Source organism: Mesoplodon mirus (assembly GCF_964341445.2).
Source record: "Mesoplodon mirus genome assembly, chromosome: 17".
NCBI lineage: Eukaryota > Metazoa > Chordata > Mammalia > Artiodactyla > Ziphiidae > Mesoplodon > Mesoplodon mirus.
Genome location: NC_138993.1, coordinates 4,585,370 through 4,729,548, shown reverse-complemented (window position 1 = coordinate 4,729,548; position 144,179 = coordinate 4,585,370).

Sequence of the window (144,179 nt, the reverse complement as noted above, 5' to 3'; positions counted from 1 at the left end):
CCGCATTTTACAGCTGAGAAAGCTGAGGCAAACAGAGAGGTTGAGTGACTTGTCCAAGGCCACACAGCTTTAAGTGGCAGAACCAGGAAGGAACCCAGGCATTCTGGCTCCAGAGTTCCTGCTCCTAATAACACGTTGCAATTTCTTTCAATCCACCACACAGAAAGACAGCCCATCTCTTGAGTCTGAGTTTTCCTGGTTACAGTGACTGATAATGAAATGTAAACTGGAAGTCTTAGAGGTCTTGACAGCCCCATAGAGAGCTGGTCTGTTCACTGCAAGTTTATTTCAAGGACCAGGTGGGACACACAGCGAGGGGGAAAGACAGTGTGCCCAACAGGGCCTCCTGGACTTATAGACCCTACGGCAGCCTGGGCACTGGATGAGCAGCTGTGTGAACCGCCGGCCCGTGGGTCTGATTTCACTGCCTGGGCATCGGGCATCACGGGTTCTTAGAAAGCAGAGGACGGGCTCTGTGTTGCTGTTGCTTCCAGGGACATGCAAGGGTTTTCATTAGGACATTTTCTCTGAAGAGGTGAAAAAGCTTGGGAGCGGGAAGGGGGCTGAGCACAGGTATGTGTGACCTGAGGAGGAAAATGTGAGAAAACGCCTGTATTTCAAAGTGTCTTTACATTTCAGCCTTGAGCTGAGATCTTAGGTGACATCACTAAGAACTGAATATTTAATTTTACCAGGGTTCTGGTTGATGGGTATTCATTTTCTGCGATTCATCTCTGGGGATCCCTGAGGTTGAACCAGTGCACAGTTGATTCAGGAGTGAGTGCGTCTGCCACCCACAGCCGGCCATGGTGGGCATGAGAGAGGGTCTTCCCTCCAGGGGTTCACATGTCTGGCTCCTGGCAGGAGGTAAGCATCTAAGGCATGAACTGCGTGACACAGTCTGTTCCGTGCTCGCAAACCAAGCAGTGATCTTCACCTCAGACACGGAGATCCTCACTGGGAGCACAGAAGGCTGGGTGTCGGGGTGAGGGCCCAAGCCATTGGCCACACTATCCCCCATGCCACATGAGGGGTTAGACACTCCTGCTGCCATCACCTCATTTAAAAGACAAACTCAGGACTTCCCTGGCGGTCCAGCGGTTAAGACTCTGCGCTTCCACTGCAGGGGGCACGGGTTTGATCCCTGGTCAGGGAATTAAGATCCTGCATGCCTTGCAGTGTGGCTCCCCCCAAAAATACCACATAAAAGACAAACTCGACAGTTCTGTAATTGGGCAAATTGAACCTCTTTAAACCTCAGTGTTTTTTCAGTTTTTTTGGGAGCCGCACTGCGCAGCATGTGGGATCTTAGTTCCCCGACCAGCGATCAAACCCGCGCCCCGTGCAGTGAAAGGGTGGAGTCTTAACCACTGGACCGTCAGGGAAGTCCCAAGCTGCAGTTTTAACCTGTATGATGGGAAGATTATAATCACAGCCTCACTGAGCTGTGAATATTGAGAGGATGTGTACTGTGGTTCTCACAACATGTCCAGGCATGAGCACATGCTCAGGAAATGGCACAGAAACCACGGGATCCTGGTTCGAGTTGCACAAAGGGGCCTGGGAAAACGGAGAAGAAAATTTCACGTGCTTTGGTGCCTGAACTGCATGGCTTAGTAGTTAACGACGACGTAATCTTGGCTTCGGGGTGGTGCCCTGCTGGAGAGCTTGCTCTCGCCTGTGCAGGACAGAAGCGATGCGTATTTGTTGGAATCCCTTACGTGCCCCGCACAGTCCTTGTGCAGGAGACGTAGCTGTGAAGCTCCTGGGTGTAGGCGCTCAAGGACCTAAAGGAGGAGGAATCATAGCCAGAGGGCGGAGACCCTGCCTGGGGGCCTGCGTGCTCTCCAGCCCCCAACTCAGTCCCCTGGACACAGAGGAACCTCCGTGGTTGTTTCCTGATGATACAGTGTGGGCGAGTTGGGGGACCTCACGCTGCCAAGACCGTCTCCTGCAATTTAACTTTCTTATTAGCTTAAAAAAATTTTTTTTTCAACTTTCAAAAGCACCACATCTCAAACTATACTGTTTTCTAAGTTAGGATCTTTTCTGATTTCCAATAACTATTTAAACGTAGCTGGGGTCAAGAGAGGAAAAGAAACGCATGGAGAAAAGGAGCTATAATTCTTCATGTTCCTTTTGCTTGTTAGGCTCTTGGCATAATGACAGAGATTTGACTTATTTGACAAGCAGGTCACACCTCGGAGTCGCTGTACAGCTTTGGGCTCAGAGTTCAGCCAAAATTCATATTGGGTTGGCCAAAATGTTCGTTTGGGTTTTTCCTTAACATCTTTGGACCAACCCAATAATTAATCAGCCCAGAGGTTTCTCTTCACAGAGAATAGGTTGTCTTAGCCTGACATCTGCTGGTCACGCTTGTGGTTACATGTTTGTTACATGTTTGCATCCTAACTTGCACAGATACAGGCCCCACCGTTGTTGTTAATTTAAAAATCCACTGTCTCCCCATCCCCACCGCCCTCTCAAGCCTGGTTGTCCCCTTCCCCTAGATTCTGGAAGCTAGAGAGCCTCACCCTGAATAATCATTGACTTTTCTTTGCAGTCGGCCACAAGGGGCATCTTTTCCCTTCTCTCTCTTTTTTGCTCTTCATTACCTCTTGCTTACCTTCCAACCCATTTCACAGCCAGCATCAGCACTTCTCTCTGCTGGTCGCCGCCCTCCAGAGCAGAGACCAGTACTCTGGTGATCTGAGGACTGAGTACCGTACCTCCTCCAGACCCCGGGAGCGGCTGGGCTCCCCTCCCACCGTGAAACCCCTTCAGGGAAGGCATTTCCAGAGTCTTCCAGGAACCTCTGCCCTACCTCACGTTCCTGGAACTGCGGCCAAGCCCTGACTTAAGAATGATCCCCCGGAGCCTTGGCGGCCGACAGGGTGTTGCGAGGGGCCTCCTTCACAGTTACTCTCCCCAGAGCAGCGTGGATGCCCGTGACCAATATTCCCATCTTTAACAGATCACTTGGTGAGGACAGGTAGACACGCTGATTTGAAGAGAGAAGAAAGGAGGGGGGCAGGAAAAGCAGAGGAGTGAGGGCAATACAAGGACCAACCCTCATTATTTAGAAAAGGAAAAACATCAGGGACTTCCCTGGCTGTCCAGTGGTTAAGACTTCGCCTTAACCGAGGGGGTGTGGGTTCGATCCCTGGTCGTGGAGCCAAAAAACAAAAACATAAAAAAAACAGAAGGAACATTGTAGCAAATTCAATAAAGACTTTAAAAATGGTCCACGTCAAAAAAAAATCAGTCAGTGATGAATAGAACCAGTCACAGCTACACACACCAATAAGGGTGAATGTCACAGACGGAAGGGGGAGTGAAAAAAGCCAGACGCTTAAGAGTCCCTGCCGTGTGATTCCATTACCCGAAGTCCAAAACCAGGGGGCACGGGGGCCTCCAGGGGACTGGAAATCATGTATATATTCATCTGGCTAGTGGTTGTACAGATGTCAAAGTTCTCTTAAAATTCATGTATTTTTCTATCTGTAAATGATACCAAAAAAAAAGGAGAACGTTAGTCACAATTCTCACCAAGAAGCATCCTTACCGGCCACCTGCTGGCATCTCAGGAGGAAGAGCAGCAGTGAGGCCACCACCACTCTCCAGTAGCCTGACTGGGGAAGGTCGGGGGGCAGAAGGGCTGGGGCCTGTGTGAGCAGCAGCGGTTCTCGGGGGTATCGAGAGATCTCATTCTAGTCCTTTAATGTAAAGCATTGCCCCAGACACCACTCCCCCCCGCCCCCCCCCCGGTACGCGGGCCTCTCACCGCTGTGGCCCCTCCCGTTACGGAGCACAGGCCCCTGACGCACAGGCCCAGCGGCCATGGCTCACGGGCCCATCCGCTCCGCGGCATGCGGGATCCTCCCGGACCGGGGCACAAACCCGCGCCCCCCGCATTGGCAGGCGGACTCCCAACCACTGCACCACCAGGGAAGCCCCAGACACCACTTTTTAAATTGGCAGCAGTGTCTGCCCTAGTGAGGATGACCTGGCTGTGGGCGTCTTCCCAGGTCCGGGGCGGGGTGGCGGGTAGGGGGTTTCTGACCTGATTGTGGCCAGGCCCTCTGGAGGGCTCCCCCGACTCAGGGAGCCGCTGAGCCTGAGACCCTCTGAGACGCCGGCACCTCGGCTTCTGATTTCACATTTGTGGAGCTCAGCTTTGAAGAAATGGGCTCGGGGAATTTCTAGTCCACCGAGCTCCATCTTCCAGGGATGGAAAGGCCTTGCAGCTGGTGTGGAATGCTCTTGAGCTGGACCAGCCCGAGGGCCAAGAGCCCAGGTGAGGTAGCAGGATGCTGATTAAATGATCATTTGTAACCTGTAGACGTGTAGTGTAAACTTCCCTTTCTGAGCACGCTGGCTGCATAGCGATGCCGGTGCAGAAGTTATGGGCATTTTATTGGTGCTTCAGGGTGACATTCTGAGAAGCCGTCGTGCTTACTCATTGTTGGTTATCAGCGAGCTGTAATACTTCAAACTGCCAGTGGACGTCAGAGATAAACGCGGGCCAGCCTCAGACTGAGCGGCGCCGGGACTTGCTTCATGTGCTGGGTTTCCTTTGTATTGTATTGTGGGGGATCATTATTTTTTGACCTGGAAATATTTACGCAAAATATATAGAGAAAAAAATTCCCCTAATCTAAGGGCATGAGAATCTTATTGATGTACTGCTCTTGTCTTTGCTTTTCTCTTTTCTATATTTGACAACAGAAGTAGAAGAAAACACAAGACAGATGGTCCGGGTTTTGGGGGGACGTGTGTCCCGGGAGAACTGAGCAAGCAGGGCATTCACACTCATCGATTTCCTGGACACGTGTGGGGCATCTACACACCGGTTAGGCTCTGACATCAGAATGAAAGGCAAAAATCATGTCCAACCAAAATTAACTTTGAAATTCCCCTAAATCCCCCATAAAGCACCCTAAAACAGTTTTAGTTAATTCTGCAGAATAATTCTTATAAACACATAAGTTTGAAAATCACTGAACTTGACTGGAAGGGAATTCTGCATGTAGATTTAGGGCTTAATATAAGAAAACTGCCAATACAGTTGTGTCCGGAGTAGAGGTCAAGAATCCCAATTTCCCTGCTGAGTCCCTGCATTTTATTTCAGTACTCAGCCTCTCTAACTTTAAGCCCGGGCAGGAGGTCTGCTGTCTGAGGAGTGACTGAGATGGGGGGCCTCCTCTTACCTGTGGTCCGTGAAGGGCAGAGCCTCACTTCAAGAAGGACTTCGAATATAGGCGACAGACAAGATCTCTGGGAACTTTGCATTTAAAAAAAAATTAATTAATTAATTAATTTTTGGCTGCATTGGGTCTTCGTTGATGCGCGCGGGCTTTCTCTAGTTGCGGTGAGCGGGGGCTGCTCTTCATTGTGGTGCCGTCTTCTCATTGCGGTGGCTTCTCTTGTTGCAGAGCACAGACTCTAGGCGCGTGGGCTTCAGTAGTTGTGGCACGCGGGCTCAGTAGTTGTGGCTCGCGGGCTCTAGAGCGCAGGCTCAGTAGTTGTGGCGCATGGGCTTAGTTGCTCCACGGCATGTGGGCTCGACCCTGTGTCCCCTGCACTGGCAGGCGGATTCTTAACCACTGCGCCACCAGGGAAGCCCGAACCTTGCATTTTTGATGTCATTAACGAGACTGATTAGAACTCTGCAGGCAGGATCCCGTTCTCTTCAGCATCCCCGAAAGGATTTATCTAAACCGCCCTGGTGCCCTTCCCCACCCAACGCCAGGCACGGAGTCTGGGCACACTCATCCCAGGCCACCTGCAGCCAGCAAGCCTGGGCTGGGGGGCTAAAATCCACCTCCTCCTGTCCTTTATACCACCAGCCGCAGACCATTTCCTGATGGTATTTCTGCTGCTTTGGGGGCCTACTAAACCCAATTCCACAGCAATCCTTCAAGCACTGTAGAAGACCTGAGTAGACACTTTCGAGTTCCACTGTTTTATTCAAGATAAAGGTGGAGGGAACCGCCTTAGAGTCCAAGGCGTAGCTCGACATTGCTCGGGATGCCTCAGAATGGATCAGAATCACTTAATTCCTTCAGAATGCCTGGAGCCCAAAGAGACTACCGTGAATTGCCCGTGTTAGACTGAAGGGTGGGATGACATAGGTTTCACGAAAACCAGCAGGTATCAAATGGAAGCAGTGCACTCTAGGCTGCTGGAACAGGGCCGAGAGGCATCCCACCAGCCCCGGGATGGGGGCTGCCTGCGATGTGGCCGCCTGCTGGCTCCGAGTCCCCTTTGCCAGCCCTGAAGGGCTGTAACACAGGTAACACAGCCACGAGACTCGCAGGTTGACGTGGGGACAGATGGCCCAGCTGTTTTTTACCTCTGCAGCTTTAGCTAAATTATGGAGGCTGAGATATGCAGAGAAACATCCTCAGGAAATACACACTGGAGGTGCAATAAGGCACTTCTGGGGCTACGTGTGCTCTGTTTGTTCAGCAGTCTGTAAGGTAAAAAACACATCAGAGTGAACCACTTTTCCTCCAGATTTTTATCTTGCTTGGTTTTATTGCTGTCTTTGGGCGTTTGAACACTCAGCTCTTTTTCCTCGAATACAATTTAAATTATGAGCTGGGTGGGGAGGAGGGGATCTCTGTGGAGAGTGGTTAGCGTTATAAATTGTTAGCGCACCGCGTGCTGCAGGGCCGTGGGTCCTTATGACGCAGGAGACCTGTGTGGAGTCCTTCCCGGAAAAGCCTCTGCCGTCCTAACTCAGCATCTGCCCGGGACGCTGGGAACGGCCGGAGCAGGCGATGGGGCCGGGCTGGAGGAGGGGCGCTGACCGCTTAGGGGGTGGCCTCCTCATGGCCCACCTGGTCGCTCCCGATCGCTCAGCAAGAAAATATAGCTGATGATGGCGTCTGGAGAGAGAATAAGAGGGCTGAGTAGGGGGCTGGAGAGGGAGAGGCATGGGGCAGGGGATAGGAGTGCAGGAGGAAGAGAAGGGAGCTGAGCAGGAAAGTTCTAGAAAGCTGCCTTCCTAACTGGGACATGGCTGCCGTGAGGGAAAACTGACAAACCAGGGAAGTTTGGCAACGGACCATGGCTCATATAATCACGGATTATACACTCGGGAACTTTTCCCTGCGGCGGGCAGAGTCCACAGGGGACGGGCTGGCCAGGGAGAGGCCGCACCCCATCCAGGGCCTGGGCATCCGGCTCCGGCCAGGCCGGGCTTGGCCCCGAGCTCGGCAGAGCCCTCTCAGACTTCTGGCTCCTGAAAGGGACCCTCTGGCTGGTCAGTTCAGCAAGCAGGTGTGTCCCCCTTGGGCCAGGTCAGCGGTCAGGGTGGTGGCCGAGGCCCACCTGCTGTAGGAGAGCCGCTGTCCTGCGGGTTCTCGGCCACGGTCAGTCACACCTCCGGCCAGCCCAGCTGCCGCCCTGACGTGGACCTGCGCGTGGAGCCACTCCCGACGTGCGGGTGCCAGCCCATCCTGCCCGGCAGGCCAGTGCTGGACCTCAGCCCAGCGCTTCCCACCCAGCTGGGCAGCTTGCAGGCGTGAGGCTGGAGAGGCCTGGACGTGTCTTCTCAGGGCTTTCCCTGCTGAACCCCCCGACCAGGCAGGTCAAGGCCTGGGAGCAAAACTCCCTGGAGGAGGAACGTCTGCACCCTCTCAGGAAGCCAAGTCCCATGCTGTCCCCCCAGCTGTCAGGGCCCACACCCAGCCCTTTGGTGGCAGCGGGGCAGCCCCCCACAGGCATCTTTTTAAATTATTTTTTCATCTTTATTGTTAGAAAATTCAAAATTGCACAAGTGAGTTCACACCATGTTCTGCGCCTGCAGAATGGTTTCTCATCTTCGCACACAAATGAGGCTGGAGCTCCTTCCCCGGCCCAGAACCTGGCCGGTTACAACGGGTGACTGTCCCCGGGCTGTCACAGCCTGTTCAGTGAGCATCCTTCCAGGGACCTTGCGGCTGTGCCCTCACCCGCTGCCGGCTGGAGGCTGTGAAGATCCAGGCCCCCCGCTGAGTTATGAAGAGCTAAACAGTGTTGCAGAGGAAGCTGCTCGGCTGCCCTCCAGATCCCCCGTCCCCCATCCTCTGCCCGTGCACGTGTACGGTTCTGTTTGGTGGGCAGCAAGCATCTGGGGAGCCGGTGTCGCAGGCCATCAGAAAGGTGATTTCACAGCCAGGGCCTGGCTCGCAGACTTCGGTGCTTGGAAGTATCACCTGGAGAGCTTGTAACACACAGATCTCCACGCCCGGCCCAGGAATTCTGCATTCCCTGGGCAGGCGGGCGCTGAGAGAGGCGGCCTGGCACCGAGCCACACACGCCCTCTGCCTGGCCCCACTCCCCGTCCTACCTCAGCGGCCTTGGCTTCCCACGGAGGCCGCGACCTGCCGGGCCCTCTGGCCGGGCCTTCATCGGGAGAGGGGAAGGGTCTCCGGGCTGTCGCGGAAGCAGCAGGAGAAGGGGAGGGTGTGGGTCCTGCACTACCTCTTTCAGGCCCTGCCGCCGTGGGCCGCTGTCCCCCTGAGCCCTGGCCTCGTCCTGTTGTGACCTGCGGATGGTCCCCGTGCCTTCCCCACAGGTGGTGGTGGGATGAGGATGCAGAGGTGCCGGGGACCCTGTCTCGGCCCATAGTGAGCCCTCGAGAGTGACCGTGAAAACCACCGCTCAGCAGTCTGCTGTGACCTCGTCACTTACGAGTCCCCACCTGCGGAGTGTGGGACGGCAGCTGCTGGCCTCTGGGGTTTGAGGTGCTGTTCACATGACATAAGGCCCGTGGAGTGCCCATTGTCCGCCCAGCCCAGGTTATGTGGCCAAAACCACGAAACACCATTTCAACTGTTTTACAGCTTTGTGCTGTGCTCCATGATCCCAGAGACCCACCAACAGTCTTTCCGTTTGAAGGTCTTTGTTGTGACACAATTCAAGCACGTACAGGTGTAGAGAGACAGCCCAGGGGACCTTCTGATATACCCACCACCCAGACTCAACAGTCAGCAAGCCTTGGCCGCCCACCATCTTCTCCTGGCTGGCGCCAGGCTCAAAAGCCGGGGGCAGAGGTGGGAGCCTTGGGGCAGGCATCTGGGTGGGTAGATGCTACATGCGGTGGGCGCGTTCCTGGGTTCCCCGTGTCCTGACAAATTGGAGAGAGAGGTGGCAGGTGTGGAGGGGGCATTGGTACCTGGAGCCCCCGCTTTGGGGTCTTAGCCAGGTTGTCAGGGTGTGATCGTGGGCAGATGACTTAACCTCTCCATCTGTAAAAGGGACACACTCGTCCTGCCCAGCAAATTAGCTGAATCCATGCTTTTATCAAAACACCTGAGAAACAGAGGCCTACCCATTTTAGGAGCTGTTTCTCATGCCTCCCCCAACCCCACCAATAAGAAGGAAACATCCCGATAATCAGTGAACTTTTACATTCCCTACTGAGTATGTTATACCAAGACACTTAGTAAAAATGATATGAACATTAAAGAGCTTGTAGGAGTTTATTGATGGCTAGGGAAACAATGACTAATCTAAACCAATTTCTTGGAAAACAGAGAGGGAATGGCAGGGGAGTGTGGTCTGTGGCAGGGACATTCCTCCCGGGGAAGCAGCAGGGCTGTGAGCAGGACTTGCTGAGCTGAGCCCACGCGGTCAGGACACCTCACCCATGGCAGCTGGATCCTCACTGGACTCATCTTCAGGCTGCCCTGCTTGCAGCGCCTCAGGGCCAAAGAAGAGTTTGCATTTTTGTGTTCCATGTCACACATATCAGTAATTAACTCTGACTCTCCCAGATGCCTTTGCAGGAGGAAGAGCTTGGGAAAGATCTTTGTTTGTTTATTTTTAAACAGATCTTTATTGGAGTATAATTGCTTCACAATACTGTGTTAGTTTCTGCTTTATAACAAAGTGAATCAGCTGTACATATACATACATCCCCATATCTCTTCCCTCTTGCGTCTCCCTCCCTCCCTCCCTATCCCACCCCTCTAGGTGGTCACAAAGCACCGAGCTGATCTCCCTGTGCTATTCGGCTGCTTCCCACTAGCTATCTATTTTACATTTGGTAGTGTATATATGTCCATGCCACTCTCCAAGCTTACCCTTCCCCCTCCCTGTGTCCTCAAGTCCATTTTCTACGTCTGCGTCTTTATTCCTGTGCTGCCCCGGGTTCTTCAGTACCATTTTTTTTTTTTTAGATTCCATATATATGTGTTAGCATATGGTATTTGTTTTTCTCTTTCTGACTTACTTCACTCTGTATGACAGACTCCAGGTCCATCCCCCTCACTACAAAAAACTCAATTTCGTTTCTTTTTATGGTTGAGTAATATTCCATTGTATATATGTGCCACATCTTCTTTACCCATTCATCCGATGATGGACACTTAAGTTGTTTCCATCTCCGGGCTATTGTAAATAGGGCTGCTATGAACATTTTGGTACATGTCTCTTTTTGAATTATGGTTTTCTCAGGGTATATGCCCAGTAGTGGGATTGCTGGGTCATATGGTAGTTCGATTTTTAATTTTTTAAGGAACCTCCATACTGTTCTCCATAGTGGCTCTATCAATTTACGTTCCCACTAACAGTGCAGGAGTGTTACCTTTTCTCCACACCCTCTCCAGCATTTATTGTTTGTAGATTTTTTGATGATGGCCATTCTGACCAGCGTGAGGTGATACCTCATTGCAGTTTTGATTTTCATTTCTCTTATAATTAGTGATGTTGAGCATCTTTTCATGTGCCTCTTGGCCATCTATATGTCTTCCTTGGTGAAATGTCTATTTAGGTCTTCCACCCATTTTTTAACTGGATTGTTTTTGTTTTTGTTTTTTTTTGATATTGAGCTCCGTGAGCTGTTTGTATATTTTGGAGATTAATCCTTTGTCTGTTGTTTCATTTGCAAATATTTTCTCCCATTCTGAGGGTTGTCTTTTTGTCTTGTTTATGGTTTCCTTTGCTGTGCAAAGCTTTTAAATTTGATTAAGTGCCATGTGTTTATTTTTGTTTTTATTTCCATTAGTCTAGGAGGTGAGTCCAAAAAGATCTTGCTGTGGTTTATGTCAAAGAGTGTTTTTCTTATGTTTTCCTCTAAGGGTTTTTATAGTGTCTGGTCTTACATTTAAGTCTTTAATCCATTTTGAGTTTATTTTTGTGTATGGTATTAGGGAGTGTTCTAATTTTGTTCTTTTACATGTAGCTGTCCAGATTTCCCAGCACCACTTTATTGAAGAAGCTGTCTTTTCTCCATTGTATGTTCTTGCCTCCTTTGTCATAAATTAGGTGCCCATATGTGCGTGGGTTTATCTCTGGGCATTCTATCCTGCACCATTGATCTATATTTCTGTTTTTGTGCCATTACCATACTGTCTTGATTACTGTAGCTTTTTTTTTTTTTTTTTTTTTTTTTGCGGTACACGGGCCTCTCACTATTGTGGCCTCTCCCGTTGTGGAGTGTGGGCTCCGGACACACAGGCTCAGCAGCCATGGCTCACAGGCCCAGCCACTCTGCGGCATGTAGGATCTTCCCGGACCGGGGCACAAACCCGTGTCCCCTGCATCGGCAGGTGGACTCTCAACCACTGCGCCACCAGAGAAGCCCTACTGTAACTTTGTAGTATAGTTTGAAGTTGGGGAGGCTGATTCCTCCAACTCCATTTTTCTTTCTCAAGGTTGCTTTGGCTCTTCAGGGTGTTTTGTGTTTCCATATGAAATGTAAAGTTTTTTGCTCTAATTCTGTGAAGAATGCCATTGGTAGTTTGATAGGGATTGCACTGAACCTGTAGATTGCTTTGGGTAGTATAGTCATTTTCACAATATTGATTCTTCCAATCCAAGAACATGGTATATTTCTCCATGTGTTTATGTCATCTTTGATTTCTTTCATCAGTGTTTTATAGTTTTCTCAGTAGAAGTCTTTTGCCTCCTTAGGCAGGTTTATTCCTAGGTATTTTATTCTTTTTGTTGTGATGGTAAATGGGATTGTTTCCTTAATTTCTCTTTCTGATTTTTCGTTGTTGGTGTATAGGAATGCCAGAGATTTCTGTGCATTAATTTTGTGTCCTGCAACCTTACCAAATTCATTGATTAGTTCTAGTAGTTTTCTGGTGACAATCTTTAGGATTTTCTATGTATAGTGTCATGTCATTGGCAAACAGTGACAGTTTTACTTCTTCTTATCCAATTTGTATTCCTTTTATTTCTTTTTCTTCTCTGATTGCCGTGGCTAGGGCTTCCAAAACTATGTTGAATAACAGTGGTGAGAGTGAACATCCTTGTCTTGTTCCTGATCTTAGTGGAAATGCTTTCAGTTTTCCACCATTAAGTATGATGCTTGCTGTGGGTTTGTCATATATGGCCTTTATTATGTTGAAGTAGGTTCCCTCTATGCCCATTTTCTGGAGAGTTTTTATCATAAATTGGAGTTGAATTTTGTCAAAAGCTTTTTCTGCATCTATTGAGATGATCATATGGTTATTATTTCTTAATTTGTTAATGTGGTGTATCACACTAATTGACTTGCATATATGCATCCCTGGGATAAATCCCACGTGATCATGGTGTGTGATCCTTTTAATGTGCTGTTGAAATCTGTTTGCTGGTATTTTATTCAGTATTTTTGCATCTATGTTCATCAGTGATATTGGTCTATAATTTTCTTTTTTTCTGTTATCTTTTTCTGGTTTTGGTTTCAGGGTGATGGTGGCTTTGTAGAATGAATTTGGGAGTGTTTCTCCCTCTGCAATTTTTTGGAAGAGTTTGAGAAGGATGGGTGTTAGCTCTTCCCTAAATGTTTGATAGAATTTGCCTCTGAAGCCATCTGGTCCTGGACTTTTGTTTGTTGGAAGATTTTTAATTACGGTTTCAATTTCATTACTTGTGCTAGGTCTGTTTATATTTTCTAATTCTTCCTGGTTCAGTCTTGGAAAATTGTACCTTCCAAGAATTTGTCGATTGCTTCATGGTTGTCCATTTTATTGACATATAGTTGTTTGTAGTATAATAATACTCTTATAATCTCTTATAATCCTTTTTATTTCTGCAGTGTCAGTTGTGATTTCTCCTTTTTCATTTCTAGTTTTATTGATTTGTGTCCTCTCCCTTTTTTCCTTGATGAGTCTGGCTAAGGGTTTATCAGTTTTGTTTGTCTTCTCAAAGAACCAGCTTTTAGTTTTATTGATCTTTGCTAGTGTTTTCTTTGTTTCTACTTCATTTATTTCTGCTCTGATCTTTATGATTTCTTTCCTTCTACTGACTTTGGGTTTTCTTTGTTTTTTCTTTAGTTGTTTTAAATCTGTAGGGTTAGATTGTTTATATGAGATTTTTCTTGTTTCTTGAGTTGAGATTGAATTGCTATAAACTTCCCTCTTAGAACTGCTTTTGCTGCATCCCATAGGTTTTGGGTCATCGTGTTTTCATTGTCATTTGTTTCTATGTATTTTTAAATTTCTTCTTTGATTTCTTCAGTGATCTGTTGGTTATTTAGTAGCACACTGTTTAGCTTCTGTGTATTTGTGTTTCTTAACAGTTTTTTTTTCCTGTAATTGATTTCCAGTCTCATAGCATTGTGGTCAGAAAAGATGCTTGATAATGATTTCAACTTTCTTAAATTTTCCGAGGCTTGATTTATGACCCAAGATGTGATCCCTCCTGGAGAACATTCCATGTGCACTTGAAAAGAAAGTGTATTCTACCACTTTTGGGTGGAATGTTCTATAAATATCAATTAAATCTATCTGGTCTGTTTTGTCATTTAAAGCTTGTATTTCCTTATTTATTTTCTGTTTGAATGATCTGTCCACTGGTGTAAGTGGGGTGTTAAAGGACCCTACTATTATTGTGTTACTGTTGATTTCTCCTTTCATGGTTGTTAGCATTTGCCTTATGTATTGAGGTGCTCCTATGTTGGGTGCATAAACATTTATAATTGTTACATCTTCTTCTTGGATTGATCCTTTGATCATTATGTAGTGTCCCTCCTTATCTCTTGTAACAGTCTTTACTTTAAAGTCTATTTTATCTGATACGAGTATTGCTACTCCAGCTTTCTTTTGATTTCCATGTGCATGGAACATCTTTTTCCATCCCTTCACTTTCAGCCTGTATGTGTCCCTAGGTCTGAAGTGGGTCTCTTGTAGACAGCATATATATGGGTCTTGTTTTTGTATCCATTCAGTCAGTCTGTGTCTTTTGGTTGGGACATTTAATGCACTTACATTCAAGGTTATTATTGATATGTATTTTCCTATTACCATTTTCTTAATTGTTTTGGGTTTGTTTTTTTGGGTCTTTTTCTTCTCTCGTGTTTCCTGCCTGGAGAGGTTTCTTTAGCATTTGTTGTAAAGCTGGTTTGGTGGTGCTGAATTCTGTTAGCTTTTGCTTGTCTGAAAAGCTTTTGATTTCTCTGTTGAATCTGAATGAGATCCTTGCTGGGTAGAGCAATCTTGGTTGTAGGTTTTTCTCTTTCCTCACTTTAAGTGTATCCTGCCACTCCCTTCTGGCCTGTAGAAGTTCTGCTGAAAAATCAGCTGATAACCTTATAGGGATTCCTTTGTATGTTATTTTTTGTTTTTCCCTTGCTTCTTTTAATATTTTTTCTTTGAATTTAATTTTTGTTATTTTGATTAGGATGTGTCTTGGTGTTTTTATCCTAGGGTTTATCCTTTATGGGACTCTCTGTGCTTCCTGGACTTGGGTGACTGTTTCCTTTCCCATGTTAGGGAAGTTTTGGACTCTAATCTCTTCAGATATTTTCTCAGACCCTTTCTTTTTCTCTTCTTCCTCTGGGACCCCTATAATTCAAATTTTGGTGCATTTAGTGTTGTCCCAGAGGTCTCTGAGATGGTCTTCAATTCTTTTCATTCTTTTTTCTTTATTCTGCTCCTTGGCAGTTACTTCCACCATTTTGTCTTCCAGCTCATTTATTCCTTCTTCTGCTTCTGTTATTCTGTTATTGATTCCTTCTAGTATATTTTTCATTTCAGTTATTGTGTTGTTCATCTCTGTTTGTTTGTTCTTTAGTTCTTCTAGATCTTTGTTAAACATTTCTTGTATTTTCTCAATCCGTGCCTCCATTCTATTTCTGAGATTCTGGATCATCTTTACTATCATTACTCTGAATTCTTTTTCAGGTAGATTGCCTATTTCCTCTTCATTTATTTGGTCTTGTAGGTTTTCACCTTGATCCTTCACCTGTGACATATTTTTTTGACGTCTCTGTTTTTTTTTTTTTTTTATTAATGAGTGGGATTGTGTTCCTGTCTTACTGGTTGTTTGGCCCTAGGCTTCCAACACTGGAGTTTGTAGGCTGTTGGGTAGAGTTGTGTCTTGGTGCTGAGATGAGGACCTTTGTGAGACCTCACTCCGATGAATATTCCCTGGGGTCTGAGGTTCTCTGTTAGTCCAGTGCTTTGAACTTGGAGCTCCCACCGCAGGAGCTTTGGGCCAGCCCCTGGCTCGTGAATCAAGATCCCGCAAGCTCTGTGGGGCGGTGAAAAAAAGAGAACAATAACAAAGTAAAAAATAAAATTAGAGTAGGAAAGTAACAGATATGTTAGAAAGACTATAAAAATAAAAATATAGATGAATCAATAACCGGAAGGTACATCAGTACCACAATAGTAAAAAAGAGGAGGAGGGAAAAGAATGAAAAAGAGGGGAAAAGAATGAAAAAGAGGGGAAAAGGCCTTGGCTGTGGAGGGTGGGGCCTAAGCAAGGGTGAGGTTTGGGTGGTGGGCGGGGCCTATGCTTAGGACCCATAGGACTGGAAAAGGCCCTGGGAGCTATGAGCGGGTGGGGCTTAGGCTCAAGGAACAGAAGGGGCCCAGGCGTGACCCCCACTCCTGGTCTCAGAGGGCAGGGGACCTCACCTGGGAGCCCAGCAGGCTTCCTGGGCTCGAGTGGGCGGGGCTAACCCATGCATCCTTTTCCGCTCCTCCGGGAAGGCCCCTCCTACCTGCCTCTCCTAATCTCCCCGGCTTCCCTCCTATGCCCCCAGAACCAATGTGGCCTAGGGGACGGTGGGGCCTTGGAGGGCAGGAGACCCGCCTGGGAACTCAGCAGGCTCCCCGGCCTGAGTGGACCAGGTGATCACCCTCTGTTCCTCTCCCGCTCCTCCCAGAGGGTCCCTCCCGCCTGCCTCTCCTGATCTCCCCAGCCTCAGGGGCGCTGATCCTGTCTGGCCTCTATTTCTCCTCTCCCCTCAGTCCCCCCAGTCCTACTAGTTCACTTGGGGGTTCCGTCTCCTTGGGTGTCAGGGTCCCCCACTAGCAGCTGGCAGGCGCCCTAGTTGTGGGGAGACGCTAACTCTCCGTCTTCCCACACTGCCGTCTTGACTCCTCCTAGATCTTTAAATAAGCATAAGAGTCATATGTCACCTGCAGCATCTTAGGACTTTATGTAAACTCCTTTAATTCTTAGCACAGCCCTGTGAGATAGGAGCTACTGTTATCCCGTTTTACAGATGAGGAGGCTGAGGCCCAGGGGGGTTCTTGGCCAGCTTGGGATCCACATCTAGTGACCACCTTGCTGCCACATCCACATCCCCTTTCTCTTGCCCTCCCTGGCTGCTGCCTTGGGCACTGTGGGCCTGGAAGCTCTGTGGTCAGCTTTCTCAGCCTCCTAACGGCTGGCGCTGTCAGTGATTCTGGTGGGCGTGCCAGCACTGTTCCCTCTGTCCCTTTCTGTTCCCCTGGGCGCCCTGCTTCCTGGCCCTGGTGATACCCGATCCCTGCCTGGCACCAGGCTCTGGAGGCCTCCAAGTGGGAGCTGGTTCCATATCCGCCCTCCGGGCCACCGATGAGGGCTCTGTGGCCAAACCCAATAAAAAACCAAGGAGTGGACATCTGGGATTGCAAACAACGGCCAAGAGAGGCAGCCTTGCCATCTGAACTTCAAAAAGGGTTTCTTGAGGGATGATGAGACAAGAGAGGTGGGCGAGTGGTGGGGAACGGGCATCGGGAGGGGGCGGGACCCGGGGAGGTTTGAACAGCTGCTCCCTGGCAGCCCTGACCAAGGCAAACGGCCAGGTTCTGCTGTGCCCACTGAGTGGTTACCCCAGTGAACCCAGCCCTCACACCAGGCACGACACCAGAAGGCATCTCTGCAGGCCCAGGACCCTAGCCCCTGCCTCCTGTGGTGCTGAGCCCACGTGGCAGAGGTGATGCCCACGTGCAGATGCCAACACATCCGCGCTCGCCCTGGTGAATGAGGCCTTGGCTGCAGGGAAGGTTGTTGGGTGGGCTGGGAGGGGCAGGGCCCATTCATTCCTGTTTTTCTGGCTGAGCCCTCAGGCGGTCTCCTAGGGACAGTTAACACGTGTGTCCTGGGGGCTCAGAACCCGTGGTCCTTTCCAGCAAGTGAGCCAGGCTCTGAAGTGAATAGGTGCCTTGATTTTTAGGGCTAACGTATTTAGCAAGTGTTTCTGGAGCATCCTCTGTTGCAGTTGGAGACCGTCCTGTCTTGTAGGAGGAGTTGCTCGGGAAGGAGGCGGCCGCCTGCAGAGCGTCGGGCGAGGGTGAGCGCTGGGAGGTGGCCTCCCGAGGGCTCTAGACGGCAGAGTCCACTTCGGGGCCTCAGCCGCTGTGACTCGGGCTGTGGCCCTGGGGGCGCTGCTGGGAACCATGGGGGGTCCCCTGAGGGTGCTGGCTTCAGACTCCACCAGTGCCGTTCCCTGCTCGCTCCTTTGTACTCTCTCCTGCAGCTCTCGCTGGCCGGGGGGCCAGTGCAATGTGCACAGAGGCTCCCAGAAGGTGGACAGTGAACCTGGCGAGAGCTGCGTTGCAGCTCCTGGGCCCACGCCCTTCCCAGGGTCGGCATCGCCACAGAGTCCACTTACCATCAGGGTCCCGTGGCCCTGCTGTCCAGCTGCCCACCGCTCCCTGCCGGGGCCGGGTGGTTCTCAACATCTTCATTCGCCCAGGAACAAGGGCAAGTGCAAATTTGGGGGCTCTCTCTACTCTGAGGACTTGGGATGAGGATTTTTTTTGGGGGGGCTGGAGCTTAAGAAAAAGAATACAAAGTTTACTAAAGCTATTTTTTTTAGGATGAGAAGAGAAAAACCTCATCAAATTACAAATTTTAAAAAGCTGACAAATAACCACAAACAGAAATTGACATGTCTGTGAATCAGCTGCCTGGTTCAACCTGACTTTTTTCTTATGTTTCTTTACTTCCACAAGCATTTTGATTTTGTTAACATCATTTTCTGTAGAGAGAATAGAAAGATGACGCAGTGTCCTGGACTGCCAGGTTGGGGTGGCCTCTTTTCCAATCACCTGAGGGAGCCAGACTTTGGGGCCAGGTGACCCCCTGGCCAGTCTGAGCCACCCATCAAAGGGCACCAGCATCCCCGTCCTCTGGGTCCTGGAGAACTTGGTTCCAGAATTAACCAGGGCAAGATGCAAAGAGAACTCTCTGATGTGGGAGAAAATAGGAGGCCTTTCCCGGCCTAGTCTCGGGGGAAATGTGTCTGCATCTGGCAGTTGATGTGTTTCCTTTTTCCAGCTGCACTTTCTCTCGTACCCGGTTTATGAACTCCTGCCCCAGCCTCAGATTCACAACTCTGGGTGTGTGTGCATTTTCCCCTGGAGAAGGAAGCCCACTGTGCTGTCAAACGTCTTCTGGCTCTGATACTCTCAGAAATGGTTCACAGAGACTGCCCTGGGCCTCTTCTCTTTCTGGCTGCAAACAGGACCAAGTGTTTCTCCCTAACCCATCCTCTCTGTAATAAACTTCTTAGAGACCAGCGCTGATCAAGCCACACTCCCCTCCAAAGTCTCCAAACGGCACCCCCCATTGCCTTCCTTGTATGATTCCAACACACTGGCCAGTGTTGACGGTCACGGCCGCCCCAGCCTGGCCCTGACCTACCTTCCCAGACCTACGTCCTGTCCACTTTCTTCTCATGCCCAGGGCTCAGGGCTCCCTCTGCTGGCTTGCCCTCCTCTTCCTGCCACCTGACAACCTGTGTCAGGGTCCAGCTCACATGCCACCTGCTCCAGGGAGCCTTCCCTGATATTCAGAGACAAGTGATTCTCTTCAGCACAAAGCTCCTTACAAGTGGCCTTTGCCTCTGGGATGGTCCTTCTCCTGTCCAGCCTTGTGTAGGACATCCCCGGTGCACAGTCCTGCTCCTTGAGTGCAGAGATTGCTGTTTGTGTCATCTTCACATCCACCGCAGTGTTTGTTGAACAAAGAATTCTCTTTTGATAGAGGAAAGCATCAGCACTCAGAGAGGTTAAGTGATGCTCATAGGGGTTAGTTAAGTTATTTGCCCAAAGTCCCTCAGCTGGTGAGCGGTGGAGTCAGATCGGCCTCCCCTGCACCCAGACGCGAGGTTTCCTGGAACCCTGTCACGACTCCACGACTCAGAGCCTGATGGGCCCATTCGAGGACACCTTGAGGCCTTATCCCTGTGCCCAGGGCCTCTGCCGGGTCATGATCCTCAGGGAAGGGAGAGCTCGGAGGGGCCCTTTAAACAGTTGGTCCAGGTGCTTCTTGGGCCTCCCCTGGAGATGAGCATGGGGAGGGGAGAGATGAGGAAGAGCCAGGTGGGGGGTGTGGGTCTGTCCTTCACATTTGCCCTATCGCTGTCTGCCGGCACAGTGGGTGCTGGCGAGGCGCCTACTTGTTAGTTTGGATTTGTGTGCACGTGTACGTGCCAAACACTTGTACGTAGTTTTAACCTTTATTATCAAAGTTTCACACATTCATAAAAGCAGAGCACATAATACAGTGACACTGCCCCCCCCCATGTACCCAGCAAGGATAGACATCAACTGATGTACGGCTTCCCATGTTTTGGATTCTGCCAAGTGCAACCCTGGGTGTCCTTTAACATTTTCCCCTAGTCCTGTATTTCCTGTAAACTGGAAACTTGATTGGGCTCATATGTATATATATACACACACATACATATATATATATATATATGTATATATATAATGTTTTATTTTTTTAAAGAATACTTTACAGGAGGTGGTGTTATTTCCATCAAGAGCACACAGTGTTGTGAGCATTTTAAAGCGTAACGTATCTGAAAGTAGACCAGTGTCATCATACACATCTGAAAAAAGTGAAAACATCACTTAGCCAATAGATGCTAACTGGAAAATGAAGCAGTTGACTCTGGGTGGGGTCGTAATACAAGTTAGTCGATGAATTAGATAACAAATAAGGGCCTATAAGAACACTGCTCAGTGATTGGCCTCCTGAAGTAAGAGGATTCCAGACCTGGGTGCTTGTCTTACTTCAACGTGGCTGCCTGCTCAGCAGGACAGGATGTCAATATTTGGTGACATTCTGGGACATGTGATGGGTGTGTCAGTAGGAATCAGTACCAGCTTTTTCAAGGAGTCATACATGGCTTCCGTTCTACAACAAGAATTTGGAAAGTGTAGGAAGAGTCTCCCAGCTTCAACATTAAGTAGAAAAGGTGCTTCCAGCCTTTGCTTTCAGTTCAGAGGGGGTGGTGGAGTGGAGGGTAAAGGAGTGACAGCGTGAAATGTCTGTGAGTTGGGACCCTGTTGGTGGATGAGAACACCAGTAGAAGGTTCCATAGAAGGTGTTAGAGCCAGAGTTGGGATGGCAGCTCATGGCGCCATCTTGACCCCGACAGTCACATGTCCTCGAGTGAGCCTTCACTTCTGTCTGCAAATTGGGAGACCCCGTTCGTCTCCAGCCGACATTGTGACTTCCTAGAACACTGAGGCTGTATAGATCCTCCATCTTGGAGGCCTTTTTATTATTATTTTTTTTCTTTGTTGGCCTTGCCTCCCCATGAAAGGATTCTTTTGAATTCTGTGAAGCATCATGATAGACCGACCCATAGTGGGGGCTTAGCATTCCTACTCGTGTAAACCGAGGCGTGCGTTCTGCATGTGAAGTTGTTTAGGAACTTTGGAAGAAAGTTGCGGGAGAATTTCATTGCAAGACGCCAAAGTACTAAAAAGAAAAAAAGAAATCAGAAAGCAGAAAGTCCTGCTGAAAATCCTTTTTGAGTTTCACTCCAACAGAGCGGCCCTCTAAGTCTCAGGACTGGCCAAGCAATAAAGATAAAAGCACTAAGCCTCCCTCTGCTTGGAAGGGCTTATCTGTGTCAGGTTTGGGGAAAAGCCGCCTCCCAGGAAGACGCCCCCGTTGGCGTCCTCACCGTGGACTTTACCAGGGCCCGTGTCCCCAGGTTCGTGACGTCAGTTCCCCTGTTCCAGTGGGGAGGGGCAGCGTTGGGTCGTTGAAGTGAGCACGCCCTGGAAGGGGCAGGGCAGGAAGCATTTGCCGGTCGGGCGCCAGCCAGGGCCCCTCCCCAGGCCCTCTGCACTTGAGATAGCTCAGGGAAACTTTCTCATTATCACTGTGACCTCCAGGGCCCCCTCGATGCCAGTTAATCATTATCCGGCCAGGGCTGTATTCCTGGGCCTGTTTTTGCAGCCGGCTGGGTTTATTACTGGCTAAGGGGCCTTGGCGGGAGTTTGGATTGCAGGCTGATAGGCAGCCACTTGGCTCCAGCTCAGACCTCGCTGGATACAGGACACAGGCCCCTCTTGGGAACTGGGTTGTCTGGGTGGTTGGTAGCCCTTCCCTCGAGCTGCCGAGAGGCCCTGAGCACTCCGTGTCCCCTCCCAGAGAAAGCCTGAGATGAAGGTGGGGCACAGGAAGCCCAGGCAGAGAGTAGAAACCTCCGAGCTGGAAGGCAAAGAGGCCAGGATGAGTCACGGCCGTGCCCCTGGGGGACTCTGCTCAGGGTCCAAGCAGCTGGGCCCGATTGGGCTTCCTGTTCTGAAACCCTCTCTTCCTCATGGAATCCCCCTCCTTCTCCTCATCTATTTGTCCTCAGGGGAGCTGAGACCAGTCAGAGATGGTCGATGTACCTATTGCAAAAGCAGGTTGACTTTCCCCAGTAGCATCTCCCAGCTTTCTTGATGAGCATAACTAAGTCCTTAGTAATTAAAGAACGTTGGGGGTGAAGGGTCCGTCCCAGGGCCATCTGCCCAAGTGATGCCCCCTGAACGAGTCAGGTTTTACAGGAACGCCTGGCCCTGACCAAGTACAAAACCTGCAGTGTCCCCGTCTCACCCATCATCTGGTGCCCGTTAGCCACAGGGATGCTGCCCGTCTCTGCACCCCACTCCCCGTCTGCTTTCTCACCTCCTCCCCTCACCGGCCACCTCCTAGACCCTGGCCCTCCAGCCAGTGGCCTTCCCTAGACTGCCCGTCTTATTAACGGCCTAAAACGCCTTCCCTTCCTCAGAGCTGTCGAGTGGCATCTGTTCCCATCTGCCGTCAGAGCCGGGTCTGCACTGTAGTCCGCGCTCTGTTTGATCAAGCTGGTTGGGTGATCTCCCTGGAGTTAGTGCCCGAGGCTGGGCCTGGGCTCCCCTTTCCTCTGTATCATCCAGGGAGCACCAGGCCCTTCTCCAAACACAGGGACGTCACAGTGGGTGTGTGACAGTGGGCTCTCAGCAGCCCTGGACCACATCTGTGTCCCTGGGAGATCTGGCTGGGATTGGGCTTGGTATTAGCACAGTGCAAGAGGGGACTTGGGCCCACTGAGACTCACAGCCCGTCCACCGCTGTCAGCCGGGAAGAGGGTGGTGGTGATGGCGGCAGCCTCCCCTAGAGAGGGGCTTAGACATAGGCTTGACCAGAAGACCCTTCCCCCTTGCACCCCCGAGGTCATTTGGAGGCGGACCTCTGGTTTGCGCAGAGCACAGGTACTATTGCGAGGTGGTCACCTGACCTAGTGAGTGGCCTTCTCTAACGCTGCCTTGTGCCGCCTTCCTCCTGGCCCTCATTTCTGAGTTTGTGCGATGGGAGAATTTGTCACTACAGACGAAGCCTGCTTCCTCCCTTCTATTACATAGTTGATAGCATTAGTTTCCTCTGTGATTTCTTTTATTACTCTCAATTTTTATTAATCCCGTGGCTGCAGATGATAATGATCTCATAAAATAATAACTGGGTGAACTATTGCTGGGAGGCCCGTTCTGATGAGTTAGATAACGTCTCTTTGCCCCCCCAGAGTGAGGGGACTGCTGGGCACAGGGCAGGGGCTCATCAACGCGTTAGCATTGCTTCCAGGATTTACGATGATGGGTCCTCTCTTGCGACTGGCTTGCCCCGTGCTGAGAGCAGAGAAGGCCTCTCTGAAACCCATAAGCCTCACAGTCGAGGGCTCTGATGCAGGTACAGCCGATGGGAAAGAAACGGAGGAGGTGCAGCCCCAAAGGTGCAGTGCATCCTGGTTTCCCAGGGGGGAATCTGGACACATTCAGCTGAGGAACTGCTGGGGCCAGTTTGACTAATCGACCACTCAGGACGGCCCTAGAAGGGGAGACAGCGCCTCCCTGCGAGGTTAGCTGTCCTACCTGGGAAGCCCCAGATTTTCCTTAGAACCCACCTTATCCCGTCACTGTCCTTTTATGTGTACAGAATGGTCTTTTCTTTAGCATCCCACCCGCCACCACTGGCCTCACTGCCGCCTGCCCGGCAGCCCCAGCGTGTGTTTTTCAGAGGGAAAGAGCATGAGGGGCACCTCCTGGGTGCGGACAGCTCATCCCAGCAGCCGGAGCAAGAGCTGAATCTTTCATGCTCCAGTGTAGCTGCTGAGAACAGGGCAGTGGCTGCCCCGGCCGGGTCCCGCCTGGCTCTGGCTTTCTCAGTGTTTGCAGTTTGATTGCAAGTGGGACTCAGGCATCGGAAACGTGTGGTCGTGGCCTTAGCTGCTGTGGCCGTACCCACAGGCGGCTGTCGCTGGGCCTCTGAACAAGCCGCCCCGGAAGGCCCACCTGCCCGGCTGCCCTTCTTTTTTTTTTTTTTTTTTTTTTGCGTTACGCGGGCCTCTCACTGTTGTGGCCTCTCCCGTTGCAGAGCACAGGCTCCGGACGCGCAGGCTCAGCGGCCATGGCTCACAGGCCAAGCCGCTCCGCGGCATGTGGGATCTTCCCGGACCAGGGCACGAACCCGTGTCCCCTGCATCGGCGGGCAGACTCTCAACCACTGCGCCACCAGGGAAGCCCCCGGCTGCCCTTCTTAATGCTGGCTTTAAAGTGGCCCCGTGGGTCTCCACTGGGCAGGTGCCGTCAGTGTTTCTTTTTTCCTTCCCTCTAACCCCCAGCTAACTCCAGATACTGTTCAAGGAGAAGTTTTTGAAAAGGGGCGCCTTCCTACTGAAGACTTACTGCTTTTTCATTAACGAAGAGTGAGGAGGGCCTCTGGGGAACTTTGCATGGGCTGGGGCAGCCTCCAAGGACCCCACTTCACTCTGGGGATCGACCGATTTCATGCCCACTGGCCACATTCGGTGCTGGAGAGGAGGGAGGTGGCAGCCGGACACCGTGCAACTAGGAATTGCTTGGCTTGTCACCTGGCGGGAGGAGGGCGGTCAGAGGGTGAGGTGGAGGCTCGGGTGGGTGCCCGCAGCCTCCGATACCCAGTGGGGAGGTGGGGCTGGACGTGGGGACGCCACTCTCATGCAGCCATGCCCTCCCTGCACCCGGGACGGGGGTGCACCTAGGGAGGTGTGTGGCCCCGTTCCAGCTCAGCAGCACCAACGCCTCCATCCTCCTCTGGTCAGTCCTGCCGAGCGCCAGACCCGGACGCTCCTGCACTCACGCTGTTTCTGCCACGTTTATGACCGACCTGCCCGGAGCTGTGTTCTCTCTTTCTCTCCCGCTTTTATACCCACTTTCATTAAAAATCAATGCTCTACAAACATTCCCTTTTCCTACTCACGTCTTGCTTGACTCAGACACAAAAAGGACTTGACAGATACCCCCGAGTCCAGCCCATCCCCCAGCTTGGTGTGCACCCAAGAGAAAGGCACGCATGTCCACTGAAAGTGCACGCACGTGTGTTCTCGTCCTGATGGCCCAAACCGTGGACAGCCCTGACGTGTGCTGACGGGAGGAGGGGCAAGTAGATGCGATACGGTCCACGGCGGGGTCCAGCCCAGGACGAGGGCGCACGAACCACGGCTGCAGTGACCGTGGGATGAGCCGCGTGTGCGTCAGGTTGACCCAGAGCGAGGAGACACACAGAGGACTTGCAGTAAATTCAAGCCCGGGCAAAACTCGCCTGGGGCGTTTGAAGCCAGGATGGCAGTTACCGCAGGAGGGAAGCGCCTGGAAGGGGCCTGGGGGGCTTCTGGAGCCGGTCGCACTCTGTTCCTCAGTTTGGGTGCAGGGTTACACAGGCAACGCCCTCGGTGGGAATTCACTGAGCTGTGTTCCCGCGACTGTGTGCTCCTCTGTATGTGTGCTTTGTTTCAAGAAAAGGGCTTCTGGAAAAAACCTGCCCCCCCAGACCTCAAGTCCACTCTGGATTTGGTGCCTTTTAGGAGCATGTTATTTTAGCCAATTACCTGTGGTCTCAATGGCCCGTTTCCTCAACTCTTCCCGAGGATGAGCACAGGACCGCTGATGAGGTCCACGCCCGCATCGTTCTGTTCATACTTCTTGACATCTGATTCTACCCCAAAGCACTTTGCAGCCCTTGTTGGTGTGGTTAACAAGAAAGGTGTTGATTTTATTGTTTGGAGCCGAGGGGCAGGGAACAGACAGCACATGTTGGATCTTCGTGCTGGGGGTGCTGTCCCAGCCAGCCCCTCTGCTGCATGAGGCCACCGCGCCTGACCCTGATGCCCCGTCCTCCCCCAGGGTCAGAGGTCATGCATTGACCGCCCTGGGCTGGAGGAGCAGGGCCTCTGGGGCAGGCCGAGGGCTGGGATGCTCCCTGGCCTTCACTTTTCAGTGGGTTTGGCCCGAGCACAGGATGAGGCGGCTGGCCTGGGGGAGCTGGAGGAAAGGCGGGGTCTCAGCCACGTCCCCGCACCTGCCCCGAGGGGGGCTCAGTGGTTACGCATTAACAGGGGGCCAGCCGCGTGGCGGGCCCAGGGCCGCCGTCGAAAGCCGCGCGGGCGTGTTTACAGCCAGCAGCCTTCCAATAAATGACCTCTCCTGCCACACACGCGCCCGCCCCCCCTTTTCCTGTCAGCCTTGTCACCAAGCTGAGATGACAGGTGAGCAAACAGCAGGGGCGATGGGCCAGGAAAATCCCTGTGCCTCCGCAGGGCCACAAAGCTCCCTGCACCTGACCTGGGCCGCTTTATCGCCTGGGAACAGTCTGTGCAGATAACGGATCTGCTGGGGGTGGGCCGGTCCCGGAGATGGGGGCCCGGAGGGGACGGAGGAGGGGTGCGGGGAGGGTGGCTGCGGAGGAGGGACACACTTCATCTCTCTGCCAAGGAGCCTTCGAGTTTCTTTTTTTTTAGTTTTTTAATTTTTTATTGGAGAAGAGTTGATTTACAAAGTGTTAGTTTCAGGTATAGAGCAAAGTGATACATACACATATACAGTTATACATATCCATATATCCACTCTTTTTTAGATTCTTTTAACACATAGGCCATTACAGAGTAATGAGTAGAGCTCCCTGTGCTATGCAGCAGGTCTTTACCTATTTTATATATACTAGTGTGTGTATGTCAATCCTAATCTCCCAATTTATCCCCCCCCATCCCCTGGTAACCATAAGTTTGTTTTCTACATCTGTGACTCTAGTTCTGTTTTGTAACGAAGTTCATTTGTACCCGTTTTTTAGATTCCACGTATAAGCGGCATCATATGATGTTTGTCTTTCTGTGTATGACTCACTTAGTATGACAATCTCTAAGTCCATCCATGTTGCTGCAAATAGCATTATTTTGTTCTTTTTATGGCTGAGTAACATTCCACTGTATATATGTACCACATCTTCTTTATCCACTCGTCTGTCGATGGACCTTTAGGTGGCTTCCGTGTCTTGGCTACTGTGAATAGTGCTGCGGTGAACATGGGGGTGCCTGTGTCTTTTTGAAATACGGTTTTCTCTGGGTATACGTATGCCCAGGAGTGGTTTCTTGCACTGAGATGCCGAGAGGCACTGGGGAGGAGTGTCTGTAAGGGCCCAGGGGGAGTGTGGTGACAGGGGGCTTGGTGAATCTGAACCTCCGCAGTCGCGTGGGTGTTTGCTGTGGATGCTGCCTGAGGGGCAGCTGAGACCGGAGGCTCATGTCAGAGCACATCTGGGCCCTCAGATGCCCAGGGCAAGCGAGACCTGGAATTCCCGCCCCGTCGCCCCAGCCCGCTGCAGTTTCAGAATTCTGGGCGGTGAGATGAGGGAAGGGCACATCAAGTCCTAAAACAAACCATGGCAAGTTCGGAGACCCCAGAAGAGCCCCCTGGGTTCTCGGCCGTGAATACGCATGAGACGTAGAGGTGGAGATGCGTCCGTGTCTGTCCCCGTCTGCCCTCCGTGTGTCCCTTCTGCTCGCCCCTCTGCCCCTCGGTCCCTTCCGCCTTCCCTGCTACCTTCTCTCCTCCTTCCCACGTGTCTCTATCGAGCACCAGCTGTGTGCAGGGCTTTGCGTGAGCAGCAGGGAACACGGAGAGGAGTGAGCACGGCCCCTGCCCTGGGCGGCTCCCAGCCCAGACGGGCTTCCGCGATCCACGGGGGACTGTGGGGTTTGGGGAAGGCGCCCCTCTGGGCAGACACAGCCTGTGGGCACAGGGCTGGGGGGACCAGTGGCACTTCATACCAACCAGGAAAGGACCCCCTTCCTCGGGGCAGCAGCTCCCCTGCCTAGGGCACACTCAGGGTGCAGGCAGTTGGCTGGGAGAGGTGGCCAGATGTCCCCTCAGGGCACAGGGAGAGCGCGCCGAGCTTCCTTCCTGGCGTGGACCTAGCAGCCCACTGTGTCCGAAGGTGTCGGGATACCACATCCACACTTAAAAGAACTGGTGATAAAATACATGTAATGTCAACTTTACCATCTTAACCATTTTTAAGTACACAGTTCAGCAGTGTTCAGTACAGTCACATTGTCCTGCCGTCACCTCCAGAATCTGGCCGTCCTGTAAAACTGAAACTGTCCTCCCTGAACAAGAGCTCCCCACCCCCAGCCCACCTCCCATCTCCCAGCCCCCTGCCGCCGGCCCACCGGTCTGCCTTCCGTCTCCATGAGTCTGACTGCTCAAGGGACCTCATACCAGTGGAATTGTCAGTACTCGTCTTTTTGTCACTGGCTTATTTCACTGAGTATAATGTCACTTGTCATCCATGTTGTAGCCTATGTCAGGATCTCCTGCCTTTTGAAGGCTGAATAATATTCCGTTGTATGGATGCAGCGCATTCTGTTTGTCCATTTTTCTGGCGATGGACACTTGGGTTGCTTCTACCTTTTGGCTACTGTGAATAGTGCTGCTCTGAACATAGGTGTGCAAATATTCAACATCCGAACCTTTAAACAGTTTGGGAGCTTTCAACGTCTGCTGGATGAGGGACTCCCATACTGGCCTGGAAGGAAGGCTGGGTGCTAGGCTGCTCTGAGGCCGCCCTGGGGTGCATGACGTCTGGTGGAAGAGGAGAGACGGTGCACAGGCGAGCGTGGCCAGCCCTCCGATCTGCACAGAGGAACGTGCCATAACATCATGGCGAGTTGGCCCACCTTGACCTTGGCCTGGGATTGTTGGGCTGGGGCCTTTGTTGCCGTTAACTAGGATGTCCCTGCGCCCTGGTCTTCCTGGGACAGCCCTGCCTAACCTGTTGTAACAGCCCCTCCCTCACCCTCATCCCATCCCTGCCTCTGACCTGCCGTCCCCCTCGCTCGGCCTCCCCTTTTCAGCCTGTTCGGTCGGGTCCAAGCAGAGTCAGGCTTGGAGCCTCAGAGACAAGGTTCACACCCACTAGCTGTGCTTGGAAAACCCTGTGTGTTGCCAGACCTCGGTTGCCTTGCCAGTGAAATGGGGCTGATAATCACATCCACTTTATGTGTTTTTGTCTGTGTGTGTGTGTGTGTGTGTGTGATAACTAAATGGGCAATACTGTAAGAAAGAGAGTTGGCAGTTTGCAAGGGATCGAGGTGGGAGATGTCAGCGTGGGCTATAGGGGCAGGCAGGGCCAACCTTCAGGGCAAACCCCAGGCTTCACACAGAGTCTCCTGTGGATGTGAGAAGTGCATGAACATGACAGGCTACTTATTCTGAGCGCTCATAGGGAAAAATGCTGGCAGCGTCTCAAAATAATAACGATGCAGCTAACAGTTGTTGCGGGTTTCCAAATGCCACCCTTGCACCGTCTCGTCTGTTCCTCACCGCAATCCAGTGAGAACCCCGATTTCATCATCCTGATTTCATAGATGAGAAAACCGAGCACAGGGTTTGGTGCCCAAGGCCACAGGAGTAGGAAGTGTGAGAGCTGGGCGTGGAGCCTGAGCGGTCGGTAGGTCGACAGGGAGCTTGTACCCTTGACCAGCGTACCGCCCTGCCCCTTGACTTCCAGGAGATGCTGGGGCCACCTCCCATCCCGGGGAAGCTGGGGCCTGTTCCACAGGGTGGGGCACAGAGCCCCCCCATCTCTCTCCCACAGCCCTCCTGACAGCCAGCCCCCTCCTCTCCCCGAGGCCACGGTTCAGGGCCCCGGAACGCTGTGGCCTGGAGACAGTACATCTGATGGGGTCTCCGGAAAGACTACTTGGGCTGAATTCTCCATGAAAATCCATCTCTGCCCTCTTGGTCCAGAAGCATCTGGGGACACTTCAGCTATGATCCTAAATATGGCCTGTTCACTAACGGGGTCCTGTGTCTTACGGGACCGTCAGTTCATTTCTGCCTGCCTCCGTGGGTTCCGGCCAGGCCACTGTTGACCGGTGCTGCTGACAGGCATGCTGGGACATCTCAGATGCTGCCGGCTGTGTATCCTTGGTCCCCAGTTACAGCTGAGCCCCATCTCTCCTCCTTCTCCTCGTCTAGGCATCCCTAGCCCCAGTGCCTGGAACACTGAAGCCCCTGCAGAGCCCAGCTGCCCATGGAGCCCACCTGCTGGGCGCTGCTCTGGGCACAGAAGCTGAGCGCGGGGGTGAGAGGGCCTCCAGGTCCCCGTCCTTTCATGAGACTCCGTGGACCACCGTTGTTGTCAGCTCCCGGTGCTTGTGCTGGGGCAGGTGCTTACAAGGTTAGCCAAGGTGGCCTCCACCCTCTGGACACAGGAAACTTGAAAGGAAAGCACAGTGGACACACACACACCACTCACACCGCTCAGGGGCCCACGTGTGAGGATGTGTGAGGATTTACTGTACGTTAAACAATGAGGCAGGTGTGGACCATGAAGAGGGATGTGGGCTGAGCTCCCTGAAAGGTGAGCGCCGAGGAGGAGGATGCAGGGGAACATCTCTCCCAGCTTGGGAACCTAGGGGAGAGAGGCTTCTGTGCAGGGGGGTAGCTCAACCCCGGGGGGCTTGTCCAGCAGCCCCCCTGAGGATCCGCCTTCTCACTTCTCTTTAGTTGGTCACCTGGTTGGCTAGGGCAGAAGAGAGGAGAGACCTGGAAATCTTCCCCCAGTCAGTTCAGTTATCCTTTGTGCTGCCTTTGGCCATCTTGAAGCAGGCACTAGATAAAGCTGTTCCTGTTTCTCTCTCTCTCAACTCATGTGCGCTGCTCCCACTCCTTGAATGCCTGCAGCATCTGCCCGTCTTGCTTCCGTTCAGCTACTCATCCTTCCACAGATGCCTGCAGTGCCTGGCGCCCTCCTGCAGCGTGCAGACCACAGCGTCCCCTGCCCCGAAGCATATTCGTCTTCCTGGAAGAGTTTCCAGTCACTCTCAGTGTATTTCCCTCTCTTGCTCTTGGCTTTCTTTATTGCTAGATTCTTTGAAGACCTCTGGTTTAAGTCACTCACCTGACACCTGCCCAGAAAAGTCAACTAAGAAAATTCCTGGAGAGTGGGGGAGTTGTGAGGACTCAGTCTACTTCTGCTAAACTCAGAGAACTCTGTTTCCCAGAAAACAAAACAGAAGTTAAAATAAATATTAACAAAGTTATATTTTGTGATGTGCCATGAAAACGCTACTCTTCTCTTTTCTAAACTCAATCACAGAACATTAGTTTACTTTGTGGCATCAAATGACTTTATTTCTCGGTGACTGAATTTTTATGGTCACCCTGGCCCCTGCCCATTATCAGCGCAGAGAATTTCGGGCAGGGGAGGGGAGGTGCTTTGTCCCTTCTGGGTAAGGCTCCAAACAAATTCTGCTAATCTCAGGGTTTGGTGAAACTCTTTGCTCAGAAACTTTATGGCCGGTGGGAATTGATGGTTTGTGTTTGCTCTTCAAATAAAGGAACCTTGGAGGCAGAGAAGGGCATTTTCAGCGGAGCTGCTGAGTTTTGAAATCTTGAGCCCTCTCCCTTATCAGGCCTGTTTATTACAGGTTTCATAAATGTTTTATGAGGGAATGGTGAGGCCCTGCTGACTAGGGGTGGTGGCAGCTGTCTCCAACTTTCCACATTGTTGACAGGATCAAAGGACAGATCTACCACCTGATAAGATTGAGCGGATAACATAGGGCAGAATCCCGAACTGACTTCTTGCCTCCATGCACAAGGCAAACAAATGGGCTTGAAAGGGTACCTTTTTCTTTCCTTGCCTGGAGCCCTTTGTTTCCTGCATCATTTGTGGGACCAACTGTACCTCCCAAGCAATTCCTGCCCCAGTCACTGTTCAAGCCAAAAAGGATTTCTCTTTAACATTTTTAGAATTGTTAATAATGTATATTTTACAGATTGAAAATTATCTGAGCGCTTCCATCCCCACTTTGTTCATATGAGTGACACAAATTTTAAAATAAGTACAGTGGAAAAGAGGAAAAATGTGTGCATGGAAACAATTTATGGCCAAATAAATCATCTCTAGTATATTGATATTTTCATGTAGAGGAATTATATTGACTTTGTTTCCAGCCACTGTTGACATTTTACTACACTTGCCTTGACGATCTTTGAGAGTGGTCTTTTCATCTCATTATTACTGGAAATTGGAAACTTCCTTTTATCACTAGAAATCTCTCTCTCTCTCTCTCTCTCTCTCTCTCTCTCTCTCTCTCTCTCTCTTTTTCTTGAGGCAGAGGGGAGGATTCTTTCCTGCATCAAAAGAAGTTTCTCTGATCTTCCAGAAATGTCCCTCGCCTTCTCTGCAGCTCACCTGGCCTTCTGCTCCTGGCTCCGCTCTTGGTGTCGGGCCAGATGGATGGGCCTGAGGCCTCTGCCTATTTCAGGATTGACTCTGAGAATATCAGCAATGTTCCAGTGGTAGCACACACATGCAGGTAATTCTTCACAGCTGCCAGAGTCTGTCCACAGCAGAAGATGCAGGGACTACTTTATAATCCCCGTTGTTCTAGAAAGGTTAGAAAGCAGATCCTGAGAAAACCTGTGAAGACAGCTCTGCTCACCTGGATTGATGTTTCCATCCTTCTAAGCTCCCTTTTCCCCAGCCCGAGCGTCTCCCTTTGCCCTGAGCCCCCCGGGGTGCCCCCCCCCCACTCCTCCATAGCGCTGCCTCTTCTCCTTTTATCTCTCTTTCAAATGCACCTGCTGTGTGTCCCGAGGCCTCTTGGAAAGCAAGCTGATGAACGAATCCCCTTTAAGGTGAGCTTGCTGGCCGGCCCTCTGGTCTGTCGTGCACCGCCCCTCCCTCAGTGTACAGTTTGGAAGAGTGCTGGACGCCAGTGGTGATATTTGCTATTTGCACCCTTAGGATCACTCCATGTGCCCTCCCGCCCTGGCACGTTAATCCGGACCTTTGCTCCATGAGCTGCGGTTGTCTTCTGAGCTTCTGAGCCCTTCGGCTCACCCTCCTGCACCTGGGTGTAGGCACTGGTGCTCATGCCGAGATGGCTCCACTGTCGAGAGACGGGCCTTCCCCAGCTCTGGGCACGAGCTCGGGCCAGGGCTCCGTTGTCTTCTGAGTTGCCTTTGGGAGGGTAAAAGCACACCCATGTTCCGTAAATGCTTCTCAGGTGGCGTGGGACTGTCATGGGGACTGAAGGACCAGCCTTGGGTTGGGTCAGGTCTCAAAAGAGTGAGAACACACCTGGAAAAGGATTTTGGAAAATAAAAAGGAAAGATGGTTTTTTTTAAAAGACCCGTGTGTAAGTTCGGAAGCAGCAGTGTGTGCCTGGGGTAGATTTAATTCACTCTTCATGGGGCAGCCTCTTCTCCACAGCCCTGCACTTAAAACTGACCCAGAAAGAAGCCCATCGGAGCCCAGCTCCTTCACCTGTAGCCCATGCAGCAAAAGAGGCCTCCGGAGACAGCGCTGGGCGCCCCTCGTCTCCTTGGGAACAAGGAGGGGGCACGGTGTATAAGGGTATATATATCGTATCTGCTCAAAATGCAGACTCTGGTCAGCAGGATGCTAAGGTGGCCTTGGAATCTACATTTGAGCCCGGGTGCCCCGCTGGGCGCTGATGCAGGATGCGGCTCACCTTGCAAAGGCTGACCTGGCTCGATGGACGAGCCCTGAGAGGGGAGGGGAGAGAGCCGTCTTCCAGTCACTCCTCCGCAGTGTGACCTTGGACGAGTCTCCCTGCCTGGATGGGTTACAAGGTCCTCCAGCTTCCTCAGCTCCCACCACACGCCGTCCACACCAGCTGCAAAACTGGGGGAGTCTAGGTTAGTATCTAGGTATTTCGCTTGGCTCAGATCTGGGCAACTTCAGGGCTCTGAAGAGGATCGTACCTTTATACTTTGATCCAGAAGGCCGTGTTGGCAGAGGGCTGGCCCTACCCCGTCCCCATGGGTTCAGATGCCCATCTGAGCCTGGGGCCCTGCAGCCAGCAGGCCAGTCGGCCACCCTGACCACGTGACCGTTACCCGAGCCGTGCAGCTCTACCCTCACACTTCATGAGCAGCACTGAGGTTAGGCCACCTCTTATCCACTATAGCTGTGGGACCTTGAGTCCTTCCGCCTCTCCTAGCCTCAGTTTCCACTTCATTTAAATGGGGATAATGATAACAGTACCTTCCTCATAGGGTTTTGTCAGGGGGTTATTTAAAGGAGTAAATACGCTTGAGATGCTTATCCTGGTGCCTGGCACATAGTGAGTAACTGTTAGGTGACATTGTTGCTGTTGCCATTGTTATATCACTTTACAGTTTACAGAGAGCTTTCGGAAAAATTACGTTTGTGTGATTTTCATGAAGACTCTTTGAGAAGGCAAGTAATTCCATTATGCAAATCAAATAATCGCGACTCAGAGAAGTTTCAGGAGTTTATTTCTTTGGCCACCAAACCAGGGGTGGTCTCTGGTTCACAAGGATAATATCTAATTTGTGGTTGGTAGAGTCTCCTGTTTTGAAAGGATTGGGGTTTGTGTTTGTGGAGTGCTTTGCACCCATAGCAATCGGGGAGGGGTCGCGGTGACCAGGGCTGGCGTGGTGCGTCAGGCTGTCCTCGGCGGGCTGGCTGGCGGGATTGCGGCGCGCTGGGCGACCAGCACCCTCTCCCCTCTCTCTGTCCTCACGTCCCCAGCCACCATGCCCTGTTTGGATCAGGACGCGGGCGGACAAGCAGAACCAAGGACCACAAGGCCTGGTTGTGGGTCTGGAGTACAAACTCCACGCTGGGAACTCAGTGTCCAGAGTCTGGAGCCAGTGCTTCCCCGACCGGAGCTCCAGCCTGGGCCCAGTGTTTCAGGGCGTGCCTGGGGCATGGCGTGGAGATGGCCTGGAGAAACAGGTGGCTTCTCAGCACGGTGCGGGTGTGAGACAGCCTACCCGGTGCTTCAGGCAGGCACGCAGGGCCCTGGGGAGGCTCTAGGGGCAGAGAGGTGGGCACAGGCCTTCCCTGCTTTCTGTCCAGAACTGGCCAGCACCTCTGAGTGTCATCTGTCCCGTAGACAGCCTCTGCTTGAAAGCACTCCTGTGTTTGCCTGGTGGCCTTAGTTCTCAGCAAGTCAGGCCGGGAAGCACCAAAGGGTATGATGCCACGTTCTGGACAGAGAAAACCTAAACCGACCACCACTCAGAGGGCACTGGGGAAACCTGAGCCCAACAGCAAAGCAAGTGAATGAGAACGAGTGACACCAGGCTGCTGGGTGCGGGCAGCAGTCCTTTCAGGGGTGTTGGGTGCATGGGCACCATATTGGCCCGAGAGCCCTCCGGTGGGGCTACGTCATCGGCTCGAGACAATCCAGGGGGCAGTGTCCAGGGCCAGTCTTCCCAGCTGCTCCGTTCTTCTCGCCCCTGCAAAGTGCAGAGTACAGGTTCCTGCAAGGGCCTCTAGAAGACCGTCGCCTTGCTGGAGCCCAAGCGGGCGCGGGGAGCTTGTGGGCAGAGCAGTACGGGCCGTGGGTCACGGGCCTCCCAGACCTGCCCTCAGCCAAGGAGGCCGCAGTGCCTGCCGATGGCCGGATGGCCTCCACCTCGGCCCCTGTGGCCCCGGCTTTTTATGGTCAAGTCCGAGGAGGAGGCTGGGCTCGGATTGGGGCCGGGTAGGGTTAGGGAGAAGGCAGCTTTTATTATCCGCACAATTGTTTCCGAAACATTATCAACTCAGATTATTGGCCACAAATTTTCACCCGAAATCAGAGAGTAATAGGCTTTTACGGTGCAGTAAAAAGCGTATTCACCGGTTCTAGGGTTGTCTCACCAGCTGTTTACTCCACCGTTTTATCAATATTGCCATAATTTGACACTTGTGAATAGAGGAAGATTGTAAAGTGTCCATAGATCCTGTAAACCGTGCTAAATAGAGATTAGTATTACTCCTAAGTTTAAGCCTAGTGAAAGATAATTAAATTGATGGATGTGGCTGTAAATCTCCCTTTTATCAACTTCTTGCTCTCGTGCGGGCCGTCTGGAGCCTTATTATTTTACAGCATCATTAGTACTCTGGCAGAATCAGCACTGGAAGTGGATGCTGCTGGCTGCAGAGTGGGGAGCCACTACAGTCCGTGAGATATGTCCCCAGATCTGCACGGCCTCTCCCTCCCTTCCCCTCTCGACGGCAGCCCTGGCCGTGACTCGCGTTTCACTGCCGGGGCTGCCTGGTGCCGAGGGGCCAGCCCGCGCACACCCGGGCATCCCTCCGGCCCCTTGCCCCTTCTGGTCCTCCGGCTCCTTGGGGTAAGCCCTGGGCATCTTCAACGGCTGCCATTTCTGGTACTCTTCCATGCAGCACTCTTCTAGAAGCTCCTCTGGGGCCTCTGCTTTCTGCACAGACGGTGTCACGTGTGGCCAAATAATGCTGCTTCTGGGGAAGATAAAAACTGCCAAACCACGATCCAGTGGAGGCAGCTGAAAGGCAGACATACTGTTAGCAGGTGTCACACCGAGAGGGGATCCCTGGACAGCCTGTATCTGAGCGGCTCAGTCCTAGCCAGGAAGCTCTCTTCACAGAAAGGGCCAGTAGAGGTCTTTTCGGCCTCTGTCGAGGCTGCGGTGGCCCAGGGGCTGGGCTGAGTGGGTTGGTGCTGTGGCAGCAGAGCTGCAGGGCCGTTTGTGTTGGAGGATGTGTCTCTGGGGCTCCCATGCTAAGGGACAACAAGCAGGGCTCCCCCATCTCCAGCCCACCCTTTCCTCAATTCCACCAGCTGTTCTGAGCCTCGGCCAAGGCCTGGGCCGAGCCTGCGGGCCCAGGACCTGCTCTGGTCAGGGGCACAGCTCCCAAACATGGAGCCCGTGTGTCCGTCGAAGCTGGCCCGTCCTCCATCTGGTCCCTTCTCTCCAGGGCCACTGGGAAGAAGCGACTTGTGCACCTGCCACCGCAGTGCACGGACCGTTGTCGGGTGGGCTTTGTGTCTCTGGCCTCACCCTGGCCTGACTCCGGTCTGGCTGCCCCCCTTGGGGCTACAGGTACCACCCAGAGTCAGGTGGTGGCTTCCTGAGGTGTTAGTCCTCCTGGCCTCGCAGTGGCCCAGTCTGGCCTAAAAAGGGATTTCCTTATATAATGGCAATAGTTTTTCAATCCCAGCTGACCAGCATCTCATTGTTGATGCAGCAGAGAGCCTGGGGGACAACCATCTTCTGTGCACCTGCTCTCGACCTTGGCGGTGACCCTGAATCGGGTAACTGGGTTCAGGGCCTTCTGCCTGGCCTGGTGACGGAGCTGTGTTCTCAGGCCACTGGGCGAACCTCGATCTTTGGCTGGCCTTGACCGGAGAGACTGGGACACAGAGAACGAGGAAATAGTTCTGCAGAAGACTCACCTGGGAGAGACCGGCTTGGCCACAGCAGATAAACACATTTTTTTTTTCCTTTTTATTGCCTAAAGCTAAGCTATATGTACCTTAGTTGGAATTAACAGGCTAAAAGTTCAGGAGATAAGGAGCCTCTCCTTGGCATGAGTGATCGGCAGGCCCAGCAGCTGGGGCTCGGTCCAGGGGCCTTGTCACCTTTTGAACTAGGGGCCCAGTTCCCTGTCTGTTTCACAGTCTCAGCAGCGGGGAACGTGAGCAGAGATGCTGGACCTTGTCACGCGGGCTCCACCTCAGTGTACAGCGCAGATGTGATTTTTGGTCCCTGATTCCAAGACGGGCTGGGCCACCAGAGGGGTTGTAGGGTCCTGCCGGCTGCTGGGCCTCAGGCCTGCCTGCAGGGAGCTCAGAACCCACAGTGAGGCCTAACAGCAAACTTGTAAAGCCCGCCTGCTCACGTGGCCTCAGGGCAGAGGCATTCTGAGCACTTGGGATCTCCTGGGGCGCTTGTTAACATGCTCTTCCTGGGGCCCCTCCCAGGCTGCTGTGCGGGCACGCAAGTCGGGGAGCTACTGCCCTCGGCCTTGATAGCCCACCCTGGTCTCAGCGTAAAAGAATCACACTTCTCACCCTGTCCCGAGAGGCCGGTGAAGGCACAAGAGCTTATTTCTGTACACAAACAGATGAGTGCAGTCGACGAGGGCACCATCGGGGTCCCTTCTGCCCGCTCCGGACGTTTGGGTGTGTTGCTGTGACATAAGCACATGGCAGTGAAAACGTCCTGTAGAAACAGACACAGAAGCACCAAGTGCGTCCTGTTCACAGAGGTCCTGGACCAGGAAGGTGCAGCTGGGCCTCCCGGGGGAACCGAGCTGAGGCCTCAAGACAGAAGTGGGTGCCGTTCGCACAGCAGGTCTGTTCTCAAAATGATCTCTCTGGTTCGGAGTCCACTTATTTACCACGTCATTTTGTAAGTGTTTACTAAGTGACTGTGTGTCAAGCACTCCTGGGCTCCCAGAGGGTGGAGGAGACGTGTGAGCACGGCACTAAACGCGGCGACAGACGGCGCAGGGCCCAGACCCAGGCCTGCTGCAGGGTGTGTGTGTATGTGCGCGTGCGCGTATGAGCCTCCTAGACACACAAACCCCCCAGACTTGCTCCCAGCCCTGGTCATACCTCTGAACTCCCAGCCTCCTGAGCTGAAAGTTCTCACTTTGGGAAACTACAACCTTTAATTAGCGTCTGACAAACATTTTTTTCTCTCAAAGGCTGTTTTTCAGTTCAATTGAATATATGCCACATTTGATATGATATCTTTTTTTTTTTTGCGGTACCCGGGCCTGTCACTGCTGTGGCCTCTCCCGTTGCGGAGCACAGGCTCCAGACGCGCAGGCTCAGCGGCCATGGCTCACGGGCCCAGCCGCTCCGCGGCATGTGGGATCTTCCCGGACCGGGGCATGAACCCGTGTCCCCTGCATCGGCAGGCGGACTCTCAACCACTGTGCCACCAGGGAAGCCCTGATATGATATCTTTAAAAGTGTCACCTTATATTGGGGGATGGGAGAAAGAAAGAAGACCAAAAGGGGAAAAAAAAGAAAAAGAAAACAAAAATAATAACAGCAAACAAAACACCCGATGCTGTAACCCAGGTAAAACCCTAAGGAGATGAGGGCTGAGCTGTGACGCTTTTGCTCCGCTGCTGCTAATAAACCCACCTATCTTGAAGAGTAAACACCACATTGTTTTGCCAACTGTTAGATTTTTACTACTCACCAATAAAGCGAGCAGTTATTCATTTCAAATAATATTCCACTCATTGTTTCCTAAAGATTAGCAATGGATAGAGGTGTCAACAGTTTTCACTCTTTAAATTAAGTGTGATAGGCTTTTATAGCGCAGTATAAAGATATTGCAGGGAAAGGCCGCAACCCTAGCAGCTCGAGTGTTCTTTTATCTGTCAATACAGCCCCAATTTGACACTTGTGAGCAGAGGAAGCTTGTACAGAGCCCGCAGACCCCATAAAGCTGGCAACACTCGGGTTAGCCTTACAGCTCTCGTAAGGCACCGTAAAGCGATAATTAACTAACGGGGCTGGAAGCAGGGAGCTTTATCTAATTAGTTCTCTTCTCCCGGCCTCCTGGTAATTCCAGTGCTGCTGTGTACAGATTAGCAAGGCCTGGGAGAAGCGTTTTGTACAGGCATCCCCTGGCCTCCCGTTGGCTTCTGTTTGAAGTGTTTCTGTAGAGTTGTGACATTGCTGTTGTTCCCAGAGAAAAATACAGTAGTTTATCAGAGCTAGTTTTGAGTATTTTCATAGAAGCTGCAAACACTTCCTCCTTAGGTGTTTAATAGGACGTCCATGCATCGTTTAATAATATAAATTCCCGCTGGCATTGTGTCTGTGTGGGCGCGTCTATGCGGGTGTGTGTGTGTGTGTGTGACGTGTGTGTGTGTGCGTGCATGTGTGCGCACATGTGGGTCTTTTGACTCTGCATACGGGTGTCACCTCCCCCCTGGCTCCTGTGGCTGTGGACAGGCCGGGTGATGGTGGGAGCCCCGGGAACCACGGGGGTGCTTGGGCGGGTTCGGACTCTCCTGCTCTCGGGACAGCCCTTGGCTAGTAGCCCTGTCACCGGGATTTTATTGGAGCCTGTCCTCTGGATCTGCTGTCCTATAGGCCGTCCATGCAGTGCTGAGCTGCCTCTGCCGGTGGGCAGCTCTGGGGGCTGGGGGTCTTCCAGCAGCTCTGCATTCCTGGGGGCCTCGCTCAGGGTAACTGTGATCACCGCAGAGAAAAGTCACCTTGACTTCGGGCCCCAGGGGGCCACGAGGCTTGGAGGCGTCCGTTCACGCTTCTAGGGCTCAGAGACTATGGGGGTGAGCTCGGCGAGGGCCATCGCGTTCAGATGGGTCCCAGGCCAGCTGGAACCATCGACGCGCTCAGCTGAATGTATACCCTCTGAGCTGTCGTGTCACCCCTACGGAGGTGACGCTCTTTATCCAGGTACCACTTGCAGTGGCTCATTTCCAGATTTCTGTCCTGAATGGAAGCTTTCACCACCTTTGGTCCCAAAGCCACTATCCAGCTTGGAATTTTGGTGACTCCAGTGCTCAGCCAGCTCTCAGCCTCCTGGCTCCCAGCCTCTGAGCCATGGGGAGGCCAGGCTGGGCCAGCAGAGGGCAGAGAGGAGCGGCTCTGGGAGCTCCAGCCCTCCTGAGTGTGTCCACGGCTTCCACTCTCATTCCCAGAGTGCCCCCCCCACCACCGCATCATTCTTAGGGGAGCTCTTGTAAGATACTGCTGCTTGGGCTCTGCTCTAGAAGTGTGACCTTCTGTTGTTCAGGTTCTTTCTTTCTTCTTTTTTAATGTTTTTGAAAATTCGTAAAAGTAAGCTTTTAAAAAATCGTGGTGAAGTATATACATGACATAAAATTTACATTTTAATCACTTTTAAGTCGGGTGGCATTAAGTACACATACACTGTTCTACAGCCATCACCACCATCCATCTCTTGAATTCTTCTGATCTCGCAAAGCTGGATCTCTGTCCCCATTAAACAATAGCTCCCCTCTCCCCTCCCCCTAGCCTCTGGCACCCACCCTTCTCCTTTCAAGTCTCTATGAATTGACTACTGTAGGGGCCTCATGTCAGTGGAATCAAACAATATTTGTCCTTCGGTATCTGACTTATTTTGCCCAGCATGTTTGCAGGGTTCATCCATGTTGTAGCATGTGTCTGAATTTCCTGCCTTTTTAAGGATGAATAATATTCCATTATACGTCTGTCCCACATTTGTTTATCCATTTATCTATTGATGGCCATTTGGGTTGTTTCCATCTTTTGGCTGTTGTGGGTAACGCTGCTGTGAAGATGGGTGTGCAAATACCTCTTTGAGTCTCTGCTTTCAATCCTGTGTGTGTGTACCTAGAAGTGGAATTGCTGGACCCTGCGGCTTTTCTGTGTGTGACTTAGAGGGACCCACCAGTCTGTCTGCCACGGCACCTGCTCCGTTTTACGTTCCCACCAGCAACCCTCAAGCATTCCAGTTTCTCCACATTTCTCACCAACACTTGTTATTTTCTGTTTGTATGTTTTTAAATTTTTTTAAAAATTAATTAAATAATTAAATTTATTTTTGGCTGCGTTGGGTCTTCGTTGCTGCACACGGGCTTCCTCTAGTTGCAGCGAGCGGGAGCTACCCTTCATTGCTGTGCGCGGGTTTCTCATTGCGGTGGCTTCTCTTGTTGCAGAGCACGGGCTCTAGGCACGCGGGCTTCAGTAGTTGTGGCGCATGGGCTTAGTTGCTCCGCGGCATGTGGGATCTTCCCGGGCCAGGGCTTGAACCTGTGTCCCCTGCATTGGCAGGCGGATTCTCAACCACTGTGCCACCAGGGAAGTCCCGTGTTTTTTAATGTGATAATAACCATCCTAATGGATGTGAAGGGATCTCATTATGATTTTGATTTGCACTGGGAATCAATAATTTAAAAAGATTCTCGGGCTTCCCTGGTGGCGCAGTGGTTGAGAATCTGCCTGCCAATGCAGGGGACACGGGTTCGAGCCCTGGTCTGGGAAGATCCCACATGCCGCGGAGCAACTGGGCCCGTGAGCCACAACTACTGAGCCTGCGCGTCTGGAGCTTGTGCTCCTCAACAAGAGAGGCCGCAATAGTGAGAGGCCCGCGCACCGCGGTGAAGAGTGGCCCCCGCTTGCCGCAACTAGAGAAAGCCCTTGCACAGAAACGAAGACCCAACACAGCCAAAAAAATAAATTAATTAAAAAAAAAAGATTCTCCAGGAGGTGCCAGTGAGCACCCAGAATGGAGAGCCACCAACTACATGACCATCAGCTACTGAGGACACGTTATCTGCCAGGCACTGTCCTAAGTCCCCCTTAACCACCCCCGCAAACACTCAGCAAGACAGGAGCCGTTCCCCTTCCTACAGATGAGAAAATCAGGCACACAGAGGTGAGTGAAGACTGCTCAGCTAGCAGGTGGTGGGACCAGAATTCAAGTCCAGATCTGTGGGCCCCGGAGCCCCTGCCCCTCGGCGACTTTGCTCTTTAGCCCTTGGCCATGAGCTGTTCAGGGAGCCGTCCACTTCAGGAAGTGAAAGCGTCAAAGGACACTAGGGGAGCTCCGATTTGCATGGGGTCCGTCCCGTCTAAAGACAATATCAAAATGAAATCTTTCATTCTTGAAAGGAATATTTTTTTTCTCACCACATTTTTCAGTAAGGAGGTCCGATAAAGAAGAATTGTTTAATTTAATTTAATTAAAACTTTTTTCTTTTGACTGTACCCCACTGCTTGTGGGATCTTAGTTCCCCGACCAGGGCTCGAACCCGGGGCCCCAGCAGTGAAAGCACCAAGTCGTAACCACTGGACTGCCAGGGAATTCCCGAGTTGTTTAACTTTAAATAATCATAGTTCTAGTAGTTTAATAGTTACCTGATAGTCATTTATTCAAATAAAACTCAGGCCTACGTGAGGCCTGAAATCCAGAATCCACTTCATTTCTCATTTCCAATAAGCATCTCCATTGCTTATTTACCGAGGGCCTGGAACGGGGCCGAGTGTGAGAATTGGAGTGAGACAACACTGCCATCTCGTGGGAGATTAAAGTTTGGCTGTGGACACCTGTAGCAACTTCAGCCTAAAGCTAGATTCCGAAAGGATTTCTGTACCCAGGACTGTCTAGATCCATTCCTGGTCAAGGGGAGGTAAAAAGCCCTGCGCCATAAAGAGCCGTTCATGCTATCGGGTGCCGAGGTCAGAATCGTGCCCCCGAGTGACAGAGACAATGGCAGATACTCCCGTTGCCACCCTGAGACCCTGCTGTGCAGAGGCCGGAGCCGGGCGTTGGCGGGAGGGCTATTTACCCCTCAGCCGTGCGCCCACCCTACCCGCAAGGGCAAGCAGGGAAAGCCTGAGCCTGGGATTCGCAGCCTAGTGTCTAGAACCTAGAATGGGCAGGAATCTTCCTCCCTCCTTGCGTCCTCCCCTCCTCTTTCCCCTTCATCACCACTTTATTGAAATATAATTCATATACCAAACAATTCACATCTTTCAGTATACAATTCGCTGGCTTTTCATATATTCACAGAGTTGTGCAACCATCACTACAGTCCATTTTAGAACATTCTCTAAATCTAACTGTATATTTACCTTAACCATTGTATGTTTTCATATGTTTTAATGTTATTAATTAGTGTCTGTTCATTTGAGCTTGAAGAACTCCTTTCAGTATTTTTTGCAAGGCAGGTCAAAGTGGTGATGAACTGCCTCAGCTTTTGTTTGTCTGGGAAAGTCTTTATTCATCCTTCCTTTCCAAGGGATAACTTGGCCACATAGAGTATTCTCAGCTGGCGGTTTCCTCTTTCAACACTTTGAATTTATCATTCCACTTTCTCCTGGGCTGTTAAGAATTCCACTGAGAAATCTGCTGGTAACCTAATGGGCGTTCCTTTGTGTTTACAATCTTTTTTTCTCTTACTGCTTTTAGGATTCTCTTTGATTTGTGACAGTGTCTTTATAATGTGTCCTTTAAAATAATTAATTAATTTATTTTAATTTTTGGCTGCATTGGGTCTTCGTTACTGCGCGTGGGCTTTCTCTAGTTGCGCCGAGCAGGGGCTACTCTTCATTGTGGTGCGTGGGCTTCTCGTTGCAGTGGCTTCTCTTGCTGCAGAGCACGGCCTCTAGGCGCACAGGCTTCGGTAGTTGTGGCATGCAGGCTCAGTAGTTGTGGCTCGCAGCCTCAGTAGTTGTGGCACACAGGCTTAGTTGCTCTGCGGCATGTGGGATCTTCCCGGACCAGGGCTTGAACCCGTGTCCCCTGCATTGGCAGGTGGATTCTTAACCACTGCGTCACCAGGGAAGCCCATAATGTGTCATTTTTTAAAAAAAATGTATCTTTTTTTTGGCCGCGTTGGGTCTTTGTTGCTGTGCACGGGCTTTCTCTAGTTGTGGCAAGCGGGGGCCTATCCTTCGTTGCGGTGCGCAGGCATCTCATTTCGGTGGCCTCTTGTTGCAGAGCATGGGCTCTAGGCATGTGAGCTCAGTAGTTGTGGCTCGTGGGCTCTAGAGCGCAGGCTCAGTAGTTGTGGCACACGGGCTTAGTTGCTCTGCGGCATGTGGGATCTTCCCGGACCAGAGCTCGAATCTGTGTCCCCTGCATGGGCAGGAGATTCTTAACCACTGCGCCACCAGGGAAGTCCCTATAATGTGTCTTGAAGAGGACTGTTTTGAATTGAAGTAATGTTGAATCTAGTAGGTTCATGATCGTGGGTGTTCAAGTCTTCTCCCAGGTTTGGGATGTCCTCAGCTATTCTTTCTTTAAACAGACTTTTGCCCCTCCCCCCTGCTCTTCTTCAGAAGCTCCAATAATTCTGATATTTATTCTTTCCATGGTCTCCCATAGATCACTTAGGAATTTTTCACTCTTTCATTCTTTTTCCTTTGTTCCTCTGACTCAGTTATTTCAAAGTTCCTGTCCTCCAACTCACTGATTCTCTTCTCATGGAGCTGCAGGTGGAAAAGGACAGTAATAGGTTAAGGAGTGACTGGGAAATGAGAAAAAGGAGAAAATACTTCTGTATTTCAAGGGTGGTGGAAGGCAAGGCCACTGCAGGGAGTGGGGTGGATGGTCTAGGAATAGTGCCCACGCATCCGGAACAGCTGTGGAGAGAATGGAGAGAAAGCGGGAAGGAGAGACTGCTGAGTCGGAGCCCACTGGGAACGTGGCCATGGGGCGGGGGAAACCAAAGGTCTGAAAGGGCCAGCGCCTTGTATAGTGGAGTGCTCCATGTCTGCCCGACGGCCCACTGGCTGGGTCCAGTGTGGCTCCGGCCTTATTATTTGAGGTCTTGTGTGCAGGCGGTGTCCACGAGGGCAGTGAGGGATAGAGTTTCCGCATGGTCACTACTTCTCTGCTTCTGGTGACACGGCCTTCCTCCAGAGCTTTGAGGATCTGTGTGGTGACCCCCAAATGTGCTATGGTTCAAAAATGGTGCAAGTTTATTTCTGACTCAAGAAGTCCAAAGCTGGTGGTCCAGATCAGAGTGATTCCAGGGTGCAGGGTCCTTCTGTCTTGTGGCGCCTCCATCTTCCGCTGTGGCTTCTGTGCTCCTTTGTGTCAGCTGGCCGACACAGTAAAGGCTCGCTAATTGCTGCTGCTGTTATTATTATTATTATGACCATAACCCTCTTCCGTTGGTGTCACCCTTTCGCCACTCAGCTCCAGGCAGCCTGTGTGGGCAGCCCATGCCCTGTGGTGATTTGCGTAGGATGGCCGGCTTACCAGTCTATGGGGATGGAGACGTTGCCCTGAGCTAATGACAAAGGTTCTAGAAATGGGCCAGCAACTCCCATCACTACCATGCTTCCAAATAATATAATTTCACTAGAAACCCTTGTAAGGTCCCCAGATGCCTACTGCCCACCCAGCAATGCTGAGGCCTTTCTCCTCTACCTGTGCTGCTCTCAATTGTTTTACAAAATGGTGGTCAGCAAGGGGCTAGAAGGCCACCCATGGTTCTTGGGAAAGAGGCCCATCAAGCCACAAAGCTCCACCACCAGCTCTGGAAAATGACATCCTTGTATTAAAACATTCCTTCAGTAGATTCATTTTCCACTCAAGGCTCAGCAGCTGGGCAGAGAACAGTTACCACATGTCACCACTAGAGGGTGCTCCAGAGCCACCTCTTAACGTTGCCCGTACCTGGCAGGGAGGAGACCAAGGTTGGAGGTTGGAAGATCTTTCTCATAGAAAAGTACTTACACATCCCGATCCAGTTATGCACATTTTAACAGCCTGTAACTGTGTGGTCTCCTTTTCATTCCTTAATTGTTAATATTCTTGCTGTACTTTGCGAGGATTGGGAAATGCTCGAGAAACAATTATTAGGAACAATAATTAACGACCATGTGTCAGGCACTGAGATAAGCACTTTATTCATTAGCTCTAGTTCCCACAGTAACCCTGTTGGAGGGATGCCCCCCTTTGTTATTCCTAAGCTTAATTTTTTATTATGAAAAATGGTAAATATACAGAGAAGTAGAGACAAGTGGTGAGGCTAATGACCATGGCCATCACTAGATTGAAACAATTGCTCACATGTTGACACATTTGCCATCTACTGCTTTTTGGAGGAAGTATTTTAAAGTATGGCTGTTACTCACCCCTAAATACTTCAGTAGGTATCTCTAAAACTACAGACATTTCCCACATAATCGTGATAGCATGGTTAATGAAATTAACCATGATTCTCTAATATCACCCAATATGCAACCCATATTCGCATTTCCTGGTTGTCCCCAAAATGTCTTTCACCCTTGCTTTGTTCTGACTAGCAGCCAAACAGGAATGCTCTTTGCCGTATCTCTTGGGTCTCTTTTTTAAAAAATTTATCTTACTGAAGTATAGTTGATTTATGATGTTGTGTTAATCCTACCGTATAGCAAAGTGATTCAGTTATACATATACATTCTTTTTCATATTCTTTTCCATTATGGTTTATCACAGGATATTGAATATAGTTCCCTGTGCTATACAGTAGGACCTTGTTGTTTATCCATTCTATATATAATAGTTTGCACCTGCTAATCCCAAACTCCCAATCCTTCCCTCCCCCACCCCATCCCCCTTGGCAACCACAAGTCTGTTCTCTACGTCTGTGAGACTGTTTCTGTTTCGTAGATAAGTTCATTTGTGTCATATTTTAGATTCCACATATAAGTGATATATGGTATTTGTCTTTCTCTTTCTGACCTACTTCACAATCTCTAGGTCCATCCAGGTTGCTGCAAATGGTATTACTTCATTCTTTTAAATGGCTGAGTAATATTCCATTGTATATATATATATACCACATCTTTTTTTTTTTTTTACATTTTTCCCTTTTTAAAAAAAATTTATTGAAGTATAGTTGATTTACAGTGTTGTGTTAATTTCTGCTGTACAGCAAAGTGATTCAGATATGTATATATATTCTTTTTCATATTCTTTTCCATTATGGTTTATCACAGGATATTGAATATAGTTCCCTATGCTATACAGTAGGACTTTGTTATTTATTCATTCTATATATAATATTTTGCATAAGCTAATCCCAAACTCCCAGCTTTCCCACCCCCACCTTCCTCCCTCTTGGCAACCACAAGTCTGTTCTCTGTCTATGAGTCTGTTTCTGTTTTGTAGATATTTTCATTTGTGTCGTATTAGATTCCACATATAAGTGATATCATATGGTATTTGTCTTTCTCTTTCTGACTTAATTTGCCTAGTATGATAATCTCCAGGTCCATTCATGTTGCTGCAAAGGGTGTTATTTCGTTCTTTTTATGGCTGGGTAATATTCCATCGTGCATATATACCACATCTTTATCCATTCATCTGTCGTTGGACATTCAGGTTGCTTCCATGTCTTGGCTATTGTAAATAGTGGCACTATGAACATAAAGGTGCATGTATCTTTTCTTTTTTGTTTTGTTTTATTTTGTATTTTTATTTTTTTATTGTGGCAAAATACAGGTAATATAAAATTTACCATTTTAACCATTTTTAAGGGTACAGTTCCGTGGCATTAAGTACATTCACATGGTTGTGCAACCGTCACCACCATCCATCCCAAGAACTTTTTCATCTTCTCCAGCTGAAATCTGTACCACTCAGTACTAATTCTCCCCCAGCCCCTGGCAACCAACATTCTACTTTGTGCCACATCTTCTTTATCCATTCACGTGTCGATGGACAGTTAGGTTGTTTCCATGTCCTGGCTGTTGTGACTAGTGCTGCTGAGAACATAGGGATCCATGTAACTTTTTGAATTATACTTTTGTCTGGGTATATGGCCAGAAGTGGGATTGCTGGGTCATGTGGCACCTCGATTTTTAGTCTTTTGAGGACCCTCCATACTGTTTTCCATAGTGGTGCACCAACTTACATTCTCTTGGGTCTCTTTTAATCTAGAGCTGTTCTTACACTTCCCGTCTTCCTCCTTTTGAAAAATGACGTTGACTTTTTTTTTTTTTTTTTGCGGTACGCGGGCCTCTCACTGTTGTGACCTCTCCCATTGTGGAGCACAGGCTCCGGACGCGCAGGCTCAGCGGCCATGGCTCACGGGCCCAGCCACTCCGTGGCATGCGGGATCTTCCTGGATCAGGGCACGAACCCCCTTCCCCTGCGTCAGCAGGCGGACTCTCAACCACTGTGCCACCAGGGAAGCCCCGCAAATAAGGTTTTGTGGGCTTTTTGGTCTTTTTTTTGTATCATTGTGAACTCACCTCAATTAATAATAGTCACTATTCTTTTGATATTCAAATTGTACCAACTTTGGCCAATAAGAGCCTCTTCAAACCAGCTCTTGTAAGAAATGATTATTTAAGGATTTGAACATGGGGGGCCATCTGTTTCAAGCTGGAGCAAGCTAGAAGCTAAGAGAAGAGGACACCCAGAAGATACATAGAGAGTTTGGGATGCAAACTCAAGGAGAAATTAAAACTTAGTTAACTGAGGGTTCTGGGGTCAAGCCAAGGGAAAAGCACTATAGAATGGCCTGAAAGCACAGGACAGAAAAAGTGGGCAGGGAGGTGGACAGTGGGAGGGGAACACACACACCTTGGGGAGGTCAGTACAGGTGTAGTCATTGTTGGACCAGAAACTCAAGGGATAAACTATGGTCCAGACAGAACAGGATCAGCCTTGTCCAGAGATTTAAGCTGTACTAATACCTGACCCAGGTTGAGTGGTAGAATATTTAGAAAATTAAAAGGTCAAGGTTAGAAGGGTCAGGTGAGAGTGGCAGGGAGGGGAAAGTGCTATGACTGACCTCGAAGTGGGACTTTTCAGTGTGATATTTTCTCAGTGAAATATCCTGAGGACACAGTACGCAAAGCCAGATGATACGTGACTAATCAATATCCAGTAATGAAATTACTAATTTTTATTTAATGACCAGCCATGCTCTCTATGGGCATATTGTAGAAACGTGGGAATGACAAGAGGGCGTGTCCTGAGGCTGCCTTTTCCAGCTCTGTCCTTCTGGAAGGCTAACAAGGATCTTTTATTTTTAAGTGCACCCAAAAAACTTTCCCTGATAGCTCGTTCTGCTGTCCTATAACGTTGGGGACGTCTCCCTTGTAACTTCACACTCCCATTTCTGTTCCATTTATAGTCTATATTTTTTGCATACTTCTGCTTTCAGATTTTCTTCATCCTTATGTTTAAGCACTGTCTCTTACAAACAACATTGATCTCTTAATTGGATTCTTCAGTCATTTACATTTATTGTATTTATGTTTAAATCCACCATTTGACTATTTGTTTACTGTCATTTACATTTATTGTATTTATGTTTAAATCCACCATTTGACTATTTGTTTGGTTACTCCTGTTCTTTGTTCCTGCTTATTTCCTATCTTGTCTTTTTTTAAAAAATTGAGATGTAATTGACATATAACATGACTTTCAGGTGTACAACATCATTGTTTGACATTTGTATATATTACAAAATGATCACCACTGATGTCTAGCTAACATCCATCACCACACATAGTTACAATTTTTTTTTCTTGTGATGAGGGCTTTCAGGATCTACTCTCAGCAACTCTCAAACACGTGATACAGTGTTATTGACTATAGTCACCACACTGTGCATTACCTCCCAGGACTTACTTATTTTGTAACTGGAAGTTTGCACCTTTTGACCCCCGCCCCTTGCCTACCTTGTCTTCTTCTTATTTTTTATTTTACTCCATTGGATACATTAGATGCTTTCTTCCTATATTTTTAGTGGTTCCCTAGAGATCACAGTATGCATTCCTGACTTTTTAACATCTAATATGAATTACTACTTTTGTTACTTCCCAGGACATTTCAGTACCTTAGGACATTAAACATCCTTTCTTCCTGCGTTGAGTACTATTGTTGCCAAGGAAGTTCTCTCTATATATTTAAAACTCTGCAAGATGTTAGTACAGTTACTGTTTATATGGTCAGCGTTCATTTAGGTTTATCTGTTGTTCTATTTACTCTTCCCAGGGCACCTCATTCCTTCTTGCATTTCTGTGCTTCTATATGAGATAATTTTCTTTCTGTCTAAAGATTATTCTTCGGTTTGTATGTGCTGGTTTTGTTGTCTGGAAAGATTTCCAGTTCACCTTAATTTCTGAAGAATATTTTTGGTGGATATAGGATGCTAGGTTGTCAGCTATTTTCTGTCAGCACTTTGAAGATATGATTTTGTGTCTTTTGGTTCCTAGTGTTTCTGATGAAGGTTAGTGGTCAGTCTTATTGTCGGTCCTCTGAAGGTAACATACTTTTCCCCTTCTGGTTTCTTTTAAGATTTTCTCTTTGTCTCTTTGTTTTTTAGTACTTTTACTGTAATATGCCTAAATTTGGTTTTCTTAGTATTTCTACTGCCTGTAGTTCCTAATTCATGGTTCTGTGTCTTTAGTCAGTTTTAAGTATATCTTGAAATATTGCTTTTTCATGATTACTTCTCTCCTCTTCCTTCTGGGATTCCAGTTACACGTATTTTAAATCTTTTATTTTTTTCATGTTTAATGTGTCTCTTACGCTCTTTTCTGTGTTTCTTTTTCGATCTCCACGCTTTAGTCTGACTATTTTATTCTGATCTTCTTGACTGGTTTTCTCTTCAAGCTATTTAATGGCTCCTAAACCATCTGCTGAAGTTTTAGTTACAGTTACTGAAAACTGTGCAGTTTACAGAACTGTACCGTAAGCTGCATAGATACAGTCATCCTTTTGGTTTTTCATTTTTATACTTCCCAGGTTCCTGCTAGAATTTACTATCTTAATCATTTAACTCCTTGAACATTCTATCGTGGTTATTTAAGAATGTGTGTCTGATAACCCAGCGTGTGGCTGGCTCTCTAGTGGGTCCACGTCTGTGGTCTGGTTGTGGAGGAGCTCAGCCCGTCCATCTCAGGTTGAGAGCTGCCCTCCAGCCCAGCGCACTAGGTGGCCTTTCTGCTTGTGCTAGTTCAGGTCATTTAGGGCGGCACTGATTTCTTCTAATATTATAATCAGATTATTTCCTGTTGATTTATAGCTTCAAAATTTGTTGTCATTTCAGCGTAATGTGTCTTTGCTAAGGACCAAACTGAAGCGCAGAGCATTAGAAGATTTTTCTTGACAGCACAGAGCAGTCAGTGGCTACAGTGAACATTCATTTCTCCTACAGCGTCTCAGAGCCCTTCTTATGTCTGGGAACGGGAGTCAGGGTCTGGGATACAATCCCAGGACAAGCACACTCTTGGCAGCAGACGTTCCCACCAGGACTTTGCTTCTGGAGTGAGTGAGGCAGAGATGAAGGGACTTCAGGCCTGTGTTGGTAGTGGCGGCTGTGACGTGGATTCTGATCCGGCAGCAGCTGCAGTGTCCCTGCCGGCCTGGCCCCGTGGGTGAACTCGGCTGTCCTCGTAGCCGCCTGGACCTCCTGGTTCGGGCCGCTCTCTGAGACTTCCTTTCCATTCTGAGTTATCCGATACCCTTTCAATGCAGGCCTGTTCTGCACAGACGAACCAGAGTGGGATTTCGTTGTTTGCAACTGCAACTCATGACTATTACACGACCAAACAGCCGAGAACTCAAGGGGGCTGAGGCTGCTCCATTCTCCGCGGGAGACTCAGCTGGGAGAAGACGGCGTTTCAGACCCGGCAGCCTGGGGTGATGCAGGCTCCTACCTGCCTGGGAGGTTACAAGGGAAGGCTGCACATGCCCCCGTGCACTCAACTAAATTGCATGCAATTTTCCTGGAAAACTAAAATAATAATTTAGGCCCTTTAACAGGCTGGAAAGGACCATTAGGGAGAGAACAATGAAGAACAAGTTAGGAGAGAAGGCGACACGGGATGTGGATGACATGGGTGGAGGCTAGGTCACCTGCTAGGCTGTGAGCCATGGCCTGAGCAGCCCTGGAGGGAGACCCTTTCATCAGGGCCTTCCTCTTGGGAGGCTCCTGTGGGTCTTCTCTAACACCTTTGTGGAGGTCGGTGTTCTTGGAGCAGCCAGGCTCGGGCAGCTCCTCCAGTCAGGGCCCCCCGCCCCAGCTCCTGACCCTGACCCTGACCCTCAGCTGCACTGCACCGGCCTGGCTGCCCCATAAAGGGTGCTGACCTCAGCCTCCGTTGCTTGGAGGGTCGAGGACTATAGGAGCCTGTGGCACGCCTCTAGGACCTGCCTCTCCATCCAGACGTCGAGTTCCAGGACCAGAGGGCCAAGCCCTGAGCTCTCTTTGTACCCTGCGCTCACGGGAGGTTTCAGGACATGCTCTTCTCAAGTGACGTGCCTGGCTGGTCTCCCCGTCTCCTGTTTGCTGTTAGCTCTTTCTCCCAAGTTGCCATGTTGCTGGGTAGGTGGATTCAAGTGGTAAAGTGCAGGGGGGGTCAGCATGTTACTCCCCATCTGAAGTTCTGGGCGTAGATGGGTAAGTCTTGCCTTTTTTATTTCTAGAAGGCCAGTTCCTGGCTTAAGGCTCCTGCGTACATAGCTGCAGTCTACTTGATGGTCTGTAGGTTGATGTATTGATAGTTTGAAGATTCTGGCACATACTTTCGTCCATTTCTAGGATGTCTCTGCTCCAGTGTCTTCCATTAAGTCATTCTCATTCACGTTTTCCATCCAAGTCCCTTTAACGCCGGAGGAGAGTTCACACAGACCAACGTTAGCGTTCTAACTGGTTCCCCGCCTTCGCTTTTGCCCAGGTTGCTTTTTAAAGCATAAATCAGACAAAATAGCTCCACTGTGGAAAGCCGTCCCAAGGCCTTCTGTCACATGGGGGCTTTTCCCCAGGGCCCTTTATAAAAACCTGCAGAGGGTGGCCTCTTTCTACCTCTCTGCTGCCATTTCTTGCCTCTTACCTGCTGGCTTATGACTCTTCAGCCACACTGACCTCCTTCCTACCCTTTGAACACTTCAGACCTCAGGGCCTTTGCACTTGCTGTCCTGTTTGCCAGGGACACCACCCCCGGGTCATCCATGTTTTGTTGCTTCTCCTCGTCATTCAGATCTAAGCTCAACTGTCACCTCCTCTCTGCATACATCCCATTAGCCAGCCCTCATCCAATCACTGTCTGTCCCTGGGCACAGTCTTGTTTTCTTTGTAACACTTATCTTCCGAAAATGATCTTCTTCTTTTACTTGTATACCTAGAAGCTTGCCTGGTGCATAGCTGTTGCTTGGCAACATTTTGTGCAATAAATGAGTGAGGGAAATGTTTTCAATATCTCTAGGCATATTTTTAAAAGTTAACATGAATTTTTCATCCTACTTGAAAATATTTATGTTAGTTTCCTACCAGAAAAAAAAAAAAGCAATAATTTGAATTACCTATGGAGTGAAAATGCTTAGCAGATGACAAATTGAGTCAATTCATTATTCAACATACGAACAAATTCATTATTGAATAAATGAATGAACGAATGAATAAGAAGTTGAGCCCCATTTCTATCCTGTGGCATCTTGTACGGCCTGGCGGGGTGCTGGGTGTACAGACCGGAGAAAGATGCAGTCCTGAGCCTAGGAGGGAACGGGCTGCTCCTCTGGTTTCTCTCCTCCTTCTGGAGCAGGGAGAATTTCCAGAATCACAGAGCGCTTCCCAAGCCAAGAGAAGCAAGACTGTCAGATTGTTTTCTTCCTGGGATGTCGCACCTCTCCGTGGGTTCAGATGGCTGAGAACTGGGGTCCTGACCCTTCTCACCACCAAGCAGACTCCCCACAGGACAAAGGGGCCAGAGCTTGCACCCTGGCAAGGGCATTTCTTGGCTGATCCCTCCCTCCCTCCCTGGGGAGAGAGTCTGAAGGAGGCGGTCCATGGGCTCTGCCCCCATGGGGCTTCCCACCAGCTCTCCATCCCCTGCTCTGAATAAGCCTCTTTTTGAACCCCTTTCAAGAAAATGACACCTTTCACCCAGCAACCTTTGGGCCGTCCCTGCCCCTCCCCGGGCGTGTGCTCCAGACACGCTCTGGATTCTGGGCAGAATGTTAAACATAGTCAGAGAAAATGCCGGGAGAAATCACAGCTTGTGTCCTCCATCGACTGGAAATGCCCCTTATCCTTTCAGTCAGACGCCGTCTTCCTCAGTTTACAACTTCTCATGGATAGGTCTTTATAGCTTCTTGGGAGACAGTTTTCCATGGGTGTCCTGCATTTCTCTGAGTCTTGTGAGCAGAGGCAACGGTGTTTGTTTTGGATGAGTTTTCGAGGATGTTTGTATATCAGACAACCCTGAAAGATAGAAAAAGTGTCTCCCTCTGGGACACAAGGCAGATTTGTTTCCTGACCAGTATAATAATGATAATGTCTCCCTCCAGGGCGGAGGTTGGGCAGGTTTGCCGCAGAGGTTTGCGGGTTTCCAAGCACAGGGCTCCTGAGTTGTGCCTCCTCACCCCCTACCAGGGCTGCTCTGCACCGCTGCCCATGAGCTTGGAGGCAGGGGAACAGACTTCTCACTGTGCCGGTAGTAATAAAAGTCCCTTGCCTCTGACCCAGGAGTCATCCATGGAACTGTGGTGGCTCACGTAACTGGGAGCAGGGTAGACTCTCAGACCCTTCTAGACACTCCTCTGGTCTATGTCCTGTAACTCAACTGTAAGTATATAGCGCTAGTATACACGTTATACATGAAAATGTGTCAAATTTCAAGTAAATGAGTCTTGTCTCCTCAAGGGCAAGCAGGATGCACTGTCAAATTATCTAATAACTATGGGACACATGGCAAGTGCCCCCTGACTTCTTGCTGTCATTTCATCCTCTGGGTGGCCTGCAGTCGGGGATGTGCCTCTACTGTGTCCACAAGAGCCACCCCTGGCTGCTGACTCGCTGGTGGTGCTGGGCGTCCCAGTTTACAGGGGTCTCCACTTTAACCTTAGGCCATTTCCTCCACTGCCAAAAAATGGGATGGTACTGGCGCCATTCCTCACCACCCGGTGGGCCAGAAAGTGCCGGGAGGGATGCTAATGAGGGCATACCCAGACGAATCGACTGGGAGCCTGGGGGCCTGAGTCCAGGAGGCCTAAATGCTTAGGCACAATGTGCTGGAGAGAAAACATCAAATCCCCGGGGGCTTCCCTGGCCGTCCAGTGGTTAAGACTCCACGCTGCCACTGAAGGGGACGCGGGTTCGATCCCTGGTCGCGGAACTGGGATCTCGCATGCCGCAGGGCGTGTCCAAAACATAAAACAACAGCAACAACAAATATATATGTAAGGAACAGATTGGGAAGAAATATTTGTAACATATATAATAAAAACTTAAAAAAACAAAAAGCCAAACATCCAATCCCAGCCCCAATCAAAGGGCTCAGTGTCCAGATGTCTGGGAGGCTGCTCTGCCTGGGAAACAGAAGCCCATCACCCTGGGTATCAAGAATATCAAGAATAGGGCTTCCCTGGTGGCGCAGTGGTTGAGAGTCCGCCTGCCGATGCAGGGGACGCAGGTTCGTGCCCCGGTCTGGGAAGATCCCACATGCCACGGAGCAGCTGGGCCTGTGAGCCATGGCTGCTGAGCCTTCGCGTTCAGAGCCTGTGCTCCGCAACGGGAGAGGCCACAACAGTGAGAGGCCCGCGTACTGCCAAAAAAAAAAAAAAAAAAAAAAACCACACAAAACCAACAGAAAGCGCTCCCAGTGGCCAAAGCTGGAACCTCTTAAGCAACAAAATAAAGTCGTGTGGGATTATGACCTGAAGTATAAAATAAATACCCATGAGTTTATAGTAATGTAAGTAAATGAATGAAAAAATAAATTAATGGGGGAGAAGAGACAAATATCCTTTGTAGGAAAATTCTAAATAATTTATGTAGATCCTCCGCCCTCAGGGAGTTGGAGGGTAATTCTCCACTCCTTAAGTGTGGACTTTGCATAGTGTCTTCCTTCCAAAAAGTACAGTGTGGAAAGGGAGAAAAGGAGTAACTTTGCAGTGGGGAAACCTGACAAGCACAACCTCAGTCAGGTGGTCGAGGTCCGTGTAGACAGTGAAACCACATGGATGTACCCCTGCCGTGATGTGGTGAGGATGTCCTTGGTGGTCTTCACACCCCCAAACCCATAACCCCTGTCTAATTGTGAGAAAAAGAAGACAAATTCTGATAGAGGGACATCTTACAAGACACTGATCCATACCCCAAGACTATCAAGGTCGTTGAAAACAAGAAAAGTCTGAAAAACTGTCACAGCCCAAAGGAACCTAGGAGACAGGCCAACCAGATGAAATGTGGGATCTTGGAAGAGAAAAAGGACATTTGGTAAAAACAAAGGAAATCTGAATGAATTATGGACTTTGATTAATAATAATATATCCATATTGGTTCATTAATTATAACAGATGAAGCACACCAATGTAAGGTTAGTTAATAATAGCAGAAACTGTGGGCTGGGTATATGGGAACTCTCTGAACGATCTTCTCAATATTTTTGTAAATCTAAAGCTGTTCTAAAAAAGAAAGTCTATTACCAAATAAAAGTTAAAAGAAATTAAAATTTTGATGTGAAATTTTTGAGCCACTTCTGTGAATCAGGAAAGGTTCTATGGTCAAAGTCATCCTAGTGGTGAGCATGGTATTACTAGCTGTGGTTTTTTTTTTTTTTTTTTTGGTTCGCAGGCCTCTCACTGTTGTGGCCTCTCCCGTTGCGGAGCACAGGCTCCGGACACGCAGGCTCAGCGGCCATGGCTCACGGGCCCAGCCGCTGTGCGGCATGTGGGATCTTCCCGGACCGGGGCACGAACCCGTGTCCCCTGCATCGGCAGACGGACTCTCAACCACTGCGCCACCAGGGAAGCCCACTACTATCTGTGTTTAGCTGAAGCTTATTCGGCTTGGCTGGAGTGTGGACCCAGGTCTCCTGAGTGTTACTCCGTAGTTCTTCCTGTTTGCTCGCAAGGACCCAGAGAAAAGAGGTTATTCGGTTATAGTGGGGAGACCAGTTAACCAGAGTGCTCCATTCTCAACCATTCGTGGCCTTGTCCTCCCTCTAGGACTCAGCGTAATTCCCTGAACTTTGCATACGCAAGTTATCATTGTCACAACCTTTCAAGGGGGTAGGAATTGTTTGCTCCATGTTAGGGATGGAGGAACTGAGACTCAGGGAGGTAAAGTAATCTGCTCAAGGTCACTCAGTGGCCAGCGGTGGGTTGGGATTCAAATGCCAAGCTTCCCCCCACCCCCACTGCATCGCGCCCTTCCCTGAATGGCCTGCGTGGTCCCACTGAGGAATTTCACACAATCACAGATGTAGCCATGATTCCTGGGTTTTTTTTTTTCCCTCTGGCTGCTCTTTGCTTTGTGGGGACAGTTAGTGAGCAAGGATTCAGTTTCGTCTCCTGAGGAAAGTCTTTGGAATATTTTCATAAAAGGGATGGGGGATGGGGATTGGTTGCTGCCATCACAGGACACATGATAGAATCTCTGCTTATAAACCAGGTCGGCACACATCAACCCCCATGTCCCCATGCCTGCTCCCAGGGCAGACATGACTAATCAGTCTTGAGCTCTTGCCTGCTGAGCCTGGACTCAGCCTGACAGTCGTTCTTGTGAGCTCTCCAGGCAGCCACCATGAATCCTCAGAGCTGTCCCCGAGATGAAACCCCTCTGCCATCCCAGCTATAGCACAGCCACCCTTTACATTTTTCAACGTTTGAGACACAGGAGGAGAGCAGGCGTAGGCTGGTTACTGCATTTGCAGCTGATGCTCTAGTCACAACACAAAATTATTCCTCCAGCCTTTACTTAGGAGGTGCCGTCACGACCACATTCCTGACGGCTGGGGAAGGGGCAGGCGCCATCGAGCTGCTGAGTGTCAGGGTGGCAGTGGTGCCACCCACGTGGCAGGAGGCCAGGGGCTGTGCAGGCCAGCCGCCGTGGGAAGCGACATGAAGGCTTATCTTTGGAAGAAGACCTGGGCAGTTGCCAGAAGGGATGCCTGTAGGATGAGGCTTTATGTTTTGTTCCAGAAAGCAACAGCCTACTGGCTCAGGAACAAGCTGGAAAATTACCTTGTGATCCTTGTCCACTTGCTGACCATTTCAGGCCCCAGGATCAAGAACAGTAAGAAGTCCATTGTGTTAATTGCGGACAGTACACATTATTCTGAAATACGAAGGCAATTTACCCAAGACTAGCGTTTATGGGGAGTTGCCAACCCTGTTGAAGGCTAAAACAAATCATTAGGTCCTAATACTTCTAAGTAGCTTGCAAACTGTGCGTTAGCTTAACTCATATTTACTAACATTTTGGTTTTCGTTTATAGCCATGTTTCTTCCTTCTGTGGGTCCCCACAGCTCGAAATGCAGGGACCCCATAGTCTCGTGTAACACAGACACAGGGGCATGCGCTCTGACGAGTTTCACGGACAGACTGGACCAATTCTGCAGGTGCTAAGCTCAGCTTGTTAATGTTCTAAGAAAGTGAGCATCTCAGGTCACCTTTGACACTGGGGGTTCAGTGAGAGATACCAGGAACCTGGATTGTGGAGGACATCAGCTCCTGAGCTGTGTGGTACCTCTGGGCTCCTGCACGTCCCAGAGTGGGGCATACAGCAGGGAAAGGATGCAGCCGGCACTCACCAGTCCTGCCCTCTCGGAGCACACCTGACTTCCCACTTCCCAAAGGTCTGATGTTGTCAGTTTGTCATCATCCGACGTGGATCACCCGTTAGGTACCGTTTTGTGCTGGTCCACCTCAGAGGCCTCATGCTTTTACAACCCAGACGTGATTGCCATAGGCTTGGGCACCAATTTCTGATCCATCCATTTATTTATTTATCCATTCAACAAGTATTTATTGAGCATCTACTATGTGCCGGGTCCTGGAGCTTCACCAACATCGAGACACTGTTTTGCTCGCGCAGAGCTTGGTGTCCCAGTTGGTTGTCGTCGGGGTAGCAGAGGCTACATGTGATTGACACACGGTGCATACATACAACTTGGGGTAGAAAGACCACCTGGGTCCACTTTCCTCAAAGGAGGCCATGAGCAAGGCAGGGGTTTCAGGTTCATGCATATCTCACCTGCACACCAGGAGGATGCTCCCTGCTCTTCTCTCCACCCACTCCAGAAAGCCAGGTGTTGCAGGGGACGGGTTTGGAGTCAGAAAGCCTTGGCCCAAATCCCAGCTCCCCCCTTTCTATCACGGTGCCCCAGGACAAGTCACCTGGCCTCTGTAAGCCTCAGTTTCCTTGTCTGAAAAATGGGATGATAACTGCAGCTGCCTCATACGGCTGAGGGTTAAATGAATTAATGAAGGCACTGGCAGATAGTAAGAACTCTGTAAATATTAGCTATCACTCCTCCAGTCAAGTGGGCAAGGGTCCGATGCTCACCCATTCCTGCATGTGAGCCATAGGCGCCATGGAGGGGGGCGGATGGATGTTACAGGAGACGCCTGGAGCAGTTTCCTTCTGTAAAACAGCGTAGGGCTCAGCACGGCCTGATGCCCTTTCTTATAGGCAGCTCGATGCCCCCAGGAGACCAGCAGCCAAGGGGCCTCACACTGTAACAGTGATAACAGCAGAGGAAGTGGACGCAGGAGAAAACGCAGATGCTCGGCCTGCCCATGGGCACCCAGGCAGGACCCGATGTGTATAAGGAAATGCACAGCGATCAGCCCACAAGAACTTGGGGGCTATGTTTGCAGATGGGTACACTGATTTAATGAACAGCGGTTTCTTAATATTTGGATTTTATTTCTAGATACAGAAATGAAAATAATCAGAATAGCATTTTATAATGGGGGCACAAACAACTCATTTTTATTTTTTGGAAACACCCACATGCAAAATTAAGACAATTTCCAAATCATCTTGCGGCCTCTGCTTGTGAGACAGCTCTTCCTGGGCCACACCACAGTGGTCACAGGTCATTTTCACACCGTGACACCGATCCCACCCCTGTAGGTCGTCAAAAGCCGCAAGGATGGATGCAGCGCATTTTCTTTGGCTCATGGAGCTGTGGTCTGTAGAGTTTTGCCTTTGCTGCGATCTGCCCATCTGCTGCTGTGTTTGCGTCGCTCTGGTCAGCTCTGAGCCAGGACCCTCACCCTTGATCTGGTCCAGCGCCCTGAGGACATTCGCAGGGGTCAGCCACCTCTCTCCCCTCCCCACTGTCTGCTGGCCTGTCCATGGCTCTCCCTGCACACAGGAGACGGAAGCAGCCACATCCATGTTGGGGGCCTCATCAGAGAAGGGACGGGCCAGGAGGAGAGCCGAGAAGAAACAGATTTCGGAAGAACTGGGTCTCTTTTGCCAGCTCTCTCCCTCCTGCACTATTTCTGCAGCTGGCAAACACAAGTGCGCAGTGTGTGAAGTTCAAATCTGTTTCTGCACCGTCAGATCAAGCCTGGGAAGCAGAGATGAAAGTGCTCTTTTGAGATCCAAGATCAGGCTGAAGAGGAGAGGCCAGGTCACAGCATCACCAGGCCCAGGTCCTCTTGGCCAGAGCCTCTGCAGCCAGACTTGTGCCCAGGCAAGCGAGCAGCTTTGGGGCCTGTGCCCGCTCTGCACCCCCGTGCCTGGGAGCACACTTTGAAGTGCAGGCCGCTCTACAAAGCATCAGGCAGATGCCCCTGGGCTCTCGGGGGATAAAAGCTGGTGTCAGTGTTTACTTACATGACACTGAACCCAGGCAGGAGGGAGGAGAGCCGGGGGCTAGGAGACTTGGCCAGACACCTGCCCGTGGAAAAGTGGCCCGAGCGTTCAAGTCAGCCTCCCAGGTGGCTGGTGCAAGGGCCCGGGTGGCAGGGGAAGCTCTTACACGTGCTGTGAGGTGGCAGCAGGGTTTGTGCCGCATCAGTGACGGGCAGGAGGAGGTGCTGAGATGTGACCATTAAATCCGTGCGAACTTAGACGCCTCTCCGAGATGGGGGTTTCTTCCATCTGTCCGAGCCAGCAAATGAACTTTGCACACGGAGTTAAACAGCCCTGATGGGGCTTCCCTGGTGGTGCAGTGGTAAAGAATCCACCTGCCAATGCAGAGGACATGGGTTTGAGCCCTGGTCCAGGAAGATCCCACATGCTGTGGAGCAACTGAGCTCGTGTGCCACAACTACTGAGCCTGCACTCTAGAGCCCGTGAGCCACAACTATTGAGCCCGTGTGCCGCAACTACTGAGCCCGTGTGCCACAACTACTGAGCCCGCACGCCTAGAGCTCGTGCCCCACAATGAGAAGCCACTGCAATGAGAAGCAAGTGCACTGCAATGAAGAGTAGCCCCCGCTTGTTGCAACTAGAGAAAGCCCGCGCGTAGCAACAAAGACCCAACACAGACATAAATTAATGAATTAATTAATTTTAAAAAAAGAAAGAAACCAAAGGGCGCAACTTCACTAACTGACTGTACAAATGTACTGTTAGTAGAATTGGTCGTAAAGTTTAAAAATAAATAAATAAATTCCTGCTTTAGAATATCCAAAATATACAAAGAACTCATATGACTCAACATCAAAACAAATAACCTGATTAAAAAATGGATAGAAGGGGAATTCCCTGGCAGTCTAGTGGTTAGGACTCCATGTTTTCACTGCCGAGGGCCTGGGTTCAATTCCTGGTCGGGGAATTAAGATCCCGCAAGCCATGCGGCGCAGCCCCCCAAAAAAAGTAGAAAAAAATGGGCAGAGTACTTGAATAGACATTTTTCCAAAGAAGACATACAGATGGCCATACAGATGGCATTCAGACACATGAAAATATATTCAACATCACCAATCACCAGGGAAATGCAAAGCAAAATCACAAAGATCTACCACCTCACACCTGTCGAACAGCTGTCATCAAAAAGACAACAAATGAGTGTTGGCAAGGATACGGAGCAAAGGGAACCCTTGTGTGCTGCCGCTGGGATTATAAGTTGGTGCAGTCACTATGGAAAATAGTATAGCCTCCTCAAAAAATTAAAAATAGAACAGCCATGTGATGCAGCAATTTCACTTATGGGTATTTATCGGAAGAAAATAAAAACACTAATTTGAAAAACAATATGTACCCCCGCCCATGTTCATTGCAGCTCTATTTATAACATCCAAGACATGGAAGCAACCTAAGTGTCCATCAGTGGATGAATGGATAAAGAAGATGTGGCATGTTATGCAACGGAATAGTAGCCACAGAAAGATGAAATCTTGTCCTTTGTGGCAACATGGATGGATCTAGAGGGTATCATGCTAAGTAAAGTAAGTCAGACAGAGAAAGACCAGTACAGTATGATCTCATTTATATGTGGAATCTAAAAAACAAACCCAACCAACCAACGAACCAACCAACCAAACAAACAAAAACAGGCTCATAAATACAGAGAACAAACAGGTGGTTGCCAGAGGGGAGCAGGGTGGGTGGATGGGTAAAACAGGTGTAGGGAATTAAGAGGTAAAAACTCCAGCTATATAGTAAGTAAGTCACAGGGGTGTAATGTACAGAATAGGGAATATAGTCAATAATATTTTAATAACCTTGTATGGGGAGAGATGGATACTAGACTTTTCATGGTGATAATTTCATAATGTATGCAAACGTCCAGTCATTGTGTAGTACACCTGAAATGAACGTACTATTGTACATCGACTATATTTCAATTTACAACATTCTACTTTAGTAGAATTTCATAGTTATTCCCTGTCAGCAATGATCCTGCTTCCCATACCTGGTCGGACACCTACCCACCCAAGGCCTGCAAACTTCAGGGGGTCTGGACTTCCTTTACAGGTCAGTCCTATGCCTCCTTTGACCCTGCAGTTGAGCTGCGTGGGGAGAACTGACGTGGCTCAGAGGAAGCCAGACCCAAACTTCTGACCCTCGAGCCTCCACTGACCCGTCCAGCCTTTCTTCCTAGTTCTGCTGTCCGAGAGCAAAAGAAAGCGATCATCCTGTGTCGTATAAATCACCTTGTTGACAGCATACCTGGTTACTGTGATTGATTAGAACATTTGAAAATTCTCAAGGGGGTGTTTGTGACTAGATCGCAAATATCCATCTTAGATTGAACAGAACCGGAGCAGAACCCAGAATGTTTATAAAGAGGCCCTGACTCTGGTCCCTGAGAGGCTCTGCTTGCTTCCAGCTAAAGACCTCGGACATGGGCATCCAGCGCATCATGAAGTCCCCACCTCAGAGCCTCCTTGCCAAGCCCTCAGGGGTCCCGGGAGGTAGCAGGATGAGGTTTCTCTCCGACAGGAAGCATCACTGGGGGGCTACCTGGCTGAGGGTTCAGAGGATCAAGGGCCCCCAGCAGAGCCAGGGTGAGAGGTTCCCATCCAGAGAATTCCAGTGTGCTCTCCTTCGCGGAGGGAAGCGTGCAAGGAGGAGAGGTCTGTGACTGGGAGCTGACGTTGGCAGGTCCCGACAATAACCATCGCCTCCTGGTGGGGTTCGTGACTGTGACTTCTGCAACTTAAAGCAAATTTGCACCTGCTGTATCTCAGAGCCGTGTTCCGCTAAGGTGCAGGGAAGAACAGAGGGTGTCTTCCTCCGCTGTGTGCCAGCTACAGTTACCCCTGGGCTCACCTAGTGCAGTGATGAGATGGACGCATGCCCTTAACCTCCATGGAGTTTCCGCCACACTCCAGTGGCTGCCATCACGTCCAGGGCCCATGAGCTTTCAGGGAAAGCAGTTTTCTCCTTGGAACCACAAACACTGACCTGTAACAGACTAGGAGAAAAAAGTAAAGCAGACCGCCACATGTCCGTCTTCAACATTGTCCTATCAGGACGCCAGCAATTCCCTGTTATCAACCACGAGGATGACCAGAACATGTCCATTATAAACCAGCTTTCTGTAGCAACCAGCACTGTACAGGCACGGATGGGAACTAAAGACACACACACACACACACACACACACACACACAGAGGCACGGATGGGAACTAAAGACACACACACACACACACACACACACACACCCGATGGAGATGATGAAAAGGCTGAAGATTTTCAAATAATCTTTCTAAATTTCTTTAAAAAATTGAAGCACAGTCTGCTTTCTTTATCCAGTGATGCCTTTATTGCTTTTTCAGCATCACAACCTGAATTTAGATGGAAAGAAAATTGTAGCTGTGTCCTTCCTTGAGGTAGTCAGTGACATGATAAATCTGTGTATTAAATGAATCTATTGGAGCTGGGGTGCTGAGACTTCATATTGCTGAAATGGCTATATTCTCCAAATTGATCTACAGATTCAAAGTCCCAGATGGGTTTTCTTATAGAGACTCACAAACATCCTGAAATTCCTACGGGACCCCAATTAGCAGAAGAACTAATTCCTACACTTCCTAATTTCAAAACTTACTATGAAACAGTAATCGCGACAGTGTGCTGGCATAAGGATAGACATGTCAATAGACTAGAATGAAGAGTCCAGATATTAGCTCTTCCATTTATGGCCAACTTATTGATGTCAAGACAATTTATTGGGGAGAAAGAATAGACTTTTCCATAAATAGTGCTGGAACAACTGGATTTAAGAAATTGGATGGTTTCTTAAAAAGCACAAGCAACAAAAGAAGAGGTAGATACATTGGACTTTATCAAAATTAAAAACATTTACACTTCAAACTGTACATTAAGAAAATGAAAAGACAATCAACAGACTAGGAGAAAATATTTGCAAGTCACCTATCTGATAAAGGACTTGTATCCAGGCTATGTAAAGAACACTTATATCTCAATAACAAGAAGGTTAATTTGTGTCTTTGAAAACACACTCCGCTTTAAAAATGGGCAGAGCATATGAACAGACATTTCTCCAAGGATGATATATAAAGAAGGCCAGTACACACACGAAAAGATGCATAACATTATTGATCATTAGAGAAATGCTAATCAAAACCACAGTGAGATACCACTTCACACGCACTGGGATGGCTAGAGTCAAACAGAGACAGTAACGAGGACGTGTTGAGATTGGAACCCTCATACGTTGCTGGCGGGAAGGTGAAGTTGTGCGGCCACTTTGGAAAACAGCAGTTCCCCCAAAAGGTGAACATAGAGTTATCCTGTGATGTCGTGATGGGGGTTTCTCATCTGTTCAGCTATTGAGTTATTTTAAAATTATATTTTAGTAAGAATCAAGCCTATCTCCATTTATTACACATTTTCAGAAACCATCTTTTAAAAGTGTCATTTGCCAGTGTGTTATACGTAATCTAAAGGTAGTAAGTGGTGGGCTGATTGAGACAGTGATTTCCTGTTATTCTATTAATTAATTAATTGATTTTTTTACATCTTTATTGGAGTCTAATTGCTTTACAATGGTGTGTTAGTTTCTGCTTTATAACAAAGTGAATCAGTTATACGGATACATATGTTCCCGTATCTCTTCCCTCTTGCGTCTCCCTCCCTTCCACCCTCCCTATCCCACCCCCCTCGGTGGTCACAAAGCACCGAGCTGATCTCCCTGTGCTATGCGGCTGCTTAAGTAGGCCAGCCCTGGGAGTCTTTGGGCATCCCGAGTTACAGAAGTTTCCAGAGTTCCTCAGGCTCAGGTCACTTGACAAAAATTGACAAAGATGGACACTTAACAAAAATTGTACTTTCTTACGCATCATCCTTCATGAGTCTAAAACATGCATCTTGAGTTTGAAAGATTTCTCTCAAATCTTTGATTTCCTGTTTAAGTTGGATTTTTTTCCCGATTTCATGCAACCCATTTGTTCACCAGGCTCGTGGCTTTCCTCATGACTGCTGCCATTGCAGTTATCTGGTCGACAGGGGCTTGTAAGACCACGGAACGCTGCTCATCAAGCTTCGTAATGATCCCAGGGGCATCGTTGTAGGTAGCCGTTAGCAACCCAGACATCAGCTCTCGGTTCCGGCTCGTGTGCCTCAGGGTTTCCCAGTGTTCCTCCAGGGACGGGTGACGCTCTTGCGCTCTGGCCAAGCTTCTCTGCTGCTCTCCTGCTGTGCCTTGGCCAATACCTTGTCTTCGTTCAGCTCTTGAATTTCCTCCTGACACGGCTTCATCACTTCCACTCCTCTTGAAAGCCCTGCTTTGCTCATAAAGAGATTTTGCTGCTTTGTCATGGTCTCTTGATCTTTCTTTCTTTCCTTTTTCTTTTCTTTTTTAATATTGAAGTATAGTTGATTTATAATGTTGTGTTAATTTGTGCTATACAGTGACTCAGTTATACACATATATACATTCTTTTTGATATTCTTTTGCATCTTGGTTTATCCCAGGATATTGAATATAGTTCCCTGTGCTGTGCAGTAGGACTTTGTCGTTTATTGATCTCTCAGCAAGAGTTTTAGGATCAGTACTGTACTTCTCCACGTACAACTCGTTATCTGATGCCCATTCTTCACAGCTGAAATGGCTGGTTGGAGGCCGGCATCCTCTCCTTAACCCTCGATGGAGCGGAGGCAGGCAGCATGAGTCCTTTAAACGAGGGAAAGCGAGGTGCCAGGGGGAGCCGTCTCCCGGGCTCTCACTGGGGTTGGGGGTTGGCCACCCAAGCCCCTCAACTGAATCCCATTACCGGTCTCTTTCCCCTCCCTTTAGCCCGACAGACTTATGCTCAGGAGCATGCACACTGGGGGCTCTCTCCTGATGCTTAGGGTTAAATGATTCCCCAGCGAAACGGTGAAAAGAAGCGCTCATCCCTAACTGAAGACAGGAAAACACGGGGACCGTGACCCCTCCCAGAAGCAGGTCTGTCACTGCATTTACCTTAGCGTAGACCTGCTTTTCCATGTGCAGGCTGGAGCATGAGGACATCTCCAGCTTGGGAGCCTCGGCCCTGATGCGGGAGTGTTCACGGCGTGTCCCCCGTCATGCAGTGTCCCTCAGGTGGGACTTCTGGGCAGCCCTCCACCTTCAGGGCCTCCCCTCTCAGACCATCAGGGCCCCAGGTGAGGTGAGCACAGCCAGCTGCCCCGTGCTCCCCCATCTCAGGTGGAAGGCTCTGGAAAGCTCTCGGCAGTTCCGATACGGGGCTGCCTTGAGCCTTGGAGTGTGAAATGCCTCTCGACAGGCTTAAGCTATGCATGCTGCATCAGTTTGTAACACGTGAGGACGGAGCTGATGGGACATCCTCAACTCACGGTCAACACGCACTTAGATTGGAGCGCTAGGAGTCAATTTTCCCCTCTGCTGCTTCCGTTGAACCGTGAATGCTCTTCACGGCGGATGCTGGTAGGGTGGATTAGAGAACCAAACACAGTAACCCTCATTCCCCAGTTCTTCAGTTGGCGTTTCTCAACGTGCGGCCACAGATCATCTCTGTCATGTAATTACCTGGGGGTCCTTAGTTTGGTAGACACACCTTTTCCAGGCCCCAGCCCAGACTTACTGCCTTCTCTGGGCACGGCGGGTGGAGTCTGCATTTCAGACAAACTTATTTTGCACTTGAGTTTGAGACCTGTAAGTGCTGGGCTGAATGGAGTCTGATCCCACAATCCCACACCCTGGGGATTCAGCTATCTGTCAGGTTCCAAGGGAAAAAATGACAGAGGAATGCAAATCTCGGATACTAAATAAGCACATCAAGTGATCACGCTCTTCCACCGCAGGGCTGCTTTAAGGTGTCTGAGGGGCATTTTAATAGGATTTAGTTTGCAAAATCCGACTCCTGTTTTGCGAACCCACAGATTGCATCAGGGCAGGCGCGCCTTCCTTGCACAGCTACCATCCACCTTTCCCTTCCTCTCCTGCCCCCAGGCCCCCGTCTAAGACAGACTTACTTTCCTCCCCTCCGCCAGCACCAGGGGAGCTCTAGAACATACCCACGCCGAGGTCACAACACAAAGCAACTGTGTATGAATTGCTGGGGGTAGGGCCCAGTATCTTTAAAGCTGTTCAGGTGACTCCAAGGTGCCACCAACGTTGAAACCGTGGCTCCGCGGGCACATGTAACCCGTTTCTGGTGACTCCCAGCCCGTCCGCATTTAGGGGGGCAGTTCTGCCTCTGCGTTCTTCCCCATCCGCTGGATACACTGTCCCATGACTCAGTCCGTGCCCTGGGCTCTGACGCCCCCAGGAGGACCCCGTGTTGCCCCAGGGCAGCCTTGCAGGCCCCTCCACCGCCCGTGACGTTGTGCCGCGTGGCCCTTTGCGCGGACCTGCCCCTTCTGCTCCCTGGCCCGCGCAGTCGAGCTGCCCGTTTGCTGCCTGGGCTACCTTCCCTCTCTCGCAGCCTCGCTTCCCGCCCAGCGCAGCTGAGCCACACAGCTCCCCCTACGAGCCTTGAACGTGAAAGCCCATCGCATCATCTGCAGTAGCCACTGAGTCAGCTCACCTCGCTGGCCAGCGCCTGAAGTACTGCGGGAAAGGAGTGAGAGGCATGGGGACCCAAGCTGACGTTCTGTGCTAGAAATGAAGCAACCTGTGCGCAGCCACCCAGACCCTCTGAGAGGCGGTGGCCCCCGGGAGCCCAGAGAAACAAGGGGCTGGTCTTAGCTCCTCGGTGAGGGGCCAGCAAGAGCTCCGCTCCTGTGTATCTTGACCCTGGGAGGCACTTCCAGAACCTTGTTCTCGGCACTTTATAGCTACCATCCCCATTTTATAGACAGGAAACTGAGGTCAGCTCACCCGGAAGGGGCTGTGCGAGGCTTGGAAGGCAGTCCGGTGGGCTCCCCCTGCGTCCATCGCACTAACCATCCTGGTCACAGGCCCCTCCACCTCCCCAGCCTCACGTCCGGCCCCACCCCCCCCGAGCTGCCGGGTCCAGGTGGGCATCGCACTGGTGGTTCCTGGCCGGTTACTCCTAGCCCGGCAGCGCCTGGCCAGAGCGGGGCTCCGTAAGGCTTTTTGCAGATGCATGCTGCGGGTTAAGGGACTTGATTTTCCGAGATGGTGTCTGATTTACAGAAGTATCGTCTGGACAGAAGAGGATCAGGGACGGAAAACGGTGCTCCCGAGAGCTGGGGGCCCGTTCTTCACCCTCCACCTGAGGACCCCATCTCTTCCAGGACCTCAGGGCTCGAACCTGCTGAGCTGACTCTCTTCTTCTCTGCCCATCGTGGGTCCCTATGGGCAGAAGAATGTGTTTCTGCCTTTCCTCCTAAAGGGCCATTAAAACGCATTTCTAAGGAGCCCTAGTTTCCAGCTCAGCTGACCTACTTCTGTTGCCTTAGCTCTTTGTCTAAGGGCTCCTCAGGCAGAAGAGATGTGGTCTGTCTTCCCTCTCCTTGCCTCCCCCGCTCCCTTCCCTCCTTCCTGAAATAATTCATGAATATTCTTAAAATAATTAACATACAGGAGGACGTAAACAAATACAATGTAAATATCCCTGTTCTTACAGTTCTATCTCTGGACTCGTTCTCGGGAAGCTGACACTTTCCCTTTTTATTTTTAAAGCTCTTATGGTGATTACTTATAATTCTGTTTCTTATCTTTCAGAGCAGATTGTCCATAGATGGAGAAGTTGTGGCTATGGACAGTCTAGGGAACTTACCTACTACTCTCACCATCTACTCCTCTGCCTTCCCTTTCCCAATTTTTGTTGTAGTATTGTTTTTATTTCTTCTAATAGCTAGTTGCCTTTATGACTTTAAATAATATACATAAACTCCAATTTTTGATTCATTCACCTTGGACTGTATCTATGGACTCCCAGCCAAAAGATTAAGAAATGTGTATGCTCCCTTACCCCTAGTTTCATCAATTTGACATTGCCTAGGCTTGTAAACTTTACATTCAGTTTTGTGACTAAATATGTCTTTCATACTTCATATTTTGGTTGATTATCAACATTGAACTTGCATAAACATCTATAATATTATCATTGCAGAAATTATTTTAAGTGATAATTATATAAAAATTTTAATATAATTTTAAAATTGCATAAATGAGAATGTTATTGAATTCTAGAAAAGAAAACATAGTTTTTGTCCTCAGAATCTTGCCTCTCAAAGGAGAATCATCCAAGCGTAAAGTTAAAATGGTTGTCTTTGATCTGTAGCCAACTCGGTGACTGCTTATCTTTCCCACATCATTCTCCTTCTTTGATTCATTTTTCTGTATTTTGCTGGTGTGGATTCAGGAATAATTTTGTTTGTATAAAGTTTGTGAAAATGCACAACTTTTTCTGAGTCTTTGCAGTCCCTCAAATGTCTTTCTTCCATTTGTTCGACAATTTTTTGCTTTTATTTATTTTGCTAGTCGTTGATGTATAATTTGCATTTGTAAAGAAAACAGATCTTAAGTGTACAGCAGGTTGAATTTTCATATGGAACCACCACCCATCTTAAGATAAAGAACATCATTTCCATCACCCAGAAAATTCCCTTGTGCCCTTTCTGGGGCAGTGGCGTGGACACAGAACAATGCAGGCAACTGTTGTGGTCTCTACACCACAGATTCGTTTTGCCTGTTCTAGAACTTCATATAAATTGAATCACTCAGTTTCTACTCCATATTTGCCTTCTTATTAACTACAAGATTCTGAGTCGTTGTGTATATCAGTAGTTTGTGCTTTTAAAATTGCTGTGTAGTAAGGAGTTTCTCCACTCTTCTATTGGTAGACATTTGGATTGTTTCCAAGTTTTGGCTATGACAGATAAGGTGCTATGAGCATCTTGTACTTGTCTTTTTGTGAACATCTCTTGGATATAGAGTAGACACTGTCGAACAGTTTTCCAAAGTGATCGAGCCATTCACACTCCTACCAGCAAAGGATGAGAGCCGCAGTCAATCGTCAACCCTTGTAATTGTCAACTCTTTTAATTTAGTCATCCTAGTGGGTATCTCACTGTGGGTTTAGTTTGCATTTCTCTGATAAGTAATCATGTTGAATACCTGTTCAAGTGTTTATTGACCGTTCAGATATCCTTTGGTTGACAATTTGATGGGAGATACAATTCTAGGTTCAAAATAACTTCCCAAACTTTGAAGGAATTTCTTTGTTGTCATTGGCAGGATGACTGTGGACAGTTTTATTCTTGTCTTTATGGAAGCCACTTGCTTTCCTCCCTCTGATAGTTTTCCAACTCTCTCTCCATTGTTGGAGTCCTGTAGTTTTACCAGGATGAGGTTAGATGTGTGGTTTGTTTGTTTCCGTAAAATTGCCTGGTTCTCTCTAGATACATCATCTGGTCACGACTGACTGCCTGCAGAAACCTCCTCCAGCAGCTGCCTCTTCCCATGTCACTCCGGGAGCACTCTGTTAACTCATACGTGCTGTTACCTAACTAGCAGGCATATCGGGTGTCAGCTTGTTCCTGGACATTCCTACCTGGATGGCTTCTCTTCGCAGCGATGCTCCTTGAAGGCAGGGACTCTCACATTCCTTTTCTGGTTCCTCCATAGCACAGTGCTGGCTCTACCAAGGGGACACCAGATATATTTGGGTCTCTCTGGGCTCCTGCAGGTGGGAACGTACCTTATTCTTCTCTGAAATATATACCAACCCAGCCTGGGTCATAGCAGGCACCCTGTGTATCTTTACTGACGGAGAGAATTTTCCATCCATCTGAACCAGAAGATCATATACATACTGTTTTTCTTAAGACCATCTTTCCAACTCTGGGACCCCATATGGCATAGTTAGTTCAGAGCTAAATTGGCTTTGGGGACAGGAAGGTCCCTCTCTTAATATCTCTGGATCTTCAAGCAACTTGCAGGGTTGTCTGATCCTCGTGTGGAGTAGATCGTTTCCAGTGGACCCGGGGTGCGGAGAGTTGAGAGGGCGGATTCCTACTGCAGGTGGTCATTGCTCGGGTAAAATGAGCTAGAGAAATGGAGTATCTGTCAGCTGTAGGTCACAGAAAAAGCCCAGTTCCCTGCCCTCTCCCTCCTCCTCAACCACAAAAGTCATTAGCCATCAGCCCAGCTACCTTCTCCCTCAGCCCCCTACACATGGGTCAAAGGAAAGGGTTTGCTATAAATTAAATGGAAATGTCTTTAGTGATCAATCTACAGGGGTTTGCTGAAGGAAAGGTTGTTAAAATTTAGAACCTTTCATTTTCTTGTTAATGAGCTCCTTGGGACTGGAGGGGGTGATAAATATAGCCTTTCTCACACCTTTGAATCAACCAGCAACATAAGAGTTTTTAAACCTCCTCTAATTAAGCATTTACACAGGCTGTACTCTGTGTTCATTCAGGGCTTTCCCTCTCTAATAAGCTACAGTTTTCATTGCTGCCGGGCAGAAGCTCCAGGGACCCCACTGTTCTATCTGAAAGCAGAAGCTGGTCTCTGCCCCACTCAGGACCCGTGTCTAGTCCCCGTCCCGTGTCAGGGACCAGTGCTGGCCTGTCGTCCATGAGCTCAGCTCCCTCACCCTCTCTGTTCCCTCCCTGAAGGGGACGGAGCCTAAAAGGCAGCTGGAACTGCCGGCCAGGGCTGCACAGCCACTGTTTATATTTCTAACAAGAGCAGGAGCTCCTGTCATTGCAGCTTCTGAGGGAGGCTGGCGGGAGGTGGGAACGGGGCTTTTTATTTTTAATTCCCTTCAGTTAAAATTCAGGTGGGAGTTTTCCAAGTGACACGTGCAGATCCACTCAAGAAAGATTTTCTGAGCACCGGCACTGCCAGCTCACTCTCAGATGCTCCACACGAACATTCCACGCTTTCCCCACTCCCTTCCCCCCATGCCTGGCCCCTTCCTTCTCCCCTGCCATCCTCACCTCCTGGTTCACCGAGAAGCGGTGGGGACTCAGAGCTTCCGTCTCCAAGTCCCGGGAGCGGCCGGCCCCTCCCAGCCTTTCCCTCTCTCCTCCTTCCAGTAGGGGACGTGGATGTTCTCCCAGGAAGGCTGAGCCATAGAAAAGAATGAAAGTTTGCCATTTGCAGCAACATGGATGGCCTTGGAGGACATTATGCAAAGTGAATTAAGTGAAACAGACAAAGACGAATACTATATGATATTACTTATATATGGAATCTAAAAAAACACAACAAACTAGTGAATGTAACCAAAAAAAGAAGCAGACTCACAGATATAGAGAACAAATTAGTGGCTACCAGCCAGAGGTAGGGAGGGAAAAAATGGTTATTATTGGATTATATGAAACCGTGTGTGTGAAACTGTCGAAAATTGTAAAGCACTATAGAATTTAAAGAATCTTTCATTCAATTAAAAACATAATGAAGTAAAAGAGGGTTGCTTCCCTCCCTGGCTCTGGCTCCCAGTGCCTTGCACTTTCTCAGGGACCTGGGGTCCTTGACTGAGAGCCCTCCCCTCTTTCTTCTCCCAGAACGTCCTCTCCACTGTTGCCCTCCCCCTGCACTTCCGAAGGCCCAGCCCAGCCTTGAACTGGTGGAGCCCAGTGCCCCTCTGGCTGCCAGTCTAGCCCTTGGCCTGCCCTCCGCAGGCCAACTGCTCGAAGGAGCCGTCCCTCCCCCAGCCCCGTGCTCACTAGCCTGGCAGGGGGGCGCAGCTCAGGTGGGCTTCCAACCCTAAAGATGACTTCACAGATTTCTTGAATAACACGATGAAATTTCATAGCTCGGCCAGTTGGCTTACAGGCCTTTAAAGCTGAATCTGTGAAGTCCTTTTCCTACCTCGAATTATATTGCACTGATATTATATTTACTTATCGTCTGTCTGTCTTCCCTGCTAGATGCAGCTAAGCCTCACCAGGGCAGGGATTTTGTGTGTCCCCATCACCCATGTGTCTCTGGGACTGGCCCCTATGGGTTCCTTCTCAGTAAACATTTGTTTTAAATTGTTTAAATTATAAATGAACACCAAAATTGCCAGTATTGTCAAGAAACACACAGATTAAACAGCGATTTACTGGATAGCACAGGGAACTATATTCAATATCTTGTAGTTAACTATAATGGAAAAGAATCGAAAAAAAAAAGAGTATAGATATATACATATATATGTACAACTGAATCACTTTGCTGTACACCTGAGACACAATCTTGTAAATCAACTATACTTCAATAAAAAAATAGATAGATAAACATAAATAAAGTTTTAGGCAATTTAAAAAAGAAAGAAAAAGGAACAAGAATTAAAAACCCAGTCCACCATAAAATGCTAAAAATTGGTGAAATTAGGTGAAGGGGATCCAGTTGTTCATCAAACGATTCTATTCATTTGTCTGTAAGCTTGAAATTGTTTTAAAAAGTCAGTGGGAAAAAAACATACTGCCTAAAATAGTGTCTTTCCATTTCAGAGCTATTTTTCATATTGAAATTAATATTCCAGTAAGAGAATTCCAAATTCTTCCCTAATCAAAAAAAAAAATCACCTTCATCTTTTTATCCACACTCCAGAACCAAAAAGTGAGCAGCAAAATTAATTTTTCACATCTTATTTCTATTGTGGGAACTCATTTCTTTTCACAAAGTCGGGGAGCACATGTTCACCATCTTTAGAATTAAAAACCAGGCAAAGCTTCCCCTGCTTGGCACCTTTGGTGGGTGGACAGAGACCCTGAAAGCTGAAGTTCCCAGAGGATCCTTGGATAATCTCCAGGAGGGATAGCTTGTCCATGTCTGATCTATTAGGATTCACGTCTGCCCAGATTCCTTTAGAATCCCTCCTCATTGGGCTCACACACTGCAGGGTTTGATCTTGATTTCTTTTAGTCAATTCAGAGAGCTTTGTTAAGTCCAGGTTGGATTACCTCTTTTATCAATAGGAATGCGTCCAACATGTTTATCATAGCCTATGGTGTGAGATCAGGTCCCAGAAGGCATGTTCTGATGCTGGATCTGGGTTTCTTGTGGCTTTCTCGGTTGTATAAAAAGGTGGAATTAAAATGGGACCCATATTGAATGAGTGTAGTTAACAAAGATCACAAAACCCTATGGTCTCAGTCACTAAGGACCCTATAATTTAGAGACCTCTTTCACTCCCCACAGTCCGATCCAGGGTCTACAGATGAGGGGGTGTATGCAGACATTCGAGAGAAGGTGCAGGGTAGGGCATAGGTCCAGACCAGTGATCAGGTCTGGAGGCAAGAACTCAGGAGGATAGGAATGTAAATGTCAGGTTAAACCTACAGAGAAAGACAAACATCATATGATATCCCTTGTGCGTGGAGCCTAAAAAAATGATGCAACTGAACTTATTTACAGAACAGAAACAGGCTCATAGACACAGAAAGAAACTTATGGTTACCGAAGGGGAAAGGAGGGGGGAGGAATAAATTAGGAGTTTGGGATTAACAGATACACACGACTATATATGAAATAGATAAACAACAGGGACCTGCTGTATAGCACAGGGAACTATAGTCCATAGCTTGTAATAACCTGTAATGGGAAAGAATCTGGAAAAGAATATATATACGTATCAATATATATATGTAACTGAATCACTTTGCGGTACCCCTGAAACTGTCGCAGCATTGTAAATCAACTCTATGTCAAGAAAAAAAACTAAAAGAAGTTAAACATAAAAAAAAAGAATATAAATGTTAGCTAGAACTCGGGCTTGGAAAGATCACCCCAAGAAAGTACACGGAGTAAGGAAGGCAGAGGGCCAAAGGAAAACATTACAGATATTGCTATTTAAGAGGTAAACAGAGAAAGAGAAACCCATAATGAGTGCTTTCAAGACGTGGATAGAAAGGTAGCAGGAAAGCTTTAGAAGGGAGAGGCGTCTTGGAAGCCGAGGGAAGACCGACTTTGCAGTCGAGGGTCTATCCTTAGTGCTACGTGCCAGGCGAGGGTGTACAATATCCAGAAAGGAAAGGGGAGACAGTGTATATAGAAGATGGAAACCGCTGTATACATTTAGAGGGAGCAATTTCAGGCGTGTGGTTTGCAGTGTTGAGAAGAAGCATACTCACGAATGAACGGTAGCTGGAGGGGGATTTGGGATCAAGTGGTTTGGCTTTTCTGAAAGATGGAAGAGGCAAGAATGTTTGTAAGGCTTTGACACAAGAGACTTTACGGAGGGAAGATCGCAGCCTCAGAAGGCAGCCTAAGACAAGTTCCTTGAGCAGTGTCTTTGAGGAAGCACGAAGGGGTGAGTCCCCAACACAGGTGGGAGGATTAACCTTAGAGGCAGAAGCACACGCCCACCTGACCGGGCCAGGAGCCAGAAATACAAGGTGTGGGCGCAGTGGGGTGAATCTGTAAGACTCCCTGGGAGGGGCTGCTTAGATGGCCTTGTCTGGTGACAGTCCTTTTCTCAATAAAATGGGAGGCCAGAGTTATCTGCCGGAAGTGAAGAGAGGAAGGGCTTGGGGAGGAGGCTGCACCAGAGCCCAGCTGGGTGGCAGCGCCCGTGGGCACGGAGCAACTGCTTCTCCAGCGGCACTCAGGGGCCTGGGCAAAGGGCTGAAGGAGCAAATGGCTGGGTTCCCTGAAGGCTGGGGGTCCTTAGGTCGCGTGGGATGGGAGAGAGCTGGGGAGAGGAAAATCGCAGTGGTGGACATGGGCTCTGGGGTGATGGGGAAGAGACGGAAGCCAGAACAACGTGGCTCGTCGAGGATGGCACGTTGTGATGAGATGGAAGAAGAAGGGTGTTGGCAGTAAGAACGAGAAAAGGCTGGGGGGAGGGGCCCGTGTGAGGATGGGATGCCGGAGAGGCCAAGGGAACAGGGAACACCATGGGTGGGGGGCTGGTGTGCAGCTGAAACATCCGGGATGGACAACCGAATGGACAAAGAGCCCTCCCAGGGGAGGGCGGACCTGAGGGCAGAGACTGGAGCGAAGAGCAGAGATGTGTATGGATGTGAACAGCAAGGCAGCCATTTCACCTCCCCGTCGTCCAGGATACTGATTATCTGTCTGTCCCGGTGAATGACGCGCTCCTTTGAGGTCAGCAGCATTTTTCCTCTTTATGTGGCTCACAGCATCAGGAGCAGTACTGTCAAAACATGAACAAAGCGGGAGGTAGGAACGCCGGGACCAGCCCACCAGGCTGTGCCCTGGACCTCCTGACACTGACAAGAGCGAAACTGCGTCTGAATCCCGTTGAGTCTGAGATAAGGATCTGAGCCTGTTTTCTAGGACTGCCTCCGCATCTGTCAGATTTTCTCCCCAGGATGAATGTGCCATGTCCCTGGCCAACCTCCAGGGACGACGTCTCTGGCTTTCTTTAGACTGAGGGTCTGCTTCTCACTGTCTCCAGTTCCCTGGTCCGACCTCACCTGAGCATCCACAGGACAGATGTTGTGCACCCCTGTCCTCCTGGTGCTATAACAGAATTGCCCTTTGGAAACAAAGGCAGAGCCTCCAAGACGTGATAGATCTGCCCTCTTTTCCCAAGACACAATCCTCCTGCCACCACTTGCTGCCAGGAATGAATTTCTTAACTATTTCAGTTGTCCAAAGAGAACATTCTGTGCAGGACTTGGAATTCTCTTTTTGTCCCTTGTTTGAGAAAAGGTTAGAGAGAACCAGAGGCTCCTTTGACATCAAGGACGGACAGCTCTCAGGGAACTGGGACCCCGTCACAGAAACCCTCTATTAAAATCAGTCGAATGCAGCAGGTATGTTTGAGAGAAAGAGGAGGAAGGATTTATGACGGTGTGGGGTGGGCATATTCGGGCTGGTGAGCACAGTGGTCTGGTCCCAGCACAGCTGAGCAGGTCTGGGAGTGTGATGTGTGTGAAGGGAGCCCTCCCCAGCCTGCCTTTTTTTTTTTTTTTTTTTTTTTGCGGTACGCCGGCCTCTCACTGTTGTGGCCTCTCCCGTTGCGGAGCACAGGCTCCGGACGCGCAGGCTCAGCAGCCATGGCTCACGGGCCCAGCCGCTCCGCGGCACGTGGGATCCTCCTGGACCGGGGCACGAACCCGTGTCCCCTGCATCGGCAGGTGGACTCTCAACCACTGCGCCACCAGGGAAGCCCCCAGCCTGCCTTTTAATGTCAGGGGAGCAGAGGAAACCATCAGTTCGAAAACCAACTGCCCATCTTCGTGGTTTCACCTGCGCACGCCCGATTTGGAGGCTCCTATGCACATCTCCATGACAACAGAGGATTAAAGAAATTCACTCCGTCAGAATTCTGGGCTGACAAGTGCCAGGCAAACATTTCATTCCTGTTTTTTTTTTTTTTGTCACGGGGGGGCGGGTGGGGAGTGTCGATTTCTGTGCCAAGAGCCAGATTTTGTTCTGGCGAGCTGGGAAGCAGTGGCTATTTCATCAGGCAAAAGTCACAGCCCATTACCCGAGGGGAGTGGAGAATGGTCCTCCTGGGGAGCAGGAAAGATCCAGAAAACCCCATCCCTCTGTCGGGGGAAGCTAAAACGGGAAAGCAACTTGGATACATCAAAGGTTATTGCTCGTCTCAGCTGAGCTCAGCTGTGTTCCTGCAAAAGGCACATTCTCCTTCCAGGACCTCGCACTGCATCAGCCAGCTGACTCCCAGCAACCATGCTGCCCTCACCAGCATTCTCCTCCTTTCCCTTCCTGCTCAGCCCCAGCCCCCACAAAAGGGGCCCATCTTTTCTCTTTGATATGCAGCGGTGAATCACAGCAAAGAATGTCACATACTGCTTTCCCTGGGAGACTGAAGCCCTGATTTATGTGGATGGAGTCATTATGAGTCACACTTCAAAATGTTTCTAAGTCTCATCTCCTCAAGATAAAACAATAAAAGAAAGATGCATATTGGGGAAGAATCCCATCCTTAGGGCCACCAAATGGTCCCAGGATCTGGGACGCTTGTCACTTGGTCCCCTTCCCTCCAGCTACATCGTGCTCAGGAGACTAATTCCTTAGATGTCCCTCCTTTGCCAAAGGATGTCACTGGCGCACCCTGTGCAGAAACGGCACTCACCGGCCTGGAGTGTGCTTGCTAGAGGTTAGCTTATTCCCCAGGCTTAGAATTGGGTCATCGGGAGAGTGGCACGGCAAGTTATGTCAATGAACATGCACCAAGATGCGGAAATATGATAATACATTTTTCCAAATTTCCTGAAAAATAATATCTTGTAAGCGTCTCAATATGGCAGTTCATGAGTTTGGCAGATATATTTAGATGATAACAACTAAAATGTACTAAATACCCAATATGTGCTAGATGTTGTCCCCCTACCTAATTTCATTTCATCCGTGCAAAGACCAGTGTGGTCCTCACTTTACAGATGATGAACGAGGGTAAGTGGCTGGTCTGAGGTCAGTGGAGGTGGAGGTCTCGGGCTCCCCAGCCTATGCTGTCCCACCTCTGCCCGTCTCAACACAGGTGCCCCCCTGACTAGCAAGGGAAACTCTCCAGCGGAAGCTTTGTTTGGCCATGGACAGGTTTCCCTCAAAGACCCTGCTCTAGAAGCCCAGTAGATGAAAGAGACTGAAAGAGACTCATGGCTGAGTCGTGAGGGACAAAGCCTTTTCATTCTCCTCTCTCCTTCCTCCCTCTTCAGTGCTCCTGGGCCCTGTGAACTCTGCTTAGTAACCACCTCCCTACAGCATCCTCTAGGCTGTTTGTTTGGGGTCTATTGGAAGATTCCTTCAGCGTTCCAGCCCTGACTTTGGTCTTTCAGGATGTACAGAGTGCAAAGCCCTGTGCTGAATCTGCCAGCCTCCCACCAGGTGGATTACAACTCTGGTAGTTGTCAGGGCTGCCCTTTCTGCGGTGCTGGGGGAAGGGGTGACGTCAGATGAATGGGCTTGGGCTCCCAGTTGCCCCCCGACTGTTCAAATGCACAAGGCCTCCCACTCACCTACCTGTAGGGTGAGTCCTCAAACAGCACTGTTAACTATTGCTAACTTTTTAGGTATGATGATCGTGTTGTGGTTATGCTAAATAAAAGAGTATGTCTTTTAGAGATGCGTACCAAAGTACCTACAGATGGAGGGATAAAACTGTTATTTCAGCATTATCCAAGGAGGGTGTATAGGTGGGGTATTAGGTGAAACATTCATTTTCTTGAAGTTGGGTACTGAGTATATCATTATCTAACTTTATATCATTCTTTCTACTTTGGACAGGTTTGAAATTTTCCAAAAGTTTAAAATACATAGAGATAGATAGATAGATAGATAAAGGTACAGGCGAAAAAAATTCAGCATTAGGCCCTTGCTCCAGGGCTACCTACTTTCCCTCTCTCAATTTGTCCATTTGCTGCTCTCTGGCAGGGTCTAGTCCTTTTCCTGGAGTAGGTGAAGCCTTTGGACCTGCTTCTCTAACTTGTAAACTAGGATTCCACCCCTACTTGCAGCTTTGCCTGCACCTTTGATTTTGGCCTCTCCCACAGCTTAGAGTGCAATATATTTCTCCATGAAGGTTTGTGGTAGAAACTTTACCACCCAGTTCACCCTGGGAGATGTGAACCATTACAAATATTTTCCAAAGCTCACATACTTTCATGATCTCCCATTTTACAGATGAGAAAACAGAGGCTTAAGTAAACCACCAAGTTCACACAGCCAGAAGGTGGGAGAACCAGGCATGTGAACTCAGGCAGTTTGAGTCCAGAGATGGCCTTTTCACCACTGCATATTATAGATGCTGTATTTGACAATTATAAACAAGCCCAGCAGGAGGCAACTCCCAAAACCAGTGGAGCAACTGTCAGCGTTTTTTTAGTATTAAAAATCAGAAAATAGAGAAAGTAATCCAAAACCCTACCATTCTAACAAAGTAGCTAGTAGTTTTTTCTTTCTGCATATATTTTAGATAATTATATTCATGATGACAAAATAATATAAATTTTAATGTTCTGATGTTAAAATATTATATCACAAGCAATTCTTTGTAATGATTTTCTTCATAATATCATTCCAAATGTGCTATAGTTTTATTACAAATTCTCCTCTTTTAGGAACTCTTTGTTGTCCCCATAAGATTATTGGATCAAAGGCTAAGTAATCTATGGTGCTTGAATCTTACTGCCAATTGAATTTCAAATTAATGGTATTATTTCATATCCTATGGTATTTTTGTTATATCCTCTGAAGCACTGTGTGTCAACAAATTAGTTCTATTTTATATACAAAAAAGATGAAGTTGGCTTAATTTAAATTTGTTTTATTTCTAGTAAGTGGAATATTACGGTGGAGAGTTGTAATTCTTTTGGCACTCAGTGTAGCCTGGTGCTACACATCACTTACACACACACACATGCACACACACACACACACACAGAAACCACACTCCACTCATTATAGCAGATATTGTTTGCGGAAAGAAGGGACCGGAGGAAACATAGGAGCACCTGGTGTTGACTTGTCTTCTTCACTTTCACTAAAGTTTTGCCACTTAATAATTCGACAGCAGTTGTGCAAAGAGCTCTCTAGCTTCCAGGAATTTCTTCATAATCCTCTGTAATCGCCGTCTCTCAGTCTGAGAAAAAGTTCTTTCAAGTGACTGAGGCTTGATTATATCTTTTCTCTTAAAAAATCACAAGTTCTAATTATACATTTAATTAAAACATGCAAATTGTAGAAAATCTTAAAACATGGAAAAGTTTAAGAAAAAGAACAAATGTAACTCATAATCCTACCATCTCAAAAAAATCCCTCTTTGATGTATTCTACTCTTATATGAAACAAAATTGCTATCACACTATATGTATTCAGTTTTGTAGCCTGGTATTTTTTCATTCAACATTATGTTGTGAGTATTCTATCTGGTCATTAGATATTTTCCAAAAATGATTTGTAATGTTTACATAACATATAATTACAATAGGCAACCTATAACTATATAATATTTAGATGATATTAAGTATATCACCATTTATTTTATAATTTTCTGTTTCTTTTTTTTACCAGTAATTTATTAATTTTTTTATTATTTTTTATTACAACTTTATTGGAATATAATTGCTTCACAATGGTGTGTTAGTTTCTGTTTTATAACAAGGTGAATCAGTTATACATATACATATGTTCCCATATCCCTTCCCTCTTGTGTCTCCCTCCCTCCCACCGTCCCTATCCCACCCCTCCAGGCGTTCACAAAGCACCAAGCTGATCTCCCTGTGCTATGCAGCTATCTACCTTACGTTTGGTAGTGTATATATGTCCATGCCTCTCTCTCGCTTTGTCACAGCTTACCCTTCCCCCTCCCCATATCCTCAAGTTCATTCTCAAGTAGGTCTGTGTCTTTATTCCTGTTTTACCCCTAGGTTCTTCATGACATTTTTTTTTCTTAAATTCCATATATATGTGTTAGCATACGGTATTTGTCTTTCTCTTTCTGACTTACTTCACTCTGTATGACAGACTCCAGGTCTATCCACCTCATTACAAATAGCTCAATTTCGTTTCTTTTTATGGCTGAATAATATTCGATTGTATATATGTGCCACGTCTTCTTTATCCATTCATCTGATGGTGGACACTTAGGTTGTTTCCACCTCCGGGCTATTGTAAATAGAGCTGCAATGAACATTTTGGTACATGACTCTTTTTGAATTATGGTTTTCTCAGGGTATATGCCCAATAGTGGGATTGCTGGGTCATGTGGTAGTTCTATTTGTAGTTTTTTAAAGAACCTCCATACTGTTCTCCATAGTGGTGTATCAATTCACATTCCCACCAGCAGTGCAAGAGTGTTCCCTTTTTTCCACACCCTCTCCAGCATTTATTGTTTGTAGGTTTTTTGATGATGGCCATTCTGACTGGTGTGAGATGATATCTCATTGTAGTTTTGACTTGCATTTCTCTAATGATTAATGATGTTGAGCATTCCTTCATGTGTTTGTTGGCAATCTGTATATCTTCTTTGGAGAAAAGTCTATTTAAGTCTTCTGCCCATTTTTGGATTGGGTTGTTTGTTTTTTTGTTATTGAGCTGCATGAGCTGCTTATAAATTTTGGAGATTAATCCTTTGTTGGTTGCTCCGTTTGCAAATATTTTCTCCCATTCTGAGGGTTGTCTTTTCATCTTGTTTATGGTTTCCTTTGCTGTGCAAAAGCTTTGAAGTTTCATTAGGTCCCATTTGTTTATCTTTGTTTTTATTTCCATTTCTCTAGGAGGTGGGTCAAAAAGGATCTTGCTGTGATTTATGTCATAGAGTGTTCTGCCTGTGTTTTCCTCTAAGAGTTTGATAGTTTCTGGCCTTACATTTAGGTCTTTAATCCATTTTGAGTTTATTTTTGTGTATGGTGTTAGGGAGTGTTCTAATTTCATACTTTTACATGTACCTTTCCAGTTTTCCCAGCACCACTCATTGAAGAGGCTGTCCTTTCTCCACTGTACATTCCTGCCTCCTTTATCAAAGATAAGGTGACCATATGTGCGTGGGTCTATCTCTGGGCTTTCTATCCTGTTCCATTGATCTATCTTTCTGTTTTTGTGCCAGTACCATACTGTCTTGATTACTTGATTAATGTTGGCCATCTAGATTGTTTCCAAATTTTCACTGTTATAATTAATACTGCAGTGGACATCTGGTCTATGTATTTGTGAAAGCTCAGTCCAAGAGCAGGACATGCAAATCCATCCTTAAGTATGAAGCCTCCACAGTGCCAGCCTTCCAGGCTGGGGAGTTGGGAGGCCTGGGTTCTGGTCCCACTTTGCAATTGTGTGACCCCAGCACATGGCACTGCGTCTCTCTGAGCGTCAGTTTCCTCGTATAAAAACAAAGGGTTTAAATAAATGATCTTTCCATGTCCTTTCAGCAGTAGCATTTGATAAGTCTAGGCTAAAGCCACAGCTCTCTCTTTGTGAAGATTATACTTCTTCCTATCGCCAAAGAATTTTATACTTTTTGTTACTTTTGCCTCCACACATGTGAAATGAGAATATGTAGTGACAATAATGAAAGAATGACTCTTCCAGACCCTTACACGTGGAGCTTCTAAGCTGTGTTTATCAGCAAGCACGTTAGAGTTAGATTGCCGCTAGCAATTAAGAGAGAAAACCATCATTAGGCAGGCAGGATCACACGAGCTGAGACGCAGTCTACACTGTCTTCAGACTGTCTGTACCACAGACACAGACTGTAAGTGGGGGTGGGTGGCATTCTTCGCAGCAGGTTTGAAATAGGAAACCCAAACTTCCTAGCTAAAAGTCTCTCTGCATTCAAGAGTGACTAAAGACAATCCAGGGCAAAGGAAAATAAGAACCAGAGTAATGGAGGCTGCCAGGGATCCCCCGAGGTCTAGTACAAAGACGATTATTAAACCTGGTTACTGTCCTGCATTCACACTCTCCAAAACTCTGGCACAGAACTGCCTCTACTGGGTCACTCGTGGTTCATTCCACAAAGCCCAGAGAAAGGATCTAAGTCTCAATGACATTTTCTTCCTGGTTATGGAAATATTTAAATATAAGCAAAGAAGAAAACAGCCCACATGTTCCCTTTTGATAATGGGACTTACCCAGCTCTGGCTCTGCTACCCTGACAACCATCGGGATGTTTTCCCTAGGCTGGCAGGATGCAAAGCGGGCAGAGGAGTTAGTGTTTACAGTGTCCTAGAGCCAAGGAAACTGCCTCCCGAGTCCCTTTTCATCTAATGGAATAACCCATCCAAGGCTGGGAGGGCCCTGTCCCCCCAGGCCCCGGGCGGTTCATTTCAGTAGTGTGATTCAAGGCCTGGAGTAAGTCAGCTGGCAGTGCCCGGGGCTCAGCCTCTTCTGGGCAAAGCTCATAAGGACACTGTAGGAGAAAATGGACTGCAGGTCATTCTTGTCGTGCTGGGAAAGGAGAGTCACTTCTGCTGTTCCAGAACACTCGCTGGAATATCAGAGTGAAAGGTTTAAAAGAAAGAGACACAGACCCTGGGCCGAGGAGGCATGACCTCCCCTACCTCATGGCTTTTGTTTTCCACTCGAAGATCCTGGGGCAAAGTGGCCAAATGTGAACCACTGCCAGGCGAAAGCCGTGTTCTGAGGAACTCCATCCCCTCTCATTGAAGGCACAGCTCATTTCACCCAGAGAATGTCTCTCAAAGAAGAGGAGCTCTGCAAACTAGGACTTTCCATAAAAGGTTTGCTTTGTAGAGACTTGGCTCTCAAGGAGAAATCAGGCAGCTCCCAGGCTGACCCACAGTTCTTGAGCCAGCACCTGAGGGCACCATGTCCCTGGAGTCATGGGAGCAGGGCCTGCTTAGATGGGCCATGTCTGCTTCTCTCCTCTGCCCGGAGTTTGGTCTCATGTGAGACATGGCTCTGTAGGAAAATGTCTTCAAGCTCAGCTAGGCAGGCGGGTGAGCATCCTGGACGAGAGTGAGGGTAGAGCTGTTGATGTTTCCTGTGCACCCATGAACCCCAAGGAGAAATGGGAGCCTGGATAGGGCAAGACATGCCCGCTGCACACCCAGGCCCACAGATGAGAGAGGGAGCTGGGAGCGTGATGGCCTCAGTGCAGAGGGAGGCTGTGTGATCCGGATATACGAGCCTCAACTACAGAACAGCCTCACGCAGGGGTCAGATGCCACTGATTTTAACAAGGCCCTACTGTATAGCACAGGGAACTATATTCCATAATATCTTGTAATAACCTAAAATGGAAAAGAATCTGAAAAAGATTCTTAGATACATAACTGAATCACGTTGCTGTACACCTGAAACTAAACATAACATTGTAAATCAACTATACTTAAATTAAAAAAAAAAAAGACAAGAAAAATTAAAAAAAAAGAAAAAAGAAAAGAAAGAAACCACTGATGTGATTTCTTTTCACTGTTGGGCCATGCTTCTACCTCCCGGCAAAAGGCTTTCTGCTGCTCACCTGAGAAGGTAGCCCCCTGTGTGCACAGAGGAAGTGATGATCAGAACCTTGGCAGGTCACTTTTGAAAGGCCCTAGCTGATGTGTTCTAATACTGATAATAACACCCAGTGCTACCCGGCCCGGCTGTGTCCCAGGCTGTGTGAAGTGTTCTACGCTCGTTTTCCCTGATGCCCACAGCAACGCTGAGAGTGTCAAGGAAGAACGCGAGGCTCCAAGAGGCTGACGACTTTGCCTAAGATGACACCACAGTAAGGGACAGAGACAAACATTAACTCCCAGTCTGCATGGCACTAAAGCAATGTACTTACCTCACCACATACTGTATCCCAATTACTCATCACTGTTTTATATATATAGACAGAGCACATGACTATCCATATAATTAGAACTAGTAATAATTGAAAAATAAGCCTTCCTGATGCAAACAAATAGGGGTTTCCAGGAGAGAGTAAAGATGTTCATAAACCAGAGGCAGCATCCGGCTAAGGAGCGGGGGTGAGATCAGCTTTGTGACCCAGCAATTCCACTTGAGGATGAGAATTGTTCCCACGGTGCACAGTCTTGTTCTAAGTTAGTAGACAGCAGTTCCCACGGTTCCAGCCTTCCCTGGGGTCAAAGGAGGGGACCAAATATTGGCCCCTTATTTTCCTTTCTTTAAGAGTATAGTCGTAAGTAAGGATAGAGCATGTAGAGTTCTAGATTTGCAATATTACACCCTAAAAGGAAATAACACAAGTGAAGCTCATATGTATTCTTCCCTTTTTCTTAGCTTTGATGTTTTTCTTTCTTTTTTTAAAATTTTATTTTATATTGGAGTATAATTGAGAAATAACAGCTTGATATTTCCTAGATCAAGGTGTATACTTAAAAGGCATATTCTTTTGCCTGTGTGTCGTACAGGTCAAGCTTCTTCCTCAGAGCCCAGAACAAACCAGCTAGTTAGTGTCATTAAAGGAAAGGGCTCCACACTGACAGCTGAGCAGACATGACCTCCCCAGCCTTGGATTCAGTTAGAAATAGCTTAGTGTTCAGCACTGACTACCTGGGTTTTAATTCTGCCTCCACTGCTTCCTAGAGTGGGGGGGCCTTTGAGGGGTTACTAACACCTCTGTGCCTCAGTTTTTTCATCTATAAAATGGGGACAATAGTCATGCCTCCTTTTAGGGTTTTTGTGGGGATTAGATGAGTGATCCATGGAAAAAGTTTAGAATCGTCCCTGATATATAGTTGGCATTGCTAGCCTATGTGAATGTGGTTGTTCAAGGCAACACTTGCACACAGTTCTTTCTTTCCTTTAGGGGTTCACTGGTTCCTCTGTTTTGGGTTGTAGCTTCTCTCTTGTTAACACTCACGATTTGGATGAGACAGCAAAATTTTATTTTCCTGAGGAGTAGCTATGCTGCTGGGTCTCTCTCTCTGTCTCTGTCTGTCTGTCTGTCTGTCTGTCTCTCTCTCTCTCTTTCTATCTCTTTCCCCTCACGCCTGTATCCTATATCTTATATCCTCTCTCTCTCAGCATAACATATCCTATAACCTGTGCAGTGGTTAATTTTATGTGTCACCTTGGCTGGGCCACTTTCCCCAGATAATTGGTCAAACAGTATTCTGGATGTTTCTGTGACTGTGGTTTTGGGATGAGATTAACATTTAAATTGGGGCACTCTGAGTAAAGGAGATTATAACGTAGGTGGGCTTCATCCAGCCTGTGAAAGTCCTTAATAGAACAAAAGACTGACCTCCCCCAAGCAAGAAGGAATTCTTCCAGTAGACTGCCTTTGGACTCAAACTGCAACTCCAGCCTGGGTCTCCAGCTTGCCGACCTACCTTGCAGACTTTGGACTCATCACACCTCCCCAGTCATCTAAGTCAGTTCCTTATTCATTCTCTCTCCCTCCCTCCCTCCCTCCCTCCCTCCCTCTTTTTCTGCCCACGTCTGTCTCTTTCTCTCTCCTGTCATCTGTATCTTAACTGCTCTCTCCTCTCCCCATAACATCCTATAGCCTGGTTTCTACTTTGCCGGAGAGTCTGGACATACAGCAATCCACACAGTACCCAGCTGTGCTATTTCAGGACCCTGGACAGCAGCTCCACAATTTTTCTCCCCACTGCATCCCAACAGGAGTATTTTGGTCATATTCAGCTCATGTTACTATGTGACAGGCACTGTGATAGATGCTTGAATAATAATCAGTCCTTGTCCTCAAAGAGATTTAAAGTACAGAGGGGGCAACAGGCTACAAACACAAGTTCATTGTAGAGAACTAGGGTGTGTAAATATAGGACACTCTGAGAGTACTTAGGAAGGAAAGGTCCTAATTTGGTTTTGGGGTGGGAGATGGCATAAGGGAAGAGACATCTAAGTTTAAATCTTAAGGCATTAGTTGACCAGGGGAGAGGGGTAGGGAAGACTGCTTTAGGCAGCAGTGACAGCGTATGCCAAGGCCTAGAGGCAAGAGGGCAGGGCTCACCTAGAGAAATGCAGTTAGTACTGTACAGCAAAGTGGGAGAGCAATAAGGTGCCAGGAACGGGGGGAGAGGCCCTGTGCTGTGTGGTAGATAAAGGCGTGTGTGAAGTGCTGGAGGAACGTAGCTGAGGGAGTGATTAAGCCTCAGGGGATGAGGATCAGGTGACAGAAAGCTGTAGTGAAGGCAGCACATCTAGATTTGTCCTGATGACCCTTAGGGGTTTCCTGGACCCCTTGTGGGAATAAGGGGAGGAGAGAACAATAGAGAACATTTCGGCGAGAGCTGTGCTGTCCAGTATAGTAGCCGCTAGCCACGTGTGACTGCTGATATTTAAATTTCATCAGTGAAACTTAAGTAACATTAGAAATTCAGTTCCTCAGTCACTGGTGGAACACTGGTCACATTTCAAGTGGTCAGTACCCACATATGGCTAGTGGCTACCATATTGGACAGTGCAGATATAGAATTTCCATCATTGCACAAAGTTCTGTTGGGTTGGAGGGAACAGCACATGCAAACACTCAGAAGCTTGCGTGTATGTGGTTTGTTCAGGAGTTGGTGGCCCATCGTGGGAGCTGTATCAAAAGGCAGTTGGATGGGAGGGTCTGGAGATGACACTAGAGATTTTAGCTGGAGCTGGGTGGCAAAAGGCATTTTTAAAAATTAATTAATTTATTTATATTTTATTTTTGGCCGCGTTGGGTCTTTGTTGCTGCGCGCGGGCTTTCTCTAGTTGCAGTGAGCAGGGGGCTACTCTTTGTCGCGGTGCGTGGGCTTCTTATTGCAGTGGCTTCTCTTGTTGTGGAGCACGGGCTTCAGTAGTTGTGGCACGCGGGCTCAGTAGTTGTGGCTTGCAGGCTTTAGAGTGCTGGCTCAGTAGTAGTGGCGCACGGGCTTAGTTGCTCCGCGGTATGTGGGATCTTCCCAGACCAGGGCTTGAACCCTTATCCCCTGCATTGGCAGGTGGATTCTTAATCACCGTGCCACCAGGGAAGTCCCAAAAGGCATTTTAAGTCATTCCAAAGGAAGGTGGACTTATGCATTTTGGCATTGGCAGACAGGAGCAGGCCCAGACTTATAAAATGAATTCAAGTAGCAGTTACAAGGTCTGAAAGGAATAGTGGGCAGAGAGAAGGCAAGGAGAATAAGACAATTAGCTTTTGTCAAATACAGTTTGATGAAGCAGCACTTTTTATCATGTCACCTTACATTCGCCAGTTTCCTTGGTCCCAATTAAAGTCAGTTTCCTCTGCCTGGTTTCAAAGGCCCTTACCTTGTTGCTCACTACTGTTCAACACGTTAGCTTTACCCCAGCGATGACAGTACTTTCACTCTCCCCCTCACACTCTCCCCCAAGCCCTGTCTCCATTCCTCACGGTCCCTGATGGGACTGAAAACTCCTTGAGACCAGAACCATGTCTTATAGTAGGTAAGCCCATAGGAGACGCTTACACAGCTCACAGGATAGTCAACAGTCATAACTGGGGTGGCCCTTGCAGGTTGTGGTCCTCTTGGGTAACAGGGTAAATTAGTCTGTGTAAAGTAAACTAGTAAAATGCTATTTATTGATTGGCCATGAAGGTGCTGACTAGTAAGATAAGATATTCTCCCATTGGTCCTTGGTCTCTCAGGCAAGGTCCAAGAAGAAAACAGGATTCTACTAAAATGTATAACTAGAGGCAAATTAATAAGAGGACAGTTTCAGAGGTGTGGGCATGATTAAGGGAACCCACAAAGGTTGTTGAGCATCCCAGAGGTTAGCAATATTCAGAAGCCATTACTACCCCAGGTCTAAAGGGAAAAGAGGAAAAAGAGTGTTGCCAAAGCCCAGTGAAAACTGGAGATAAGGAGGAGAGGCCCCCTGGCAGGAGCTGTAGGGTAAGAAAGAGCAAACCCTGCTGCATCAAGGCACTAAAGCATGGGGGAAGCAAGGAAGAAAAGATATCCTTCTTTCTCTCAACTCTCACCCTCCATTCTCTTGCCAGTGCCCCTCCGTTGCCTAAATCTAATCAAAAGTCAGAGGACAAGGGAGACAAGTGATAAAGCCCATAGCATATGGGTAGAATTAGACATTAAAAAAACACCACAATTAGGATTACGATTGGCTGCCATGACAGACAATCAGGATAACAATAGCTTAAATAATTTAGAAGTTTGTCTCTTGTAAATAAAGCCCAGGGTTGATATGTCAGCTCCCAATAATTGGGGATCCGGGCTCCTTCTGTCTAGCTACACTCCACTTCCTCCGCATATTACCTCATAGTCCAAGATGGCTGCTTGAGCTCCAGACATCATGCTGGCATCCCAACATGCAGAAAGATGAAAGAAAAGCAAAGAAGAAGAGCACACTTTCTTACTTTAAAGGCACTTATTTGAAGTCACACATGACACTTTCTTTTATTGGCCAGAACTTAGTCACATGAGCACACCTAGCTCCAAAGGGGGCTGGAAATGTGATATCTATGTCAAGAAGTCTTGTGTCCAGCTAAAAATCAAGCATTCTCCTACTAAGTAAAACGGGGAGATGGGATACTGGAGGACAACAAACTCTTCGTTACAATCTCAAAGGAAAAATCCTAGTGCATATGATCTGCTGGAGAAATTCCAGGACTAAGCCAGAGTCTTCTCGATTTTCAGTAGCCAACAGAGTGAACACATTAATAATAATGACATTGTGTATTATGACACATCACGTGTCCTTTCACTACATGGTAGTTACTTGTACACCAACTTCTAAAGGAAAATCAATTTTGCTGTGTGTAAGGATAATGCACATTCGATGGGGCAATGCCAGTAGGAGACATTTGCCAGAGGAGATTTAAAGACTCGTTCCTGGAAAATATGCTGTCCATAGATATGAGGAAGCCAGCTGGTTTGATAACAGAAGCAACAGATCGTGTTTTCAGAGTTGAGGGATAAATCTACATTTAACAAGATATTCTAAAATGTATGGTTCACTGATTCTTACGGAGAAGAGCCCCGGAGAAGAGCCCCAGTGGCTGCTACAGTTACGGCATGCATGCCACTGGCTTGGTCCCAGAGCCCTTCCTTGGGGGCACTAGCCTCTTTCTCATCAGCCAACCACGTCCGCAGCCTGTGCAGCCTGCTCCGGTGAGGGGTGACAGTGGGAGCTGCCTCTACCTGCTTCGGCCCAGGGCAGTCCCAGTCACCCTATCACCCTGGGCTGGGCCCGAGGTCCACAGACAGAGGACGTCTCTCCACTGCTCCCTTCTAACAGCCTTTGCAGGCTTTGGTCAGCCTGTCCAGGGAAGGAGGAGAAGAAGTCTTGGCCCTTCAGTCATTCATTCAACCAAGTCTCGGGAGGCAGTTACTGCGTGTGCCGCTGTAGGCACGCTGAGGGTACAGAGAGATGGAGCGTGAAGGCCGATGGTCTAGTTAACACGGGCAGGAGTCCCACACATGCAGTTAGATCACGCATGGCAACAACACAGATGACGTCGCAAGACTGCAGTGTCCCGTGCAGACGCTGTCAGTCCCATAGGTCTGTGGGTGGACAGAGTTCATGTGAGTTGGAATACTCAAGGCGGAGTCACAGACAAAGGAACCAGTGGGTGGGGCCTTGGCGTATGGGTAGGAGTCAGCTGACGGGAAGGGACTGGGAGGGAAGAGGGTCCAGTGACAGGTGAGTGGAGGCAGGGATGAGTGTTTGTGCTCAGGGACAGCCAGCAGCACAGTGTAGCTGGGATGGAGGTTGTGTAGCGTGGTGATGCAAGAGGAAGGAGAGGTGGGCTTGTGCAGGGTCTTGGCTGCCGGGCTAAGGAGGGTGGCGTTCAGAGAGGAGCCACTGAGCTTCTGAGCTGGGAGCTGCATAACGCAAAGTGTTTGGGAGAGGCTGTCCGGCCGCGTGTAGAATGCATTGGCTTTGTAGCAAAGGAGTTGTCTCACATTTGAGGACATACATGATTCTCTGGGACAGATAACAGTAATCCGTTTGCCTCTTCTGTTCATGACTTCCAAGAATAGCTCCCACAAGGCAAATGCTCTCCCTTTACTCAGCGATGTGTGCAGGGTGCTGCTATTTGACAGGTACTGGGGTTCCAGGTGACCTCAGCGACCTGAACGGGCATGGTCCCTGCCCTGGGATAGCAAAGCACCCTTCACCCCAGCCCGAGAGCTCGCTGGGGGTGAGGGGCACGAGGCTGGCCTAGGAGGGCACGGGAAGGAGACGCATCTCGGGAGAGGGCTTACAGTCACAAGTCAAGCCCCAAATGCAGCCAGACTCCAGGGCAGGAGCAAGATGGGATAGGGCTACCGAGACCCCAGGAGGTGGTGGGGTTCTGATGCCGAGCTGGATCGTGTGCAGGGAAGTCTGTCCAAGGGGACGTGAGGTGGAGGGGTCGCGGGAAGTGGAAAATCCAGCTCCAGCCTGGAAGGCAGGGGCTCCCAGCATCCCTCGCAGCCCCCTCCAGGCTGGGGTCTGGAGATCCATGTAGACCCTCCCTGAGCTTCCTCCGCCCACACAAGCCCACGCTGTAACTTACGTTATCCCCTGCCGTTCCCCCTTCTCTCTGGGGAGCAAGCACGTGCTCTGGAGCCACCCGCCAGGACCGCCAGGCCACCAGGGCTTTTTGTTTCTGTCTGGACTGGCTGGGAGCCGCTTCCTCAGGCAGAAGAGAGGTTCGTATTCAAGCTTGGGGTGGCGAACGGGGACAGGGAATAGAGAAGGAGCAAAGCCTTTCCAAGCCGGGAAATCGGGGATCAAGACCATTTCTGCCACCAAAGAAACCCACTGATTTGTCTGATTAGTGAAATGACTAGTTGTTCAGCTTTTTAAAAGCTGGTGATTTGATTAAACAGGCAAACCTGTCAACATTTAAGCTTTGACATCTGCAAAGTCAAATAGACTCCACTACGGGCAGAGGGGGCGTGGGGCAAGCTCGCCTCCTTCCGCAGCACCTCAGGATGGAAGCGGCTATTTCAGGCTTATTGCCTGTTGGTTTTTGTCCTGTTTTAGAAAGCAGGGAGGCCATTCGGAAGCCATTTAAGTGTGGACTTTCTTCAGGGTCACGTAATTTCAATCACCTGGAAAAAGACAGGGAAATGAAGGTCCATTTATTTCCTCTTCAAGTAAGACATGATGTTAGCAGGTGAGAAATCCACTTTTGAAACAGTAAGCAGCCAGAGCAGGTGCTGTTCCTGGGAGAGGACTTGAGTTTTCTGGTTGCATCCTCATCTGTTGGCACTAACTGAGCCCTTAGGTGTACGGAGAGCAAATGTGAACCATGGTCCCTGTTCCTGCCCTCAAGGAAACTGTCATCCAAAATGAGCAACAGTGACAGAGACACAGGAGGGGGAACAAGAACAAGCCCCGGGTGTGTGGAGTTTCAGCCGTAGGTGCTGTGATGCGTTGTGCACAGTCCTCACCCATTTGGACCCGGGACGTTGGTTGCACACTGGGCATACACCCAGTGCCCAGCTCAAGGGACACTGAGGTTGGGGGCCAGGAGCAGAGTGCTGCTGAGGGCCAGCCTGTCCCCTCTGCCACCACACTGGTCAGACTGGATGACACTGAAGTCCCGAGGTCCCTTCCTGCCCTGGGAGGTAGGACCTCGGCCTCTGGCTGGCACAGCTGTCATCAGTACCAAGTGTCCCTTTTCTCTGTGGATAACTGAGAGATGGCTGATTGTCGTGTCAATAAAACTCACTTTATATGCATGAAAAGTGAGAGAAAGCAGACAATAGGAACACACCAGCATTTCTTTTTTTTTTTCCAAAGCTTTTAATTTTCCATTTAATTTGTATTTTAAGTTATTAATGAGTATTTTTTTATTAGTTTCTGCTTTATAACAAAGTGAATCAGTCATACATATACATCTATTCCCACATCCCTTCCCTCATGCATCTCCCTCCCTCCCCACACCAGCATTTCTTATCAAAATTCTTAGAGTTGTGGCCTTTCTGAGCCCCCTGGAATCTTTACTCTTTTTCTAAGTACAGGATGATGGAGATACTGCAGAACTGAGATGGGAACAGTTGGAGGGACAAGTGACCCTGTTCATCCAGTTTAAACTATAGAAGTAAACAAGGAGAACACGTTTACTAAGCTGATAGCATGATACACACACTGAGAAACTTTAACTAGAAAGAGCGTGGAGGGTCCAAGTCCACTGAATATGGTTTCCCAAGAGGGGAAGCTCGCTGAGGTGCTGGCCAGGCAGACGTGCCAAGCCCAGCCCTCATCCCGCCTGCTGTCGCCTTAGACAAGGAGGTGAGAGGACTCCCTGGTGTGTCTGCCTCACGATGGGACAGGCGTTGAGTAGCAACGATGACAGCCCTCCCCAAAGGGCCACGTCACAGGGTGTCAGCCTGGCCTTCAGGATCCTGAGGGCAGCCTTTCCCACCACCAAGGGTGCTCTGTGTGGCCCAGCACTGGACCATGTGGCAGGTGTGTTTTTCTGGGGGGGCAATCTCTAAAATTCCCCCTTTACTCTATGATCGTATATTTTGGAGGTGTTCTAATGAGAGGCCATCAATAGCTAGTGAAATTTTACTTCTGTGTAGAAATATCATTAAGTTCACGGTTTGGACGAAGAGTTTAAGTAAGTTGGCTTTTTAGTGTCTTCTGAGAGAGGGTGTGGCTTGGGAGGACCAGAGACAACTTGTAGCTTTTACTGGCTAACAGACTGTATCAGTAAGGAATGCAGCTGCTTTCATTCTGTGTTCAGCAAATTACTGTGAAGTGCTTATTATATTCCAGGCATCATATACAGCAATGAGCAAAGTTGACGCCCTTGTGGAATTATATTCTAGTGAGGAGAGACAAAGAAACAAATAAACGCGTGCATGTTTGTCAGTCAAATGACCGATGACTTAAGCCACACAGGGATTTATTTTTCACTCAAAATGAAAAGGCTGGAGGCCAACAGGTGCTGGGGTTGGTTTACTGGTTTAAGGACATCAGGGCTGAGACCTCCAAAATTCTCTTGGCTTTCCCTCATGGTCTCTGGAGGTTGCCTCGGCTCCAGTAATCAAGTTCTTTTTCTAGGAAGAAAGAAGGAAGTCGTGCCAAAGACACACCTCCAGCTGAGTCTGCTTTTCTTATGAGAATCTTTTATAGAAGCCCGGCTAACTTCTGCTTATGTCTCATTGGCCAGTTTTGGTCACTTGACCGTCCTTCTCTGCAAGGGAGCCTGGGATATGTAGTTCTTTAGCCCAGTACCTTCCACCCACAATTCAGTCACAGGATATTGGATATTGTATAAGCCATGCGCAGCCTCAGCCTCTCAGATATTCAACATCATCAAATGTAGGACAGACTGCTAAGGAAAGCTTGTTCATTCTCCTTTTGGGTCTTTAGCTGCAAAGCTGTGATTAAAGTGTTTGATTACTATTGGCTGGTTTACTGCTGTCTTTCTAAGAAAAAATGCTCCAAACATCTTATACCTGAGAAGCTGTTTCTTGGACTAATCTATCAGTTCTTTAGGTCAATGAGAAAAGCCACTGCTCAAAAACAAATGGAGAGTTAAGTGGACATGACTACCTTTCCTTGTCTTGCTCAACTAATTTTGAAAATGGGAAAAGAAATATTTTCTTTTATGGCTAAATAACATGCTGCCAGAAGAAACTTAATTATGGAATGATAAAATTAGAACATTAGAATTAGGTAACTGGATGAATCATAATTAGTCTGAGGCAATGGTTATAGAATGTCAAGTAGAAAGACAGAATGGCGCTTGGTCCCGGAAAAATGGAACCTCTAAAAATGGTGAGATTGCCTTTCAGTTTGTAGCTCAATCATCCTTTCTCCTTTTCAGTGCCCCACGTAATCATAACTACTATCACAGCGTAATAAAATGGCATTTTATCCGATGAAGACTTGCAGGGCGAAAAAGAACTTGACCGTAATCGTGTCCTCTGCCTCCACAAAAGGACATTAAAGGCTGGACGTTCCCCTGTGCGATGTCTGTGGAGCGTGGAGGGGGGGATGGTGCCGGGGGATGGACTGCATTTTTCGCTGAGCAAAGGGTGACTCCAGTAACCCACGGCCTCTAACACACACACTACAGACAGCTCAGGGCTCCTGGGTCTGTCACCCACCTGCTGTCTTGCGCAGCCTCTCTCTAGGACGGCCGGTCTCCTTTCAGTCCCACCATCATATTAGAGATCACATTGAACCTGGGAGATGAGGCCATACCAAGAAGTCCCAAAGGAGCTTTCTAAACCTGCAAATTGCTGTGGGTTCCTAGGGTGCGATCAGGAATCTCTCGGGGGATGAACTGCACGTTTTGTAGGTGTGTGGAGGAGGAGGGCAGGATCTTGGTTGTCCCTTACGGTATGTTTGAGGGCTCGACCTTATGAGCTGGAACTGTGACAGATGGCCACCGGTGACTCGCGCGGGTCACCGGGCCCAAGGGACGGGGGAGTTGAAGGCCTGAGGAATCTCAGCCAGCCGGCCCAGCCCCTTCACTTTGTGCACAAGAAAGCAGGTACGTATATACTCTGCACATAGCGGGCTTTGCTCCGAGGAGGAGACCGCGGCCTGGGGGGAGGTCGGGGTGCCTCTCCTGGTGCTGGGGGTGAGTGCGGACCACTGCTCAATTGTACCCGGGACCCCCGGGACGCTGGCCCACCAGACTGCTGAGAAAGAGGGGTCAACACAGAGATGTCCAAGCTGGCAAGACAAACGTCAATAACAGCAGCAATAAAATCCTGCTAGCCTATTTTAAAAAACAAATCGGTTAGACTCAGGATGATTCCGGAAGTATTTGCAGATGAGGTGGCATCTGGGTGGAGCCTTGAAGAATTAAGATTCAGTCAGCGAATAATAAAGGGAGGGCAGCTCTGTAGGCCGCCATCGCAAAGCACGGGCTGCCTCGGAGCATTTGGAAAACTGCCTGTGTGTCCGGTGAGGCTGGAGCGGGGCGGGGGAGGGGAGACATGGCAGCAGACAGGGCATTATTGGGCTTCACAGAAGACTTCTGGAAGGAAGTCATTCTTTAATTTCCTCCATTTTGGCGTTTTTATTTACTACTTTTCATACTACTTTTCATTTCATTCACTTACTCAACAAATTTTTATTAAGGCCGTAGGTGTACAGAGCAATAAGTGCACATTTTGGGAGATCTTACTGTAAGCCAGGCGCTGTGCGGAGTGCTTTCTATGCACCATTCTGTTTGCATCTCACTAAGCCCTAGTAAGTAGGTACCATTAGAATCACGATTGTACAGGAGAAGAAACAGCCCAGAACAGTTAGGTATCTTGCCCAAAGTCACACAGCCAGGAAGTGGCGGAACCAGCGTACAAACTCACAAGTTTTGACTCTCCACCCTGCCTCTCCGCTCCCTGGGGCCAGAGGTCTTCCCATTTGCCCTGGCTCCTCTCCCCCGCCCCTTCTCCTCTTAATTCCTTTTAGGGAAAAAAAAATTTCTTTTAAATCACCAAACATGATACCGTCCAATCATCATATAAAGATATCATCACTTGTAAAAGGAGAAGGGAGCTGAAGTGTCGTGCAGAAAACCCTGAGTCTTCAGAGACAAAGGCCCCAGATGGAAGCAGAACAACTGCATAGGAGTCAGTGTGCTGTGGTTACAGAGTCCCCTGCTTTCTTTATCATGTGTCACCTCATTTAATCTCCTCTCCCACCCTGAGGGAGTATTCTGCCCACTGCAGATGGGAGTGTTGAGCCCTGGAGAGATGCTCTGTGATTTGTCTAAGTTCACACACGTGAAAGGCCGAGTGGGGACCAGCACCCCGAGCTCTGGACTGTGCCCTCACAGGGTCTCGCCTTCACCCTCTGCGTTTCTCATGGACCAGCTGGATAAGCACCAAGGACAGAGCCTCTTGTGGCTGCTGTTCACCTTGGAACGCAGAAAAACCAGCCTGCTGCTTGCTTTGCCCAGCAGACTGCTTCACATATCGAGCCTTTAAGGAAAACTGAATTCTTTATTTCCTTCTTGAGTTCTGAGAAATGGTGAAATACAAATTTTCTGTATTTCTTAGAAAGTAAAAAAAATCGTGGATGTGTTCCATGATTTCCTTGTTTCAGAACTGCATTAAAACTCTCAGTATTTTACAATAATTTTTATCAGCTCCTCCCCATAGGTTTGAGCCTCACTAATCAGCAGCTGGTGTCCTGGGACTAAAATGCAGACTTTAATCCCCTTTCTTTTACAATACAGAAATCCCTTTCTGCTGCTTCTTCAGGCCGGGTTTGTCATCAGGCCTGTCCCCCCGTTAATAATTCTCCAGGGGCACAAAGAAGCTTCCCTGTTTCCTCTTGGGGAAAATACACCATAGTCAAGGCAAAAAGACTGCATCTATTTTGGCACCTCGTATTAGGAGGAATTGAATGAGCGAATGAATTATGGAGGCCCATCGCAGAGTTGAGGGCCGCCTGCCAAAAATGGAAGACAGAAACGACATCTTTAACAGATTACATCACGTGGAGATATTTCTTCATCCATCATGTCATTTTACTCCTCCGTCTGAAAAGGTGAACGTGAATGATCTCGTCCATGTTCACAATTGCAAGATAATCACAGCGTCGGCCGCAAAACCCTGATGACAGGGGAGCTCAGGACCTCTTCTCCATGAATTTTCTTTGAGCAATAAAGATAAATGACAAAAGGGCAGTAGGGGCGGGTTTATGTTGTGGGCTTTCGCTGCTGGGGTTGGCACCATTAGAGGAGCCGGCCGCGGCTCTGCCCTTTCTCTGGAAGCCGTGATCCAGCGCCGACGCATAGCCGGGCCATAAAGCACGAGATGTTTAAGGGGGAATAAGCTGGCAGTTAAAAGCAGGGCCCTCCAAGACACTGCAATCAATTATCCATCTGGAGGGAATTGAGAACAACTTGCTTAAAGGAGAAAGCAGTCTGGCTGAAGATTGGATTCTGTTCAAAACCAGATGATACCCTTTTGCTGGAAAAGCACAGAACGACTCAAAACAGGAAAAAAATGTGTTTCACCCTGCAGCTTCTCGCATCCTGAGGCTTGTTGTTTACTGACGGTAAGCCTCAGGTGTGCCCAGACCATCAATTACCGGAAGGAAAACCGGTCACCCCCCCACCCCCGCGGCCACACAAAGGTGTCCAGCGGATGGTGCAAAGCACCTTTCTTTACTTTTGCGCTCAAGTCACCTTGCTCAGAACAAGTCTCAGATGGGTTTCGGAGGCCCCTGGGTGCCCTTCCTCCCGGCCCACCACTGATACCCTTAGCCACTTAGCCTGTTGCTAGACCCCTCCACCCCAGGGCCTGGTCCCATCCTGGGGGCTGGAGCAGATCTCAGTTCTGGGAGGAGCCCGTGGTCAGTCCTTCCAGATTCTTCAGCCCTGATTCTCTCTAAGGGGAGCAGACCTTTCTCTCGGGTTTGTGCACTTCCCACTGGGGTCTACACACCCCAGAAGCCTGGTACTCTGTGTAGACAACCCACACCACCAGAGGAATGCCACGCAGAAAGCTTCATGCGCTTCAATACTGGAGGGCAGGTTTTTGTTAAGATTAGCAGAGGTTTGTTATGCAGATGAGTGCAAAATTAGCATTCATTTTAAAGCTTAGAATGAAAGATCACAAAGAATACGTTACCTTGGACTCCTGGGGGGTTTGAGCAGACCAGGTGATGCCAGGATGGTGGGCTCGCATGGAGCAGGGCTGCCCGTGGGACCCTTTCCTCAGCAGGGACTATGAGCAGGGGCAGCACAGGGAGCCTCCGGCCTGCTGGGCACCAGAGTCAGCGGGCTGTTACCAGTGGCTCTCAGGGCACCCAGCGCCCCATTAGGTCTGTTGAGACGGCCGCAAAGGCTGGACCAGGCTGCTGGCCAGGGAGTTACAGCCTACAGGGGACACAGACACAGACATCCCAGGGTCTTAGAAGTGTTGGTCATCGGGACTGGAGCTGGAAGGGGTCTGGTGCTCACCCAGAAGGGCTTTGTGATGACACGGTCCTTCAAGGAGAGACTAAGAGGATGGCCAGAATTCCTTCAAATAATTTTTGTTCCCATGATTCTTTCCTCTCCTCTTTGGACTTCAGGGAAACGTGTGTTAGGACTATTGATATTGTCCTGCAGCGCCCTGAGTGTTCATTCGTTTATTTTCAGTCTTTTCTGTCTTCACATTGGATAAGATTTTATTGACTTTATCCTCCATCATCTCTATTATGCTACTGCGCCTACCCAGTGAATTTTTTACTTCATATATTTTTCAATTTTCCACCTAATTCTTTTCTGTAGTTTTAATTTCTCTGATCAGAATGCCTAAATTTTCATTCATTTCAAGTGTATTTTTCTTTACCTCATGGAGCATAGTTTTAATGCGGCTTTAAAGTCTTTGATAATCCCAACATCTGGGTCATCTTGGGGTTGGCATCTGTTGGTTGTCTGTTCCCTTGAGAACTGGTCACATTTCCTGCTTCTTTGTATATCAGGCAATTTTGGATTGTATCCTGGACATTGTGAATGTTATGTTGTATACATTCTGAGTCCCACTGTGATACTGTGGAGATACTGATTTTTTTTTGTTTTTAAAAAAATTTTATTTATTTATTTTATATTTATTTTGGGCTGCGTTGGATCTTTGTTGCTGCTCACGGGCTTTCTCTAGTTGTGGCGAGAGGAGGCTACTCTGTTGCGGTGCGCGGGCTTATCGTTGTGGTGGCTTCTCTTGTTGTGGAGCACTGGCTCTAGGCGTGCGGGCTTCAGTAGTTGCAGCATATGGGCTGAGTAGTTGTGGCTCGCGGGCTTTAGAGCGCAGGCTCAATAGTTGTGGTGCATGGGCTTAGTTGCTCCGCGACATGTGGGATCTTCCTGGACCAGGGCTCGAACCCGTGTCCCCTGCATTGGCAGGAGGATTCTTAACTACTGAGCCACCAGGGAAGTCCCCTGATGTTTTTATTTTAGCAGGCTATCAACCCGGTTAGATTCAGATCACAAGTTCTGTCTCACCTTCTGTGGGCAGTGGTTCATGACCCAGTTTAGTTCTCAAAGACTTTTGGTCTTGTTTGGGTCTTTCTTGTGCATGTGTACTGCTCAGAGGTCATGCTGGAACTTGGGAAGGTTGATATACTGAATTGGGAGACTCCCTCTTTCTGGCTCTTTCTACTCTGGGCTTTTCCCCTCACTCTCCAGCCCTCAGGAGATGCCCCTTCCTAGTTTTTCTGACCATAAAGATGTAATTTCTATTGGAGTGTTAGCTGCTTATGCGACCACGCCTGCCACACTGCTCAGCGGCTAGAGGCCATCCTCAGAGCAAAGCTATAAGAGATGGAAACTCGCCTTGTGTGGTCCTATCTCAAAGTTTCACTCCCCCTAAAATCCACCTGTTTTTATTCACTTTTCAGAGTCAGAGTCCTCGGGTGTTATTTTTTTGTAGTTTTCCCAGTCAGAACCTTTAGTTGGATCTGTTGGGAAAGGCAGTCACAGGCAGTCTGTTGACTCCTGCTGGGCTGCATAAGAATGAGCCTTGGTCCTGGAACATGCCTCAGTCAGAGATAAGGGGCGCTCACAGCCCTGTAGAGCTTGTCTCCCTGGGGGGGAGTGTTCTGCCCTGTTCCAGGCTCAGGGGTGCTCCTTCGGCTTAAGGGCACGTGTCCATGGCCTTCAGACACATGCTGCATTTCAGAACCCACGGAGGAGGGGTCGGGATCCTCCCACGGCAGCACAAAGCGGGGTTCATGCGGCCACCCTGCCCGCATCAGCCGAGGAATGGGTCCTCTGGCCACGGGGACCCAGACATCGCAAGGGGCTGGATCTGTGCTCTCTGTCTCCTCTTGCTGTAAGTAAGCCCTGCACCACTGAGCCTGGGGTGCGTGTTGGCCGCTCTGAGCGAACTCAAATTATGCACTTACCTGCCTTTTTACCCTGTCCACACTCAGGCTATAGTCCATCCTGCATCGTGGCCTGACCACCCAGTGAACGGTTGAACATATAACCAGACAGCAGAATGGGCTGCAGTGGGTTTATGCTGCGTTAGTGAAACCAGAACCTCAGAGATCACTTTAGAATATTGAAGGTTCTGAGAAGTCTTGTGATGGTTACCTTGACATATCATCTTTTCCAAGTTTAAATGAAGCTTTGCCATGTGTTTATATACAGTAAATATTCAATACAATGGACTCTGCCATGGTGCCTTACATATAGTGAATATTCAATACAGATGTATTGAGTTTTATGTATTCATTGCTTTAGGACCATCTCTTAAAATAAATACAAAAGTATATCTTTTATTATTGAAATATGGTTGATTTACACTGTTGTGTTAATTTCTGCTGTATAGCAAAGGGACTCAGTTATACATATTAGATGTCCTTTTTCCTATTCTTTTCCATTATGGTTTATCACAGGATATTGAATATATATATAGTTCCCTGTGCTATACGGTAGGACCTTGTTGTTTATCCATTCTACGTGTAATAGTTTGCATCTGCTAATCCCAACCTCCCACTCCATCCCTCCCCCACCCTCCTTCCCTTTGGCAACCACAAGTCTGTTCTCTATGTCTGTGAGTCTGTTTCTGTTTCGTAGAGAGGTTCATTTGTGTCATATTTTAGATTCCACATATAAGTGATATCATATGATATTTGTCTTTCTCTTTCTGACTTACTTCACTAAGTAAGTGATGATATTCTAGTTGATACTAGTATGATATTCTCTAGGTCCATCCATGTAGCTGCAAATGGCATTATTTCATTCTTTTTTATGGCTGAGTAGTATTCCATTGTATATATGTACCATATCTTCTTTATCCATTCATCTGTCAGTGGACATTTAGGTTGCTTCCATGTCTTGGCTGTTGCGAACAGTGTGGTGCTATGAACATAGGGGTGCATGTGTCTTTTTGAATTAGAGTTTTGTCCTGATGTATGCCCAGGAGTGGGATTGCTGGATCATATGGTAATTTTATTTTTAGTTTAGAAAAGTATATCTTAAACCAGTAGCCAATAAAGACAGAAGCATTCTCCTTTCCCTTCCTCTTCCTGCCCTGGTCTATAACATGGGTGTGTCCCCAACAATCCTTGCCTCAGGGGGGAAGAATTAGGGAATAAGTCTTTTGTTCATTTGTTTCCACTCCCCTCCCCCCTCTCTTCCGCATGAGAGAATGGTGAAAATCTGACTTTCTTTGGCCTCTGTTTCTAAATGATTGGATGTAAGGTGTTAAATGTAACCCGTGGCTTGGCTCTCTGAGTCTTAGTTACTCCGAATCCCTGGGATCAGAGGAGCCGCAGGTCTCCACGGCTGGGGGGAGGGTATGCTGACCCCACTCCCTGGACACGTAAGTCTCGAGGGCTGGACTGCAAGGGACAGGCGAGACAGAAGGAGAATCCACTTTAGCAGCGGGTGCACTCTGCATTCTCCAGTGTAACCACGACAGCAATTAAGTGAATATTGTGTGTTTTTTCCTCTGGGATCTGTGTCTACTTCTCAATTAGCTTGAAATCTGGAGAATAGGAGGAGGAATGATGAGGCTCACACAGAACCCCTGACAGCCGGCATCATGCTTAGTGTGAAATCGTAGAGGTTGTCAAAGGGGAATGGCCAGGAGAGGGGCGGTACAGTCGCCATGAAGATAACAGTGACTGTTACCAGGTACTGTCCCCCGCTACACGCCCGATAGTGTGTCTGTGCCCCAGGACAGACCTATCAGGAAAGCATCATTGTCTCCACTTCGCATAGAAGAGAGAGGGGCTCTGAGCGGTGTGTGAGTAGGAAGGCTCAGAGCTGGGACTTGAACTCAGGCTCCAGGACTCAAAACCGTAGGCTCTGTCTATGGAGTTTCCCTCATAGCACCTCTCTTACTGAATGTCAGCTGCTCAAAGCGGCATATCAGGAAACAGAAATATTGGGTATAAATATAACAAAGCATAGGGAGAATATTTGTGGACAGCTTATTTATATGAGAGCAAATCCACAGTAATAAAGTGAAGAATAGTGAGAAATCATATTTAAATCCTTCTTTGCCTTCATCGTGAGAGTCCAAATGGCAAGAAGTAATGGGTCATAAAAGACCTTTCTCAGTTTGCCCAGGAGTAAAAACATGCTCATCGCAGCCCTTACAGGTTTAACTTATATCCTCAGAAAATCATTCGAATTCCATCTCTTTAAGGGAAGCATGCAGTTGTATATAGCGATATGCATAATAAAAATGCTAATTGACTCTTTTTTTCTTTACGGAGAAGGAAGAGAATACATTTTATCTCACATATCTGTATTCATGGTTTGGCTTTGTTGTATCTAGTATAAGGCTCAGGAAGTCTCCAAATAACAAGAGTCGAGTGAATGAACTTGCTGGAATCATAGTGTATTTAATAAGTCTCTGTAAGGGAAGAAAAGGATCGTTTCCAGGACCCTTTGGTTCACGTTTTGGAGACTGGCAGTCTGTGCCCACGTTCCTGGCTCAATTAAAATTCCAGCAGAATAAAGGGGAGATACTGCTTTTTTTGGATAAATTTGGGTTTTCATTTCGGCTTTTACTACCTCCTAATGTTTGTGGCTCCAAAAAGCAGGCCCTGGACATCTGGGTTAGAATAAATCTGATGATGGGAACGAAGTAGGAGGGATTCTTGCTGAGAAGTGAATGGTGATGGGAGAAGATCGTTCTAGCAAACTCTGTTGAGATCCCAGGGTTTTCCTTGTCTAATCTCACCAGCATGGTCATCATCATGTGGCTTTTTATTCTAATGCAGATTCTGAAGAATTGGGATGAGGCTGTGATTTCATAAAAAGTTCATAAACATCACCTGGATATAGTCATTCCTTCCTCAGTGAAATTGGAAAAAAAAAAAAAATCAAGCTGCACAGAAGCTTGTAGGAAGCCCAGGGGTGGATGCCAGAGACTCTGGATTTCAGTCTGTCTTGAGGTGAAGGTTTTGGTCTCTCTGTTGAAGGTTTCCTGTCGTGGAATGAGACCAGTGAGCTTTTCTGATGCACAGGTTTCCCGCTTCAGAGGAGAGCTGTAACCATTGTCTTAAGAAATTGCTTAAGGTCCCGTGCTCCCTATTTTGCCCCTGAATGCAAAAAGTCTTGCCTGGCCTAGGTCTGAAAGCCAGGGGCAGTGATCTGGGCGCTGGCTGCGTTCAATCTGGAGGAACTCAAGCTTCCTTCGTGAACTGAGTCGCAGGGCAGCCCAGCCTCCTCCACTGCTTCTCATTTCACCGCTGACTCTTTTATTCCAGACGCGTGTATTGATGGCCCGCTGGGTGACAGTGCCCGGCGCTGGGGACGAAGGGGTGACAGGCACATTGTTTTGGGCCCCTGGTCCAGTGGGAGAGAGAGTGCATGAAGAGGGCAGGAAGCTGCAGTGTAGCAAGTAGGGGGCGCACGGTGCTGGGCACACAGCTGAGGGGGCCCACCTTGCCTCGGGGAGAGTCAAGCCGAGCCCTCAAGGAGGGCTGCAGCAGGCGTGTCCAGGAACAGAACAGAACATCCACAGGGGCTGTTTTTCAGAGGGCTCCCCTTGTTGACGTGGCCTCTAACCCTTTCAGTAACCCCGTTAACTCCAGCCAGTGCCGGCCGTGGAAACCTCCCCCATGAAGTGTCTACGCCTCCATCCTGGGCTGGCCGAGCGCCCTCCTCTGCCCCGCTCCCCTCCGTGGCTCCACTGCTGTGTTTTAGTGAAACCCTCTGCTTGTGCAGCTTTCTCTCCCCCTAACCCGTAAGCCCCTGAGGGTTTTGGATCCCTAGTATTCAGTGAAGTGTTGACATACGTAAGGCATCTGATCACTTTTTGCAGACCTGCTCTTTGAAGTGATGATGATACAGTAATAGTAGAATCATAGTATTAAATATTCTATTAAGATATCATTATTTCATTTTATATAGTATAATCCACATATTATTTAATTCATATGTTAATAATACAGTAGTGTAATATATTAGTATGCTGCTATATTGTTGTAGTTATTATTATTCAGAGAACCAACTCCTGAGGGCCCTTGCAAACCTTCAGGCACCCGTCGTATTTCGTGGCTCCCTGAGTGAAGTTAAGTCCTTTTCATCTCTTCTGTTCTTTGATGGAACAGAGGAAAGTGTATTCACTTTGGCCAGGGGAAGGTAAGGAATGCCACCAGCTTTCTTGGGCAACTGCAGGCAGCAAGGGGGCTGCAGGGGGAGAGTGGATGGCGCCGTCCCACCAGCAAAACCCGCTGCCTCTGCCTGGGAGGGCCTGGGGGTGCCTTTCTGCCTTCAGGAACCCCACACCCCGTCCCCAGCAGGGTCCCCGGGTCTCAGGAGGAGTGTGTTTCCTGAGGATGGTCGTTCTCAAGACGGGGTAGCCAGTTGCCCCCCCTTGACCCCAAGGTGGGGGTGTCACAGCTGCTCCCTGTCCCCTTCGCCAGTACGGGAACAGACGACATCTGCTATTTGCCTAGCGTGTGTGCTTTTGGCATTCTCTGTTTCTACAAATAAATGCTTTCACAATAAAACTGAAATGCCAGAAAAGGGGACAACCTGCTTTACGGTCACTGCTACCTCCCAGCAAGGGTGTTTAAAAATAACCCCCAATCTGTCATGTGCTCACAACCCTCACTGCACCCGCTCAGTGGCAGGCCCGGCGCTAGCCAGGATGGCGGGGTGGAAGGTTCCGGGGTGTGCGCGCGCACGCATGTATGGGCGTGAGCGTGTGTGTGCCTGAGAAGTGAGGCGTGCTGTCCTCAAGCAGTGGGGCTGGCACCTGGCTGCGGGACCACCCTGTTGGTCTCTGCCTAAGGGCAAGTCGTTGCCCCCATTCTGGACCGGTTCTGGTGTCTCACTCCAGCTATGGTGAAATGGCTTTGGAAGTGCTTTGTAAGAAGGAAAACTCAAAGGGGCTGAGTTCCCATGGACAAGATGGGTATGAATGCCAGGATGTGGCCCTGGGGAGACTCTGGGTGGATCACTCAGTGAGCACCGGGGCACTGCTTCCGGGGTCTGCCCCAGCAGTACTGCCAGAGAGGACGTTAGATTTCTGCAGCTGAATCTGAGAGATGGACTTTTCCAGCGATGTTCAAGCCACGCACCGTAGATCCCTCGCAGCTCTGGGGCAGATCTTGAGTCGTTCATTTCTGCTGGTGCATGGTGTCTTTTACTCCAAATATGGCCTTTCTCAAGGACTGTTGCATTTAACTAGGGATCACATTCTTAAATAGAGGGGTAGAGTTTGGCTGAGAGCACCTGTAAGCCAACAGGCAAGGGCAGATCTGAGGGCCATTTGGCCCAGCACCCATGGAGCATCACCTTGGACAGATGCCCCCGTTCGCCCATGTCCAGAACTCACACTGGACAGCTCTTCTAGGTGTAGCTGGTGGCCAGCAGTAGGGATAAATCGAATCTCTATTTCCTGAGAGTTTCCTGAAAGACACGGGAATTAGGGCTGGAATCTCATCGAGCAGGGACAGCCGATGCCTCCATTCCATCTTTCTGAGGAGCCAGTCTCAGGGCTGAGTGGGACCAGTGTCTTTCCAACAAAGCCCTTTAACAAGGACCGCTCCCCTGGCCTGCGTTTTGCTGATGATAATATAAAGAGAATATGGGTCCCATTTTACCTAGGATCACACCAAGGTACCCATATCTACATGCAAAAGAAGAGGAAGAATCTAGGGAGGTCTAGAGTCATGGAAGCAATTAAATCCCTAAAAGGGTACGAATCTAATGTTTTCTTCCAGTTGTTGGGCATCTACCACGTGCCAGGGACCATCATCTCACTTAATCTTACTCCCGAGAGGCAGGTATCACTCTCCCCATTTTAGAGATGAGAAAACTAAGGTTCAGAAAGTTTAGGGTCTTGCCCCAGATCCTTTAACCCAAGTCTTTCTGACTTCAGAGTCTGTCCTCTTAACCTCTGAGGTTCCAGGGCTTTGGGTAAAAATACAAAGCAGGTCATATAAGTCCTGAGAAGCCTCCCCACTGTCCTATTACATGTGACATCCTCCTTCCCCTGGTGGTGATCCCTGTTCCTCACCTCCTCTCACACATGCGTGTACATGTGTGCACACCCTCAGTTATCTCAGTGCCCCAGCCAACAGCCCGCCAACCTCCAGTCATGTGAATGAAGTCATTCTAGACCAACCCACCTGTCCCATCCGACCCACAGCAAACCCAAGAAGCATGAAGGACCCAGCCAAGGTCAGCAAAGCTGAGCTCGGATCAGAACCGCCTGGCTGACGTGCAGACTCATGAACAATAATCAAAAATCAATAATTTTTAAAAATAAATTTATATATTTATTTTTGGCTGTGTTGGGTCTTCGTTGCTGTGCACAGGCTTTCTCTAGTTGTGGAGAGAGGGGGCTACTCTTCATGCGGTGCACGGGCTTCTCATTGTGGTGGCTTCTCTTGTTGCAGAGCATGGGCTCTAGGTGCACGGGCTCTAGGTGTGTGGGCTTCAGTAGTTGCAGCGCGTGGGCTAGGGTTTGCAGGCTTCAGGAGTTGTGGCACACAGGCTCAGTAGTTGTGGCTCGCGGGCTCTAGAGCGCAGGCTCAGTAGTTGTGGCCCACGGGTTTAGTTGCTCCGCGGCATGTGGAATCTTCCTGGACCAGGGATTGAACCCATGTCCCCTGCATTGGCAGGTGGATTCTTAACCACTGTGCCACAAGGGAAGTCCCAGTGTTTCTGTTTTTTAAGCCACTGAGTTTTGGGGTGGTTTATTATGCTGCAGTAGCTAACTGGTACAGCTGTGTACACAGCAAGTGTCCCCTGTCTTACAGACATCGTACAAAGCTTATTTCCTCTACTATCAGCCCTACTGGAAAAAAAAAAAGTATTATTTTAGCCAATTCAAATCAGACCCGGCATAAACTGGATTTGTAACTTAACTTTTCACTGCATAGTAAAATATTACTTGGATTTTGTAAGAGCCATGGTTGTATTTCATATAATTTAGATCTATTTAACCTGCATTTTACTTATTAAAGAGAAGAAACTAAAATCAAGAATCAATCTGATGTGGTTGGCAACAGAAGTACTCACTAAAAATGGATTTTACTTTCACCATAATTGCTTTAAAATGTCAGGGTCAAACTTTTTAAAGTGGTTCCTGGAAAGTCTTGGTTGCATTCTAGGAAAGACTCTGCCCACAGTTATTTGGGGGAAGGCCGTGTTCTGCATCTAACTGGCTTTAGCAAGTCAGGGGCTCAGGCCTCTCCTTTCAGTGTCTTGATGTGAATCTAGAAATGGCATTCTCCTGTGAGGAACCGTACAGGATGCGCTGTAATGTTTTGTTGTTGTTTTTAGCTTCCAATCCCAGACCTGCTGCTGGCTCTGTGATGTTATGTGCTGAAGCACCTTCATTATCGATTTTAAAACGTTGTTTAAAATGTAGTGATATGTTGCAGAAGATCCAAGGTAGTTCGGGTAGCAGTTTCAACCAAGAGCAGTGCTATGGTCTGAATGTCTGTGTCCTCAACAAGCTCATATAGTGAAATCCTAATGCCCAGTGTAATGGTACTGGAGGTGGGACCTTTGGGAGGTGATTGGGTCTTGAAGATGGAGCCCCCTGAGTGGGATTAGTGCCCTGACAAAAGAGGGTCCAGAGAAACCCCTACCCCTTCCACCATGTGAGGACACAGCGAGAAGGCACTGTGAACCAGGAAAGGGGTTCTCACTAGAATGCACCTTGAACTTGGACTTCCAGCCTCCAGAACTGTGAGCAGTAAGTTTCTGTAGCTTATAGCACCTCCCTTCCCCGCCCAGCCCGCCGCCCCACTGTGGTACTCTGTTATAGAGGCCCTAACGGACTAAGATAAGCAGATTAGTCAGGTTGCGGGCTGTTGAAGAGCTTCCAAGGGAAAAGTCATTGCTGGAAGGAAAACAAGCTATGGGTCAGAAGAGAGTTTTCTCAACCCAAACATTTTGTCGTGTTTCCTTAGAATTACTTAATTAAGAAAACGTTGCAGATGTAGAGAATGTCTCCTGTGTCCTTGCCCCTGATCTGTTTGGCTCCCTGCCTCCATGGGGGTAATCACTGTCCAAATTCCCATCACAAGGAAGTTCCTAGGGATCTTTGTCAAAATCTCTGCCCAAATTCCGATCTACCATGGTTATAGCTACGACACCAAAATAAAAATTAAATTAGTCTAACATTCTAAGTGAACCCAAATTCTTTCCTAATTATTCACATACTGTATTATAAATGATATATACTGTACATAATATATACTGTGTTACAAACTATATAATAGCACGTTATATGGAATATTTACCCTGTGCTGGACACTAGGCAAAGTGCTTTTCACATTTTCAGTTAATTCTCATAATGACTACTTGAGATAAACATTTTAATCCCCCGTCTACAGACAATAAAACTTAGGTTCAAAAAGTTGTTCATGGACACAGAACCAAAAAGGTTTTATACCCACCCGGGTCCATCTGACTTTAAAGCCTCTGCATTCCATCCCAGTCAGCATTTTAAAATTTTCTATATTTTATTTTTATTATTTTTTTTTATTTTTTTATTTTTTTGCAGTACGCAGGCCTCTCACCGTTGTGGCCTCTCCTGTTGTGGAGCACAGGCTCCGGACGCACAGGCCCAGCGGCCATGGCCCACGGGCCCAGCCGCTCTGCGGCACGCGGGATCCTCCCGGACCGGGGCACGAACCCGTGTCCCCTGCATTGGCAGGCGGACTCTCAACCACTGCGCCACCAGGGAAGCCCTATATTTTAAAATAAAGCTAGGTATTAGACTAATTGACATATAGTTTTAAAACATGGTCTTTGAAAACTGGAATAATAACCCTTGATTTTTAAATTCCTGATGGCTACCGTCCTCCCCTTCCTCGTCATTTCAGAGGGAATGGCTCTGAGATCTGATCTAGAAGCTGTAACCAAAACAGGCAGAAAACCTGCTCATGATTTAAGATTCAGCTCACACACCGCCATCCACTGCAATCCCCCGAGAGCTGTCCCTGCGCTTTCCAGCCGCCATCATGTCCTGAGCTTACATCGCACACAAGAGTTCATGTTTTTAAGCCTGACGGGTGAATGAATAAATGAGTAGACACCTACTTACCAGACAGATGGGTTGAAGAGGACTCACTGGGTGGAAAAGCATTTTAAAATTAGCATCAGAGAATAAAGATCTGCCCTGAGGTTCTGGAAATAGGGTCTAATCTTGACTCTGCCACTAAGTAACTGTAGGTAAGTTCAGCCTTAGTTTCTCATCTGTAAAACGACACTATTAGAAATTTTTAAGGATTCCTTCCAGCTCCAGTGTATGGTTCATAGGAATAGCACACTCTTGTTTTAGAGGCCAGTGTAGTTCTGGAGCAGTTCTGAGACGATAGGGCAGCCGTTCAAATTCTGTTTGCTGGAGCGCATGGGGGCAGCCGAGGCTGGAGGTGTGACACAAGCAAGGTGTGATGCCCCCGAGCCTCGGGGAAAACCGTCCTATGTCTGCTGTCCTGACCAGCTCTGAGCAGTGCCCCATCTCACCCTCATCGTACCCTGCCTGGGCAGTAAGCTATGTGGTCACCACAGTCGCGAAGCTCTAAAGACCAGGGTGGCATGTCGGCCTCCACGCTCACTTACGTTCAGAGAGGCACAGACAACCCAAGGTGACAGCATGTCCTCATGCTCTGGGCACCGAGGCTTCTAAAACCCTTGTCAGAAGCCGTTTGGGAGGGGAGTTTTGTGCATCTGCATGAGTCTGAAGGGGGTCCTGAGAGACGCGCTCATCTAGGCCTGGGAGGGAAGTCCCTGTCCTCGGGGAGCTCAAACCACATACAGTGCGTTAGTAAACATTTCAAAAGCATAAACATAACCAAAAAGCAAATTTTAAAAAGTGCCACCCAAGAGGTGCAGTAGATAAGCTAGGGCCCCTCATGGAGGAATGATGAGGTCAGAGAGTACGTACAGGTGCCTGGGTGCTCTGGGCAGGCTGCATACTAGCATCCCAGCCGAGTGTAGTGCTGACTTGTGCTGCGTCCCCCTTACAGGGGCTCAGACTGGGGTCCCTAATTGGCTCTGGGGGCTACCTGCGTTCCTGCTTCCTAGACACCGTGGCCTCGTCCTTGCAGCAAGATGAGGGGACACCAGGAGGCCGCACAGAGAACCCAGGGAAGGAGGCGTGTCCTCCCTGGCCATGCAGCGGCCAAGGGGCGGCATCCAGCCAGCTGGGAGCTGGAGCCCCGGCAGCGCCAGGCAGGGAAATGGGATGAAGAGACTCCGTCTTTCTTATGGTGAAAATGCCCATGGGCACCATTTATGGAACACTGACTCTGCGCCGGGTTCTGTGTATGTAACTAGTCAGTAGCTGCAGCCATATACACGAAATGTGGTCTTTTGCTCCATGCCAGCCTCAGCACAGACCTCAGCAATTCTTGGCGCGCCCTGATCAAATCCCATCCACCCATAGCAGAGTGGTAGGGTAAGTTTGCTGAAGATTTCTTGCTGAAGATTTCTTAGGGAAGACAGAGGAGGAAGTTACCTCAGATGTCCTAAAACAAACCATGTAAGATTCCCCTAATGGAGTGTCCAACCCCCAGAGGCCCTTCTGGGCTGCAACTGACCAGGGCGAGTCCTGGGAGCAGGGCTGGGGAGGGGGCCTTGGACCCTCCTGGCCAGATTTTTCCTCCATCCGAAAATACAGTATGTCTTGAGTATTGACACATCCACCACTCACCTGCTTCCCAAAACAGCTGGGCTTCCCGGTAACAAGACTCTCTCCCTTTAGAAGTCCATTTCCTTGGGCAGGTTTTTTGAGCTTTCATGCCTGACCACAGTGTGTTTTTTCTGCACAAATTTAGTGTGCTCTCCCCCAAAAGAATTTTGGTGAATATGATTTTCTCCATCTCGTTATGTGGGTCACCCGAGGCTCAGGGAGATTAAATACTTTCCCAAGGTTTCACAAATCCACATCAGAACTGGGTTTGAGCTCAGGCCTGGCGCATGTACCCTTGGTCTTAGTGTCCTGCTTCCTCTCGCCCCCTAAGGAAACAGGTCCTGCGCTGGCCCGGGGGTCACCCAGGCAATGGCAGACTTATTCCAAGGCCTCCTGTGAGAGGGACACTACGGTGATGTCCCAAATCCGTATCAGTAAAGCATTTGTTGATCTTTACCGGGGTTAAAAGACCCTCCAAAAGTGTCGCAGGGTCCCCAGGGCAGTCGCGACAGCTCCATGGATTGGTGGAAGCGAGGTGGCCGCAGCCCCTGCCATGTGTTGCCCGCGTTCCTCTGGCCACGTTTTCTAGTGCTCCGGCAGGGTGTTGAGAAAGCAGTCTAGCACTAAAAGATATTCAGTACGAAGCAAGGACATGGAAAGTCTCCTGCCCCTCTAGCCCAAGCTATGACTCAGCCTCAGAAAAGAAGAGTCCAGGTCAGAAATTGCCATGGGAGCAGCAGCGTCGGCTGCGTGCCTCCTGTTTTCTATTCCTCATCTTCTTTCTTCCATCTGTGACCCTGTCCTCTCACAGGAGCCAGATTTCCTGGCTCTGTCCTGACGATGCGCCTTAGAGGCCTCCCCAGACCCCAAGATGCCCCGAGCCCACCCTCAGTATTATCTTCCGCCTGTCAGTGGTGACACATTCTTATCGACTGACCTCGACTCATCACCCCCAGACCCCAGGCGGATGCCAGTTGCTTCAGCCTGTCTCTGGCCTTTTATCTTTGCCTCCTTGTTTCCTGCCTGGAACGAGGGCCATGCAGCCCTGCCTTCAGGAGGACCCCAGGCTGTGGGCAGAGGCCAGAAGAAGGCAGGGATTCTCCAGAGGCCCGCAGGTGCCAGGGCATCTTGTCTCCCTAATGCAGAGTCATGCTTGGGCCCACCCCAGTGGTGGGGCACTGGGCCGTGTGCAGAAATGACTGAGAATGTTATTACTTTATAAACACAAGGTATTGTTGTGACCAGAGGGTCGTTGGTCTTCTTATTCTTATTCTTTTTTTTTTTTAAAGTGAACTGATCTCTTTTTTTTTTTTTTTCAATTCAAAAAAAAATTTTTGTTTATTTTGGCCACACTGTGAGGCACGTGGGATCTTAGTTCCCCTACCAGGGATGGAACCCGCACCCCCTGCAGTGGAAGCACGGAGTCTTAACCACTGGACCGCCAGGGAAGTCTTGGTCATTGGTCTTCTTGATTGAGACTCTCAAATTTCAACTTTATTAAAATATTTACTTGCTTATTGATTAATTATCAAGACCTGGGCTGGGCTCCCTTGTGTGGCTGTAGCTCTCTTCTCAAAGAAGAGAGATGAATCAAATGAAATAAAAAGGCTCCAGGGTCTCTGGACTTCCATAGGAATGTGGCAACATGTCATGAAGGAAGAAACCAAGAATTCTGCCCACGGGACTTCCCTGGTGGTCCCCTTCCAATTCAAGGGATGAGGGTTCGATCCCTGGTCGGAGAACTAAAATCCCACGTGCCACGGGGCACTAAACTGCGCTGAGCCCACGTGGGAGCCTGCATGCCACAACTAGAGAGCACACACACCGCAACTACTGAGCCTGCACGCTCTGGAGCCTGTGCACCACAACTAGAGAAGCCCGAGCGCCTTAACAAAAAGATCCCGCGTGCCGCAACTAAGACCCAATGTAGCCAAATAAATAAATAAATAAATAAAATTTAAAATTATTTAAAAAAAAAAGAATTTTGCCTAGACAAGTACCAACAACAGGATGACTCTGAGGTCAAAGGCCGGGCTGCGAGGACATCCAAGGTCGCTCCTGCTGGCCCATGTGTGGGCCCTGTGAAGCAACCATCATCATAGTTACTGAGGCCAGAGTCGAGATTGAGTCTTTGAGGAACTTGCAAGCATGATAGATTTCTCAAAACAGAAATTGAATCAGCAGTGGGGAATATAGATAGTAACTCAACCCCACATCCCTGATTATTTTTATACCAAGCTAATTTTAAATGCTCTATTTCTATAGGAATCAATGAGACTTCCACCCATCTGCAGCTCCAGCTTCCTATTTTCTCCTAACCCTCATCTCACAGCCTGTTTTTTTTTAAACAGCACCAGCTAACATCTCAGGAAACCACGTTTACACCCCAGATGCCTCAGGCGGCCATTTCTCATTCACTGCAGTACAAGCTCATTTCTCTGAGGAAAGGATACATTCATCGTGATGATGATTTTTTTAAAACAAAAACTTCAGTGATGCAGTCTCCGTTCTCTGAATTTCCGTGCATTTGAATGCTGCCGCTTCCTGATAGAATTTCACGTGTTATCCCACCTAAAACCACAGGGGCTGCTTAGAGGGAGGGAGAGAGGAAGGCGGCCCCAGGACCAGGGGGAGAACTACCAAGAAGGATGGTTGGCCAGGGCGGCAGGAAGGTGCTCCAGCACCTGGTAGCCCCCCTCCAGATGGCTCTCTGTGACCGGCAGTCGTATCTTCTTGGGGGGTGGCCATGCCTGACTCTGAATCACACCGTCTTCTCCACTAGACTCAGAGTTCCACGAAGCCCGGGTCCTTGTCTTCACCTTCAGTTCGTTTCAGCGCTGATGCTCGACGTATATTTATGTAAAGAGTAGGTGATTCCTCCTGCTCAGGGGAGTGTGAGCTTGTTGATGCTTTTCAAGTACATTTAAAAATCATCATTGGGCTTCCCTGGTGGCGCAGTGGTTGAGAGTCCGCCTGCCAATGCAGGGGACACGGGTTCGTGCCCCGGTCCGGGAAGATCCCACATGCCGCGGAGCGGCTGGGCCCGTGAACCATGGCCACTGAGCCTGCGTGTCCGGAGCCTGTGCTCCGCAACGGGAGAGGCCACAACAGTGAGAGGCCCGTGTACCACAAGAAAAAAAAATCATCATTAAAGTCTATTTTGTGCGAACCACTGTACTAGGAACTTTGAGATTATATATTATTCCTTGTTTTTATCAGATGGTGCTGTTGGCTAACTGATGCTCTCTGTAAGCCTTGACTTGAAATTTTCCAAGAGAAAAGATCTGATCCAATGAGCTGTGGCCTGGTGGCCAGTGCTGGGTTCAGAGCACAGGAGTCTATGCCCACGGGCCCTGCAGGGCAGGCTTCCTAATGAGAATCTCGATGGCCCAGGGCTCTCCTGACATGCCTGGAGCCCCAACCAGAGCAGAAAGAAGGCCCACTTACATTATCACTGTTTCGATTAGAGATTAAATCTTCATAGAGTACAGATTATAAAGTTTCAGAGATCTTATTTTTATCTGTTCAAGTCATTGATTCAATTAGAATAGTTTCCTTTCTTATTTCCATTGCCATTGTTTTGATTAAATCTTCATTAAATAAAGAATGGGCTGCATTCTGTTTGTAAATTTTACGTGGTCCATGCTCACCAGAGGTCTCCTAAATTTCGTTGTTTTCCATTTTTAAAAATTTAAGCAGACCCACCCTTTGGAGATTTTCTATTTTTTTCATTTTTTTTCCTTTTTTTGAGCTCTATTTTTATATTTCCTATGCCTGTCACAATTTCAACTGCATTCATGCTCAGTGATTCAAAGGATTGAAAAAAATATATGTAATTGTATTCAAAGTGTATAGAATTGAATATATTCTTACCAAAAATGTAGTTTGTGTTTGCAAAACACTTGTTTTTCCTACAAAAATACACAGTCATCTGTGAAAACTTTAAACACAAATAGGTTACAATTCATGAATATCCAAAGTATCAGTCAAAATTATTTAAATAAAACTAGTTTCTATTTCTGTTTTTGAAAAGGCGATTACATTTTATCAAATATTTTATACAAATAGTACCATGTACAATTCCAGCATTCAGTGCTCACCGAGGTGCCAAAGTCGAGGCTCCGTGTCATCCTCTGGCACACGGTGCGTTTCCAGCTACACGTCCGCATGTGAGAGGGTCCCCAGCCTCTGCTGTGAACGCCGTACTGGCCAGTGCGCCCTGGAGCCTGAGCTCAGACCACAGAGGAGCGAGGACGCGGGCATCAGGCCTCCTGGGCAACGAGACTTCGCTCTGCAAGAATCGATCGCGTGGACGCTGAGGGGACAGATCTGACGAGTTAATTAATCTTGCTGTCATCTAGAAGCTTCCTCAGCTCAAATCCTGCCTGGACTCTGGCTCCTGCCCATCTGCACAGTTTGAGGCCCTGGGCAGGAGGCGGGGTGGGGCCTCCCTGGGGCCTGAGCGACACAGGTGCCTGTGTTCCTGAGGAACTGGTCTCCTGTGCGTTCAGATCATGCAGGGCCCTCTGGGGCAGGGGCCTCCCACCCGCAGCCAAGGGCAGCACTGTACGGGCCGGTCCCGGAGCCACTGGAGAGCTGGGGTTCCTGCTGTCCGCAGCCGGATGGAGGGGGCTCTGCAGGCGTGGGCGCCACTGTCTGCTGTGCTTCCAGGACCGCGAAGCCCAGGCTCTGAGAGTGTACTGGCAGCCGGGCAAGTCCTGCTCAGTCCCCGTCCAGCCACCTTCGATGCAGTGACACTCCGGGCCCACAGAAGGCCTCTCAGAAAGCCCACTGCCCTAGAACCCGAGCTTCCCGTGGTTCCGGGGGGAGGCCCGGCAGCAGGCTGCATTGGCAATGGCAGCCCTGGGAGACCCCAGAGGTGCTTTCTGTGGGGACACAGAGATTACCCGCAAATACTCTCGACCTTAGGGAAGGTGGTGGTTAAAGGAAATTACGTCTACTCTGTTTGACTTGAGTATCTGGCGGCCAGGCAGGCGCACAGAATGAGAACAGTCTGTAGCTGGGTGCGCGGCTCATTTATTTGCTTAGCTCTGCGGACACTTCTCGACTCTGCGGAGAACGAGCAGGGGGCTCTCCGTGTACCCCGCGGCCCTCCACCTGCCTGTGGAGCTTCTCAGGGGAGGCCCTGGGCTTGGCCAGGTTTGTGCTCACAGCCCCCCAGACACAAGGATGCTTCCTAATAAGTGTCGGCGGAATACACGGCTGGCAGCCAACACCGTGGATGCCGGAAGATCTACCGTATCCAGCTCACTCCTCCCGCGTGAGCAGTGGCGACCGCCACCTGTTCCTGAGACCCCACTGTGTGTGGGGTCCTTGCACACATCACCCTCAGTCCTCACCAAAGCCGTGCCGGGCTGGCGCTCTTATCCCCTGTCTCACAGAGGCAGAGACAGAGGTTCGGGGAAGACCCCTGACTGGAGTCAGTCACAGCTGGTCGGTGTGGAAGCGGGAGTGGAGCCCAGACTCCGTGACTCCAGGTCCACATCACCCCGCCCCCTGTGCAGTTGTGTCTTGTGCTGGTTGAATGATGTCCTGCCTCTCAGACTTGGGGCCCCCACAGGAAGCTGCAGCCCAGGAGAGTTACTGCCTGCGAGTTCCCCAGGGCCTGCCCTCCCCATGGCACCTCTGTGGGTTCTAACGACAGACCCTCACTCCTCGGGTGCCAAGTATTTTTAATCTCTATGCAGTTGGCAGGTCAATCCGTTCCACTCCGAGGGATAGAAGTGTTACCGCCCTCTGGTGGGACCCACCACTCTGACAGTTTAGGGCGAGTGATTAGAACAGGGCATTAGGTTATTAGAACAGCTGGATATTCTGTTTCTTCCTACGGATCACGCACCACCCTTCTCCACTCCACTTGGAGCCCACAGGGCTGTGACCCCATGGACCGGGCTCCTTGCCCTCCACTGCCCATAGGATTGATTGGGCTGATGGAGCTCCAGATGGGAGAGGGAGGACCGGCGGGCAGTGGCTGCGTTCCTCTCTCCAGGGGCTGCAGCTCATGCCCAGCAGCCTCTCCTCCGGCTGCAGTTCTGAGGGTCTGCGACACTCTCCTCCTTTTGTCTGGTCAGGCCGAGGGCAGTGGTGGCTTCCCCCCATCCTTAGTCCCAGAGCAGGTGCTTTGTCCTCCCTTGCTGGATGGCCTTGACCCTGTCTCTACCTTTGTAGAAAGGCCCTTGGTCCCAGGCTCCTGATAATCCCAGCTGACTGAGCCATGTGTTTCCTGCTAGAAGCCTGACTGACACAGGTGGGAAAAACCTAAGAGAGCTGCTGGGTGAATTATCTCAGTTATCTGCCAACTGAGCCTGCAGAGCGCCGGCCAGGTAGATCTGTTCAGTCAGCAGACGTTTACTGAGCGTCACTGTATACCAGCTACCGTGTGAGGTGCCTCTAAGCACCTTAGGGATTAGCGTGGATATCGACTCAGTCTTGGGCTGGGCAGTAGGCAAGGAGGGCTTCCTGGAGGAAGAAGCATGTGTATCAGGAGTCTGAAAGAGGACCCCAAAGAGAGCAAGGGTATGAGTGTTCTTTTTTTTTTAATTAAATTAAATTTATTTTTTTATACAGCAGGTTCTTATTAGTTATCTATTTTATACATATTAGTGTATATATGTCAATCCCAATCTCCCAATTCATCCCACCACCACCAACCCCCCTGCCACTTTCCCCGATTGGTGTCCATACGTTTGACCTCTACATCTGTGTCTCTGTTTCTGCCCTGCAAACCAGTTCATCTGTACCATTTTTCTAGGTTCCACATATATGCGTTAATATACGATACTTGTTTTTCTCTGTCTGACTTACTTCACTCTGTATGACCATAATTCCAAAAGACACATGCACTCCAGTGTTCATTGCAGCACTATTTACAATAGCCAGGTCATGGAAGCAACCTAAGTGTCCATCGATAGATGAATGGATAAAGAAGATGTGGTACATATATACAGTGGAATATTACTCAGACATAAAAAAGAACGAAATTGGGTCATTTGTAGAGACCTGGATGGATCTAGAGACTGTCATACAGGGTACGAGTGTTCTAAGCCTAGGAAACAGAACGTGCAAAAGCCCGTAGATCACAGGGAACAGGGTACGTAGCAGGAACCGAGTTTCTTCAGCGTAGTCTGGAGGGCAGCAAGCTGGCAGGACCTGAGGGACCAGATCCAGTGGGGATTGTAAACCACGGGAGGGAAATGTGACTTTATACTAAAGGCAACTAGCAGTCATGGAGGGCTTTACACCCTGGTGAGTGTGATGGGATTTGCATCCATAGGGATCTTTCTTTTTTTAAATTTTATTTATTTATTTATTTAGTTAGTTAGTTAGTTAGTTAGTTTTGGCTGTGTTGGGTCTTTGTTGCTGCGCGTGGGCTTTCTCTAGTTGCGGCGAGCAGGGGCCACTCTTCATCGCGGTGCGCGGGCCTCTCACTGTCGCGGCCTCTCTTGTTGTGGAGCACAAGCTCCAGACACGCAGGCTCAGTAGTTGTGGCTCACGGGCCTAGTTGCTCCGTGGCATGTGGGATCTTCCCAGACCAGGGCTCGAACCCGTGTCCCCTGCATTGGCAGGCAGATTCTCAACCACTGCACCACCAGGGAAGCCGCCATTGGGATCTTTCTTACTCGGAATGGAAGAGCAGACAGGCGATGGGAGGGCAGGCAGGGAGGTGAGTTAGGAGGCCCTTGAAGGAGCCCAGGTGGCCCGATCTCCAGTGGCCATGGGGCAGATGGACTCATCGGTATTTGGGAAGGAGCCGCACCTGCCCAGCACAGCCTCCCTGCCTTCCCGGCCTCGCTCGGGCGTGGTTCTGACGTTCCTGATGCTGACCTCACCCCGAGGCTCCCTGGGCCTCTGCTTCCCCAAGTCTATTCCCCGCTTTGTCAGTCTCCTGCCCGGACCCCAGGCCTGGCCCCATAATGTCCCAGCACTGGCTTCTCCAGACTCCCGTGAGACCGTAGTGAGGACAGCCGTGTCTGTTTGTGCAAGCCTAGGGAACGTTTTTATAAATGCCTGCTGTGTGCCAGGATCGGGCCAGCGTCTTTAGTGTGCCATCTTTCTTGTCCAGTCCTCATCAGAATGCTAGAAAATTGTTATTATTCCCATTTTGCCAGCAAGAAACAGCAGGCTCGACCTCTTGAACCAGGTGGTCCCATAGCAGAGTGACGGCAGACAGGATACAGGCGTGTCTAGCTCCCAAGTCCCAACAGGACGCACTGTATTAAATTTAACTGTTATTAAGAGACTGTATTTACGAATGCCTGCAAAGTAATGCTTGTGAATTTGGGAAGCCTCAAGCAGGGGAGCCCTTGCCCTGTCTCGAATCTCAAGCAAGACATGCTTGCTACCAGCTGGCACCCCCAGAGCCTCATAAAGGGGACTTCTTTAATCAGAACGGGATATGAGGAGGTGAGGCCGTGAGCCTCATTCCTACCTCTGTGTGCCCCCCGACCCCCCGACTCCTTTTCTCCTATCAGCCCATTACTGTTTATTTCGAAACCAGCAGAAAACCAACACCTCACAGCTTTGTTGTGCAATTTTAGCGCCCAGCTGATGATTTCAATGCTTTTTACCTTTCTGTCTAGCTCAAGACAAATGAAAGTGTGGTTTGAAAAGTCATGTAACTGTTTTTGCACTCTATAAAAATGTTGCCGTTAACGGTAAACTGTGAGGTCTTCGTGGGCAGCAACAGTGTACCCAGTTCTTGACACACCATGCTCGTGCCTCTGGAAATGCTTGTTAAATGACGCTGAACTGAAGGAACATGTCAAGATCATCCAGCGCACCCAGTCCTGCACCCGGCCCTCTGGGTCTGCCTTTGACCCTTCGCTGCCTCTTTGAAGTCTCCCTGTGCCCTGCAGGCAGTACCGCAGGGCCGAGGTCCTTCAATCCCCTCTGAAAAGTTTATCTTATTCCTGAACCATCTACCTGACCCATTTCACCCCTCATTTGCTGCTGGTCCTCCCACCTTTTGACTCACAGATTTTTCTCTTCAGGGGTGGACTTTGTTATGGGCTAAATTTGTCGCCCCAAACTTCATAGGCTGAAATCCTCTCCCCAAGTACTGCACGCAGAGTGGGGACTTATTTGGAAATAGGGTCATTAATTAGGATGAGATCACACTGGGGTAGGGTGTGGCTGGTGTCTTTATAAAAAGGGGAATTTGGACACAGACATGCACAGCAGCGACAAGACCCCTGGGGACGGCAGTTATTCCCCCACAAGCCAGGGAACAGCCGGAAGCCAGGAAAGAGGCGCGGACCAGGTCCTTCCCTAGAGCCTTCAAGGGAGCATGGCCCTGCCGACACCTTGATCCTGGACCTCCAGCCTCCAGAACTGAGACAATGCATTTCCGTCGTTTGGGCCGGGCTGGCAGCCTGGCAGACTGATGGGCCTGGTCCATGACCCTGGCCTGTGACTCCGGCCTTGCTTCCAGCTTCTCTGCTTCTGGTTGTCCTGAGGGAGCGGCTGCCATGCTTGGGTTGTGCTCCTGTCTGGCTGCGTTAGCCCTTGAACGGGAGCTGGACCGGTGCCCGGAGACCTGGCGTCCCCTCGCTCATCAGAGTTTGCATATCCTCGCCGGGCTCAAGGGCCTCTCGGAGGCAGCCCAGGGTGGGTGGGGAGGCTGGTGGTGGGCTCTTTGGTGAGCCCCGAGGGCCCCCTCCCTGCTCTGCTGCTGGGAACCACTGGCGTGAATCCTGGGCCTAGCAGGGGAGGAGGAACCCTGAGGGCAAGGACGAACTCTCAGTTGCAGCCTCCATCCGGTGATGTCCCACACCCAGCCACGGAGGGTGTGGTAGCCACACCTGTCCTTCCTCTTGTGACCCAGCCCGACCACACAGCCCTAGTGTTCTTGTCACTTAGGAGCTATCAGGGTTTAAGGAGCTCTGGGCCAGGCACTGGGGCAGAGACCAATATTTTTTTTCTATTATCTCACACCCTCATTCAAGACTGGCTATTAATGTGGGGAGGAGGGATAAATTAGGAGTCTGGGATTAGCAGATACAAACTACTATATTGTTGTTTATCTATGTAAAATAGATAAACAACAAGGTCCTACTGTATAGCACAGGGGACTATATTCAATATCCTGTGATAAACCATAATGGAAAAGAATATGAAAAAGAATATGTATATATATGTATAACTGAATCACTTTGCTGTATACCAGAAACACAACATTGTAAATCAACAATACTTCAATTAAAAAAATAACTATTAATGAAAGAAACAAACTTTATTTGCCAAAGAAAATATGAAGGGGGTCTAGGTCTAAGTGTCCCCCCACCCCCCTGCCTCCTGGGCTTTCTAAAAGTGTGGCTTCAAGCATCCCCGTGGATTAGAGCACAGATCACAGGCTGTATCACAGGCTACAGAATAAAAGTTATTGCAGAGGGAGTGAGTGATGAATGATCAAATCTCCTGCCTGATTATTATATAAAGTGAAATTTAGAGAAGAAAGCGTTTGTAATCAGATAAAGAAGAGAAACTGACAAAGAAAACTGATTATGTCCTGGAATGTTTAACCCAGCTGACACAGAGCTGGATCCCTGCAGAACTTCACTCATCAGCAGGGAGGTGGCAGAGGCCGAGGCACAGCTGGCGGTCTGGATTGGCCCAGCCAGACCCAGAGCTTGCTCCCCTGCAAGAAGAGACCTGCTCTTACTAGAGGGGATGGAAGGATACATCCCTTTTTCTGAACAGAACCACAATAGAGATGCCAAAACACGGCACACACTTTATAAGAAATGGAAACCCACAACCTTAAGTATCTTCTTAATTCTACCTTTAAGTATATATCCATTCGTTTATGAGTATAATACGATAAGCAAAAATTCTAGTCTCCAAAAAATAAAGTTAATGATCCGTTACTTCTCCTGACCTGAAATTGGTGGCAGCTCTTTTGTTGAAAAGTGACATTTCGTAAGATGCCGAGTATGAAAGCATCACAGATGGTAAAAGGTTTTCTCCCGGGCCCAACACGTGACTATTATAAAAGGAATTGTGGAGTTTAATACTGTATTTAAAGCCAATAATGGAAATTTAATGTCAGTTCTGTCTCTACCATTAATGGTTTTATTTTTCCACTCAAAAATGTACTTCTCTTTGTGGGGTTTTTTGTTTTGACACTTGTCAAACTTGCAGATATAGATACAAAAATAGATAGGCAGCATTTCTAGATCAAGGAATACAATGCTGTTCGAAGCACAATCGTAACCGACAGGGTAGCTGGCAGCCCTGAGCATTAGTGGGCCGTGGTTGTGTCCAGGCTTTGAGACTGTAGATGAATCACTAACCTCTCCCATCCTCAGTAAAGTCTCACCTGGGAATGGGGAGAAATAGTAGTAATCGCCTATTATATACCGTGTTATCTGCAGCGTACAATAAACCCCTTACCATTTGTGGTTAGAAAAACAGGATGTCATTTCAGAAGACATCTCCCCAGGGCCTCACTCAGGCCCCCAAGGAAAGGGTTGGGTCTCCCTTTCAGATTCAGAAACTGGATTCCGTTCAGTCTCTTAGGGACAACCTCCACCAACCGAGCTCAGGAAAGACTGTCAGGGCGATCCTCGGAGCAGTGGCCTCTGTGGGACCCAAGGACCCCAACACCTTCATGGGATGTATTTTACTGCTCATGGTGTGTCTGTCAGTCGGGATGCAGCTGTAGAAAACTGAAACCACTCTAGCTATTTAATGCGTATTTAATCTTTGGAAGGCCAGGGAGTCCTGGCTGTACGTCGCCACCGGCTCAGTTTCTGCCCTTAGGAGGTAAATTAAAAGCGCTCAGAAGAGCTTCCTCTCTCTGTCCCGGCACCTGATGGCTGAGGCCTGGCTGTGAGTCGCAGGTCACCGCTCTAGGGTCCCCTGAGTGGTTTCTCTGCCCCGCTCCCCCTGCTGTAAAGCGTACGTGCTTTGCACCAAGGACCCTCCAGGGAGATGAAGTCTCCTCAGCTTGGGGACCAAGCAGGAGCAGAGGGGGTACAATCTGCACGTTCCTTGTACCGTCTTTGGTCAGTACAGGGGGGTGACCATACTTCATGTCGTCTTTGTCTATCGGGGGCCTGAGTGGTCATCTGCTTGCAAACAAAGAGAAGCAAAGCTGACTTCTGAGGGTGGAGGCAGCTCCTAGAACGCAAATAGAGAGCGGATGATAAATGAGTCACTTACCGTGAGGCACGCGGCCGCCCAGAGGACTAGACGACTCAGACCAGGTGGGGCCATGGATTCCCTCCACAGGAGAGTACAGGTGCCGCTCCCTGGACAGCACTGGGCTTTCTCTGCGGCCCTCCTTCCGTCATCCTGCAACGCCATCAGTTACAACTAGGCCGGCCTCCTCCAGCCACTTGAGGTCATCGTCCTTTCCTGAGGATCCCCTTCCTCTGTCAAAAGCCATCCTTAGGAAGTGTCGTCTGTGTAAAAGCCTGGCTCCGCCCTTTCCGTCCATTTAGTTCTCCCTGATTTTGCTCCTTGAGGGAAGCCCCATTTGGACGTTCAGAGGGTGCCTAACACTCACTCTCAGTCTTTCCGCGTGGCCGTGGCGGTTCACTTAGCACCGTCGTCAGCTCTGCGGTGACTCCATTCTGAGAAGGGCACAGGGCTCCCACCACAGAGGCACTGACGTACAACATTATATTAGTTTCAGGTGTACAATGTAATTGATTTGATATTTGTATATATTGCAAAATGATCATCATAATAAGTCTAGTGAACATTGATCACCATATGTAGTTACCCAATTTTTTCTTTCATGAGAACTCAAGAATTACTCTTTGGCAAGTCTCTCAAATATGCAATACAGTATTCTTAGCTATAGTCACCACACTGTACGTTACATCCCCCCCAGGACTTAGTTATTTCGTAACTGGAAGTTTGTACCTTTTAATTTCCTGCATCCATTTTGCTGAGCTCCCACCCGCCAATCTGTTCTTTGTATCTATGAGCTTGGTTTGTTTAGATTCCACATAAAGTAAGATCATACAGTGTTTGTCTTTCTCTGTCCGACTTATTTCACTAAACACAATGCCCTCAGGGTCTATCCATGTTGTCACAAATGGCAAGATTTCATTCTTTTTTATGGCTGGGGAATATTCCATCGTGTGTTTTCCATAGTGGCTGCACCAGTTTACATTCCCATCCACAGCATGCAAGGGTTCCCTTTTCTCCACATCCTCGCCAATACTTGCTATGTTTTGTCTTTTTGATAATAGCCATTCTTACAGATATAAAGTGATATCTCACTGTGGTTTTTTTTTTTTGTTTTTTTTGTGTGTGTGGTACGCGGGCCTCTCACTGCTGTGGCCTCTCCCGTTGGGGAGCACAGGCTCCGGACCCGCAGGCTCAGCGGCCATGGCTCACGGGCCCAGCTGCTCTGCGGCATGTGGGATCTTCCCGGACCGGGGCACGAACCCGCGTCCCCTGAATCGGCAGGCGGACTCTCAACCACTGCGCCACCAGGGAAGCCCTCACTGTGGTTTTCATTTGCATTTCCCTGATGATGACTGACGTTTAACATCTTATAATGTACTTGTTGGTCATCTGTGTGTCTTCTTTGGAAAAATGTCTCTTCAGATCCTCTGCCCATTTTTTAATCAAATTGTTTGGTTCTTCGCTCTTGAGTTGTATGAGCTTTTTACATACTTTGAATATTAACTTCTTAGCAAATATGTGACTTGCAAATATTTTCTCCCAGTCAGCAGGTTGCCTTTTCATTTTGTTGATGATTTCCTTTGCTGCGCACAAGTCTTTTAGTTTGATGTAGTCCCACTTGTGGATTTCTGTTGTTGCTTTTGCTTTGCTGTCAAATGAAAAAAAATCATCATGAAGACCAATGTCAAGTAGCTTACTGCCTATGTTTTCTTCTAGGAGTTTTATAGTTTCAGATCTTACATTCAAGTCTTTAATCCGCTTTGAATTAACGTTTGTGTATGGTGTAAGACAGTGGTCCAGTTTCATTCCTTTGCATGTTGCTGTCCAGTTTTCCCAACAGCATTTATTGAGTAGACTGTCTTTTCCTCACTGTGTCATAAATTAATTGCTTCCTTTATCATAAATTAATTGACCATTTATGCATGGGTTTATTTCTGGGCTCTCCTGCCGCATTGATCTATGTGTCATTTTTTATGCTATTTTGATTACTATAGCTTTGTAAAATGGCTTGAGATCAAGAGCTTTGTTCTTCTTTCTCAAGATTGCTTTGGCTCTTCAGGGTCTTTAGCGGTTCCATATGAATTTTAGGATTGTTTGCTCTATTTCTGTGAAAAATGTCATTGGAATTTTGATAAGGATTGCATTGAATCTATATATTGCTTTGGGTAGTGTGAACATTTTAACAATACTAATTCTTCCAATCCATGAACACAAAATATCTTTCCATTTATTTGTGTCTTCTTTAAGTTCTTTCCTCAGTGTCATAGTTGTCAGTGTACAGGTCTTTCACCTCTTTGGTTAAATGTACAGCGTGGTGAACATACCATAAAACTATATGTTTTAATGTTCAAAATTGCCTCAAAGTTATTTTGTAGGAGAGTAAGACAACAGGGTATAAATGACAAATAGCTAAATATTTCTTTGATTTTTTTTTTTTTTTTACATAGGTATACTCTGCTGCAATATGGTATTCGGTAAAGAAGCTATAATGATTTCTAACAGAGGTGTTAGTAGCCACAAATGTGTATTGAGTTGGCCAAAAAGTTCGTTCGATTTAAAGTTAAAAGACACATTTTCCATTTTCACCAAGAACTTTATTGAACAACATATTCACTAACCGAATGAACTTTTTGGCCAGCCCAATATATTAAGCATCTACTCTGTGCCAGCACCATTCTAGGTGTGAGGGATACAAAGAAGAATATAGCATTACTTGTGTCCTGTAAGCGTTTTCTGTCTTTTTTTTTTTTTTTTTAATGGCCATGTTGCACAGCTTGTGGGATCTTAGTTCCCTGACCAGGAAGCGAACCCGTGCTCCCTGCAGTGGAAGCGTGGAGTCTTAACCCCTGGATCGCCAGGGAAGTCCCAAGAGCTTTCTGTCTTGACTGATGTTTCCTAAAGTGTAGTCCCTGGACCAGCATCAGCATCGTCTGGAAACTTGTTAAAAATGTAAATTCCTGCGCCCCACCCCAGACTTACTGAATCAGAAACTCTGGGGGTGGAGAGGAGAGGGCAGTACTCCGCATTTTAACAAGCCCTGCAGATGATTGTAATGCATGTGAAGTTTGAGAACTACTGGTCTAGAGGAAGATAGGAAAATATAATTCTGTGGCTAAGTGCTGAGCTAGAGCTGGGCTCTAGTTGCTATGGGAGCCCTGTGGCAATCACCTGGGGATGGCAGGCAGTGCATCACCAAAGAGGTGATGCATGAACTGAACCTTACAGGTGGGTTGGAACCTTGCCAGGGAAACAGGATAGGGAAGGACATTGCAGGCAGAGGAAGGAACAGGACATGTGAGTGAACATGTTGACTTGGTAACTTCAAGTAGTCCGTGATAGATAGGTTTTTTTTAAAAAAAAAGAATACTCAGGGGCTTCCCTGGTGGCGCAGTGGTTGAGAGTCCGCCTGCCGATGCAGGGGACGTGGGTTCGTGTCCCAGTCCAGGAAGATCCCACGTGCCGCGGAGCGGCTGGGCCCATGAGCCATGGCTGCTGAGCCTGCGCGTCCGGAGCCTGTGCTCCACAATGGGAGAGGCCACAACAGTGAGAGGCCGGAGTACCGCAAAAAAAAAAAAAAGAATACTCAGAATGGAATTGGGTTGATCTAGATTGAATCCTCAGCTGAAGGGGAAAAGGTGGAGTTGATATTTTAAGCCTGTCTCACCAACTTGGCATGAACTTCTCTCCCTCTCTGTGTCCTTGGATAGCACGTCTTGTGATGGTTAATATCACTTCTAACAACATCTATGTCTTTAAGGTTGGTGGTGCCAGTGACATCGCACATTATCTTTTATCTTAGAATACCTTGTTGTTGTGTTTCGTGACCAGGCTACAGTTAGACAGGCAGACATAGATCCTTCCCCGTGTTTGCTCTGTAGTTTCATGTTTGCTTCACTTTGATGTATGGATGTTAGGTATTGATGACCTAGAGCATGTCCCTATCCTAATCTATTTCAGGTCTATTATTGGCTTATTAGCCGTAAGTCATTGTTTTGTCTTAGTGGTTGCTCTAAGATTTACAATATACATCTTTGACTTATCACAGTCCACCTTCAAATAATGTTACACCACTTTGTGTATCATTTAAGGACCTTCCACTTCCCCCCTCCTGGCCTTCGTGCTGTTATTACCAAACATTTTAATTCTACATATGTTATAAATTCCACTGTACATTGTTATTACTTTGCTTGAAACAGTCAGTTACCTTTTAAAGATATTGGAAAAATGAAGAGAAAACCTATTTTCCATTTACCTACATGTTTACCATTCCCACTGCTCTTCATTCTTTTGTATAATATCAACTTTCCATCAGCTGTCATTTTCTTTCTGCCTGAAAAAACTTCCTTTAACATTTCTAATAATGCTGGTCTGCTGATGATAACTTCTGTCAACTTCTGGTTGTCCAGAAAAGTCTTTATTTTGCTTTCATTCTTTGAGGATGTCTTTGTTGAATATAGAATTTTATGCTGACAATTTTTCAGTGTTTTAATGATGTCACTCTTTGGTCTTCTGGTTTGCATGATTTCTGATGAAGTTTCAGTCTTCACTCCCTCTATCTAATATGTCTTTTTCTCCGGCTGCTTTTAAGATTTTCTCATTATCATTTGTTTTAAGCAATTTGATTATGATGTACCTTGATGTCATTTTCTTCATGTTTCTTGTGCCTGGGTTTTGTTGAGATTCTTGTATCTGTGACTTTATAGTTTTCATCAAATTTAGACATTTTTTAGTCATCATTTCTTCACGTAGTTTTTCTGTCTCCCCTGCTCTACAGAAGTTCCAACTATACATGTGTTACATTGCTTCATATTATCTCACAGCTCATTGATAATTTTCTCAATTTTTTACAATCGTTTTACTCTGTTTTATTTTACATATTTCTTCTCCTATGTCTTCAAGTTCATTGATCTTTCCTTTGCAATGTTTAATCAGCTGTTACTCTCATCCAGTGTATTTCTCATTTAATATATAGTATTTTTCATCTCTAAAAAATTGATTTGGGCTTTTATATATCTTCCATGTCTTTCATCATGTTTGTTTCCTTTATCTTCTTGAAGACAAAGAGTATATTTATAGTAGATGATTTAACATCCTTGTGTGCTAATTCTATCATCTGCATCTTTTAAAAATGTATTTATATTATTGATTTTTCCTCCTAGTTATAGGTCAGATTTTCCTGCTTCTTTGCATTCCTGGTCATTTTTAATTGGCTTCTGAACAGTATAAGTTTATGGATTATGTTTTATTCCTTTGTAGATTGTTGGGACAAGTTAATTATTTCAAGGCTTGCTTTTATGTTTTGTTAGGGCAAATCTAGGGCTAAATTTGTCTCAGCACTAAGGCAACGTCCTCTGAAATCTCTCCTCAGTACCCAGTGTGTTTATATGGTCTTTCCACCCTGGCTGATGGGAACACAGATTATTTCCAGCCCTGTGTGATCTCCATTGATTTTTTCTGCTTGCCCCTTTTGGATGGTTCTTTCCTGGCCTCAGGTAGTTTCTTTGCCCATACGGGCCAGTCCTCACCCACACCCTCCACAGGACCCGTCTGCAGATTTCTGGACCTCTTGCTCCGTGAAACTCCTTCCTCTCTGGTATCTTGCCCTGGAAATTCTAGCCCATTTGGCCTTCATAAACTCTGCACTCTGTCTACTTGACCGAGCCAAACTACCAGGCTCTGTTTAGATCCTTCCACCCTTTCTGAACATCAGCCTGGAAACTCTACAGGCAGCAGTAGGACCCATCTCAGTATTTCCCTTCTCTGAGATTAGTGTCCTGTGCTGCCTGCTGTCCAATGAATGAAAAATCTCACGCCATGTATTTTCCCCAGTTTTCTAGTTGTTAAGGCTGGGGGAGATTCTGTGATTCCATCGTGGGCCTCCTGATGCAGATGAGGCTTTCAGGGACTGTGTATCGTAGCATATCAAGGGGCTGAGGAGAGGGAAATAGATAACAGCACGAGACCCTGGAGAACGGACACTGAAGTTTAATGCCGTCATTCATCCCCTTGTCGGGGGTCCGTGCTGTTTATTTTGAGTGTGGGCTGCTGTGGTCATATAAGGGAGTGAGGAGTAAGGAGACTGGATGATTTGAACTGTGCGCTTGGTTTAATGCGTGTTGCAGTTTTACCTGTTGAGTACTATGAGTTGAGCTGGAGCTATCACATTTCGTTGTGTTTTCCCAGATGTATCAGGAAGTCCGTACAGTGTCCTGGGAGTCTGCTGGACGATGGGGTGTCTGTCTCTGAGAGGTTTTATTTTTTGTGGTCCTGAAAAAGCTACTGCTATGCTCACCTTCTTCAGCGTGAGTACAGGCTGAAGGGCATGAGGGGGGCTCTTGGAGAGGATGGTAGAAAAGAAGGTGAGGCTTGATCACGAAAGGCCTGGGTATCAAGACCCTTATCCGACTCTTACCACACAGGTGTTACGGAGCCACTGAAGGAGGGATAGCATTGAGAGCCATGGGAGCTGGTGTTCATTTTAGAAACACGCCTTCAGAATCTGTTGGTGGAATAGGTGTGGCAAAAACAGGTATCAAATGAGTATGCTGTTCTCTAAAAGCAAACATTCAATGGCTTCGTTGATCTGAGCTTTGAGTAAACTATTTTATACGTACTTGATAAATGGACTTTAAGTTTGACTAATTGAAGGGAGGAAGGAAATGAGAACGAGGGGTAAACAGATGACATTTCAAATGCGCTGCTCTTAAAAAGGAGTGAGTGTGATCCTCAACCAAGAACTGAGTAAGCGGCTCTGGATTCACAAATCAGCAAGCAGGATGAAAGTGAGCAGAAAATGAACACAAGACACTTTCTGGCTGATAGAGTAGCATCATCCCAAGAGCTGGATTAAAGGGTGGAGTAGCCAGGCAGCCAGGCGCAGTGGGGCTGCAGCGAATGCAGTGAGGTGGAGGATATTCTATTTTCCAGAACCTCTCTCGAGTTTACCATGTCCTAGATGTGGCTGAGAGGAGTGTTCTGATAAGTCACTTTGAGAGGCTAAGACCCCCAGAAGGTGTGCCCCGGACACCGTCAGATGTTTGAGGGGCTTTGTTGTGAGGAGGTAGGTCTGGTTAGCTGCAGAGGTTCTGCTTCGCTCAGCAACGTCTGCCGCCGGTTCTCGGCAAGGCGACGGTGCCTCCCCAGGGGCCTTTGGGACCGGAGACCAGGGGCAGCCGCTAGCATTTAAGGGACAGTGGCCAGGGATGCTGGGACATCTGCAAAGTTCAGGAGAGTCCACACGATGGAGCGTCGTCCCACCCGAAAGCTGATGGTAATGAGGGGACACTGACTCCTGCCAGCAGTGGTCTCTGCTCACTCCTCGGTCTCTCTCCCCACAAAACAGTGACATGTATTTAAAGAGTACTGGCTGGAAGGGGTGATAAATTATCCTGCCCGAGTATGCTACGTTACCACCTTGCCCAGGGCACCTACGCATCTTGGTCTTGCCCTGATTATCCTAGAAGGGGCGACCAAGGGGGATTTAATCACCCTTTGCAGCTTAGTGTTATGAGGGTTTCTACTCTTGCTTGGAGCCAGGGGAGAAAGAATGTTCCTTCAGCCTGTGGATTTAGACCACTGTAGCACATGGGTGCCCCCAAGCCTGGGGTAAAAATCAAGATCACAAAAATAGCATAAATAGCGCGCCCCGGCTTCTCCCCCCGCCCCCCCTGCCATTTTCCCGCTTACAGGGCGGTCCTTGCAGTGGCTGCCCCACGTGCCGCCTGCCTCTGACGCTGCCTATGTGCCCCAAAGCCAATGAGCGCCCCACCGTGTCATGGAAAACCATGCCCCATTGCAGCCGAAGCTGCTGCTGCCTGCTCCCGTCGGTGCCCTGGGCCCCTGGGTCAGTGCCAGGCTGCCCACTGAGCCTCCCCTGTGAGCCCAAACCCTCTGGTGTTACTGAGGCTGCTGTAGAATGTCCTGGAGACCTCGGTGCATCAAACCCGAGTGGGATCTCTGCTAATTCAAGGAGACCCCTTCTCCTGCTGTCGGCACCCCCAAGCCACCGTGGTTTGAGGGAAGGCTGTTCTTCCTGCTTTTGCCCACACCCGCTGCTGCACCAGGGCTCAGAGCGGAACAAGTTCATGGGGCCAGACAGGAGAACAAAATGCGGCCAGGGCCCTGCTGAGCCGCCAGCAATTGGCAGTGTCATCCTCGTGCACGGAACTCCTTCCCTTGGGTTTGCTCTGTCCCAGGAGGGCCCTTGCTCTGTGACACAAATAGTCTCCCACAGCCTGCGCTGTTAATGGCCACACAGGCCCAGACTTGCCCGAAACTCCTGAAAAACACAGGCTGTGTCAGGCAGACCCCCGCACGCCCAGCCCAAGGAGCCATTAGAAGGCGCTAAATGGCGTTCTCCGCAGGACCTGAATTGCTCTCTGAATTGCTCCGAGATAGAAAAAGAGACTTTTAGGGGAAGGCAATACCTTCCAGGCCCAGCAGACCTTCGTGTTCTCTGCCTGGGGACACTCTTTATCCCGGCCTAGGACCACCCGAGAGCTTCCTGGCCCCCGTGGGAAGATGTGTGCAGGACACAGAGCGAGGGGCTTAGGGTCCCAGAGACCCTGCTCCTGGTGTGAAAGTCCTAAGGTCTCTTCAGGGGTAGGGGAAACAGCTAAAATGCTTACTGAAGTCTGTGTAAAATAATGTTGAGTTTACCATTGTTCGGTGCATGGGTCGGGAAAGTTGCTATTGAAATTCACCAGGCCAGGACCCCCCACAGATATGCTTGTTTCCTGGTTGGGATTGTTTTCTTCTTGTTGTGTTGTTTGTTTGACTTGTTCATCGGTTATAATTCTCCATTATCTCCAAACTCTCCAACCGTTTAATACAATTTTGCCACCCCAGTGAGCCATCTGTTCAGGGGACTTTGTTAAATGCAGGAGTTCAAGCAAATTTCACGTTTTAGGGCGACGTGGGTGGAGAAAACGGGGCATGCCAGCTCAGCAGGGGGATTAGAGGCAAGATGTGTCTGGACCTAGAGCCGAGCACTGAGCTCCTGCAGTCAGGGACGGGGCAGCAAATTATGTTGTTTGGCTGTGAAAGGAAAAGGTGAACCCAGAAAACTCACATTTAAGAAAATCTATCCAGTCATGTAACCACAGTGACATGAGAGCTTAGGCAGCCTTTGTCCAAGGGCTAGGAAACCCGTGTCTGAAAATTTTTGTTCCAGTATAAAAATTCAACCCTCCAGAATGTTAAAATAAATTATATCAGACACACTGGAGCTGGGAAAATAAAAACAAACCAAAATACAGCAGGCAGGAAAAGCACAGAAAATAGTCTAAAACCTAAGGCCAGCCCAGAGCACACGCTTTCTGCCTGAAGCAGAACAGGTGAAGTGCAGATTTTGGGAGCTGACACAGCCTTGTCTGTCATAGAAAGACCAGCGTTTACAAGGAACTCCATATAAGCTTCCGTTTAGCATAGTCTCTAAGTGTGTGCATTTTTTTTTAAGAGAAATAGTTATCTAAAGCAAGGGGGAGTGTTCTGGATGTCCACAGACGTGTTTTAAAAGCATGACAATTATTCAGTGACCACCTTGAGAGGCCTGATTTAGTCCTTGTGAATAACATCCAAACATGACAAATGGTGGCCATTTCCTAGTTCTCCTGCAGGGTGACGCTATCCATTTGCAGGCCGTTGGTTTGGAACATTTAATGATCAGGAATAGTAAAGCAGTGCTGGAACCGTAATAGGACTCGTGCCCCTTAACACCTTTCCCACCCCGTGCGCACACACGCTGAGTGACGATCGCTGGCGTTAGAACGTTCAGGTGCAGAACAGAGAGAAGAGATGCCCCGAGTCACCAGGGCTCAGTCTGAGCCTCGAAGGGCCGTCCGTGGCGTTAAGGCCTTTCTTGCTCTGGCCTCCACCTCCCTTTGCAGCCTCGTAACTCCCACTCCCCCTCTACCTGCAGGGGGAGGATGGAGGGACACACAGGTATCCGCAGTGCCTGGCGGCGAGTTGGGGGAAAACACACCCAGGGATGTGGCCCAGGTAAGCCCCGGGGGGCGCTGGGAAAGCTGCCACAAAAGAGTATTATGTACATCTCGAAGCTCTCCAAGGATAATGGGGAGTCAGCCAGGTTGGGGGAGGCTGGCGGAGGGCACCCAGGGCGGCAAATTCCTGAGAAGGGATGAGAACACTGCACACGTGGGGACGCATTAAAAGATGCCAGTGAGGTTACAGGAAGAGTGACCCCAATGACAGTTACCCCACCTGGACCTCGCAACGCGGCAACAGCCCTGAGCTAGGCGGACCCTAGGAGGGACGATGAGGACCTAGTTTGAGGTCTGGGGGGCTGTCATCAGGAGAGGGTCTCTGAGACGGCATTTTTGCTGACCTCTGCCCTTGGGCAGGAGTTTGTTGGCAGGGAGAGCGTCCAAGCAGAGGGGCAGGTGGAGGAAGGCCTGGCTCTGGACGGAGCTGAAGCCGAGAGGCTCTGCCCCCCGCCCTGGTGCCTGCGATCAGAGCTTCCGCCCTCTGTTCGCCTTTACACTCTCCAGGCCCTCCCCGTTTCTCTGCAGTATTTCTGTGCACGTCCTGGAGGGCAGAGGCGGGCTTCCCAGATCTTGCTAACCCGGCGCCTGGCCGTCCCTTGCACAGAGGCCTGGGCTCCGTACCCGCCCTCCAGTGAGCGGTGAGGGTCATTTCCTGCAGGCCCGTCACAGCCATGGGCCTGACATGTAAACGGAGCTTCAGAAGAGGCAAAGGCTCCCTTCTGGTGGCGCAGAGCCTACTCCTTTCCTTGTTTTTTCTCAGGTCAGATTTTCTTAAGGGCAGGGAGGCCATGGTGACATCCCCTAGACTGAGAGTTTTGAATCTGTCTGCCCTAGAAGCTCTACCTGTTACAATGAAGACCATCCATCCCTCCTCAGAGGGAAAAGGGGTGGGACGGTCCCCTGACCCCGCGGCAGTGCGTCTGCTCTCCAGGGCGACGCCCACGTCCTGCCTGTGCTCGTGGGCAGGGCACTCTCAGATGTCCCAAAGTGTTCACAGATGACACAAAATATAGAATTTATGTGAAGGAAACCCAAAGGCATACTGTCGCCATCAGCTGACATTAAAAGGGTGAGGACACTGTTGTAAACACTATATATCCTATGTCCTGAAAACCAGGAGGCTGCTGGCGCGGGACCAGGGCCCCGAGCACGGCCTTCTCTGGAACGCAGTCCTGGGCTGGCCCACGTGCCACTGTCAGTGCCGTCTGCAGAATTAATCTGAGACATGGCATCCTGCTGAAAGCCGAGCGCCTAATCAGAATATGTGAAGAACAGGAATTCCTTTCCCTTTAAAATTATGAAAATGGTCTTATCCAGCCTCCAGGCAAGTTATTTGAATTGTAAAGCATCCGGAGGCTGTGATGAGCCCAAAAGTTGGTGGACTCAGCTGCTAAGAGGTTTTGCTTAGACGCTGAATGTGGATGGAGAATGTTTGAAAAAAACACACAAACTCTGACATATATTATCCCCAGAAAGATATTTAAATTATGTGGCAACGGTGAGAGTTACTCTCCTTGGAAAAATCTCGGTTACAGCTGATAAGAAATGCTGTCTCAACATAGGGCTACATTAATCAAATTGATATGACATTTCACCATTGACTTTGTTATTTTTATTATGATTAATGGGAATAAGCATTTAGATTGTCCTCAAGGTATACGGCAAAATTAAAACATTGTTATAAAGGAGGCTTCTAATGAAATAATAAACAAAGAGTCGCTTTTTACCTAACCGATTGTGTACACAACTGGTAAGGAGAATGCCGGGCCAGCCTTTCACTGCAGGCCAGTCCCAAACCTTTGGCCCCAAGGGAACAGCCTGGCTCTGTCCATGTGCTGTGTCTCAGGAGCTTTATTCCCAGGGACGGTGAACCCAGCTTATTGGACAGTCAGCAAATATCTATTAAGTCCCTACTGTGTGCCAGTAGGGACTTAATGTTTTAGGTGCTGGGACCTTGGCAGTAGCTAGACACAGCCCCTGCCCTCATGCAGCTTTAGGTCTGATGGGGGATAGAAATAGATAAATAAGGTATCTTGAAAACTGGTTTTGGGGGACCCACAGGTGCTGGGAGCTCAGAGGGGCAGCGACTCAGTCAGGCTCAGAGGGTCCGAGGAGAAGGCTTCCGGAAGCCGAGAATCCAAGGATGAGCTGCACTTCTCCAGGCAGAGGGAACGCCGTGAGCAGACAGTGACCCTGGCAACGCCTATGCCCCACCCAATATCCAGCCCACGAACGTGTAGATTCAGACCCCTGGCTGGGTGTCTGGGTAACAAGTCAGTTAAACAAGTTCTACTGAAGCTCTTTTAAAGCACCATCCAGAAAGTAATGACCTTTCTTTTATTTTTAATTTAATTTAATTTAATTTAATTTTTCTTGGCCTCGCCACGTAGCATGTGGGATCTTAGGTCCCCGACCAAGGGTGGAGCCCGTGCCCCCTGCAGTGGAAGCGCGGAGTCTTAACCACTGGACTGCCAGAGGAGTCCCAGTAGTGACCTTTCTAAACAAAATGGATCGAACTGAGTTGAGATAAACCCTTAAGTTAAATAAATATATTTTCACAGAAGCAGAGCTGGTAGCTTCCAAAGTTTCTGTGTGCTTCTCCCCTGAAGTGGTTGTTGATCGTGACTTAGCGGGGAACGGGAGCTGAGCTGGGGGGAGTCCTGAGGAAGGTGCAGGAAGACCCACTGCCCAGAAGGGAGCAAACCTAGCCTCCGGGGACTGCAGACAATCCAGTCGAGGGCACAGACCCTCCCTAACCTCGATGTCACGAACCCTTTCAAGCCATTACGTTCAATTACACGAAAGGGGCCAGGAGGTTAACACAAGCACACGGATTGCTGAACAGTTAATGAAATCACAATAAACGAATTCAATGACCACAATCAATTATGAATGTGAAATCTGATTAGATGATGGAGAATAATATCACTGTGTTCCTCTCTTCCTGGGTGATGTATCGCTCTCTCTCTTCAACTAGCGTTTATTGAGTACTTATTATTTGCCGCACACCAGAGGCTGAACGTTGGGGACATAAAGATAAATAGGGGCACAGTCCTAGACCTCAACAGATAAGGCAGAAATCATTGCAAAGAGCTTGGGGAGAAAAGAATACCTTTCGACCATGGGCTCTGTTTCCTTCGCTTCTTCTTTTTTTTTTTTTTTAATTGAAGTATAGTTGATTTATCATGTTGTGTTAATTTCTGCTGTACAGGAAAGTGAATCAGTTACACATATGTACAATTTTTAGTATTCTTTTCGGGTATGGTTTATCTCAGGATATTGACTGTAGTTCCCTGTGCTCCCTCCTACAATGTAAGTTGGTGCAGCCACTATGGAAAACAGCGTGGAGGTTCTTTCCCCTCTGCTGGCCTGTTTCCTACACGCTCTGTTCCATCGTCATTTGCCTAGAAATCCTCCCTCACTGTCATACAATTTTATGGCCTCACAGGTCCTTAGGGAATCTCAGAGCCATTTTGTTTTCAGACTGCCTGGATCCTAAGTCTCTTGGCAGTGCCTGTGGGCCATCTGTTGATAAATGCTCGATGGTCCTAAGCTCCTAAAGACCTACTTATTCCAGCCACAGCGTGAGGCATTGAAGATATGAGCCTGAGCAAAAAGGCAGAGGTCCCTGACCACCTGGTGTTTAGCGTCTCTGGGGAAGGACATTCACGAAATCATATCACAAATGTAAACATCTAACTGTGACCCATGCACGGAGCAGAGGTATGAGAGTGTAGAATAAATATGGAATCTGACCAGCCGGGAGGTTCTGGAAAGGCTGCCTGGGGAAGTGGGGTAGGCAGAGGCCTAAGAACAAACATGCCTTAGTTGGAGGGGAGGACGTTTGTGGGAGGGTGGTGTGTGCAAAAGGCTCAGGATGGAAGGGATCTGGATGTTTTCAAGAAAAAGGAAGAAAGTCACGGATGGAGCTCAGAGAGTGAGGCGGATCGTGGAGCAATTGAAGCCACGTATGCAGGTCCTGTAAACGCATCGTAGATTCAGGTCTTTGTGCTCAGAGCCATGCAAGAGGATTTTAGTGGAAAGGAGCGCAGGCTGGTGAGCTGATCACACCTCAGCTTGAAAACTCTCTGGCTAGTGTGGGAAGGCGCTGCAGCCACGTGAGTGCCAGGCTGGCACAGGGGCTGTTGGACGTGGTTCAGGTCCCAGGCAGTGCTGTGTGGACTCGAGCGGGCAGTGGAGAAGCAGGGGTAACAGGCACGAATTGCCCCTGACTCTGAAGGGGCAGGAGAGGCTCCATTTCTCTTTTTCAAAATCAAACCGGATTTAGCTCCAAAAGGTTGAAAGCAAGTGACATGGCTCCCACCCTGTCCCCATCCCTGGGGTCCCTTCAGGGATTACACAGGAAAAATGAAGCAGGGCTGTCATAGAATCTTCTCACTGCTTCCAATCGACTTCCGTCTAGAGAGGCTTAGATTGAACTCTGTTGCCTGATTCTAAATGGAATTTGGATCTACGTGGCCCCAAATACTAGCCATCTGTCCTTGTCTAAAAGTCAAAACCGTAGCAAGGGGCACTGCCACCTGGAGACACTTATTTTAAACCCAAACACCTGCCCCACAGCTGAGTGCCGCCCCTCTCCTGTGGCAGAGCTGCTGGTCAGTGGTTCCTTGTGACCTGTGCCCTTCAGAGACCACTTGGAGGGGGAAAGCTCTGCTGCTGGGATCCACTCCCCCAGCCCAGCTTGGCGGTGCGGAGGGAGCTTCACTGTGGCTCCCAGGGGGAAGGCGCCAGGTCTGAGCCCTCATCTCTGCAGCCTTCCTTACCCTGGTCCTGCATCCAGGGCTTTGCCGTAAGCAATGGACCACACAATCCTGTCTCCTTTCCTGAACGCCCTCAGCTCTTTTGTCTCCCAGCCTCCCCCTCCTCCCCCTCTTGGCTATGTCATCTTTATCAGCCTAGATATTTCAAATAAAGAGCTGTCCATTTGGGGCTGGGGGTGATTTGGGGGGTTACCTACACACACCTTGCCTGAAACAGAAAAAGGCTGTCAGCTTCGCTAGGGCAAGGGAGCCCACAACTCTGGAAGCCAAAGGCCCAGGGGAGGTGGAAAGATGACCTTTTCCCATTCCTGGTGACTGCAGTCCCAGTGCAGCACTAATTAACGTATCAGTGAGCCACACGGTGCCCCGTGCTGCCAGGCTCCATATTTTGCCGTCTTCCTGCCCTTGAGGAGGATGCCCTGGAGCTCAGGTGGTTCCTGTGATCACAGAGCCTGCAGCGCAGGCTGGGAAGCCCCAGGTGCCAGCCCAGAGGGCATGTTTACATCACCCAGCCACTCCTTCGGAGCACGCAGGTGGGACCAGGGATGCACACCTGCGGGGCCGCGGCAGTGACCCTGTAGGTTGTGCCTTGGACAGGACGCTTGGCCCAGAGGGTGCTGGGGACTGAAACCCACGCTCCATTGGAGAAAGCAAGAGCTGGCCATGGGCGCAAGAGCCTAGAAAAGGGCTCCTTTTCCATTTCGTCCGCCTGGAGACAGGCTGTCTTATAACCACCTGCCTTGAAGGGGAGTCTTTGTCCAATTTGCATAAAGGGGGTAGCAGGGGCCCCAGAGTCAGAGAATCAGGCCGTTGCCCAGGGATTAGCCTGACGCCCAAAAGCTCCGCTCGAGACGACCCTCTGTACAGGATGACGACTGACCCAGCTGAGTAGAGGCTCTCGGAGAGCTAGAATCTTATAAGATGGGATCTCGAGAGGTGTGGAGGGGCTGAGAGGGTGGCACGGGGCCAGAACCCAGAGACGGGCAGCAGTAGATCAGGGCTGTGAGGAGGAGGACGCTGGTTTGTGGAGCATTCGTGTGGCCGAGTCACGCTGGAGATGGGGCCCGGGTCAGGAGCACCGGGCGCCTGCTCCTGGGGCCCAGGCCTGGGGTGCCTGCCCCCCCAGAGCTGCAGTGGCCCCCAGGCTCTGGCCGCCTGCTGAGCGGCACCTGCCGACTCCAGGCCCCTGCACGCCTGTTGAGGCTTATGGGTCTCACTGGGACAGAGTGGGTGTGCAGCATCGGACGCGGACAGGGGGTAGGGCTGCCGTTAGCAAGCTCTGCTCTGCAGACTCTCCCTCCTGACACAGTTCCTCCACGGCACAAGCTGCAGTTTACTTACCTGCTGTATGGCCCCGTCCTGTATGGCCCCGTCCCCCTCCCCCGAGTCGGGTGATGCGCTGTGAGAGGACAGGGAGCCCCTGCACTGCATCCCTCGCTCCAGGTGCTTAGTGTACCCTTCCCGAGTCCACTGGAACCTGCCGCCTGTGTGTCTGAAGGAGCACTGTTCTCTGCAGAATAAACACCTGGTGGGCATCTTCCCCTGTACATTTTGGAACAAGGCTTTTAGAACTGTCTTCAGAAAATGAGTGTGGAGGCTTCATGAGAAAAGAAGCCTTAATGCTTTATGCAACCAACAGTAAATGGAAAACAGGACTATGTTAATAAACACAAAATCAGCTACAATCCAGCTGCTTCAAGAAATGCTTTTTAGCGACTGCTTCTGGCATTTTTACTGACCAAGATTCCTACTTTTCTGGCCTCTGTGTATCTGAGTTTGTTAAAGCCAGAGAGCTGACCCTGTTGTAAGAGCTGGAGGTTCACAGATGTCATGATCCAAGAAAACGATATTTCCAAATATTTCACACATTTTCCTTCTGATGAAAGAATTTGCCAGCAATGCTTAAAATCCATATTATGCTTTTATCCTCAATTTTGTCCTCAATATTCATACTTTAATTCTGGGGCCAAGATTTTGTCCGTACTTGGTGTGGGTGTGCCTCGGGTGGAGAAGTGAATCCGCCAGCCCCGGAGTCTCTGAGTCCTGTCACCTTCCATTGTCACGTGCAACACTGACCATGATGTCTGCCCCGCTTGTAGGGAAATGTAAATTCCATGGTTGGATTGAATCACAGCGAATCCAAGACCACCCAGATCATCCCACAGCCCAGCCCTCCTCAGGGCTGGCAAGACCCCCAGGCTCTCCATGGACTCCCATGGTCTTCCCACTCAGGACACAGCTATAGGAACCATGACACTCAAGGGGATCCTGGCTTCCCCGTGGAATTAATTAATGGGCTCCAGGTCAGAATAAAGCACCTCAACATTGAACTGAAGGCCTTGAACTCCTCTGGGGCAATTCAAGACTTTTCCTAGCACCGGCTTTGCCCAGTGTCAGAAGGGCACAGAAGACCCCGGCCTGTCACGGAGCCAGTTCACAGGACCCCAGGTACCCATGAGGCCAGTGTAGCAGGAACTTACCAGATCGTGTGGGGCTGGTCCAAGAGGGGTGTTAAGCACACACATCTCAACACACACATGCAACACAACACACACACAACACATACCACACACCGCGCGCGCACACACACACACACACAAAACACACACGTGGGTGTGGGAGGCTGGGAGGACCACAGTTTGCTCCTGTTGGCCGTGCACAGAAGAACTCCTGGACCAGCTCTGTTTCTTTTATCACTCATTTAAACCAGCATTTTTGCTCAGAACTCAGTGCCATGGGAAAATAACACACATGTGAAGCCTTTTCATCCAGAAAACAAGTGCAGAAGTGTGTCTAATTATCGCTAGGTTACTGCATCTCCCAAAGAGAGAACCACACAGATAAAACAGCATGCCCAGAGCAGTCAGGGCTGCTCCTTTACTTGTCATTTTTGTAGCTCTTTTTCTCTGCCTCTTGGGTGTGCTGAGTGGATCCACAATCTCTTATTCAAAACCTTTGAGGCCAGATGGGTTTCACATTTCAGAAATGTTCAGATTTCAGGAAGGTAATGTGGTACAGATATCATACTTTATGTAACAGCCCTGGGGTCTAAGACAGCACCTCCTAATTAAACTCATTAACATTTCTGTAGCAAAGGGTATGAATTAACATCCTAAGTTGTAATGAATTAAGATCCTAATTTGCCTCACATTGTTTTAGGTCAGGTTTGCCTCTAAATATAAAAGACAAAAAAAAAAAAAAAAAGCCCACAAACCCTCTCGGTTTTTGGACATTGGAATTATAGGTAATGGATTATGGGCCGGTCTCCCCAATTTTTTGGTTCACCCATAAAAGTCAGCCTGCACATCTTTTCTCCTACTCACTTAGCTTCCCTCCTTTGTTCAGGGTGTTGGTCTCATGGTGGAGCCTTTTCTGTCCTTCCCCGATCTTACCATTCTTAAATATCTCAGGCATAACTGTCCATCTAGTTTTTGCTTCCTGTTGCTGTCGGTGCAGCCCGTTTTGTGCACAGAGAACATTTCAAGCACAAAGAGAAGTGATCTCGACTCGGATTTTAGGCTTCTTAAAATAGGTTTGTATCTTATGCAGCTTTGCAGACTCCACAACCTGGGAAACTTACAGAAAAATATAGGGCCCCTGGTGTCCGAGGAGCTAACATTGAAAAGAACATTTCAGGCACTGAGCAGTTCCCCCATCGCTCAGTCATTGGTTAAATCAGTGAGGATGCTTCCTGAGGACCCGATCTTACAAGACTCCACTGGAACTACTTTCTGGTTGCAGATGACTCTCTGAAATCACCCAGAGTTACATTCGCCTGTTTATGCCAAGAAAGAAAATCTCCAAAACACAGTCCAGCAGAAGGTAACCAGATATTTTCAACAGGGGTGTGAAGGTTTACCCACTGGAGATGCTGATTCCACGTCCCCCAGGCAGCCTCAGTTGTGGGTCGTGTCTTCACGTCTCACACAACTTACTCAAGAATTGCTGATCTCATCTGTGCACCCAAACCAGTGGCATTATCTATAACAGCCAAAAGGTGGAAGCAGCCCAAGTGTCCACTGACGTATGACTGGATAAATAAAAAGGGGCGTCTGTATACGAGCGACTGTGATTCAGCCAATGAAAAGGAAGGAAATTCAGACACATTCTATAGCATTGATGAATCTTGAGGACATCATGCTACGTGAAATAAGCCAATCATAAAAAGACAAATACCGGGCTTCCCTGGTGGCGCAGTGGTTGAGAGTCCGCCTGCCGATGCCCGGGACATGGGTTTGTGCCCCGGTCCGGGAGGATCCCACATGCCGGGGAGCGGTGGGCCCGTGAGCCATGGCCTCTGAGCCTGTGCGTCCAGAGCCTGTACTCCGCAACGGGAGAGACCACAACAGTGAGAGGCCCGTGTACCACACACACACACAAAAAAGACAAATACTGCATGATTCCACTTGAGGTACCGAGAGCAGTCAAATTCATGGAGACAGAAAGTAGGCTGGTGGTTGCCAGGGGCTGGGGGAGGGCAAATGGGGAGTTGCTATTTGATGGGAACAGGGTTTCAGCTCTGCAAGATGAAAAGATCCTGGAGGTGGATGGTGGTGATGGCTGCACGACAGTGGAAATGGACATAATGCCACTGAACTGCACACTTAAGAATTATTTAAATGGTGCATTTTATACTATGTATTTTTACCACAATGAAAAAGAGAATCGCTAGTGCTAACGAAGATAACTTTTGTTTTGCAGAAATGCTTTCTCCTTGAAGTAGTAACATGAGCCCAAAAGGCAGTAACATATACCTAAGACTAAAAGGCAAGGGAAGCAAG